The following is a 144179-nucleotide window of genomic DNA, read 5'->3' as shown; positions in this document are numbered from 1 at the left end:
TTTGAAACCTTCCGCAAAGCTTTGGGCTTGCTCCCTTTGTGGACTGATCTACTTCGGGCATGGCACTTCCCTATACATGAGTGCCAGCTCTCGTTCACACCATCACTCCCAGGGGAGATTGTTGCCATATATATAGGCAGTGATGTGTGTGAACACACTTAGGACCGCCGGGGCACTTTTTTCCTCCTTAGGAGGTTTTTTCTCCCCGGCTTGTATATACGCTCATCATTCTAGGGCGTACTTATCTTTGTACATTGACACAATCTAATACACTGTGTGTTGTGTGCATTCTTGCTTATTCTTCTCCAAGCTTTGTGTGCTTTCCTCCTGCAACCCTAATTCCAACATCGATATGTACGCAAGTAAAAGCAATAGTATATTAAAGATTTTGGTATCAATTTTTTAAGAAAAAAACATTAATAGTAATTTACATAAACTTCATGATTTCTCATCCTCCACAAGATCCATTGCTCCAAAGAGATCAATTTTTAATGCTATCTTTGTGCTTCGTACATCTTTGGTAGAGCTAGCATATGATTAACCAGGTAATTCATTAGCAGTGGATCTGATGGAAGTTGTTGATGAGGCATCATCATCATCATCGTGGTGTTCAGCATCATGATTTTTAACATCATTGTGAATTTATTCATTATAATCATAAGTATGACCTACTTCTTCCCTTGGAAATGATGTAGTAATAGTTTCGTGCTCCAAGTCTCTATCTTCAAAAAATTGTTTGTTATATTATTAGTAACTTCAATTACGTACCACCATTTTGAATTTGAAGGGTCCGGTTAAAAAATTACATGTTATTCTTTTGATACGTGTTATTCTCTCACTCAATTTCTGCTATAAAAGATAAAGTAAGCTTTAGAGAAAATAATACGTTCTCACATTACTGTGGTAGCACAAATATATCCCGAATATCTATCCACAACTTAGTGGAGTCAAGTGCAACAAATCCACTATTCTCACTATTTGGTTAGACCATTGGTGACCACTTTAAACCATTACACATCAAGAATGAACATGCTAAACTAATGAAATCCAACTCCAATTACTTTTGTCTTTGTTGAAAGTACTTTAAAAATGTCATTTTTTATTCTTTTAAAGTAGACTTGAAGTTAGAACTAAAAATATTGTATTTGTTTGCATAACGTTTTTGGAGTCTTTTGTTTGCTTTGAAATATTTTGGTATTTAATTAAGTTTTTAAATTGTAACTCTTTTTTGTTTTGCAAAATTTGAAATATTTGATGAAAATAGGGGTTTGCAAAGATTATTTATGATGCAAATATGTTTGAGGTGGCTCATTTTTATAAGTTTTAGATCACTTGAGGAATTTTGGCCTTTAACATTATACAAAGGTCTATAACTTGCAGATTTTTAGCATTTTTGGTAGTTTTCATAATTTTTTTAAAACTATGTTGAAAGAATTAGTGACCAAGACGTGAAATTTGCAAGAGAATGGGATTAGCATGAATGTAAATGATACTAACCAAGAGTACGTGCCAAAAATGCCTAGCTTACAAGATTTGAGCAAAAAGACAATGTCAAATCCCAAAAACTAAAGTTCAAGACATGACACCCCATTAAACAAAAGACTCAAACTAGCTAAGCGACAAAGGGATGCTCCTCTTTGACATGTTTCATCTATTTTGATGCTTCTCTTCTTCCTGAGATGTAATATGAGGTGGAGAGTGGTGGTGGCCATCTCCATAATCTGCCTCTACTCTATCAACGTCTTTGCATGGCTCTAGATCAAGAAATTGCATGATCTCCTCTTGGACAAAGGGAGGTGGGGACTCTCTAGAAGAATCACAACAACTCAAGGGTTTGCACCCATGTTCTTTATCCCAAACCTCTTGAAACTCATGTTCTTCATCCCAACCTCTTGAAACTCATATCAGGAATCTCTTTGAGGGAAACAACCCTTTTCTCTTGATGAAATTTACTTGCACATGTTCAAGCTACATGGCAACAACATTACGACCTCTCTTCAATGCACTAACCCTAGCTGTACCTATACCAACAACAAATCTAAGATCCATAGAAAGGAGGTCAAGAAAGTCCATCATGAGAATTTGAGGCTTTTGATACAAGTTCATAAGCTAATTGGTGGTGCCACTAACCTCTTTAAGTTTTCTAAACACCCCTGGCCTTCCAAAAAATATTTGTGTGATGAGTATTTATAGAAAAATTAAAACTCCCTCTACCACCACTAAGTCTAGAAGGAGAGTGAAAACTAATTGTAGAAAACTCACCAGCAGAGAAAATCCTATAAAGTTTGTAACCTTGAATGTTGGCCTTAGTCTTACAACAAAAAAGAAATACAAAGGTGGGTAACTAAGATACAAACAAATTCAAAGTCAAGGAAGTAAAATGGAGAGCTATCTAAAAGAGAAAGTTGCTTACTAGATGCAGAGTTGGTGAACCATTTGGTTATCAACAATGAAAGCTTTCTCTGTAGTGGAGATTTGGTCATGAGCATGAAAGAAGACCATTTCCTAAGACTCACAAGAAGTAACCTTTGTAGAACCTGCAATTACTTTTTTGTAAGTAGAAACACCATATTTAACATCATCATTCATAGAGAGCATGGTGCTTTGAAACCATATGGTGCATCAGCAATGGCTAGAACTGTGCACATATAAAGAATCATGATTGAAAAGCTCAATTGAAAAGACTGGGGTAAAGTATAAACATACCATCCTCATACAAGTCAATAAAGCTCACTTGAATGTTTCATCTACCTCGTCAGATCACACATAAGATTGTTTTCTACATTACTCATTTTCTTACACTGTTGGAGTGTTTGTAACTTTGTTACTTCTTTGGTATTTTTTAATAAGTCCTTCTTTTTCTTAAGTAGGCATGTACTAGATTTTGCTTTTTCTTTTTCTTTGTTAAAGTCACTAAGTTAACTTTACTTTAGGTCCCTGGATTGCACAGTCTAAATATTATTTTCTTTTACACTTTGTTCTTGTTTTTTTTTGTAGAGAATAAAAGCCACAACACTTGGCACGAGCTCCTCAAAATGAAAAGAAAGGGTGAGAAGAGTCAAAAAATTTGGATAACGTTCCAAACTTATCCACCTACCTTTCAAAGAACATGGATGATCCTCCTGTTAGTTGGTGTGTTCATTAGGGTAGAGTTGAGAACATGGAGAGCCTTGTCATAGTTTGTCCTTATGTTCTAGCCATAACTGATGCACCATATGGTTTTAAAGCACCATGCTCTATGAATGATGATGTTAAATATGGTGTTTCTACTTACAAAAATCAATTGCAGGTTCTACAAAGGTTACTTCTTGTGAGTCTTAGGAAATGGTCTTCTTTCATGCTCATGACCAAATCTCTACTACAAAGAAAGCTTTCATTGATAACCAAATGGTTCACCAACTCTGCATCTAGTAAGCAACTTTCTCTTTTAGATAACTCTCCATTTTACTTCCTTAACTTTGACTTTGTTTGTATCTTAGTTACCCACCACCTTTGTATTTCTTTTTTGTTGTAAGACTAAGGCCAACATTCAAGGTTACAAACTTTATAGAATTTTCTCTGCTGCTGAGTTTTCTACAATTAGTTTTCACTCTCCTTCTCTAAACTCAATGGTGGTAGAGGGAGTTTTAATTTTGCTATAAATCTTAATCGCGCAAATAGTTTTTGGAAGGCCAGGGGTGTTTAGAAAACTTAAAGAGGTTAGTGGCACCACTAATTAGCTTATGAACCTGTATCAAAAGCCTCAAATTCTCATGATGGAATTTCTTGACCTCCTTTCCATGGATGGAATCACTAGAATAGGCCGTTTGTGAAAATTGACCTCCGATCCTCCAACTTTCTTCTCCTCCAGAGCATTTGAAACTTGATGCAAAACATCAAGTTTTGTTGTAGAGTTGATGTTTTGCATCAACTTTGATGCAAAACATCGAGTTGTGTGGAAAAGTTGATGTTTTGCATCAACTCAATGCAAAACATCAACTTTTAGCCTAAAAGTGGATGTTTTGCATCGACTTTGATGTAAAACATCAACTTTTAGGGGGCTATTTTTCTTAACTTTTAAATGTTTTTACATTTTTTATGAGAATTTTTTTATTTATCACCAATAAATCTATAAAAGCTCATTCTAAATAGTAGACAGTAGCCAATAAAATCTTTAAAAATTTTTAAAAATCTTATAAATCATAGAATTAAAGAAAACATATGCCTAGGATAAGGTGATATTATAGGTAGCCTAGGATAAGGTGTTATAGGTAGAACATAGGTTTAGGGCTAAGGACCTAAAAAACACATATGGTTTAACTACAAAATTGAGAGGAGATCATTTAAAAAAATTATTGTCTATGTAACCATGTAACCTTTGTATCATAAATAATATTGCTACATAGTGATGCCAAAAAATCATGATAGTAGAAGAGCTAGATGAGATAATCCATGATGACCTGTAATCCATTGGTTTTAATCTAGATGTGCAAGGCTCCATTAATTTAGAAAATCACGAGTCAATTGATTCACCAATCTTGATTTTTGTTCTACAATTCACTTTTAAAGTTGAAGAACTATAAGCAAATACACGTGGTGGGACCATCTATGTTGAGGAGGGGGGTGCATGTGAGCCTGGACTCTGCCATGCCTATGTGCAGTAGTATGCTCTCTATCAGGCGTTTTTCTGTAAAGGTGTTTTGAGTCCGTGTACATATGGGATGCATGGTGTGCAATAAAACTTTGCCCTGAATGCCCTAGCAAGTGTACAGACTGAATGGCTTTGGAGTGAGTTAGTGCATGCAATTTTCTTTGGAGCAGCTGCTGGAGACTTGAAGTTTTTATTGTATGAGCTTTTTATTTGTCAAGAAGGTGTTTTGGATATGTGTAAATAAGAGGTGGAAGAGCATGAGGATGTCAATGATGGGGTTTTGATGAACCTCTGGTGGAAATGGATGTACATATGCTGGTTTATGTGGAGAGAGCCCAATTTAGACTGTAAATGTTGAAATCTACAAGGGACGCCAGCAAAATATAAATTGCTCTTGTGCTTGAGTTTGGAGGGTCTTTCAGGTTTGGAATGGCCGTATGTCTCCACATTGCAGAGGGTTTGGGCATAATAGCCATGGTGATGAGACGTGGTATTTGTGTGGATTCTGGTGTTTAAAAAGATCTTGATGAAGGCCTTGATAGGCATTGAAGTATGGCTGGGGTGATGGTCATATTTGGTAAGCTGATGTAGCTGACGAAAGCTTGTGGGCAGCTCTGGTTCTGGAATGTCCGGCGCAGCATGTTCACCCGGAAAGCAAGGTAATAAAGAAGATGAATGTGGCCATTCTTGAGGCTTTGAAGCTTTAAGAAATAAATAAAAAATATATAATACACATGGCCAATAAAAAAATGACCACATGGAAGTCTTTTTGGGCCGCCAGCTCGACGTCTAGAAGACGCGAAGACATCAAAGGTGGCCGCTTAGGGATGTAAAGAGAGGTCAAGGAGCCTGAGAAGAAAGCGAAGAGCTGGTTTGTGGCAGGCGCAAAAAGAAAGGCAGCCGCCTCATTGAAAGAAGAGGGCTCTGGGTGGTTCTGCAGAGGGTCACAAAGCTAGAGAAGCTGCAAGCTTCTGGGTGCGCAGAGACGACTGGGGAGGAAGCAAGGGGCCCTGGCGAATCGTGGAGAGCTCACGACTGGGAGAAGAGGCTGAGGTTCTAGGGAGTCGGGAAACTTGTGCGAAGGCTGCCGCTTGGCGGGTGTTGTTGCTGAAGAGAGGCTGTGGGGGTGATTCTGGGATTCTACAGCGAGAGAAGAGTGGCCGCCAAAAAAGAGAGAGTCGGGGTGATCTACAGGCGCAGAGAAGGTCGAGGAGCCGCTTTGTATGAGAAGGACGCCTGGTGAATGATCGTGCTGAAGAGCCTAGCTGGGAGACTTTAGAGACCATGGTGAGGAGAGAAAGAGAGGGTTGGCCGCCTTGAAGTACAAGAGGAAGCTGGTGATACTGCACAAGCTGAGGTGCAGGCCTTCTAAGAGAGTAGCTTACGGAGCTGAAGGCCGCCTGGCGAAGAGTTGCAGAGGGCTTCGATGCTGGCGTGAGCAACGAAGGGGAAGAGTCGGGAACTGCAGACAAAAGAGAAGGTGGCCTATACAGATTTGCAAGTCTCTCCTTGTGGAGAGCTGGCTAAGGATTCGATGGGACCAGAAACAAAATAAAGGTGGTCGCCTCTCTGGCGAGAAGGCTCTCAAATAAGTGAAGGTTATGGTTTGGAGAAAGTGCCTGGCGGGTGATCGTGCAACCACAGAGATAAGAGGTTGCAGCCTTGTATAAGAGGGTTGCCCTGGTGATATGCAGCAGAGAGAGATGTGTGAACGGCTGGTCACAGGGTTGGCGATATAAAAGGCTAACGAGAAGGGGTGAGGTGCATTGTGGGGAAAAGGTTGCTGCCTTGTGGTCGCCTGAACAGTGGGAGCCAGACGGGCTGGTGGTGCAGATGAGACTGGCAGCTGTAGAAGCTGGACGACACCGAGACTGGGAGCAGAGAAAGAGATGGGGTAGCTGCCTTGTTTCGAGGCCTGTGGTCTGAAACCAAGAGAAAGCTTTGGGCAGTGTGTGTGAGTTGTTTGCTGTGAGTGTGTGATAAAAGGAGAGTGCGAGGAAGAGTGGGTTGAAGCTTGTCAATTGATAAAATTTATGTGACCCCTTGTAAATGGACAATAGGGTTTGTGTTGATGATATATGAGTGGCTTAGCCTTGCTAACAGATAATAGGCCTTGATAATGAGAAATATGAGCCATTGAAGCTGTTTTTTCTCTGGTCTCCGTGTGGTAGAGTGAGAGATTTCTGTTTCCAGCATTGTGCTAGTGGTGCCCCTGGTGTTTATTGTGTCTTCCAAGGCTGCTGGGTAGGTAGCTATAGAGGCATTTCTTCTTTTTCCAGCCTCCCGACAGTTTTCTAGTGCCCCCTCTGAGGATAGCTCTACTATTTTCTTCAGTTTACAAGGGTGTAGGCCCTACGAGTTGAGAGTTTCAGGGAAGGTTTTTCTTGGGATTTGAGGTGAAGGTTGGGGGTTAAAATGATGTCTTATCCAGAGTTTTATGGTGGTCCTAATGAGGATGTGGCAGATTTCTTGGAAAGGATGGAGGTTGCATGCATAAGCAACCACATCAATGAGTCGGTACAGGTGTTGCGGCTACTGAGCATTTGCTTGAAAGGGGATGCAAGGACCTGGTACAGAGCTTATGAGGAGTCATTGAGGGTTGTTGTTCCACATCTTGATATGACTGAGAATGGATTAAAGACAGCACTTAGCAAGAGGTTCAAGAAGGTAGAAGACCCCAACAAGGTTTGGCATGAGGTGCAAGCTCTGACACAAGGTGAGTTAGAATCAATTGATGATTATGTCAAGAAATTCTCTTTGCTGTGGGAGACTTTATGCAGGGCTTTAGGGGAAGACCAGGTACCTCCTTACATGATGAAGAAAAACAAGTTTGTAGCCGGGCTTAAGAGGAGTATTCGCTAGAAGGTGGAATTGAAGAAGCCCAGGACTTATGAGGATGCGGTGGAAATTGCCAAATCAAAGGATTGGAAGTTGCAACGGATGAATCAGCTGGGGATGATTCCAGTTGTAGCACAGCCAGAGATTCGTAGAGTGGAGGCTACACCCATGAATGTAGTGATTGAGAGGATGAAGCCCACTGAAGCCCAGGCTATGCAGATGGTGCCACAAGCTAGTCAAGGAGTACCTATGGTTCCTGCAGGTGGTTCTGATGAGGGATTGCGACAGGATATGAAACAGATGGTTGATCTAATGAAGAATTTGAGCTTAAATTTAATGGGAAGTACAGGTGGTGGACGTGGTAGAGGCAGAGGCATTCATGAAGGGGGAGATGGACAAGCAGGGTATGGACGTGGTCGTGGTAGGGGCCGTCGTTTCATCCCTACATGCTGGAATTGTGGTGAGCTTGGTCATCTGAGTACAGATTGTGATAAGCCTCAGCGAATGGGTGGTGATATGTACCCACTACCTTCACAGTTACCTAACAGGTCAAATGATTATGGTATTGATATCAGGGATCAAGCAGGCCCCAGTGGAATCACAGCTGAGGAGAAGGGGAAGGCAAAGGTCGTGAATGTTGTTACTCTGGAGAATGTTCAGGTGAGAGAAGAAGGGGATGTGATGCCCGTTGGCAAGCGCACAACGGATGAAAGAGAAGGAAAGGGAGTAGCTGGACCCAGCCGTAAGAAGGGGAAGCAGCAGGAAGGAGAAGATGTGAAAGCTAAAAGGAAACGGAAGCCTCGTAGAAGGTTCCAGGTGTCAGACTTCCCACTGGGGGATGGGCAAACCAGCTATGACTTGAAATCTGATTTGGTGAACAGGAAGGCCAACATTACCTTTGGGCAGTTGGTGGAGATGGTGCCAAAATTGAGAAGGCAATGGAAGGGACTTGTGAATCCAATGGAAAAGGAGTCAGAGAAGAGGTCAGTCAAAGTATTATCTTTAGAAGAGCTTCCAGATATTTGCCCTATTGTGGAGGTGTGGAGTAAAGGTAGGAACCTTGGTTAGGCCTATATAGATGGAGGAGCTCAAATCTGTGTGATTACCCAATCGTGTGTGGAGCAGTCAGGCTTGAGGGTGTCTGGGGTTTCTGGTTTTCGAATCAGGATGGCTAATCATCAAAAGGTAAAATGTCTTGGTATGATAAAGGAATTGGAAATTGAAGCTTTTAATGTCAAAGCTACTGTAGATTTTCATGTGATGCCTGCGGGTCTTGGTGCTTTTCCAATTATTCTTGGACGACCCTGGTTGTGCGAGTGGTGGGTGCAGTACAAGACTGGAGGTATGGGACCGTTTCTTTGCATAATAAGCGGGGTAATAAAAAATCTTTTGAGATGCATAGTAGGAGATCTTTGAATGATGTGTGGGAGAGGCCACAGGATTCGAGTGAAGAGGAAACTACCACCACTACTTCTGAATCAGAGATGGATTCATCGACCACTGCTTCTAGTGGAGAAGAGGCAGATGTGGCTTTCCTAATATCAGAGCAACAAGGTAATGAAGATAAAGAAGTGCATGAAGTGGGTGCTGAGGGAGAAGATACCTTGGGGTCATATGAAGTGATCGAGGAATTACTGCAGCCAAAAATAGAAGTGAAGAAGAAGCAGGAGCTGATTAAAGGAATGCTGAGTCCGGATCTCTCGAGTGGAGAAAAGGTTAGATATGTTAATATGCTGTCTCATTTTCCAGAATTGTTCATCACCTCTTATAAGGAGATTCGAGGATTTAAAGGGCCAGATTTGAGGATTGAATTGAAAGAAGGTGTAAAAACAGTTAGGCAGAAGCTTCGCAGGATGGGATGAGAACAAATGCAGGCCCTGAGAGAGGAAGTTGATAAGCTGTTGAGTGCAGGTTTCATTACACCAGTGGACACAGCTGAGTGGGTAAGTCCTACAGTGGTGAGTCCAAAGAAGGATGGCAGGTGGCGTATATGTGTGGATTTCAAGCCTTTGAATGCTGCTACAAAGAAGGATTCTTACCCCCTACCTTTTTTGGATAAGATCTTGGATACTGTAGCTGGATATGAAAGCTATAGTGTTTGTGATGGGTTTTCAGGTTATTTCCAGTTAAAGATTGCAGAAGAAGATCAGCGCAAGACGACTTTCATTACACCGTGGGGGTGTTTCTGCTACAAAGTTCTTCCTTTTGGATTGATGAATGGGCCAGCCTACAATCAGAAAAGGGCAAATTGGGTATTATCTCCTTTTTTGAACAAGTTTGTGAAGGATTTTATTGATGATTTTTGTATATACAGCTCCAGGCAAGAGCATTGTGATAGGCTGGCTACAGTTTTTCAGCGTTATGATGAGTGTGGTGGTCAATTAAATCCAAAAAAGTGTTTTTTGGCTCAACTGAGAGTGAAGCTCTTGGGCCATGTTGTTTCAGAGAATGGTATTGATCCAAATCCTGATAAAGTCAAGTCTCTTCTTCTTCTTCCTACACCAAAGAATACAAGGCAACTGGCTACTTTTGTGCAAAAGGTGAAGTATATGGCTCGATTCATCTCTCTATCTTCACAGTTGTTATATCCTTTGCAGCAAGCAGCAAAGCATGATCCTTTGCATTGGACGGAGGAGTGTGAGGTAGTTTTCCAAAAAGTGAAAGAGGTGTTGGGAGCTATTCCTACAATGCAGGCGCCTAACTGGGAACATGTATTTTATGTCAACCCTTCAGTAGGTGAAGATGCAATTGGAGCTATGTTGTTACAAAAGGGGAAAGAATCACATTATATGCAACCAGTCTACTATGCTAGCAGAGTAAAACTTGCTAGAGAAAGGTTGTTATCAGAGGTGGAACTTGTTATGGTTAGTGTGATGTATGCATGTAGGCGGTTCCGCCATTACTTGTTGCCTCGCCCCTTTGTGTTTTTGACGAGCTACACTTTTTTGCCTCAGTTGATAAATGGCACAAATTTATCTAAGGCTATGATGAAGTGGGTGATTGAGTTGCAGGAGTTTACTTTCTCATTCTTGGTGGAAGAGAGTACCAGGGCTACCTTAGCTGATCTACTGACATATAAGGAGAGTCCTCTTCTTATAAAGGAGGAGACCATCAAGAAGCCAGTTGAGGATGCGGCTGAGTTGGTGAATGCACACTTATTATATTTTGATGGTTCTTACAGGAAAAGCCATGATGCAGCCTCAGGAGGTTTGGTGCTTTATGATCCACAGGGTTGCCTTGTTTTTAAAAAGGGTGTTAAAGTGGATGCACATAGCAACAATGAAGCGGAGTATCTGACTTTGGAAGTTGGATTGCAAATATGTTTGAAGCATGGTGTACACAGGATTCGCATTTGAGGAGATGCATTGCTTGTGGTAAAACAGGTATTGGGAGTCTGGAAGTCAAAGAATATGTTACTCAAAGAGATGTGTTTCAAGATTAAAGGCTTGTTAAAGGAATTTGAAGCTTGGAGTCTTAAGCATGTGGATCGAGGCCATAATGAGGAGGCTCATGAAGCAGCCCAGGGAATGATTTGGTGAAGTTTTTGTTCTTAAAGCTCATGCATCATTTTATTGTGGCAGGGAGAATTTACAGGATGTTGAGGAGTTTTTGTTAACAGGAATGATTCCTAATGGTATTGAAAAATCAAAAAAATATGGTTTCATCAGGAAAGCTGCAAGGTATGTGATGGTTGGTAATGCTTTGTATTTGAAGGGAATTGACTTGATAATGCGATCGGGTACCTTGGAAGGAAGAAATCTACAAAATTCTTAAGGAAAACCATGAAGGAGCATGCAGTGGGGACATTTTGCCTCAAAGATTACATTGCATAAGGTATTGCAGGAAGGTTATGTATGGCCAAGTGTACATAAGGATGTTAATCACTGGTGCAGGTCATGCAAACAATGCCAAGCTCACAGTAGACGGATATTAAAGCCTGAAATGAGGAAGACAATTCTTGCTTGTGATGTTTTTGAAAAATGGGGAATGGATGCTGTGGGACCATTGCCTATTACCAGCCGAGGGAAGTGCTACATCTTGACTGCAGTTGATTACCTTTCTAGATGGGCGGAAGCAAAAGCAGTGAAACAAATTACTACTAAGGAGGTGGCAAAGTTTGTATATCAGGATATCTGTTGTACGTTTGGTGTGCCATTGGAATTGCTTTCTGATCAGAGCAGAGCTTATGGATTATTTGTGTACAAAGATGAAGATCAGTCGCAGTTTTACCACACCTTACTATCCACAATGTAATGGCTTGAATGAGTGTTTCAATGGTGAATTGATCAAGATTTTATCTAAGGTGACAGAGCAACAAGGCAAGAATTGGGATCTGGAATTGCCTGCTGCCTTGTGGGCATACAGGACAACAATTAAGACTGGTACGGGTTTCACTCCATTTCATCTTGTTTATGGGAAAGAAGCCTTATTGCCTATTGAGGTGGAGATACCAGCTATTAAAATGATGGAAAAGCTTTTGGAAGAACCAAAGATGCCCTTAAAGAGCGGCTGTTATATTTACAAGAAGCACAGCTAAACAGGGATAATGCTTTGAAGCATTATGAAGATATGCAGGCAAGGACGTTGGAGAAGTTCAACAAGAAAATTAAAAGCAAAGGAATTATGAAGGATGACTTGGTATTACGTTATAATAGCAAGCTGGATAATTCCTTTTATAAGAAGTTTCAAATTAAGTGGGAGGGACCTTTCTTGGTGATGCAAGGATTTGCAAATGGTATCTATCAATTGGCAAATTTAGATGGGACTTTACATGCTTCCAAGGTAAATGGATACAGGCTGAAGAAGTATTATGCACGTTTGATGATGATTGTGCAGGATGCAGTGTCTGAAGATGTGATTTCAGATGAAGGGCAGTTTTTGGATATGGATTTAGGTCTTGAAATGCTTTTTACTGCTGATCATGAATGATTCAGCAGGCTGGGGGTTGGGCAAAGTATGTCATGTGTTTTTCTGTAAAGGTGTTTTGAGTCCGTGTACATATGGGATGCATGGTGTGCAATAAAACTTTGCCCTGAATGCCCTGGCAAGTGTACAGACTGAATGGCTTTGGAGTGAGTTAGTGCATGCAATTTTCTTTGGAGCAGCTGCTGGAGACTTGAAGTTTTTATTGTATGAGCTTTTTATTTGTCAAGAAGGTGTTTTGGATATGTGTAAATAAGAGGTGGAAGAGCATGAGGATGTCAATGATGGGGTTTTGATGAACCTCTGGTGGAAATGGATGTACATATGCTGGTTTATGTTGAGAGAGCCCAATTTAGACTGTAAATGTTAAAATCTACAAGGGATGCCAGCAAAATATAAATTGCTCTTGTGCTTGAGTTTGGAGGGTCTTTCAGGTTTGGAATGGCCGTATGTCTCCACATTGCAGAGGGTTTGGGCATAATAGCCATGGTGATGAGACGTGGTATTTGTGTGGATTCTGGTGTTTAAAAAGATCTTGATGAAGGCCTTGATAGGCATTGAAGTATGGCTGGGGTGATGGTCATATTTGGTAAGCTGATGTAGCTGACGAAAGCTTGTGGGCAGCTCTGGTTCTGGAATGTCCGGCGCAGCATGTTCACCCGAAAAGCAAGGTAATAAAGAAGATGAATGTGGCCATTCTTGAGGCTTTGAAGCTTTAAGAAATAAATAAAAAATATATAATACACGTGGCCAATAAAAAAATGACCACATGGAAGTCTTTTTGGGCCGCCAGCTCGACGTCTAGAAGACGCGAAGACATCAAAGGTGGCCGCTTAGGGACGTAAAGAGAGGTCGAGGAGCCTGAGAAGAAAGCGAAGAGCTGGTTTGTGGCAGGCGCAAAAAGAAAGGCAACCGCCTTGTTGAAAGAAGGGGGCTCTGGGTGGTTCTGCAGAGGGTCACAAAGCTAGAGAAGCTGCAAGCTTCTGGGTGCGCAGAGATGACTGGGGAGGAAGCAAGGGGCCCTGGCGAATCGTGGAGAGCTCACGACTGGGAGAAGAGGCTGAGGTTCTAGGGAGTCGGGCAACTTGTGCGAAGGCTGCCGCTTGGCGGGTGTTGTTGCTGAAGAGAGGCTGTGGGGATGATTCTGGGATTCTGCAGCGAGAGAAGAGTGGCCGCCAAAAAAGAGAGAGTCGGGGTGATCTGCAAGCGCAGAGAAGGTCGAGGAGCCGCTTTGTATGAGAAGGACGCCTGGCGAATGATCGTGCTGAAGAGCCTCGCTGGGAGACTTTAGAGACCACGGTGAGGAGAGAAAGAGAGGGTTGGCTGCCTTGAAGTACAAGAGGAAGCTGGTGATACTGCACAAGCTGAGGCACAGGCCTTCTGAGAGAGTAGCTTACGGAGCTGAAGGCCGCCTGGCGAAGAGTTGCAGAGGGCTTCGATGCTGGTGTGAGCAACGAAGGGGAAGAGTCGGGAACTGCAGTCAAAAGAGAAGGTGGCCTATACAGATTTGCAGGTCTCTCAGGCACCTTGTAGAGAGTTGGCTAAGGATTCGATGGGACCAGAAACAAAATAAAGGTGGTCGCCTCTCTGGCGAGAAGGCTCTCAAATAAGTGAAGGTTATGGTTTGGAGAAAGTGCTTGGCGGGTGATCGTGCAACCACAGAGATAAGAGGTTGCAGCCTTGTATAAGAGGGTTGCCCTGGTGATATGCAGCAGAGAGAGATGTGTGAAGGGCTGGTCACAGGGTTGGCGATATAAAAGGCTAACGAGAAGGGGTGAGGTGCATTGTGGGGAAAAGGTTGCTGCCTTGTGGTCGCCTGAACAGTGGGAGCCAGACGGGCTGGTGGTGCAGATGAGACTGGCAGCTATAGAGAAGCTGGACGACACCGAGACTGGGAGCAGAGAAAGAGATGGGGTAGCTGCCTTGTTTCGAGGCCTCTGGTGTGAAACCAAGAGAAAGCTTTGGGCAGTGTGTGTGAGTTGTTTGCTGTGAGTGTGTGATAAAAGGAGAGTGCGAGGAAGAGTGGGTTGAAGCTTGTCAATTGATAAAATTTATGTGACCCCTTGTAAATGGACAATAGGGTTTGTGTTGATGATATATGAGTGGCTTAGCCTTGCTAACAGATAATAGGCCTTGATAATGAGATATATGAGCCATTGAAGCTATTTTTTCTCTGGTCTCCGTGTGGTAGAGTGAGAGATTTCTATTTCCAGGTGTTTATTGTGTCTTCCAAGGCTGCTGTGGGTAGGTAGCTATAGAGGCATTTCTTCTTTTTCCAGCCTCCCGACACTTTCCAGTATAGGGGACCTTGAATCTACTATCATCATGAAAGCTCCAAGCTCTTCTCTACCACCATTCTAGAAGCCCTAAGCTCCTCTCTTTTCTCTTTGTACACAAAGACAATGTCGCGAGCGAAGATTGCATCTCTCAGCATCCTTCACATGTCCTCCAAATAATTATAACCAGAGTTCTTCTACACTACCCTTAGACATACCATCTCTCAACATCCTTCATATGTACTTTAAATAATTATAACTAGAGCTCATTCCTACACTACTCTTAGATATACTATCACCTACATTCATGATAATGGCTATCTGGATCAAACATCAACATATGCATACTATGAATTTTTACCACCACCACATATGTACATGCACATATGTACATGATATAGGCTACAATGTCTTCCTGCCACCCTTATCCATATTGTATAACAAGAATTTTCTTCATGAAAAAAATGCCAATGTGGGTCGAAATTTACACCCATAGGCTATATGATGTCTTCCTCTAAAATTATCCTAATGCCAAAAAAATATTTTAATTTTCTACTCTTTTAACATGCTTAGGTTTACTCAGAGCCTCCGTAGTTACCATCTTCTACATATATATATATATATATGAATAGAAGTCTACCTTTGCACACCTATAAGTTGACCTCTTTAAACTCTTGGCATTCATGCCCACTATCTGCTTATAAATAATAGAGCAAATAATTATGTCATGCAAACTATCAAGGTAAGTATATACTAAAGGCTTTGCTATTTGGGTCTAGAAATACACTCAAGGATGTTTTCTCAAATTTTTCATAAATTATGGAGCTTATATTGTTGTGTATTCTAATAGTTTTTGAGTGCTTGTCAAATAATCTGCATATTTATGCATAGTGGTAGAATTTGTCCCAAGAAATTCCATTAAAAAAAAAGTGTCTTACATTCATGAAATTTATAAAATAAATTTTATTTAAAAAAGATTGATATTTCTTTAAGTTATGTAGACTCCTATGTCATTTTGTAAGTCAAGTTTATTTTTATGTCACAAACAACAGCAGTTTATAAATCTACGAAGGTCACACGTGTTCTCAATCTTGAAAAAAATAGAAAAATTCATGTAATTTTTAAATTTATACATGGAATTCTAGATGTGTTTTCAAAAAACTATGTTTTTAAGCCATTTTTTAGATTTCACACATTTTGGGAGAGAATCGTTTTAGGTAACCCTCGTCAGTTACCTATTTTGCTCGCAATAGTGTTAACTCCTAGCTTTTACACCCGAAAGAACACTGATGATTATGTTCTTCTTTCGAATGTCTTACAAATAATGCCAATTTATTATCTTCATTTCCTTTGGAATGGGCTTAAGAGCATCTTCATTGCTACTACCTCTCCCTCTTTGAGTTGTGGATGGAAGCTTTACTTTCTGACCTTTGATTTTTCCTTCTTCCCATAACTTAAAAATTTTCTCTTGAAGGTCCCAAATTGCACCATCACAAAAAGAAAGTTGGAAGAAGTTGTCGTGCTCTTTAGTATTAGATTTACTTAATCTCTCACCCCTTCTAGTTTTCTTGGTAATAAGTTCAACTTTGCTCACAAAGCTTGATCTTAAAAGCCTCTTCATCTTTCTTTCCTTCTTTGACATGGTTGACCCATTTGTTTATGAAAGAAATGATTTTTTTGAAGAAACGACACGGACAACCTCATCTCTGAATCAATGTTATGGTCCAAATTTAAAAGCTTTGCTTCATCATTAGTCAAATAAATGTAGACCTAGCATAAAGTAGTTTTATAACTTTCAACATGAGGATACTCTGCACACAACTCTCTTTTTTCAAGAAAAGAATGAGTTCTAACCAAAACTAAGTACATGTATTGATTAACCTTTGACTTTTGGGAGATCCTCTTATCAACACAAGTTTCCTTGTAAGCACTCAATTTGTAGAAGGACCTTGGAGGATGCTCAATGTTCTCCTGGAAGAAACAATGTCCTCTCACCTTCCATGTTTTGTCACACTTAGCCTTTTCTCTCAAAAGTTTCCACGTTTGCAATATAGATCACCTCCAAGTGGGGCTCTTGGACCTGACAATCTTGACAATCTCAGTCTCATAAATCTCAATAGTTTGTGTTCCCTTACTACTTCTTGGACGCTTTCTTCCATCACCACTTGTGATAGCTTCACAAGGATTGGCTTCTTTTTCCTGATTTTGGCTTTGCGAATCACTTTCCTATGAAGAACTTTTTGTTTCTCGGTATCCTTGTCATCCTCTAAAGGTTTGTCAAGGTTAACCATGTTGTCCATCAATTCGTGAAAAGCATCACTAAAGCTCTACAAACATAAACAAGAAGACATTAAGGTTATATAGCAAAAGAAAACCAACAAGACAACTAAGAAAGAGATTGCAAGAGTAGCCATGAAAACAACCTAAACAGATACTTATATTCTAGAATACAAACAAGTGTTAATGTGTCCTCTTAAGTGTATTCTAGAATACAAAAAAAGTGAGAACAAAGAGTAAAAAAGCACAAAGCTGAGGTGCATGAAATTCAAAGAGTATTCTAGAATACACTTTGAGATGATTATTTACAAAAGTCAAATGTCTTACAAGAAACACACACAAAGAAAAAACTCAACACTTGTATTCCACAATACTCTTAACTAATAGAAGTTGCAAAGAGACTTACACAACTATGTTCTAAAATGCTTCTCTAAGATAAATAAAAGAGAGAACTTACTTCAAACAACAAAAAGTGCAAAGAGACTTACACAACTATATTCTAAAATGCTTCTCTAAGATAAATAAAAGAGAGAACTTACTTCAAACAACAAAAAGTGTAAAGAAATGGAAGACTGCATGAACAAATGAAAAAGGAGATAGCATAGATGAAAAGGGTAGTACCAGCCCATGTGTTTGCATGGCATCTTGGGTGGCAAACCTTGTTTGTTGTGGGTTAATGAAAGCACTTTTAAATTCTTTTGAACTAAGGAAAAATGTAAATTTTTCCTTATTGTCTTGTCCTTCCACAAGAATAAAAATTTGATTTGTGGTTCTCTCTATAGTTTCTTTAATTTGTCCACATAAACGAAATTATGTGGTTTCATCATATGAACCCTTCATCTTTGCCACATGAATAGTATCTCATGCCAAGTAGACAAGATTGCCCCTAGCCTCCACAGAACCACAAAACACCAAGGTAATTATGCCACCCTCCACAACTTCAAAAATAATTTTCAATTGTGATGATGTCCCAAAAAAGATATAGGTACCTCTCAAGTGGTAAAAGATATAGGTACCTCTCAAGTGGTAAAAGAAATCAAAACAAGAAACTACCCAGTCCGCACTCACCTCTACAGGCCTTAACTTTGTGTAGATCGCTTGGAAGCCTAAGTCATAAGAGAAAGGCTTACTTGCCTTAGTAGCACTCGATGATGTCCCAAAAAAGATATAGGTACCTCTCAAGTGGTAAAAGAAATCAAAACAAGAAACTACCCAGTCCACACTCACCTCTACAGGCCTTAACTTTGTGTAGATCGCTTGGAAGCCTAAGTCAGAAGAGAAAGGCATACTTGCCTTAGTAGCACTCGACATACAACCTATAGTTCATTTTGCTAGAACACCCCAAGAACATTTTGAAGTAGAAATGGATGTTCAACTAGGTGTGCCAAGCGTTAACTAGTCGGATAGCCGGTCCGACTAGTAGCCTTCCATTGCGACAACCCATACCACTTGTATGAAATGTCATTAGGATATCAATAATGTGCACCACTTGTAACTATTATACTCATAGCCAAGAATAAGGCTATTAGTCACCAAGATACAACTTTTTAATCTTACTATGCACCACTTGTAACTGTTATACTCATTTTACTAGGAATAGAGTCATCGGTGGCCAAGATACTGTTTCTAATCTTGTAACTATCTAACCCAGTAGTCTAAGAGTGGATCATACCTAAGCACAAGAGCATGATTCTAGCGTGAATATGGTAGTATTGTGTAAGCATATGAGCAGCAATCTTTGAGAAAAGGTACATAGGTGCTTGAGTAATCCAATATTATGCTTATCCATGTGTCTTGCATTATCTTTGGTGTATGCTCCTAGATTGTCTTTCCATGTTGAGTAGCCAACAACAATGTTGGTGATTCTGTTGGTTGTCCTCATCCACCAACTCTAACTCTCTTGGGAGGAAGACCACAGTAACATCCCATGTTGAAATGATAGTAATAGTAAATCCTTATCATCATGATTAGCAAAATTTCAAATAGCTATGTGAGCAAAGCTTAGTAGCACACCTACAAATAGTCCTCACTCTAAATAAGTTGGAAGACTTTGATAGAACTGGCATGAAGAGGCATATCCATTGAATAACCAAAAGGGGAAGAGGAAGTTGCTAAACTTGCCCAATTCTTAGCCAAAAACATAATTCTTCAAGCTCTAGCGATGATAAGAACATAATCTTTCAAGCTCTACGATAATAAGAACAAACACAATGGCAACACATTACACTCGTGTTACTAAGAAGTCTTCATTACATGTTTCCATTACATGTTTCCAAAAGGAAGAGGAATACATTTCAAACCACCTTTGGAGATGTTCCAACAATTGAATGGATTTGACAATATGTAAAAAATCATTTCCAAACTTATGCATATCTAAAGGAAGAGGAAGATAGTTAAAGGAAGCCTTTCTGAGAAGGCTTCAAAAGGTCAAAACATCCTTACAAATGCATGTAAAATTTAGAAGTCTAAAAGTAGAAAAGCCTACCACTTGAAGACTATGTTTTGTACTCTCAGTAGTCAGATGTATGAAGATGATAGATCTTTGGAAGATGTGATGGTGGACTAGTTTATCTACGGTTTGAACAAAAAGTTGAAGCCTCTTGTTGCATAAGTAGATGTGGAGCAATCAGGTCTTGATGGGTTAATGGAACTAGCCAAAAGAGTATAAAGAAATATGGCCATGGAAAATAAATCTAAGAAGAAAAAGAAGAAGAATGATCCGTTTGGACATTGATTCTAACCAATGACCTAGAGGAGGATGACACTGACAAAGATTTAGAAGTTTTGAGGAGAAGGAGAATCACAAGAGTAGGAAGAGTGGTTGGAAGGCATGCAAAACGGTTGAAATAGAAGACCTAGTAGCCCTCATGAGACCAAGATAACCATAAGAGATGCAAAAGCACCTAGCAACTCTAACTATTATATGAGAATGTCTATTCCATGTGCAAAAATGAAGGCCACTTGAAGGAGGAGCACATAATGAGTTCAACATGTGCCATTTGCCATACTTTTACCCATCTAACCAAAAATTATAGGTATAATGGAAAACATAGGTAATGGACAATAGTAGTTAGGAGTTATAGCATAACCAACAACGTGAAGGACAAGAGCCAAAGCAAGTGGAAATGCTACTATTGTAATGAAATTAGTGGCACAAGCCACATAAAATCAAAATGCCATGTGTGTGGTTGAGACACGAACAAGAGTTGTAGGTACAACTGGAGGGGTAAGAAATGCCCAACCACATATTATCAACATGATGCACATCCCAAAGTTGTCACTTTTTTATGTCAACCCAATTTTCACAACACCAAGCCCAAAAAAAAGGACATTCCATGTTGATTTTTTCTCTATAGAAACGTAAAAATCTCTTTGTAACTATGCATTCTAAATGTATCTAGCTAGTTTCTAGCATGTTTTTGCTCTAAAAATTAAAAACAAATAAGTATGCCTTGTCTCTAATGAGAGATTTTTTGAGCTAAAATTATCTACAGTCTTTGATTATTTTGATTTAGCCGGACTTCCAATTGCACTGAAGCCCCTTTCTCTAAGCTCTGAGCATTTGAAACTGGACCCTATTCGGCTGAATATATGTGAAATGGGTTTTTGACCTTGATGCAGATATATATCAATATTATAAGTTTTATATTGATATGGATAAAAATAATGCTCCAAAAGATAATGTTTTGAGTGTGTTAGATGCTATTAGGACACTTCATGTCAATAGCATTTCGCATGTTGCATTACATAGTGTAATCAATATACATAGAGTGGATAAGTTGCCCTCATCATATGATGGATATGTTGCTTATGAGCTACCACCATGTGGGACTTCTTCTGCAATGTATGGTATAAAATAGAGACAAGATGGTCACTCATGGGTTGAGTATGTAACATGTAGTTCTAGTTGTTTTAATGGTGCTATTCCATTTAGTAGATGATCTGGCCATTTACGGCATGTGAATGTAGATTGTACTTACTACACTAGGATTCACTTGCATAATGAGACACAATGGAAAGGCCGATTGAAAAGAAGTTTGTATAGAGGGAATGGTTAGTTCAGAGTTTAGTAATATTTCTTGTAACCATTGTGATCAAATGCTTGAATGTGTGAAAACATGCCTAGCTGTTATCTATTACTGTCTACCAAGAGATCATCAAAATACAAGTAGATGTGCTATACATATGGGTAATCATGCGCATCCTTAAAAAGAAGGCATTAAGTACATGCATTGCAAAAAATTTGGAAGAGAAGGTGAACAGTAGGGTCGCCCTTAATCCTTTCACTACTACAGCAAATCAATTGCAAACAATAGTGGCCCAAGATGTTATATTTGACATGCTAATGAAGGATGATACACATGGTTACTCAGATGATACACATGGTTACTCAAATGATATTGGAAATGATGAGTTTGTACAAATGTTGGAGTATGTTACTCCTTTGTCCAATAAGAAATGCATTGAGAGATGTTTGAAATATGCCAAGAGGGATAAAAATATTTCATCTTACTGGTCTTGAGGTAGTACTTGAACTTAAGAACAAGTGTCAATACCATTTTGTTCAAAGTGTGCTCTGTTCGGGGGGCCAGTAAGGGGACAGACATCAACCCCATGTTTTTAAGATGTCTACAAAGAGTCATGGTAGTGGATTAGACTTGGTCAACAAGATGAGACCAGTTGGTAGTTTGCAACATATTTGGGTCCATTTCGACCATGTTCTTAGGGTGTCTGGATGGCCCACAATGTCTACCCATGTATATGATCCATTCATCCGTGAACTGGTCACCCTAGCTACGTGTGAATTTAGAGTTGAGGATCAGCATGCACAAATAGAATTTTGAAAGATGTTGAATACAGTGGTTTACCAAAATGGCTTTATAAACCTGAGTTCTGTGGATTCATTGGCAGATGAAGCAAATGCTAATTGGATTGTTGTTCGCACCGTTTATTTTGGAGGGGCAAAGAAAATATTACGTGAGAAAGAGAGTTGTGTTTTCCATTGGGAACAAAATATGGTGAGGCACTCATGTAAGTATATTCGCCTATCTTTCATTGAGGAACACAAGTCTCTGTGTAGAAAATGGAGAAATGCTCCTTCAGAGACAACCGTAGAGGCTTGTAAAAATGAGATAACAAAGTTTTGGTTTTTCGGCCATGCTACATAGGGAGAGACTCGTGCATTGGAGACATGGATAGCTTAGTGGGATATTAGAGCTTTTCACTCGGGCTCTTAGTTTGATACTCAGGAGGACTCGAGAGTTTTTTTTTCCAAGGACAAACGTTGCTTTGGCAAAGCATGTGAGTATGAGAGCATCGGTAGACTATAAAAGTCAGATTAGCTTGTTCGAGGCCATAGGTGCAGACATGGCATTGGCTATTTTGCGAAGTGTGAAGTATAATGCTTGCTTGAAAGGTGTGCACTCTGGCATGACCAAAAATGTGAGACATGGCTGACAGATTTATGGGTATGGGTGAAAAAACATCTTCTGGCAAAAGACGCATTGATTTGGCTCACACAACTATGTAGGAGATGGTATTGACTCTCCTGAGATGCAGCGTGGCAAGAGAGGTCAGCAAAGTGTATGCCAAAAGCATCCACTATGTGTGGATCCAAGCCAGATCTTGGATGAAGATGGTCATTGGCCAGAGTGTGTGACTATGACAATAGACTGTCCACAGGGTAGCACGTGGAATGCAGAGAGCATGGAGACAAGTACAAGTGTGAAGACTAAAATTCCCAAAACAATGTGGTCAATTCGCAAAACTACTTCTGGTAGCAAAGTCGCTTATTTTGGGCGATTTCCACCAGGAGAGAATTATTGATGTAGGGTTGGACAAAAAGAATGGAGTTTCAGCTCCATGTTTTTGGGGCCATAGAAAGTATCTCAGTGAAGTTGTTGGAGGGTATGTCTGGTTCTATAATTTGTCTCCAACACACTCTTGGGATGTTGAGGAGCATGTGATAGGCGCACCTAAACTGGCACCCGGGGTCTGGCATGTGGAAGAAGATACCAATTTGGATTGTCATGAGGTGGAAAGGATTGAAAGAAATGGATTCATTTTGTAAAACAAGATTGTTGTTTTGCTAAGCACATGGAATAATACGGTTGCAAATGGTACGGTGGCTAGTGTTTTTCGTTCACGGTTTCGTGTGACGGGAAAATTGTGAGATGGAGTGTTTGGGACATCATAGCATAGCGGAGGCTACACTCCAACCCACACACTTTGTCAATCCGTGAATGCAACCCGGTTAGCGCATAGAGGCTATCCCGAATGGGAGAAGATTAGTTAACCACACACTAATGACTTCTAGTCCTACTCAATCCTTCTTCAACACTCAAGCAATCAATCTAACATAATCAAAGCATCAATCTAACATAATCAACGCATCAAGATTAGGCTACACTTAAGCACAAAAATGCAACTTATGCAAAGAACCTAACATGCAAAGAGCTATCACACAAGCCTCAACTACACATCATTTCATGCACAAGCTTCATCACATGCACTCTACAAATCAGATTTTAGCATCAAAACATCATTAAGAAATCTAGATTAGCAAGTGTGTAGACCATAACCTCATATCATTGAAAATGTAGAGAATAGAGAGTACAAGATTGAAGCATGAATGGAGATGGAGAGCCTTGGGAGAGCACATGAGAAGGAGCTATGGAGCAAGCTCTCTCCATGAGCCTCTCAACCAAATGACCAAAGAGTGCTCTCTAGCTCTCAAATGGGCCACCTTTTATACAAAAACTCTAGAACTCCCAAAAGTTCCCATGTGGGATTATTGTCAAGCCCTCTCCCACATTCATCTACAACTTGGAACTCTTTTCAAGAGCCCTAAGTGTCTTTTTTGTTGCATCCTTGTATTGATCATGCAACACTCCCCCCTTCCTATTTTGCGCACGTCCTCGAGCGCGGTAGTAGCAATAGCTGCAACAAAAAAACAATGGATACAAGTAAAGTCTTTTATTGAAAAAAAAAAGAAAAGAAAAGAAAAGAAAAGAAAAACCAGCAATGATCTTATTAAAGTTTTAATGAGTACTAAAATAGGTGAGTAAAGACTGGTCAAAGTGAGACTTAAGTAGTAGATAGTGCTATGCAAAGGCAAGTGTGCTTGTACACCGCCGGTTATGACCGCAGTCTCAATGTCCTACAAGTATGTAAGTTATTCCTAAGTGGCAAACCTACTCCTAAATATGAGCAAAGGTGATTGGAATTCTCCTCTTTTTTTTTTCTTTTTTTTTTTTGATGTGTGTGTAGAAGGTGATAAAGATTAAGGTTCCATCCCAAAGAGACCCAAGCAATGGCCAAGAGACCTCCGCCAAGAGAATCTAAAGACCGCTAAGTATCTCAAGGGCGACAGACCCTTTTTCTTTCTTTTATGACATAAGGAGTACCCCTTGAAGATGAGGGCATCGGTCTCGAGGACCCATAGTGTACCCCAGAGTCCTACCAACATCCATCAAGGCGATAGATTCCTCAAAGGTCTTTTTCTGAAGCTTTTAGACATCAGTGTTCACCCCATAGAAACCAAGGTATCGGCCCCAAGGTGCTAAGACAACCCCAGGTCCTACCAAGCATTCCACATGGCTGTAGACACGTCATGTCTCAATTCACTTTGTATATATTTTTTTAGGGTATAATTTTTTATAAATTTTTATTACTCCTAGCACCTAGCTCATATCGAAGAGGTAGCTACCACTAGGGATAACTAATATACCTTGAAAGCATAAGAACTTGGCATATTCCATTGGTATATATCCTACACTGTCTTTAGATAGAAATATATTTTACCAAGTCTTCTAAGAGTCTAGAATTCACTCACCATATTTTAACAACTAATCAAAAACTTAAACCAGCCAACATTGTGTGAACATGCAAACCATATATTCGTAAGATAAGAGCACATAAAGAAATAAAGATTAAGATTTGAATACACCTGTTGTAGTGCCCTGTTGATGTTGTTCGTTTGCATTGATGCATTGCTGATTTTGTGCAGATTACTCCTTGATTTTTGTAGGCATAGCGTGTCTCCCCCCTTCCTAATGTGTGTGCCCGATAGGTGGACTGTTGGGGCATGGTTGATGCTCTTGTTTAGCTGAGATCTCTGCAAAATTTTTATTAACAAACAAGAAAAGAAAAGAAAAGAATAAAATTTGCCATTGGTGCCAATCACCGAATATAGCCGAGGGGAAAAAAACCAGTGGGAGAAAAGTGCCCTGGCTTGTCGATCTTATTGTGGAGTCGCTGAGCTTACCCATACGCTGGTAGTGGAGATCATCTCAAAAAGAACATAATCCTCTAAAGGCATAAGGAACCACACTATTCAAACATTGATCTACCAAAGAGCTTCATTTGTAGTGTTAATGCCTTATCTTTGGTTTTAGACAAATGAGACTCCTTTGAAGTTGGATTTATCTCAGGTACACCACAGTTGATGATGGAATTGTGTAATATGGAGAATTTGAGATAACCGGTGATTCATTACATGTTTTAGGAAGATCAACACAAGTAGATTTGTAGGTGCTATCACAGCCACCTATCCTATCCTGAAGAGTTTGTGTTGATTTCTTTTGCACCCACTGATATGGAAACCTAAGGGTGGCTTTTGGAATCTTTCTGATACACTCTTTTACCCCTAGCAAACCATGGCATTTTGGAAGCCAAATTACTGTTGCACCCTCATAATAGCCTTGTGCTTTGAGAACATGTTTTGGGACCCAACGAGTAACAATCTGAGGTTTAGGCTTGGAAAAGATGTGCTTCTTAAGAGGCTTAGCAACTGGACTAGATGGTACAAGTTTGTACGCATCTTTGGGTAGCCACATTGATAATTCCTTCTTGCCTGGCCTTCTTTGAGCAGCAACTAGAGTAGTTGGAACATGCCAACCATGGCCCTCACTTGAATACTCATCAATTATCCACATCATTTGTGTTGGAGCTTCAAGAGCAGATTTTGAAAGTGCTTTGTGTAAGGTAGAAACACCACCCTTTTTACATGATAAAGCTCGTGGAGTAGCAGAGACTTCCTCTACATGCAGAGCTGTTGTTGATGCATCCCTATAGTACAAATCATCTAGAAGATCACGTGGTTGTACCATTCGTATAGGAATAATGTCATATCCATCTGAGTCACAAAATTGAATTGGCTTCGGTAAAGCACATGTCGATAATGTTGCAAGGACATGACTCCATTCTAGTGGATCAATTAAATGCTCAGGGAAGGGTTGTGGAGTGTATGCCTCATCTGATACACTTCGATTTACCCTTAAGTCTCTCAGTGTTGAAATCCCTACATGAGGCTCCACACATCCACAGATCTTCTCGCCCGTCTGACAATGTAACTCTTGAGCCCTCAGATGAAGCAGAATCAAACTCATCTATTGGAGACCTTGTTACATCACGATATGAGTGATTTCTGAGGTTGACCCTTGTGAAGACAGAATCATGTCGGAGGTACAAATAATTGTATCCCCAATCTTGAATCATTTGAAATTGTTGCATGAATGGTCTACCCAATATCACTTCATAGTTTGGATGTTTTCCAAAATCCACTACTGCAAAGGTGTGCTCATATTCAATCCCACATGTGGTGACCAATATGTTCTCAAGCAGCCCAAGGGGATTTTCTAAGCTTCCATCTGCTAGCTGCAAGCGCATCCTGGTACTCCTAATAGCTGGTTTGCTCCACTTTTCCCAAATGGACCTTGTCACAATGCCCACTCCTGCACCACTATCAAGTATTACAGTTGAAACTACTTTTTGCACTTCTAATGGGAGGGTAGCATTTCCCTGATCGTCCTCACAAAATTTTCCTACTTTGTTGATAGGAACTGGCATAACATGCTTTGTCTCAGGGTGTATAGTACACTCATGGTGACCCTTTTGTAGCAATACCTGCTCTGACAAACATGTGGCAATATCATTCCACAAGTCAGGTCGAATTTTTATCAAGTCAAGCAAAGGTAAGGTACAAGCCACTGGTGCTGACAAAATAGCTTGCACCATACTCATATCCTTCTCCTTTGTCAACCTTTTATGCATGGAGGGTATCCTCAAGGTTTGAGAACAGTTCTCATATTCTCCCAGATATGATGGTAAGGTTTTCATTGTATGCTTACTTCTAGGAGAAACAATTGTTTGAACTTCCTCCTGGATGCTTGGGCGTCCAAAGTTGTTTTCCGTGCCCCTGGTAAAATCCACCTCAGAGAATGGAGGCGAACTAATAGAAGACATGTTCTCATTAACTTTCTCATGAACTGCAGCCCACATCTCATTTGCCATGTCCTCATTAGCATCAATAACTTCATCATTGCATGGGAAGACAAGGTTAGGTGGTGGCAGATTACCTCCTTTCAATTGGGTGTCAATTGGTGCAGACCTTTCGCTATGAGCTTGTGAAATGAGCTCACTTTTCATTTCCTGACTTGATGACACTTCTGGTATGGTTTCTAATGTTGGCTTAAGAGAGGTTGGGCCCCGAGGAATAGGTGGTGGTGGTCCCTCAAGTATTGACTGAGCTTCCCTAATGAGTTGCTGATGTACAGCTAGATTGATCTTCTCCTCACGAGGGTTTGGGTATTCTTGAAGCTTCTTGGGTAGCTCAGATAAAGCTGCAATGCGACTTCTATGAGCATCAATGATGGCCTCTAGAGTCTCATTCACATTATCCACAAAAACAGAACCCCCAGAACTATCCTCAGTCGTACTAGCCTCATTTTGTTTAGCACTAGGCCCAGGTTGAGGTTGATGTTCCTCATGCACTTCTTGGGATGTAAAAGTTTTATCCCTCATGTTTTGTTTAGAGGCTTCTTGAGAACTAGTGGATGCACTTTTAGTTCGCTTGTTTCGGTTCTTCTTCCTCCTAGTGGTCTTTTTTCTATTGGACTGTAGGGTCTTGTCCACTAGATTTGTCTTTGCATCCCTAGTTCGAGGTGTCTCATCAGTCTGTATTTCGGCATTTCGTGTCTGTGATCTAGTCATGACTCTAAGTGGCACGACATCCTCATTCTCAGATGAAGGTGGTGATGGAACTGCCCCTACAAGGTTGAGTGAGACCTTTGGTTGAGAGGTGCCTTCCTCATGTGGTTTCAGCAGACAATCTTTTGGGAAGTGTTCTACACAACACCCTAGACAATATCTTTCAATTGGTGGAAACTGTTGTACTGTTGTATTGGATCGAGATGCTTGCCTTGAGCGATGTGGACAATCACGAGCCCAATGGGGTTCTCCGCACTCATAACAGGGGCCCATTGGTTTGGCCTCTACTTTCCTTGGCTGCCATTGACCTGAGGGGCCTGGAGTCCTAGGTTGGTAGCCGCCTAGCAACATTAAAGAGTTTTGTTCCCCTGGTTGAGCCTCCAGTGCTTGGCTTGGGTATGCGGGACTTTCAAAGAGATTTTCTTTGGATGAATATGATGCGTATTCCTCTTCCACATAGCCTGGGTTTACCAAGTCTCTACACATATTTGAATTGTCGTAGTCAACAACCCTCACAGGAGCAGTCCCAGGAGCAGGAGGTTGAGCACCAAGAACAGGTCGTGCTTGCTCTTGTGCCATCGGTGGCTTACGTTCAAAATTAGTATACTGTTGATACATTTGTGGAGCCACTCCACCCCTTGGCTGCTCACGTTCCTGTCTCATTCTCGCAATGCGAGTACATTCCTGTGTGGTATGGGTAAAGTTCCAAGCACAGGCTTGGCACCACTTTTTTGTGGGTTGGTTTGTGACTAGAGGAGAAAAGGTGTTACAATCCTCTGTTTTATGGTTACCGCCACATGCTCCACAAAGATGAGGACCTGTAGGAAGTACACTCCTCATTCTCTGCTGCTGTTGTTGTGGCTGCATGGGTGGACGATAGGTCTGTCCCAATCTCCTTAGTACTAGGTTAGCTATCTGGTCTGGATTTACTAGCGCGCTAGACCCTGAACTTTGGTCATCATTCCACTGATCTCTAGGTTTCACCTCTGGGCCAGAACCATCTTGGAATTTGAAGTTATCGGTGAAATCCATAGCATCATGGCAACACTCATTGAAATTTGTATGCTTCTTCGCATAGAGATGTGTATGCAGTGTCGAATTTTTGAGTCCTTTTAGGAAGAGAGAAATTAATCGACTTTGGGCGGGCTTCTCATCTTCTGGGCAACGATTAATGTACTGCTTCATTCTATTTACACAGTCTCTAACACTCTCATTCTCGCCTTGCTTGAAAGAGTAGATGTGTGCTACCGTGTCATGTTGAATTCCCATCAAGGAAAAAGCAGCAATGAATCTCTCTTCCAAAACTCGTAAAGAAGATTTGTCTGAAGCCTCTAATGCCTGAAACCAAGCCAGGGCTTTTCCCTCAAGAGTGAGTCCAAATCCTTCAATTTGAGTATGCTTATCAGCCACTTGCTCAGCTCGAACTGCTTGCCTAAATGCTGCTACATGGTCGTATGGATCTCCCGACCCTTCATACTTCTTTACCAGTTTCTGAAGAGTTGATGGCCTTACTTGTCGTGAATACTCATCATAGGGCCTACGGCCTCTCACTCTCAGTGGGAATTGTTCCTCTCTTTGGAAAGAAGGTCCACATGTTTCCAAAATTGGTGTGGGTCCCCTATTACCAGCCTCACCAAACCCCTCCAAAGATCTTGTCACCCGCATTTCAGGAGGTGCATTAATGGGAGGCCGAGTTGGCTCCCCTACCCTCCGATTGTTATAATGAGAAAGATGTCGTTGTGGTGTGACCGGTGGTCGCACATTTGGTGTAGGACGATATCTTGGTGCTAGAGTTGGGCTACTAGCAGTGGTCCACTTAGATGTTGAAGGTCCCTCTCTAGTGAACTCTCGTAGGGGGGGAGCAACAGTTTCTCCAAGAAAGGCTATCTCTCCTGGTTTGGCTGTATTTGTTGAGAACACTTCCATGAATAATGGTTGTCCTTTCCACGTAAGTTCCCGAATCTCTTTCCAATCTAAGGTTCGGTATTCATTGGCCCATTTATCAATTATTCTGTTCATGTGTCCTGCAAGCTTCTCAACTACCACCACCAGTGCTAGAGGAAGATCTAGCTGTGGCAATCTAGTTGTGGCATAATATCCCTCTAACGAGTCCTTATAGACCTCTTGAAGTGGGTCATCCTGTAAGACCTTTGTCACTGGAATTTGTCGTACAAACTCCCATTGGCTTTCAGCCCCCTGATCCATTTTGCTCTTGCCTTTCCTATCCCTTTCCAAATTTAGATCTACAAGAAGTAAATCATCTATGGATGGCTTTGAGGACTAGGCATTGGATGGTCCAGGCATGTCCGGCTCAATGAGCCAGTCATCTCTAGACTCCCTTGCTCTGGAAAGTTTTGATAAGTCTAAGAACTCGGTTTTAGAGAGCTCCCCTAATTTGTCTACCTTTTCTGGATGGTAGGTGACTTTGTAGCGAACACCATCTCCACCCATGTACATGTTACCCTGGTCATTGACTAGAGGTGCTCTATCAAGTTCTGAGAAAATGTCTGCGATCTTAACAAGATATCGTTGTTGTGGATCCCTAAAGATCTCAGCTCCTTGAGCATTCGTGTAGACATATTGGAGTCTCACATTGAGTGTTAACCCCATGGTGTCGGCTTCAAATGGATTAAAAGATCTTGCGGGTGTCCTATTTGGGGCTACGGGATGACTATTTGTCGGCCCTAGATTGTCCATGGACAATGAACTAGTTGTTCTAGAGGAAAGGGTATCGGATTGGGATTCAGAAAGGGTTTCAGCAATATCTGCCAAATTGCCTACCGATTGGGTCCCACTTTCCTGCGTAGGTACTCTAGAAGGTGCCCTAGGCCTTATGGCAGAATCTACAAGACGTCCCGACCGCAAGTGCATAAGGTCAAATTTTTTTTGGTTTTTTATGTGTTTTTGTTTTGTTTTGTTTTGTTTTGTTTTTGTTTTTGTTTTTGTTTTTTGGTAGCAAAACTACTTCTGGTAGCAAAGTCGCTTATTTTGGGCGATTTCCACCAGGAGAGAATTATTGATGTAGGGTTGGACAAAAAGAATGGAGTTTCAGCTCCATGTTTTTGGGGCCATAGAAAGTATCTCGGTGAAGTTGTTGGAGGGTATGTCTGGTTCTATAATTTGTCTCCAACACACTCTTGGGATGTTGAGGAGCATGTGATAGGCGCACCTAAACTGGCACCCGGGGTCTGGCATGTGGAAGAAGATACCAATTTGGATTGTCATGAGGTGGAAAGGATTAAAAGAAATGGATTCATTTTGTAAAACAAGATTGTTGTTTTGCTAAGCACATGGAATAATACGGTTGCAAATGGTACGGTGGCTAGTGTTTTTCGTTCACGGTTTCGTGTGACGGGAAAATTGTGAGATGGAGTGTTTGGGACATCATAGCATAGCGGAGGCTACACTCCAACCCACACACTTTGTCAATCCGTGAATGCAACCCGGTTAGCGCATAGAGGCTATCCCGAATGGGAGAAGATTAGTTAACCACACACTAATGACTTCTAGTCCTACTCAATCCTTCTTCAACACTCAAGCAATCAATCTAACATAATCAAAGCATCAATCTAACATAATCAACGCATCAAGATTAGGCTACACTTAAGCACAAAAATGCAACTTATGCAAAGAACCTAACATGCAAAGAGCTATCACACAAGCCTCAACTACACATCATTTCATGCACAAGCTTCATCACATGCACTCTACAAATCAGATTTTAGCATCAAAACATCATTAAGAAATCTAGATTAGCAAGTGTGTAGACCATAACCTCATATCATTGAAAATGTAGAGAATAGAGAGTACAAGATTGAAGCATGAATGGAGATGGAGAGCCTTGGGAGAGCACATGAGAAGGAGCTATGGAGCAAGCTCTCTCCATGAGCCTCTCAACCAAATGACCAAAGAGTGCTCTCTAGCTCTCAAATGGGCCACCTTTTATACAAAAACTCTAGAACTCCCAAAAGTTCCCATGTGGGATTATTGTCAAGCCCTCTCCCACATTCATCTACAACTTGGAACTCTTTTCAAGAGCCCTAAGTGTCTTTTTTGTTGCATCCTTGTATTGATCTTCATTTGTCATGCAACATGGAGGACAAGGTTAACAAAAGAATTTAATGAGAATGTTGATAAGGGTCAAAACTTGGACAGACAGGTAATCCATGAGGCCGTTATTGTATTCAATGAGTCTCATATCTTCTATGTAAGCATTGATGGATCAAGAGCATCGGGAGTGAACTACTCCGTGACAATTGATCAACAACTTTCCAAGATGCACGTGTGAGAATTTTCATAAAAGAGAGAGTTAGCGCTCTACATACATTCCATGCAAGCACATGTACTTTATTTACTTGTAGGTCCTTGGTTTGGATGCGACTGCTTATGAGTTTATTCACGAAGCAGCTCTAACAAAACTTGAGTTGTTTCAAATACTTGGAGGCATGTGATCAAATGTTGCACCTTGAAAGAGCGCAGTTGAATGTGGTTTTTTCATCGAATTTTTATGCCTTTTTAGGGTCTGCAGGACATGGGATTGTTAGAATGTTTTGTGTAGTTACAATGTTTTCTCTGCCTATATTTTGGATTGGTTTTGTGTATTGGTGGTGGTTCATGCAATTTTGGAAACTTCCAACTGATTGGTTGGTTATGTAAGAATGGTCTCTTATATAAGCACTCTAATATAGATGGGTTTTTCGACTAGTTTATGGTGAGGTGTGAGTGGAAAATTATGTAAGTGCTTCTATCTTATGCTCATTGGATTGGCAAAAAATGTAGCATTGTTTTCTAATTACATTTGTGCTTTAAAATTTTGTCTACAAATTATTATTATTTTTGGGTTTATTGCCAAGTTTGGCTCTAATTTTCATTCGCTTGGAGAAGATTGCTCTCAGAGAATGGGATTGCCGGAGAGAGGTGGTCCTCCTTGCTCTATGAACCTTCTTGATGACACCCTTTACTTTAGAGGAGCTCACTGACGCTCTATAGGAACTCCCCTAGGGAAAATGACCTAGGGAGGATGGGCTTTCGGTCTCTTGATTTGTTTGTCATTGGGATCTCATGAAAGGTGGCTTCAAAGCCACTTTCAATAAGATTATGGCCACCATGGGTTTGATGCTAAAGAGGCTGATAGAGGGTTTGATCCAGTTTATTCCTCGGGGGGGGAACAAATTGGATATTTAATAGTGGAGAGACCCATCACCCTCATACGAACTGCCTACAGAACCCTAGCCATCAAAACCATCAACAGGTGCCTTCATCCCTTCCTCCCTAATGGGGATAAACACACTCCGAGCGCCCAAAACCAAGTAAGAAACATCTCTGAGTAAGTGCAAAAAATCCAATAATGGATTTTCCAATGATAATATTAAAACATGCATTTTTGTGTTAAATTCAAGAAGCCAACAGAGCAGAACTTTCTCAACAAACAAACAAAATAGCTCTTTATCATTGTAAGTTTGAAGCATATTTGTAGATAGGAGACAAAGAAAATACCATTGTATAATTTTATGAGATCTCATAAAAATAAAAGGTTAGTATGTAAGGTGTTATTAAGCTATAGAGCTACAATCAAAACAATAACATAAACATAATTTTGAGGTATGGAATGCTAGAGATGCATGAAATAGACATTACTTCTTGGTTTTTAACTTGTTAGGGTAGATGGCTTTGCATCTTAGTCATCTCAAGATAGGAGGTTCCTCGAGATCTTTTTGGAATATAGCAACACTGACCGTTTACGAGACAATGGTGTACTCAGCACACCTATAGCTGCCGGGAAGTGTGACTCCCTTTGAGCGGCAGCACAAGGTGCAGCACAACATCTGCGAGATAGGGCTGCAAGACTATGCCGACACACGTGTGGGTGGTTGGTACATCCGTGGGCTGAGTGGGGGGGAGAAAAGGCATCTCAGCATCGTCATTCAAACCCTTAAACAACCCCCCTGCTCTTCCTTGATGAACCCACCAGCGGCCTCGACACTGCAATAGCTTTCCATGTGGTCAAAAGGCTTCGTACACTCGCCAAATCTAGCCGAACCTTGCTCGTCTCTATCCACCAGCCAAGCACCTAGGCCTTTGAACTCTTCCATCATTTTTGCCTTCTTTCATCTAGTCAAACAGTTTACTTTAGTGAATGCAAAGATGTTAACCACATATTGGTTAACACATTCCTATGACAACTATGTCGGCACACTTATGTAATGGGCGCCCATGCTATATTCTAAGTCTCATCATTTGATGAGGAAAATGCCCTAAAGACACTCCCAAGTATTGAGCTTCAAAGGAAAGACAAGAGGATCATGGTCAGTTGGCCAAACCATGGAGTAAAGCCTTGTAACTATGTTTTGGGCGCCCCGTGTCACTTACTCTCGGCGGCCTGGTGGGAAAAGGCTTGGAACTATAAAAACCAATTTCTCTTGTTTGTAACTCATTCTCCCATTTGTGCTATAGAAGTGGAGTGTTCTCTCTCTCCCTCTCTCTAGCAACTCTAATCTAGCATGTGTGGTGTGCTTATTAGGGTTTGGGTTTGGGAGTTATTAGTGTTAATCACGTGTTCCCTCTTGGTTCCTCTCTCTCTCTTTCCTTCTTGAGTGATTGTGATTAGGCTGACCAACATGATCCTCTTCCGCAGAGATCCCACATGATCTTCATGAGAGAGCTTGCATCACCTGTTGGTTTAGAGCAACCACCTCGGTGTGACAATGAGTGCAGGAGGACGAAGGTGGCAAGCAGCTACAGTGGAGCTCTTGAGCTATGCTCGAGCTCAGCGGATAGGCAACTTCCCATAACACGTTAGGATAGGGTTTCCTTTAACAAAAGAAGTTTTTTGAAGATGCCGGATTCCCATGCCCAGTATTCCAAAACCCATCAAATCATTTCCTATGGATCATAAACTCAGAGTTTGAAGAGATGAATAACGACAATGACATAGAGATGGGGAATAGAATAATGCCCACATTACAAAAAGCTCAACATCTCATAAAAGCCTATGGTTCTCGAATATCGGAAGCGCTATCAATCCGAGAAATCAACAAGCTTCTCAGAAGAAAGGTGACCTGATAGAGAAAGGTGATGCTGGTGGGGTGAGTTGGTTTAAGCAAGCCCTCTATTTAACATCAAGATCCTTCACAAACATGAAAAGGCACGTTACCTATTATTGGTTCCGACTATTTTTTTATGTGATGATGTCTACTAAAGTTGTCCATTCTTATGGTGCCATCTAGGAAAAGGCGGGTATGTTTATCTTTGTAACTGCATTCTTGATTTTCATGGGAGTGGTAAGCTTCCCATCATTCATAGAGGACATGAAGATCTTCACACAGGAGAGGCTGAATGGGCAGTACGGAGTAATGGTGTTTGTTGTTGCCAACACATTGTATGCCTTCCCCTTTGTGGTCTTGTTGGCTTTTCTACCGAGAACCATTTTGTACACAATGGGTGGCTTAAATCCGACTTTGACCACTTCATCTGCTTCATTTCTACTCTATTGCTGCCCTCCCACTTGAGGAGGGCCTGCTCATGGCAATTGCAAGCATTGCGTTGGATTTCCTCACTAGCATGATTGCAGGATGTGACATCATACAATGCATATTTTCTTTTTAAAAAATGCTTGAAAGGTGAAGATAGGCATATTTTCTTTTTTAAAAATGCTTGGAAGAAGGAGGCCGCACTGGTTCTTTAAAGAAAACATTCACAAGTTCTTTAAAATAAATGCCCAGAAGGAGTCTTCTGGGAATTTTTTTTAAAGAACTTGAATACCAATGAAATTTGAATACCAATGAAATTTGCCTTCACTTTACGGAATAGCTTAACCTCCTAAATACAAAACTTGCCTTCACTTTATGGAATAGCTTAACCTCCTTGATCTCAAAGGCGGGGAGCTAGGCATATTTTCTTTTTTAAAAATTCTTGGAAGGAGGCCGATGTGCAGCCTCCTTCTTGGCATTTTTTTAAAGCACCTCCTTTAAAGCATTTTTTTTAAAGAACTTATGCCATAGAGTGGCTACAAGAATGGGCAGAGGATGCCTATGGCACACGAGGGTAGCAAGCAAAGCAGAGTCAAGCAACAAAGGCCGCGCAGGCAGTAGAGGATACAGGGAGTGTCAAATAGCAAGTCGCGTCATTGTTCCTCCCATGGACAGGTGCTATTTGGTTTTTAAATGCACTTGTCGTCCTTCTATATAGAAGATGACATTCTTATGTTGGTGGTTCAAGCCATAGACACTCAAATACTAACCCTTATAGGCTTAATAACCAAGTCATCATATTTGATGGATGATAGTGTAGCCATGTTTTATTGACAAAGGTTTTCCATTCTCTGTTTTGCTTTATTTATCGTGGCTATGGCCTCTTCTTGGGAAACAAGTCTTTAATTCTTAGTCAAGCTATCATTGACAATGATTCTAAAACTAGGAACTATGTACTCAATGGGCATCACTATGTCACAACCCCACAGGTTAACCAAAATAGTGTAGCTCATTTTCTACCTTGTAAGATGTTCGATAAGCCCATAGAGTAGTAGTAAGCTTATGCTCCCAATCGATTATACTTTCCTAAATAGTTTTTTTAGAATGCCAATAACTCAAGTGAGCTTGGAGACCTCAAGGGACATGAGCTCGAAGCATTGGTAAGTGCCCTACGACAGTTGTGTTCTATTGCTCTTTCCAAAGGTGAATACATTGAGTTCCTTCTTGGAGGTGTGGTAGCCCATAACATTTTTGACGCCACTGCCAGGGAAACACCTTTGTTTCTTCTATCCTCTTTGAGTTTCAGCTCCCATTACATAAGTTTCATCGTTGCCTTTGCATTCTGGTAGTGCATTGTATATAGAGTGAATGGATAAGATTTGAGTGGAAGTGAAAAGTTGTGAGACCAAACTCTTGGCTAATCCTCTTCTACTCTCCTACAGACAAAAAAACTAACTAAAAACTGCCTCAAAAGTCTGGCTCAATGTGAAGTTGCGGGCTGATTTTGGTGAGGAGTTGGATGATCCATCTATGTACAGAAAGATGGTTGGTAGTCTCATTTACATGACTATCACACGCCCGGATTTGAGTTATGCTGTGGGGCTAGTAAGCTGATTTATACAGAGCCCTAGAAAACCTCATTTGGATGCAGTGAGACGCATTATGCGATATGTAAAGACCACTGCACATTATGGTCTTCTTTATGAGAATGGTAAAGGCTTGGATATACATGGCTACACAGATGCTAATTGGGCAGGTAGCTCATATGACAGGAGGTCTACTAGTGGTTATGCCTTTACACTTGGAAGTGCCGTGGTGAGTTGGAGTAGCAAGAAGCAACCTACAGTTGCTTTATCCAGTACAGAGGCTGAATACAGGGGTGCAGCCATTACCTCTTGGCTAATTTGGGTGAGCCTATTGATGGCAAAGTTGTCATTCATTGCAAAAGCACGACCGCTTGACCTCCTCCACAGTGTCCTCCACTGACACAGCCATCTACAAACACTTGATCTTGAACTTGTCGGCTCTCCTTTGCTGACACCCTATCAATTCTAGTCTACCCTAGCTGCCTGTAAAAGCTAGCTCGGATGACTTACACAGAATCCGACCCCAATATGCGTCCTCCTTACTCTCATATCGTCCTCCTGGTGGTCCAACTAGCCTCAATCTCTATCTGTAGACCTTCTGCTAACATTAATCCAAATGGTCTAGACTGTTTACTGATTCTACTTTTGGAGACAGAACCAACCGACTCAGAAGCCTTACTTGGATCAAGAACTTTCTCTTTTATGTCCGCTAAATCCTCCTAACCACCCTAATTTCATGAAGGTATGACTCCAAAGACTCTCTACTGCTTGCCCACACTGACTTGCTATTATCTGATCTAACCACCGTTGATTTGCTGACGGGGCTGACTCAACTGGAGCAAAATTTCTTAGCTCTGATAACACCTCTAAACCCTCTAAACACTTAAACCACACAAAGATACAACTCTATAGACATCCAACTGATCACAATGAACTCACAGCTAATCTAGAATGACCAATTTTTCCACTAACTCATTTGACTTCAATCAGACTTCTGACCGTTAAACTCAACTTAAGACAACTTTGTTTGAATCCAAAAAGATCAAAACAACCCTTTTACCTCATTAGCTGACTCCCTAGATGCACAGCTGCCTATAGTTGACACTCTTCTAACCCTATCTGACTGTATTCTCTCCATAGAAGATGGTTGCTTCAATTATGGGATAGCTTTGACTTCCAGTACATGTTGCATAATAAACAGTCTCTCATTATCCTCATTATTTTTGCTTGAGGATGCATAGTTGTTTTGCTGCACTTTTCCATTTCGCATGTCACTTTGCTTCTTATAGCAATCTGCCTGCACATGTCCAGGCTAACCACAGTAAAAGCACCCTTGTGTATCATTATGCTGCCTTTGCCAATTACCATGACCTCTTTGACTCCCCCTGCCTCTAAACTGGCCTCTTCCACCTGTGTGTTGTTTTTGTGAATCCTGGGACTGTTGCGGCTACTGCTGACCATAATTATGATTACCTGTTCGGCCACCACCTTGGCCACGTCCACAACCTCTACCTCATCCTCTACTTGCACTTGTGTAGAAGGCCTGCTGCTCTGAACTATTTTTGTTTTGTGAAGACTGTTGATCTTCACCCAAGTTCTTCTCTTCAATGATCAGCACCACTGACACCAAATATGTGAAGTTGCGAATGTTCTCCCGAGTCTGAATAGACATCTTGAACGCCTTGTATTTATAATGCAGTCGTTGAACATGGTAGCACACTTCCACCTTATCATCATCATCAACAGAAATACCAATTGATGTAAGGGATTCCACAATGCCCTTCATCTTCAAGACATAATCATTCACAAACATATTCTTCTTCTCCACTGTATGAAGCTCATTCTTCAACTAAATCTTCCGTGCCTTGGTGTTAGTTTCATACAGCTTCACTAAGGTGTCCCATACCTCCTTAGGTGGCTTGGCATCTTGTATATGCCTAATCATGATGTCCTGTATACTAATAGAAAGCCAATACATGACTTTCTTGCTCCTTGATTCCAATCCTTAAGCTCTTTTACATTTGCAGCAGCTGGATTAATCTCCGGTACCTCCAATGCCTCCTCATGTTCACCTTCAATGTAGTCCAAGTAACCTTTTCCCATCAAGAAATTTGTCAATCTAAACCTCCAAGCATGGAAGTTGTTCTTGTCAAGCTTCTCTGCAACACTCTAGTTTATTCTCCATCATTCGACATCTTTTCTGCAACACAAATTTACCAAAAACAGCACTCTTGTTTAACCTGCACAAACTGTTGTATTCTCTGCAGTGGTACTATACTGCACCCAAACTATCACAACCGGTGACCTCAATTTGCATACATACACCCAATGGCAACTTTGAGACCTCTAAAGGCACCAATCAGGTTAGACTCTATCCTTTGACCTTCGGTTGACACTAATCAACACCTCTACACCTTCAATCCAACTTGGTTGTTACCTCCAATTGTCCTCCCCAATCAGATCAAACCACCAAGACTTCTGATCTTTAGTCTCAATGCTTCAACTAACAAGTAGCTGACCTAAATCTCTCTCAACTGTCACAAACAGATCAGATATTGATTGTCTCGTGAATCATACACTAACTGATGACCCTAGGCAAAAACTATCTCTACATCAACACACTTCAAAAAAATGCTTCAAAACTCCATAACACTTGTCAAAACTCTTTTGCTGACCTGAATTCACCTCAACTGATACATAAATGATAGAAAACTGCCTCCAAAATCCTCCTTTTTTTTCCAGTCCAAAATGAGTCCTCTAGGGTCCTCTACAATCCTCCCACACCAGCTAACCTTATAGCCAGTACCCCAAGGGCTTACCAAACTCTTGGCTGATCCTCCTCTGATCTCATGCTATGACAGAAAAATTGACTTAAAATTGCCTTAGAAGTCTAGCTCAGAAATGATCAAATTTTGATCGTAGTTTAGAACATATATCTGCTTGCAGCAGATTCCAGACCAAAAACGTCCGTCTGACCTATTATCAATTTTGCTTTTGGAGACAAAACCAACCAACTCAGAAGCCCTACCTGGATCAGGAACTTTCTCTTTTATGTCCGGCTGAATCCTCCTAGCCCTTAGGCTACCCTAATTTCATGAAGACTTCTATCAAACTTCTGACCATCAGACTCAACTTAAGAAAACTTCCTTTGAATCCAAAAAGATCAAAACAACCTTTTTACCTCATCAGCTAACCCCCTAGACACACAACTACCTAGTTGACACTTTTTTGACCCTATCTAACTGTATTCTCTCATCAACAGAAGATGGCTGCTTCAGTTATGGGATAGCTCTGACTTCTAGGATGTCAGACATACCTTCATAGTTGCTCTATCTCAACAAAGACAATCAATACAACTCAAACCAAGCTCCAAATCACAAATTCTCATCAATCACGACACATATACAAGCTTTGAACACTAGGCTTTCTTCATGAAAACAAAGACAGACTGTCTCAACACCCCTAAGACAATGGGTCCAAACATATCAGAAGAACACACTAAAAAACTTGGGGTTTTCGTAGGATCTAGCTATTACTCTCCGAATCATCAGCTTCACTCACGGATACAAACTGTAGTGAATTTACAACTACAAACCACAGGACCTTCCCAAAAAGTCACAAATCTGCACACAACTGACTGACAACAGCTACAATTGAATATGAATTGAACTAAACCATGTTTCTAAACAGAGTCGCCTCATAGAAATCATTGAGGACACATCTCCTAACTGATTCTCTAGACCTTAGCGCCTTCTCTGCTCTGATTTACCCAATTTCACTTCAACTGTACTGCACTCCACTTCTACAACTTTCAAAAACCAGAAGTCCCTCTGTTTGCAACTAGTTTGGTACTTCACACTTCACTCACTCGTGCTCCCCTTGCTTCTCCTCTTTGTCTACTTGTCTATATCCGTAAATTATCTCAATTCCCCCTTTTTGGCCCATCGTCGCCCCACCATTTTTTGGAACAATTGTGCCAGCTCCCTTGTTCTCTCATGCTCCTTCTTTTTTTGTTTTTTTACACCTGTTCTTATCCACTCGTGTCGCCATGTTGTTTTTGCCACTTAGGATCCATGTCATCCTCCTTATATACATTAGATGTTCCCACATTTCATGTTTATTTTGAGCTCTAGGCTCCTCTCACAACGTTGTGAAGCCATGTGTGAAATAGCAGAGCCCACTCAACTAGACAATCTTCCCAGGTGAAAACTAGGTTTAATTCGCGAACTATTTTCTCGATTGATGTTATCTCTTGCCACTCTCACCTCGTCTGCTGTTAATGTAACAAATAAGTCTAGGAGACCCCACATACCACCATGGCAATCAATCTTTTAATTTTTTCCGATGCCAATATGGTGTACCTGGCAAAGACATTGGTAAGTTGTAGTGCACGATGTTACTCAGAGAGTCCTGATCACTTGCTGTCATATTCAATCTCTTGTATGTATTGATGTCACACTATATAACAACATGCTGTTTGAACTGTTTGCAATCAATATTACTTGCTTCAGTTGGTACAACATTAGCAGATATAGCTTGTATAATGTGAAGATTGAGAACAATGTTCCAATCCTCATTCTAATATAGTCACTGAAATGGACATCTCCTTGGTAGTTCCCATGTCCGAAGGAGAAAAGAAAAGGAAAACAATAGTTTCAATAGTGATATCAACAAATTCAAATTGATTGTAAGGTAAGCCATTATATTTGAATGTTGCAGTGTGCTCTGCTAGTGTTGAAGCATCACACAATTGTATCGAAGCAAACTCGTGCTTGTCAGATGTATAGAACGTTCTTTGTTTTGAAGGCTCCGCTAAATTTTACAGTAGTGATAGTTCACTATGTGTTTCTCTTCTCTCATTAGCTAAAATGGATCATCTTGTATGTGGTTCTTGATGATATTGGTTACAGTGTCTGGCAAAAGAACACACAAGCCCAAAATTATGTGAGGACGTTATGCGAGTGTCTTGTACTTCTTTATAATTAGATTGTTCTCTATATTGTATGCAAGTATACCAACAACTGGTCTAGAGGATAGGTCTTTTGATATGCAAGCCCCGTCAAAATCAATGGACCAACATATTAGGGGGTTGTCTAACATAGATCTTCTCTCCAGAATGCCTCTTGTGATGGCATTCACTGTGGAAGTGATGCTCATTAATGATAGCCTCCAATTTTGACATCAAATAGGCTAAGAAGATGCAGCTTTTCTCAAATAAGAATGATGTTATCCCATGTTTATTTTGTATCCAAGCCTCGACATACACTTGTTGCCGTATGATTTGTACGCATGTCCAATTTTGTAAATGCTTGGCAATTTAACGGGTCCGCACTTGTAAAGCCAAAGCATGGAAACTTTCTCTAGCTATTTTGTAAGGTTAAAAGCCATGGTCTATGTATGCACAAAAAAATGAAAGCTAAGCCTAAGGTTTCAAAAAGCTTATGTAACAAACTTTTCAAATTCAATAAAGAAAGAAAGAGAAAGGAGTCGTGTGATTTGGGAGGTTTGGGAAGTTGGAAGTTGGTTACAACCTCTCTCTACCTTTATCTACCAATCTCACGGTTCTTTTCAATCTCTCTCAATTGGCACAAACTCTTGCTTTCTTGTTTCTTGTTTCTTCCATCTCTCTTGTGCTTCAACGCCATATTCATGAGGAAGAGAGTGAAGAAGAAGATGGTGAGGATGATCTCCATGCTTATCTTTTGTGTGCCATAACCTAAGTCTAGTTTCTTTTTGTGTGTGCATGGCTGTAGCTTCTTAGAGAGAGAGAGAGAGATAGTGTGGGTGCCATTCTTGAGTGTATTTGAGTGTTTCTTGCAGTTTTTATGGCAATGGGCTAAGCCCATCCAGTGCATATATTTTGCATGCTTGAGTCCGGGATTTGCTATCTTTTTGTGTGCTTGGAAGGCTATTTCATTTGGTGCGTTCGTCGGGAGGGGCTAGCCATGGAACTTGCAAGAAGCAGCTTAAAATGTGGAGGGATTCATTTGGTGCTACTTCTGAGCTTTCTGATAGCTCTGATGAAGAGGATTGTGTTGTCATGGAGCCGCATCCAATGAGAATGTCTTCATCCTCAAACAAGCGATTTTCTAAGGCAAAGAAGAGGCGTAGACATGCTGCAGATGGCCTGTTTGACTCCACTAAAGAAAGGAAGGGCCCAAGTGATTCCTCAGACTCTGAAATAATTGTAGATTTTGATGGGAAGGTTCGGCGAGACTGGGAGGAAGCCGCCCTTCGAAGGCGCATGGGAAATGTGTTCAACAATTCAAGGTACAGAGCAGAAAGTGGAGGGAGCACTGGCCTAGAAAGAATGTGCAAAGACCGAGGAGGGAGGCAGCCTTGAAGGAAAGAAAGGAGCAAGATGGACATGAAAGCTGCAAAGAGCAGGCTGGTCTCAATAGAGCAATCGAGGAGTAGATGGGACAATAGAGCAGTGGTGTGATGGTGGCGGCGGCAAAAGGCCACTACGGTGGGAGGAAGCAACATCAGTGGTTCTGTGAATAGAGCGAATTATGCAGAGCTAGCCAAGCAAGAAGCCGACGCCTTTTGCATCACCATCAGTTTCTTGTGCAAGCGAGACGATTCCTGCAGGTGTGTGCTGGCAGCATTTAATTTTTTTTGGAGGCCGAGTTGCAGAGCCACGGAAGATAAGGTTTTAATAACCTTAATTTAATAAAGCTTTACAAGGTGTAAAATGGTCTTCTACAAGCGGATGTTCACACGCACATTCTTTCGAAGCTGAAATTCAAGCTTTAAAAAAAAAAAAAGAATCAGGTCCTTGAACCTAATAGAGTCTCGAAGAGGCAGTTCACACACACAACTATAATTTGTTCTAAATAGTGGGCAGCGTGTTTTAAATCCTTACGCCGGAGATTTTTGGCGTAGCAAGGGTATGTTTCCAAGGGTGGCAGATTTTCATGCAGATTTTGAGTGAGAGAGAGCTATGAAATTATGATCTTTTGATGGGGATTATTTTGGTGTTTGAAGTTGAGAGTTGTTATTATTTCCATAGGGTGTTTGTGGGTTTTTTGTGGGGGATGTGTTGATGATTTTTCACCTCATTCTATGTTTGGTGGAGTATGGAGTAAGTGTAGGAGAGTAAGTGAGGAGTTTGAAGAGATGTGATGAAGTTTGAGGAGTTTTTTGAAGGAGTGATTATGTGAAAAGGGAGAAATTTCATTGATATTTTGTTCGCGGGAGCTCACAAGCTAAGCGTGGGAGGAATGATAGCCTCCAATTTTGACATCAAATAGGCTAAGAAGATGCAGCTTTTCTCAAATAAGAATGATGTTATCCCATGTTTATTTTGTATCCAAGCCTCGACATACACTTGTTGCCGTATGATTTGTACGCATGTCCAATTTTATAAATGCTTGGCAATTTAGCGGGTCCGCACTTGTAAAGCCAAAGCATGGAAACTTTCTCTAGCTATTTTGTAAGGTTAAAAGCCATGGTCTATGTATGCACAAAAAAATGAAAGCTAAGCCTAAGGTTTCAAAAAGCTTATGTAACAAACTTTTCAAATTCAATAAAGAAAGAAAGAGAAAGGAGTCGTGTGATTTGGGAGGTTTGGGAAGTTGGAAGTTGGTTACAACCTCTCTCTACCTTTATCTACCAATCTCACGGTTCTTTTCAATCTCTCTCAATTGGCACAAACTCTTGCTTTCTTGTTTCTTGTTTCTTCCATCTCTCTTGTGCTTCAACGCCATATCCATGAGGAAGAGAGTGAAGAAGAAGATGGTGAGGATGATCTCCATGCTTATCTTTTGTGTGCCATAACCTAAGTCTAGTTTCTTTTTGTGTGTGCATGGCTGTAGCTTCTTAGAGAGAGAGAGAGATAGTGTGTGTGTGCCATTCTTGAGTGTATTTGAGTGTTTCTTGCAGTTTTTATGGCAATGGGCTGAGCCCCCAGTGCATATATTTTGCATGCTTGAGTTGGGATTTGCTATCTTTTTGTGTGCTTGGAAGGCTATTTCAATTAACACATCTATGATGCTAAGAAGTTGGGTATGTAGCTGGTTACTTGTTATTATCATAGCCAACGAATGTAATCTGGAGCTATACTTGCTTGCTTAGTCATATTCATTTTGCAGTTTAGTAAGCACACCAGTGTGCTTTGACATCGTATTTGTCTCTCGCATCCAGTAACAATGCACTTGCTAGGTTCACATTAGTCGTATAGCATTCACTTTTAGTACAATGACGCCTTGTCAGAAATGAACACATGCCGCATCCAAGACAGTGCAATGTTGCTGGTAACAACATCACACTTAAAACACCATTGCTCATATAGCATCTCCACGTTATACCATGTGGAAGCGTTTGGCATTAGCAGTTGTTTTCTTTTCCTTAAAGTCTTAATTTCTATAGCATGTCTTCTTCCTAGGCATGGCTTTCCCAAGTTTCAGTTTGCCATGTTACATATAGCAAATATTTGATAGTTTTGATTAACATATGTCGAAGGCAAAGTTCAAAATTAACAAACATACAACCATGCATTTTTACTTATAAATATTTTGAAGTGATCGAACAAACATGAATCTGTAAACATACTTGGAAAGGATGCTAGAGGCATGTTTGCTATCGATGAACTGCATGCCTATGCTTATGATCGATGGAGATCTTGAAGTACCTCACAAAAACGATAATTACAAATTGGTTAACATATCTAAATCTGAGTTACACATCATTGTTCAAGTCATATGAATTTTGTACTTGTTTGTGCGAGTGAAAAAAAAACAATACATAAAGTATGGTAAGGAGTTAGCACAGTCCTCCCCAAAATTTTATAAACATAAGGGAACATGCCCTTTCCCCATTTCCCAAATAACACTCTTAGTATCGAAAGTGGACCAAAGATACACCTTCAATGTTGAAAGTAGCCATTAGTTTATTTAAATATAAAAGAGAGAAAAATAAGAATACCTTGGTCAGTTTGCGATACTGAAGGCGATGAAGCAACAAGTCTTGTGTGATATTGTTTCATGATCACTGATTAATGTAGACCTATGACTGCTATCAGTGCACATAAGTTATCTTTGACCTCGTTACTTAAGCCGAAATCCATAAAAAAACATTCAAATCAAGAACAAAATTAACATGCAAACAAAGCTTCTCCTACAAGTGGCTATCAAGGCAGCTTGATCAAATAGCTAAGCCTAAAGTGGGCATAATTGAGGAGCTTCTTTCTCGGGATGTTGTCTCTTGGAGAGCACTAATTTCAAGATATGTACACAATCGCCAAGTTGTTTGAACGCATTCAGCATGAGGGCATCCCTCCATATGTGATCACCTATGCCTGTGTTTTAAAAGCTTGTTGCACTATAGCAACATACAAGTGGAAACATATTCATGATGAAATTACGCGAGAGAGGACTTGTTGCGAGATAATATTATGCTGGGTAGTGTTCTTGTGGACATGTCACTACCATGTGTGGTGATCTAGAAAAAACACAGTGTGTGCTTGAGGAGATCCTTTCTCGAGATGACATCTCTTGGAATGCACTGATTGTCGTAGGTAGGGCCAAGGTGAGCAAGCACTCAAATGTTACAAATGCATGCAGTGTGAAGGCATCCCTCCAAATGTGGGTACCTGTGATTTTATCTTGCATTGCAAGAGCCGCTGACACACGTGCAAACAAAATCATGTTGAAATTGCATTACAGTGCTTGTTGCAAAATGATATTATGCTGGACAATGCTAAGATTGCGAGATAGGGCTTGTTGCATAATGATATTCCATGGGCAGTACTCTTGTGGACATGTATGCCAAGTGGAGAGCTTTAGCAAAAGCATAGCGTGTGCTTGAAGAGATTCCTTCTTAGGACATCGTCTTTTGGAGCGCTTGATCGCACAATATGCACCACATGGCCAAGGTGACTAAGCATTGAACTGTTTTGAGTGAGTGCATCCCTCCACATGTGGTGACATTTTGTTGTGTGCTTAATGTGTGCAGTCATTTAGGTCTTATAGAGGAGGGCCATATGTTTTTGTGAATGTGAGCAGTCTTAAGCGAGATTTAGAGGCTTACACTTGCACTAAAAAAGAATAGTTTTTTTCTAAAGGTTATGCTAGTTTTCTCACGTGTATTCCACGTAGCAGTTCTTTTATAGACTTGTGGCCCATGTTTGACTCTGTGCAAGCAATTATCGTCTATGATAGTCATGCGTGTCAAATTTGGCAGTTTGCCTCTAAAGCAGAGCATCTTCTTTCTCTCCAAGTGTGCTTTGTGCTTGAAGGGCAAGTATAAACGTAGGTCCATCTGAGTCTATACCTTCCTTTTGCATTTGATGGTACACCTGCAAAGCCTTAAACTCTTCACCTTGTTCAGCATATGTTGAAAGCATTGCTATCCTAACATAGCATTATGTGCATACAATCCATATTCATAGAAGAATACTTGATGTAGTGACAAGTGAATGTCGTCGATTGAGAATTCCTATGTTACTCTTGTTACCAATTATATTTATGATCGCAAGCCTCATCGTGCTCTCTCCCTCTACGAGAAGATTCAAAAATAGGTATCTGAAATACCCTCTGCACATATTTTCCCTACACTATTTGAAAACTTATGCAAACAAACCAAAATTGTGTGTCTTGTTCCAGTAAAATCACATAAAGCAAGAAACCTATTTGATGGAACAGAAATTTGATACCTTTTGTACAATAAGCAGGCTACCTCTTTCAATCAGACCATTATGCTCATTTCACCCAAAACAAAAGCTGCATGATGCTGATGAGAACTTAACTTTCTTAAAATCCAAGCCCAGGTGTAAGCACCTTCACCCAACAAGCGAGGTCCATCATCAAAAGCTCATCACTTGATGCAAGACTCATGGACATTGATGCACTTGTGTATCTAAGATGATCCAAGACTCATCACAAACCCGACAATAATGCAGATTTGGGTTCAAGACTGGCGAGTATTGTTGCCCGTCTAAGTATAAGATGGTCCAAGAGTTGGCAAAGCCTTGAACTCTTCACCTTGTTCATCAGCATATGTTGGCATATGTTGAAAGCATAGCTGTCCATGACACAACATTATGTGCAGACAACCCACATTCATAGAATGCCGTCGATTGAGCATTCCTAGGTTACTCTTGTTACAATTATATTGATGATCGCAAGCCTTGTTGTGCTCTATCACTTTACTAGAAGATTTGAAAACAAGTATTCAAAATATCCTCTACACATATTTTCCCTACACTATTGAACGCTTGTGCAAACCTAAAAAAATTAGAAACAGGCCTTAAAATACATGTGGACATGCTTAGAATAGGGCTGATAAAAAAATGACTTGTTCATTGCAAGCAGCTTGGTTGACATGTATACCAAGTACAACACACTCACAAAAGCTCGCCAAGAAATTTGGTTTTGTTGCAGGATATAGTGAAAATGGGCTTGGGGAAGAAGCATTGCAATGTCTTACATTAATGCAAGGAGAGGGTGTCTCACCAAATGCAGTCACCTTTGTTTGCAGCCTGAAAGCTTGTGCCAGCTTCGGAGCCATAGACAAGGCACAAGATATACAAGCCGAGGTTGAAAGAAAGTTGTTCGAAAGAAATGTTTTTGTTGGTAGTGCCTTGGTGGACGTGTACACGAAATGGGGCCTCCTTGAAAAAGCACAAGAAGTGTTCGATAAACTTCCTCTCCATAATAATGGTCTCATTTGCTTTGGTCGTTGGTTATGCTTAGCATGGATATTGTGAGGAAGCTTTTAACTATTTTGAAAGATGCAATTAGAAGGTACTTCTCCAAATGTGTCTACACTTGTTTGCATCCTGAAAGCTTGTACAAGCCTAGGTGCCATAGACAAGGGAGAAGAACTACATGGGGAAATTAAAAGAAAGGGATTATTGAAGAGCGAAGTCTTGTGCACTACCGTGGTTCATCTATATGCTTATTGCAGCATGCTTGCCAAAGCACAACAAGTATTTGACATGCTGCCAGTGCAAGATGTCACAACAAGACAAAGCACCTACAGATGCGCACACAAACGTGTTTACTCAACTAGAAAAAAAACTTACGGGCGCATCTATTTGCACGTCTATTAGCGCGTCTATAGACCCGCGTCTAAAGGCACGTTTAAAAGGTAGCAAACAGACGCGCCTATAGATGCGTACACAGACGCGCATATAGACGCGCAAATAGACAGTCGGGGAGAAATTTAAAAAAAGACAGACGCATGTATAGGCGCGTTTATACATGCAAACAGACAAACGCATGCATAGACGCGTTTATAGACGCTCAAATAGATGCTTCTTGAACAGACAAACGAGTATATAGACGCGTTACAGAATATTTTTTAAATTTTGTGTGCTTTAACAGAATGCTGTGTATGTTGTGTATGCAATAGAGTAACAGGAATCCCATTTCCACATTGTGTAATTCAATTCTTACAGCCAATCGCATTTTAATTAGCACTCTTGCAAGCATGTCTATAGCCGACATTAATTACAATTCCAAATAAAACATTACAACTCCGAAACGTTTAGTTACAAGGCATTAATTGATAGCTCAAAAAGTGCTTGTATGTACATATAGCACGAAGCTAAGCCACGTCATGTGGCTTCAAGTACCAAAAATAAGAGGAGTGTATATACAAGAGGCACGAAGCCAAGCCAGTGGCTAAGTACAAAAAAAAGTAGCTAGCACTACTCCTCGCTCCCTTCTGTGCTCCCTTCTCCACCTCCTTCTTCCTCGTCTTCTTCCTCATCTTCTTGTGCAGGGTCCTGTAAACAAGGGACAACATATATCAATGTATGAAAAATCAAATCTTTATTTATAATATTGACATTATTTAATTACTTTCAAATACCTCGGGGGACTCTCCAGTAGCCCGGATATACTGCTCCTCAATAATCAACCCGTCATTATAGAAGTGCCTCCATGTATCTCCTCTGCGATGGTGGCGGTGGTAGGCTGTCTCGACAGGAGTAAGGTACCTGCCCACGATATCAAGTTGCAAAATGACACAATTTGCGGAGGGGTTAGTACAAAGAAACAACCTCCTAATAAACTACATAAACAATATAATTTGAGATCGATACTTACAAACTGGGCCTCCCATGATTCAACACCCCCTCCTCCAAAATGCACGCTTCCATATTGCTCCAATTGGATCCTTTGTGCCTCCACGTGCTTTAGACTGGGTTCCTCCTTCGCTGACTTCATTGCTTTCTTCCACTCACGCTTATAAGCAGTGAGTGGACTCCGCAGGCTGGGAGGGTGCCCCAAAAGGTTATATAAGTCCCGAAAGATGGATTCTCGAGGATCAGGTGAGCCTGAAGCGCTTCCTGGCCACATGATGAACTGGAAAAAAGAAAAAAAGAAGATTACTGATGAACTGAGAAGAGAAAAAGAAGAGAAAAAGAGAGAAGGAAAGAGAGTAGAAAAGGCATGCACAACGGGGATAAAAGAGAGGAGGAAGGAGAGGAAAAGAGAGAAGAAAAAGAGGGGATAAAAGAGAGAAAAAGAGAGGAGAATAGAGGAAAAAAGAGGGGGATAAAAGAGAGAAAAAGAGAGGAGAATAGAGGAAAAGAGAGGAGAAAAAAAGAGAGAAAAAGAGAGGAGAATAGAGGAAAAGAGAGGAGAAAAAAAGAGAGAAAAAGAGAGGAGATAAGAGAGAAAAAGAGAGACGAAAAGAGAAGGAAAGAGAGGATAAAAGAGAGAAGGAAAAAGAGAGGAAAATATAGAGTGCAATCTATTTTTTCAATCATGCTTTCCCTTTCCATCATTAATGCAATCCCCTTCTTCAATCATGCAATCCCTTTCCATCATTCATGCAATCCCTTTCTTCAATCATGTAATCCCTTTCTTCATTATGCAATCACTTATTTCCATGAAAGGAGAGGAAAAGAAGAGAGAAAGAGAGAAAAAGTGGGGATAAAAGAGAGGAGAAAGGAGAGGAAAAGAGAGGAGAAAGGAGAGTAAAAGAGAGTAGAAAAAGTGGGGATAAAAGAGAGGAGAAAGGAGAGGAAAAGAGAGGAGAAAAAAAGAGAAAAAGAGAGGAGGGAAAAAAAGAGAGAGAAAAAACACAGCGTCTATATTCGCGTTTAACAGCGCGTCTACAGACGCGGCTACTTGTTTCCAACACAGAGTAGACGCGTCTATAGACGCGCTTTTAGACGCGCTCTCAGCTGCGTCTATAGACGGGCTCTGACAGACATACTACTGCGTCTACAGACCCGGCTACTTGTTTCCAATACAGAGTAGACGCGTCTTTAGACGCGCTTTTAGATGCGCTCTCAGCTGCGTCTATAGATGGGCTCTGACAGACATACTACTCTAAAAAGATGAAAAGGACATGCGCCCGACGCGCCCGACACAAAAACACAGTTGTTGTACCAAAAACATTCGTTTCAAAGAGAGCAAAGGACGAATCAAACGAGAGTAACTTTCAAAGAAGATCAACCCTAAAGAGACTTACCTTGGATAGAGGTATGGAAGCTTCTTGTCCTTCTTCAAAGCTGCTTCTCTTTCTTCTCTTCCTTGTTCACCCTTTGCTTCTCTTTCTTCTCTTCCTTGTTCACCCTTTGCTTCTCTTTCTTCTCTTTCTTCTCTTCCTTGTTCACCCTCTTCTCTTGTGTGCTTGGAGATGATTGTGTAAGCTAAATGTGGGTGCTTGAAGATAAGTGTGGATGCTAGGCTATGGATCTGTTAATAGCAAAGCAAGCCCGTTAAAAGTATGTGAAGAAAAGCAAGCGCGCTAAAAGTAGGTTTGAAAATGAAAATCGCATCTACAGGAGCGTCTAATGTCGCGTCTACTATTGCGTCTAAAACCGCGTGTAATTGCGCGTTTACAGCAGTTTAGACGCACCTATAGACGCATACCACACAGAACAGACGCGGTTTTAAACGTGCAAATAGACGCGCCACAGAGTTTTAAGATTAAATATTTGATACAAGAGCAATTTTTTTGGGTTGTTTATTTGTAAGATGTCTTCATCTTCAACAAGTAGCTCCAGTGGGGATGAATCCCTCCGTATCCACCATCGCAAAATGTGGTTGGAGCAAAAAATCAAATGTATGTGTGATCGATGTCGAGGAAACATGTATCGTGCACGCAGGATTACACTCAATCACATCTCAAAGTATGGAGAATGGGATGCGACCATAAACATGGTAAGTGTTAAAGAGTTAAGGTTGATTGAGATACCTATGGGTGTTCATATGTTTGAGTTATGATCCCGTTTTAATTTGATACAGGATGCAGTGCCACACCCGCATATGTTTCCCTATGCTCGTCGCGTGAGGAGGCAAAGCGTCGACGATATGAGGTGGGATCTTCAGGAGGGATCGTTACGGATGCATGGAGTGATGGTGATAGTAGCCCTCCGCCATTACCTCATGAAGCCGTGGAGGAGGAGGTGTTTGATGATATGGTGCGGGATTTATATGTCCATCAATCCGAAGGGAGGGATGATAGCATGGAGCAAGACGATCTTTTTACTGTAGCATCGACTCCACTGTTTGAGGGCTGCACATTCTCTGTTCTACGTGCCTCCCTTGAGTTACTAAACTTGCAAAAAACCATCTATGGATGGAGCAATGCAAGTTTGAATGCATTACTGAAGTAAGCTTTAAAGTCTATTTTGCAAACATAGTGAATTATGCTAGTGGGTCAATTACTCGAATGCTTTTCCTCATTTATGGTCTTCACGTGCAGGATATTGTGTAAAATGCTTCCAAGGGAGAATAAATTACCGACCTCAAGAGATATGGCAAGGCAACACGTGACCTCTCTTGGAGGATTAGATTACAAGCGCATCCATGCATGCGTCAACGATTGCGTTTTGTTTCGTGGACTACATAAGGATGCAAGAGAGTGTCCTACTTGTGGAGAGGCAAGATATAGAGCAGATCTCAAAACTTTGGACGTGCCTCGTAAGGTTCTGCGACATTTTTCCATAATTCCTCGCATCTAACATATGTTCAAGTGCAAATCCATTGTTGCAGAGCTCATGTCATGGCATTCCTCCCATCGATCAACCGATGGCAAGTGGAGAACTCCCGCAGACACTCTTGCGTGGAAGCATATTGAAGACACATGGCCAAGCTTCAAGGAAGAACCTAGGAGCTTGAGACTTGGATTGGGTATGGACGGTGTGAACCCATTTGGTCTCAAAAGCACCTCTTACAGTGTATGGCCAGTGATATTGGTGAATTATAATCTTCCACTCTCTATGGCGATTAAGAAAGGACATGTTATGTTATCCCTTCTAATTCCAGGGAAACATAAAGTCAAAAATCCTGATGTTTATTTGGAGCCTTTGATTGACGAGCTAGAGATACTTTGGAGAGGTATCGAGGTGCATGATGTGAGCAGGCCTCCCTCATCACGAGACTTCAACTGCAAAGCAATCTTGATGTGGACGATGCATGACTTCCCAGGCTATGGCGAGTGTTCACGTAAGCATTGCACTTCTAATTATGAGTAGGCAAAGGATGTGGCACCCTAAACCCACCTTCAACTCTTAATTGCATCTATTGTTCAGGTCTCACTACATCGGGTTACCATGCATGTCCTGTTTGTGGTCCTTCACTTGTTGCCTCACGGGCAGACGCATTGAATAAGGTCATCTATGAGAATCACCATCGATTTCTCCCACCTGATCATCCTAGATATGTTGTCCCTTGGAATGAAGTCCTCCCACAATCACTCACAGTGGGAGATTGGATGAGAATTTGGGACGGTTCCACGACTCCTCCACCACTTGGCATGAGCCGGTAAGGGTTTGTAACTATTGTGTGCTATATTGGTTGGAAATAAAGATTGCCCGTCGCTAACACCAGCTTTTGTTTAGATACTCCATCTTTTATCGTTTACCATATTGGTCCCACCTCAAGATCAATCACCTGCTTGATCCCATGCATATCTTCAAGAATGTGGCATCTACCATTTGGGAACATTTGAATGGGACACGAGATTCCGTAGGCATAAGGGAGGATCTACGTACCACAGGGAGGATGCGTGAAGCTTGGCCACAAGAGAGACCAAATGGGCGTGTTTTTTTACCTCGTGCACCGTGGAGGTTATCAAAGCGTGAGATGGTCGCGGAGAAGTGTGCATAATATCTTTTTCCTTTCAAATTTGTGAGTGAATTAGAAGCAACTAATCAACCATTCCTCGTGTGTTTAGTTCATACTACCTACTAGCATTTCTTGTAGTGCATCGAAGGACGTGAAAGATTGTATTTACAAGATGGGCGAGCTTGTGAGGTACTTTACATGATACAAAATGTGATGCGTATCAATGCTCCATGCAAGGTGTTCATATTGCTAATATGGTGTACTTTTTCATTTCTAGGTATGTGAGCTCAAAGGAAATAGATCCCACCACGCTTGAGAATGCTCGAGTTATGTCAGTGGAGGTGGTTTGTTTAGTGGAGGAGACATTTCCACGTTCTATTCTCACAAGCCAACTACATCTCATAGTGCATTTGGTGGATGAGATTGCTATATGCGGTACTATACATGCACGATGGTTGTTCTTCCTCGAGCGCTTCATGAAGACCTTGAAGGGTTTCGTGAGACAAAATGCAAGACCCGAAGGTAGCATGGTCGAGGGTTGGTTGATACAAGAGTCACTTGTATATATTTCTGAGTTTCTTGTTGATGTGGATAGCTCTCTCCACGACTATGGAGAGATGATGAAGACCTAAGGATGACCTCTATTGTGCCTCAAGGGAAAGGACACAACAAACTAATAGACACGGAGTTGCTTAATAATATCAACCTCTATTGCGTGCTTAATAGTGATGTGATGAAAAGATGGGTGACAAGATACGAGGATGCGAAGGAAAGAAGACAACAAGAAAGGGTCCTCTTTCGTACACACCACGGATCTCGTGTGCCATACCCTCAGTATCTAAGAGCACTTCCAAAGGATATTCATGTGGATTGGCTACTTGACGAAATGGAGAAAGCAGAGAAAGACGAGGGGATGCATATCACAATGGAAGAATGGGAGTATGCTAGGGGATGCATGAGCAAGGTCGGTATATAGAATGTTATGCATAAGTTAGGAGCTTTCAATAATCTAGATTGCTTATTTAATTGATTTTGTCTTGGTGTAGTGCACTATGTTCAATGCTATATGGTGTCAGGGCAAGCATTTTTGAACACAACGGATTGATGATAAGAGAAATACACAAGATTGCGGCGTCATTGCTAGCTTTGAGGGAGCCAATGGAGCCATGGATGATTATTGTGGCATAATCCAAGATATTATTAAGCTTGACTTTCGACGCTTCTTTGTGTATGTTTTGGATGTAAAGTGGTTTAAGGACGTGGTGGAAAGAGGCCCTAATGTAACAATCAAACGCCATGCAAGTGGCTTTGTAACTATTGACTCCACAAAGTTTTGGCAAAGTAAGAAGGACACACTAGTACTACCACAACAATGTGAACAGGTACTGTACAGACATATAAAAGTACTCACTTTTAAATATTTGATACCTTCGATGCAAGGAAAATAACATGATTGTATTTGTGTTTGAATTAGGTTGTCTATCAACCGATGGTGGATAATAACAGATGGTGGCATGTCATACCTATTATGCCACGTTCCAAAGTGATGTATAGCACATTTACGAATATGGAGGATGATCATGGCCATGGAGGTGATGATGACCGTGATACGAGAGAGGAGGATGATCATGAGATAGGAGATACAGATATTGAGGCCATTACCCGCCGTGAGGACGAGCCTACCATTGGTGATGCTGATTTCGATGAGCACATGAGTAGCACAAGTAGTAGTGGGTTGAATGTATTTGTAGATCTAAACACTTGTTTGGATTTTGAAGTAGATAGTTTGGCAAGGGTTGATCTCATTGAGGATGAGATTGAACCGTAGCCCATCATTGATATTGGCTAAACTATTTTACATATTGTCTCATTCTCCTCACCTCACTTATTTTTTGTATATGTGGGTTTGCAAAAAAGCATTGATGTTTTTGTTAAAATTATGTGCTTTGGTAATCATGGGTAATTTTTGGAAAGCAGTGATGTACATTTACCAACCTACACCAAAATCTCACTTTTTGTGCTCTCTGTTTTGCGTCTAAATACGCGTCTAATTCTCAGTGTAGACGCACTAATACACGCCCTAATACACGCGTAAATAGACGCGCTAATACACGTGTAAATAGACGCGCTGTTAGATGCAGTGTTAGATTCTCAGTGTAGATGCCCTAATAGACGCGTCAATACACGCGCTATTAGACGCGCCCGTAATTTCTCTAGTCAAGCAACGCCTATAGACGCGCCCGCTATTTTGCGCGTCTATAGTTGCTTTGTGTTAGTGTGTTATCTCTTGAACCCTCCTGCCTTGCCGGTTATGCCCAACATGGGCATGGTGAAGAAGCTCTTAAGTGCTTTGAATGAATGCAACTAGAGGGTGCTTCTCCAAACTCTTGCAGTACTCTAAAGGTGGCAGACAAGTGCCCAAAGTTACACATGGAGATCGAAGCCACTCTACTCCTGATTCACCTGATGGAGCCTTCTAGTTCTTAGTGAAGTAGTTGCTTCCTTGCAAAGTGAAATACTTGTGGTGGGGAGGCTCCTTGTCTTACCAATCAAAGTAGGGCTACTCGGATCTCCAACCAAAGTTTGAGCCGGTTCCTAACTCACCTACTGGTAAATTGCCATCTACGTTTGGATAATCAGAAGCAAGATCGTCGTTGCCAGTAGAAGCCATGCATATACGAAAAATTTCTTAAGGGCTTGCGAGCATGTAGCTAGGCAGAGAAGGCATGATCACTATAGGAAAACGTCTAAGACAGTCCATACTTGCAGAGAGGAAGTGTTCAGTAAAGCTTAGAAGAATCATACATAGATAGAAGGAAGGAAAATTACCACAGACAATAACAACAAAATTTGTTTTAGTTTATGAACAATTACCTATTCTCCTTCTCCTGTGGCTCTCTCCCTTTCTCTTGCTCGCTTGATTTCTCATGTGCGCTCCTGGATGCTGCTTTCTACCGTGCTCTCTCCTTCTTGCTCATTGATTTCTCCTGTGCGTTCCTGATATCTCTTGCTCGTTATTTATATTGTTTAGTCTGGCTTTTTACTATGTGCTTTTCACCTTGGTTGGCTGCTGTGCGTTTTGTTACGTTTTGGTTGCTATGAGTTTTGCCTTGCCTACTACGTGCTCTAGATTTTGCCTACATGGGTGCTTTTTTTTTTTTTTTTTGTTTCTGTTGCATTTTGCCTGCGCGTGCTCTGGATGCGGGTGCTTTTTTCCCTTAGGATTGCCACGTGGGTGGCCTTGAGTGGGGCCACATGGGTAGCTGGCTGCTCTGGATGCGAGTGCTTTTTTCCCTCAGGATTGCCACGTGGGTGGCCTTGAGTGGGGCCATGTGAGTAGCTGGCTGCTCTGGATGCGGGTGCTTTTTTCCCTTAGGATTGCCACGTGAGTAGCTGGCGGCTTTTTTCCCATAGGATTGCCCTGTGGGTAGCCCTAAGTAGGGTCACATGGGTAGTTGGCTGTTCTGGCCTTTTTCCCTTAGGATTGCCACGTGGGTAGCCTTGAGTGGGGGGTAGTTGGCTGCTTTGGATGCGGGTGCTTTTTTCCGCCACGTGGGTAGCCCGGGGCTATGTGGCTGCTCTGGTGCAAGTGCTTTTTTCCCTTAGGATTGCCACGTGGGTAGCCCTGAGTGGGGCCATGTGGGTAGCCATGAGGCCTTGCTTTTGGGCAAGGTTCTTAGGATTGCCACATGGATAGCCCTAAGTGGGGCTATGTGTGAGGCCTTGCAGCCCTGACTAGGGATTGCCACGTGGGTAGCAGGCTGTTCTGGATACGGGTGCTTTTTTCCCTTAGGATTGCCACGTGGGTAGCCACCATGAGGCCTTGCTTTTGTGCAAGGTTCTTAGGATTCCCAAGGTAAAGAATACCTACCCAACACGACAGGCAAAACGAAAGATATTCTTCTCGAAGGACAAGAATTCGAACGAAGTCTGCTCGCTTCCATGGCTGCCCAACTTGCCTTTGCACCCAGTTGCCCTCATCAATCTCTATCTTCCACGCAGCTACTTCACAGTTGCCTTGCACTCAAGGTCTGCTCCTCTGTGCGGTCCTCACGACAGGCGTTAAGGGCGTTTGCGAGCAAGCCATCGTCCACACGGAACGCTGGTGCATCAAGCACTCTCTCTGATGACTGCATTGTTGGGCCTTACTGCCCCCGATTTTCCTTCCGCTCCAGCGTTGGATATTGTCGCCGTGGCTGCGACAGTCATGACTTGGTTCGATCATCATCACCACCATCATTTTCTCTCCATCGCAGCCAAATCTACTTGCCACGACACCCCGCCATTCTCCCTGTGTCTCGCTGCACATCCAGTGGTGCCCCCCTTTTGATGGATGAAAGAGGTACATCGTAAAGCTTGCAACGTAAATTTTCGTAGACAGAATTTGCAGATCATGATATAAACAAGAGACTCTTCAATACGGTTTGCCTAAAAGAAGAAGAAGAAAAAGAGAGAGAGAAAGAAAATTATATTAACTGCTGGAGGAGACCAAAATGACCTATGAGATCAAATACACAAATAAATAGGTCTTATGCCAAAATTGTCATCCTAAAAAAGCATGATCAAATTAAACTGGAAAAAAGTAGTACTACTGTGTGTGTGTGTGTTATTAACGGCTACAAAAGACCCAAAGGGTCTATGAGACCAAAAATCTGTTACATGTGATCCATGAGTAAATTGGATGTCAAGGCAACAAGAAAAAAAACTAGATGCGGAAAGGATAGAGGGTAAAGGAGAGAGAGCTGTGAAGGAGGACAAAGTGGACATATGATGGGAGAGAAAAAAGAATTCTAATTATACATTTTCCTTTTTTCCTTTTTTCAGATATCTCCTTCTTTTTTTTAATATTTGTTCAAGTTATTCTTTAAGCAGTTATTACAAGATCTCTTAGTCTTGGCTTTTACATTAGCCTAAGTTTTATAAATTTGCAGTTAAATTTGAGATGTTTAGAGGTTATATACACATGTATATACTTGTGTGTATGTATATATGTACGTACATACGTATGCACGTATATATGTGTCACGTGCATCCCGCACTTGGATGCCACGTAGACATATCTGTAAAGAAGGTGCAGGACCTGGGATGGTAAATTGGTCCCATGTGAGCCTAGTCCGGGACGAGTCAGCCACAAGGATCCATCCTAGTCATTCGAGGTCAGGTGTGCATTGTCCTGCACATGAGTCAAAGGTCACGTGTGCACTGTCCTGCACATGAAACAGTGCCAGTCCGCACTGTGAGTCTCCCTCTGGAATGATGTCAGTGATTCTGTGTATCTGGTATGATACCGGATGCCATATCATTGAGTAGACAATTAGGGTTTGCATTTAGGAGAAGGGGCCAACCCATAGGGCTACCCCAAGTCCTTGTGTGGGCATGGGGACAGGGTAAATCACCCCCATGAGGGCCAGGAAGGCTCTGGTTGTACCCACTAGCCATGGGAGGGCCATAGGAGTGCTTTAGGACAGTCCTAGGGCTCTTGCAAGGATAACCAACTAGTTATCCAACCCTAGAGGACTGTAGGGCAAGTGTGGGGGCAGCTGAGCCTCCTATACAGGAGGCGCAGGGTGCCCAGCCCTCTTTTGTCCATGCGCCTAGTGTCCAGCTCTAGTGTGAAAGCATGCACAGCATTAAAAGGTATTATTGTTGTATTTTATTCAGTCGTGGAGCATTTGAGATAGCCGACTGCTGTCCAAGAGGGTTATAAATACCTACCCCACAGTTCTTTTCATTCATCTCATAATTCACCAAGAACTAAGGCATTCAAGGGCCAGGACAGCCAAGGAGTTGCTAACGCAAAGGGGTGAAGGACTGTAGGTCAAGGGCTGAGTTATCTCACCCAAGAAAGGTCAAGTTTTTTGTATTTTCTTTCAGATTTGCATTATTCTAATAAAGCAAATACACCATTCGTGGTGGGGGCCCTACATAGGGTCACGACCGCAACCAAGCTCTTTGCTTGAGTTGCAGATGCGTGCATTGGAGATCCGACAACGTGAAGATGAAGCCATGCGACGCGTGGAACACGAGCGTTACCTTGCTGCTTTGGACACCAGATTGACACCAATGGCGCCCTTGAATCATTTTCCTGAGAAAATGAACTTCAGTAAGTATAATGGTAAACTCCACCCCACAACTCTCTATTCATGGTTGCATCAGTTTGAAGCTTACTTTGCCGCAGTTAGAAAGACAGATACTGACAAAGTGATCTTAGCTAGTTGGTACTTGGAAGGTGAGGCCATTCCTTGGTGGACTCAGTGGGCTCATGCCCACACCAGATTAGGTATGGCAGCTTATGTGTGGGAGGAGTTTGTCCGCGACCTTAAGCAGCAGTTTTTACCGCCCCACTACCTTGAGTGACTCGAATACGAGTTCAGGGGAGCGCGTCAGAACGCGCAACCAGTTCTTTAGTTTGCCAATCGAATTTTGACTTTATGTTTGCAATTAGGCTTATCTGATTCGGATAAGAAAGGGCAGTTTTTGTATGGCCTTGACACGCAAATCCAGTGGGAGGTGCGTATGTTTAGGCCAGCCACCTTTGAAGATGCACTCTCGCTTGCGCAGAGTGCAGAAATGAAGCATAATGGTGGCAAGCCCAAGACTTCCCAGCCTGCTGCTCCCAAGACTACCACCTTAGGGGGGAAAAGCCAGAACCAAACGGGGTCTTCCCCAGGACAGAGCACAGGAGCCTCTGGCTCCAAGAACTCGAACAATGCGTCTAAGCTTACTCCAGACCAGAAAGCGGAGGCAGGCAAGACAGGTGGCAAGTTGAGTGCTGAGGAGCTTTCTCAATACAAGAAGGAGGGTAGATGTTTCTTTTGTCATACAAAAGGACATACTTCTCGGGAGTGTCCTAAGAAGACTCCAAAGACCGCCGCTGTTGCCTCCACAGCTTCCGTGGTGAGCCCAGCTTCCACACAGACCCCAGTGGCTGCCCCTAGTTCTTCAAATCCCGGTGCTTCAGTTGGAGCAATTATTAGCCGGGAACTCGAAGACAAGCAGAAGAGCGTCCATGACCAGGAGTATGAGCGCAACGAATTGCTCTAGTCCTTTGGCTACCTAGGTGGCCAGAGAGTCGTTGTCTTGTTTGACAGCGGCAGCACAGAGGATGTGGTCACGAAACAAGCCGCTAGGCGTGCCCGTTTCGTCCTGACTTCGGTGGACAAACAGGTTGAGAGTTTTAGCACAGGCGTGACAACGAGCGTCAAGTATGAAGCTCTAGGTGCTAAATTAGTAATTCAGGGCATAGAATTTGTGCGTGATTTTATGGTTGCCCCTCTTGTAGGAGCAGACAAAATTTTGGGCATTCAGTGGTTTCACAAGTTTCTTCTTGATGTCAAGTGGGACAAGCACACGTTCCAGATCAATCAAAATGTGTCAAACGCCCCAGTGACCGTTAAGTGTGAACCAAGAATTCCAAACTTTCCGCTCATAAGCCACTTGCAGGCTAAGCGAGGAGTTAGGAAAGGCGCACATTGTGTGATGATATACATCCAGATAGCCCAAACGGTGGCTAGTGTTTGCGAGAAGTACTTGGCTCTCCATGAAAAGTTCCAGAAGATTTTTTTTCGGGACACATCTTCCTCCCCAGCTTCCCCCGTCCAGACTAGAGGACCACAAGATTGATCTCCTCCTAGGCGCGGAACCCCCGAGCAAGTTTCCGTATCGCCTTTCCAAGGCAATGGAATCGGAGTTGGACCGCCAACTCCAAGAATTGTTGCAATCTGGCTTCATCTGCCCCAGCGTGTCTCCATTTGCAGCACCGATCTTATTTGTCAAGAAGAAAGATGGGTCTTCTCGATTGACTATCAAGAGCAGATTTCCGATGCCTCGAATAGATTATATTCTTGAGAGGTTGAATGGAGCAAAGGTGTTCTCGAAACTTGATTTAAAGAGTGGGTACCACCAGGTGAGGATTGTGGAGGGGGACATCCCCGAGACAGCCTTCCGTACAGAACGGGCCTACTATGAATTTGTGGTCATGCCATTTGGCTTGACGAACGCCCCAGCTACATTTAACCGCATGATGATGTGTGTTTTCCAGGATTTGATTGGAAAGTGTGTTCATATTTCTGGACGACATACTGGTATTTCCAGCTACGGTTGAGCAGCATGACATTGATGCGGAGAAAGTCCTTAAGTTGCTAGAAAGCAACGAGCTCTACGTCAATGAAAAGAAGTCGAAATTTTATTTGTTCCAGGTGCAGTACTTGGGATACATAATTAGTGCCGAAGGCATTTGACTTGATCCGGCTAAAGTGGCCGAGATTGTCAATTGGGAAGTACCTCAGACAGCGTATGACATCAAATCCTTTGTGGGTATATGCTAGGCATACTCCACCCACATAGACAAGTTTTCTGACCTCTCGGCGGATCTCACCTGTCACGTGCATCCCGCACTTGGATGCCACGTAGACATATCTGTACAGAAGGTGCAAGACCTGGGATGGTGAACTTGTCCCATGTGAGCCCAGTCCGGGACGAGTCAGCCAAGGATCCATCTCAGTCGTCCGAGGTCAGGTGTGCATTGTCTTGCACATGAGTCCAAGGTCAGGTGTGCACTGTCCTGCACATAAAACAGTGCCAGTCCGCGCTGTGAGTCTCCCTCTGGAATGATGTCAGTGATTCAGTGTATCTGGTATGGTACCGGATGCCAGATCACTGTGTAGTTAGTTAGAGTTTGCTTTTAGAACAAGGGGCCAGCCCATAGGGCTGCCCCAAGTCTTAGTGTGGGCATGAGGATGGTGTGAAACCACCCCCATGAGGGCTAGGAAGGCCCTGGCTGAACCCACCAGCCATGGAGGGGCTCTAGGACAGCCCTAGGGGCAGACATTCAGGAGATGCAGCCTTTGTATGGCTGTAGGGCAGGTATGGGGCAGCCCATACAGGCTGCCCAGCCCTCAAGTTGTTTGCAAAAGTATTGTCTAGCCCATCTAGAATCAGGCGCATGATGCCCAACCATTTAGGAAAAAATGCGCAGCAATTTATGTGATTTTTTCAGCATTAAATGCTGAAATATTCAGTCGTGGGACATTTAATGTTGGCCACCTGGACTTTAGCTGGCCGACTGCTCTAGGTGGAGTAGTATAAATAGGAGAGTCCATAATCCCATTATTTCATCTCATTTCTCACCAAGAGCTCAAGCATAAAGGGGCCAGACAAGCCAAGAAGGTGCTAAGCAAAGGGGTGAAGGATTGCAGGTCAAGGGCATGGAATTCCTAGCCAAGAAAGGTCAAGGTTTTCTGTATTTTCTTTTGAGATTCACATCATTCTAATAAAGCAAATACACCATCCGTGGTGGGGGCGCTACAGAGGGTATTTGGGACCCAATACTTTGTCCTCTCCATCTCTCTCTCTCTCTCTCTCTATTTTCTGCACATCTTCATTCAGTTTGTGCGTTAATTTCGTCGCGAAAAGAGTGCTGTTTTCTGAGCATTGAAGTTACCGATCTTCTCCGAAGCTTCCGCATGTCACAGTGGTATCAGAGCTACTACAAGTGCAAAGATTCAGCAAAGAAACCATAATTTTTTCTTGCTCGTGTGGTTGGTTTTCAGATGCAGGTGGACTACCCCTTTCGAAGTGACTCCTGTCCCTCAAAGGACGGTTGGTTTTCAGCCTCTGGATGCCTCCGGATGTCTCCCACACAGAGAGTGGATGGTCAGATTGCGTTCCAAAAAGGAAGTGCATTTTCTTGCTATGGCGAGCTTCGACGACGAGAGAGACCAAGAACCATGGGACGAGAGTGCACCAAGCAGCCCAGCTAGGGCACCAGGCTTGAGTGTTACAGACATGTTCCAGTAGATGATGTGAGCAATCGCAGAACAGACAACCAAGTTGGATGAATAGAAGGCGCAGATCTTGGCTCTGGAAGAGCGTACCCGTTCTCCAGCGTCGCGTTTTCCATCTCCTCCTCCTCCTCCTTCCGTATCCCAGATTCTAGATCCCCGACACAGGGACCCTCTCACGGGGTCATAGCCGCAGCCGAGCTCTTTGCTTGAGTTGCAGATGTGTGCATTGGAGATCCGACAACGAGAAGACGAAGCCATGCGACGCGTGGAACACGAGCGTTACCTCAAAGCTTTGGACGCTAGATTGACACTGGCGGCGCCCTCGAATCATTTTTCCGAGAAAATGAACTTCAGTAAGTATAATGGTAAACTCAACCCCACCCCTTTATTCATGGTTGCATCAATTTGAAGCTTACTTTGCCGCAGTTAGAAAAACAGATAATGACAGAGTGATCTTAGCCAGTTGGTACTTGGAAGGTGAGGCCATTCCTTGGTGGACTCAGTGGGCTCATGCCCACACCAGATTAGGTATGGCAGCTTATGTGTGGGACGAGTTTGTCTGCGACCTGAAGCAGCGGTTTCTACCGCCTCACTACCTTCAGCGACTCGAAGACGAGTTCGGGGGAGCGCATCAGAACACGCAACCAGTCCTTTAGTTTGCCAATAGAATTTTGACTTTATGTCTACAATTAGGCTTATCTGATTCGGACAAGAAAGGACAATTTTTGTATGGCCTTGACACGCAAATCCAATGGAAGGTGCGTATGTTTAGGCCAGCCACCTTTGAAGACACACTCTCGCTTGCGCAGAGTGCAGAAATGAAACATAATGGTGGCAAGCCCAAGACTTCCCAGCCAGCTTCTCCCAAGGCTACCGCCTCGGGGGGGGCAAAGGCCAGACGGGGTCTTCCCCAGGACAGAGCCTTGGAGCCTCTGGCTCCAAGAACTCGAACAATGCGTCTAAGCTTACTCCAGACCAGAAAGTGGAGGCAGGCAAGACCGGTGGCAAGTTGAGTGTTGAGGAGCTTTCTCAGTACAAGAAGGAGGGTAGATGTTTCTTTTGTCATACAAAAGGACATACTTCTCGGGATTGTCCTAAGAAGCCTCCAAAGCCCGCCGCCGCTGCCTCCACAGCTTTCGTGGTGAGCTCAACTCCCACACATACCCCAGCGGCTACCCCTAGTTCTTCAAACCCCGGTGCTTCAGTTGGAGCAATTATTAGTCGGGAGCTCGAAGATAAGCAGAAGGGCGCCCATGACCAGGAGTATGAGCGCAACGAATTGCTCAAGTCCTTTGGCTACATAGGTGGCCAGAGAGTCGTTGTCTTGTTTGACAGCGGCAGCAGGGAGGATATGGTCACGAAACAGGCTGCTAGGCGTGCCTGTTTCAACCTGACTTCGGTGGACAAACAGGTTGAGGGTTTTAGCACAGGCTCATCGTCATGACCATGTGAGGAGTGGTGGGCATTGGATATCTTGTCAAAGTGTGCCCAAGCACATCATTTTATAGCTTGATGAATATTAATTGCACACCTGCATCTCCTTGAGATCTACAGATCCTCCATGTTACTAGCACTTTTCATGTGACTAGCCTAGGTGAACCATTACATCACCGATGAATGCTTTTCACATCTACTCACATTCACCAAATAACCTTTTGACTCAAGGCTATTTAGATCTCACACACATGAATCCAAACTCAAGGACTATTCTCCCCCTCGAACACTCAATGTCCATCACCACGTATTTTAACATTTGGCTAAGAAAAAGTCATCCTTGGCTTTTCTTTGGGCACCCTATTTGTGCTTGATGAAAAATGGACTTCTCATGATTTGTTACACTTACAACGATCACAATGAAAAGCTTGTGTGATTGCATGCTTGGATGGTTCACCGGTTTTGTTTGGTTGGTATTGGATTATTTTCATGTATTGTATTTGGAATGGGTGATTTTTATGAAATATTAACGACATGATGCTGAAGTGATTTTATTTTTATATTTTCAAAATAGTATACTGAGTGCAGGTTATGGTTTTGTTGACAGCTCGCATTGGGGAGGTGACCAGAACAACCAAAGAAACAGATGTGAAAGTGAGCATTAACCTTAATGGGATTGGATTATGTCAAAGTGATACTGGAATTCCTTTTCTTGATCACATGCTTGATGTAAGTGGTATTATGCATTTCTGCATTCCGTTGTCATACTCCTTCTTAGTCTAGTCTTTGTTCATCGCTGATTGAATGATGGGTATCACCTTTCTATTTGTGCTCAAGGTATCACGAAGATATGCCACACACTTGGTCGATCTAAATGCATTTCCGTTGTCATACTCCTTCTTAGGCTAGTCTTTGTTCATCGCTGATTGAATGATGGGTATCACCTTTCTATTTGTGCTCAAGGTATCACGAAGATATGCCACACACTTGGTCGATCTAAATGCATTTCTTTTGATTTTTATGGTTCATCGCTGATTGAATGATGGGTATCACCTTTCTATTTGTGCTCACGGTATCACGAAGATATGCCACACACTTGGTCGATCTAAATGCATTTCTTTTGATTTTTATGGTGCATTTTTGTTTTCCCTACTTTTATGCATTTGTGGTTGATGCATTTCTGGCCTTACTTGTGGGCTTAAAAGGTATTCTAGACCCAAACAAAAGATTTCACTATAACTTGAAAATTTGGCCCCTTCAGACTGTGAGACCAAAAATGTACACTGTTATACAATCTGTGAATGCCTAGAGCGTCCCTTAACTGCTATTGCAACAAAGAAATAAAAATTTTATGATCCCTAACCTTAATGACGCTAAAAAATCATTGTGAAGTGCTAGTGTGTTCGGGCCAGACTTGTTGTTGCTAGATGTTCCTCTGCCAAGGCTGCAAGCTCACTTTACAATAATAGTGTTTGGGTCAGATATATTGTTGCTGGATTCTCCTCTGTTAAGGCTACAAGCACACTACGTGTCAAAGAAATAGCTGGTGATAAATCTTATCTTTTGAGGGCCTAAATGATGTGTCCAGAGAACATATCCATGATCCTTATTTATTTACCATGCCCAGCTACATGGTCGGTGCCTCCTCTAGACTTTGTACTTGGCTTGGGAGATTCAAAGAGGGTGTTGAAAGCTTGGTGTATATGGTGGTCACTTTGCACATGATGCCACTTCCTAACTAGCAATCATTATTGGAAAAATTTGCATAAGGATGTGCACACAATTGGTAAGTGATCCTCTTCACTCAGTTGTGGTTTATTCTACATTTTAACAGCGGGAAGGGGACTTTGTAAGTGCTCTTCCTCGCTCTACTCCATGTCATGTAGTGTGGGCTGTCGATGTGAAATTTTATGACTTGCAACTTCCTAGTTTCTGGAGGAAGGTCTAATAGCCATTATGTATCCCGTCTTTTGAACCAAGACCGTGTGTCATGGACCCCATCCTGATGTTAGCAGTTGGCTTTTGATAGTCTTTTGTGGTTTAGAGCTTGCTCACCATGCAAGCCGCCTTGGCAATCTATCACTACGTGGTGTGAGCTTCACTTTTTCAGATGTTTCTTGAAGGGTTAACGGATAGGGAGTAGAAAGAAAGAAAGAAAGTTATATTAGACATCTTCAGAAGACCTAGTGGGTCTATGAGACCAAAAGTGATACAATAGTGTCCATGTAATCTCATCATGGTACAAAAGAAAACAAAAAACTAGATCTATGAGCTGGGAATGTCAAATCCGAGCCATATGATACATCATACAAAGTGGGACCATCATAATCATACAACCTATGGAGCTAACCCCCGGGTAGGGGGAGGGGGCCATCAAGGATATCAAGCATGGGGTTAGCCTATAGAAGGCTCTGTAGATCCGGTGGGCGTGGGAAGGTGGCTCTGTGCCTCTCCAAGATCTCCTCAAGCTGGGGCTGATGTCTGTGTTGCTAGTGAGGTCCAGGGAGTCTGGGACGTCGGGCTCGCTGTAATGCCGTGGCCCGGTCTAGAGTCACACTAGAGTGGGGTTTGGCGGAGGGTCGGGCACTCGAGAATGTGTGGCTTGATGAGGTTGTGGGTATGTCATCCATGGCTGGTGGAGCGTCCACTTGTGGTCGGAAGAATTGAGTGATGGTTGCCTGGGGCTGGGGTGGATGTTGCTAGCTGTTGGGAGGACTATAGGGCGAGCCTCAGGAGTCTCTAGGGGGCCATGGCACTGATCCTGTGAATGTATGTGACTGTTTGGAAGAGTGCCTCTACTGCCATGGGCATTGGGTCCTATAGCAAACTCTGTCAGGATAATATCATGAGGAACCGATGGTTTGCTGCGTATCATATGGGAGAGCATCATGACCTGAGGCCTCTCTATCTTTGGCCATTTGGCCCTGTAAGATCAGGTGCCCAGAAGGGTGCTCCATACATCAATGCCGGAGTGACCAAGGTGTCAAATAGTCACATCTTGGTCTTGGGCTCCTAGAAATGGGTCTGGAAGCACTCTCTCTCCATGAGAGCAAAAGAAGCATACCCTCGCATCAGTCTAGCCTCTGTAGCATGGCTCATTGAGAAGACTGGTCCTATAAAAGTGACTCCGAGGTACACATATGAGTGTGCAATCTCCACTGGGCTGCCCATGTAGGTGAAACTCAATCAAGATGTGAAAAGAGGGGATGTGTTGAAGACCATAACCTTGGTTTTCCCACGGTTTACTATGAGATCCCGCTGTGCACAAAAGTCCTGTAATGTGTCAAGATGCCTTTGGAGAGGCTCTAGAGAATCTGCGATAATAAGCACAATGTCATCAGCATAAAGTAGTATGGAAACAAGGAAGCCTGCTTGCGATACATGTCCTCCCCCTCCTCTATCAATGAAGGCTGAAATCTGGTTGATGTAGAGGCCAAAGAGAGTGGGAGACAATGGGCATCCTTACTTCACTCCAATGGTACTGGAGATCTCCTCTGATAATGCTCCTGGGCATCTCAGAGAGAGAGAGAGAGAGAGAGAGAGAGAGATGAAATGATATATTAACGTCTCTAAGAGGCCATAATGGCCTATGAGACCAAAACTGAGAGTACATCTGAAGTTGGTATCTCACAACTAAATGAGACTAAAAAGTACAATAAACTGATTGTCCTACAGTTATAAGAACAGAACTGTAAGACTTTGAGATGATACTGAGTAGAAAATACTAGAAAATACGAAAAAATGTATATCAAGTAGATCCATGTATGCTGATCAGTTGAAGCGTTGCCCTCTCCTTAGATCAAGTATCTCCGCCATGGGGCTGTCTAGAATGGAGAGGTCATAGAAGCGAGGTAGGCGCCTCCGATCTCGAGCAATAATGGCTCTGATCTGGCGATGGTGAGGATGGCGTGGTCGGGATTCTGGTGGGCGTGGCCGACGAGCACGACATAAGATAACTGCTCTATCAGTGGTGACTCCCTGGGAGCGTGGTCGGTGCCCTGATGGCCCAATGGAGGAGGTATTAGGAGGTGTGTGGGTTGGGTTGCTGGTGCTGGTGCCAAAGAAGTCTGACCAGGTCCTCTGTCTAGGTACATCATGGCTCGGCCTCCTGTCTGCCAAGAGGGTCTCTCTATGTCTCCTGAGCTCAAGTAGAAACTATTCCAGGCATCTCTGATCCTCAAACTCCATGACCGTGCGTAATGGCCCAAAACCCTCTCGGAAGAGGCCGAGATATCTCCCTCGGATCTCATAATAGACTGTACATCGGCAAATGTAGTGTTGCTCGGTCTCTACCTCCTGGTACCATAGCTGACAAATGCGGTCATCCAAGATCTGATGCACATATCGCCCTGTCTCAATCCGCAGCTGGTGTGATGAGGTCCGGATCTATATAATGGCACAACGTATCCCATGTGATAGGTGTACATCCATGTACACCGGGCGGGTGATAAAATCATCTGGCGAGAGGTGTAGAAAATGGCTCTTGTAATGAGCCATTTTCGTGCCTAAGGGCTCAAGGGGGCTAGTCCATGTCCTCTCTGTGTCCACTCTGATGATATCCATCCCGATCACGCGGTTTTGCTCTGAGCGGGTGAGATTCAAAAATGGACAATCCAGACTGTACTGAAAGGGTGGTAGTGCCTCTATCTGCAAACCATGTAGGTCAAACCATGATCTCATCTGAGCGTACCAGCAATGAGTATCTCCATCCTCTGCCAACTGTATGGATGAGGTCAATGCCAATCAGGAGTACCTCTGTTGAGGGAGCTCCCGTATCCGTTGTAAAAAGGTAACTGCCTGGGATAGGGCCTCGGTTACTAGTGGTGGGACACTCAACTCAGCCCGAACAATCTCATGTGGTACTGCTAATTTGCTCCGAATCATGCGGGCAATCATCATAATCAGTGGTCTCTCCATTTGCCTCCATCCCTCATTTGTCCCTCTCTGAGATCTGTGATGTATACTGGGCCCCCAAATTGGAGCTCCGTACAGGAGGGTCGGTGTGACAAGCGTATCAAATAGCCACAATTTGGTGCATGGCTCCTGAAACTGTATGTGTGCACACTGCCTCTCAAGTATCCCCAAGGCTGCATGCCCTCGAGCTAATCTAGCTGCTACTGCCTCCTTCAGGGAGAAATGCGGTCCTGTGAAAGTAACTCCCAAGTAGACATATGACCTGACGTACTCTACGGGCTCCCCTTGGAAAGTGAACTGAGGCTCTGATCTCGTCACCCATGCCTGTGTGGTGTTAAACACCATAACCTTGGTTTTCCCAAGGTTCACTGTCAGATCTCTATCCGCACAGAAAGCCTGTAATGCATCTAGGTGTCTCTGTAATCCCTCCGGAGAGTCTTGAGATTAGAACAATATCATCAGCATATAACAAGATGGGTATCAACAGCCCTGCCAGGCATGCCCCTGGGCCTCCCAATCTGTCTACATAATCAGAGACCGCATCAATGTACAGTCCAAAGAGGGTGGGCGATAGCGGGCATCCTTGCTTCACCCCTATCGTGTTGGTCACCCTATCAGATAGTCCGCCTGGAGCTCGGACTGTGCCTGTCACACAGACTCATACAAAGCATATATCCTTCACTGCATATCCTCGGGTACCTCAATGTCATGCACTCTGTGCATAAGCCTGGCATGTGGTACGGTATCGAAGGCTTTGCAGAAGTCCACAAAGCAGCAATATATCCTTCTCTTCTGTGCCCTGCCCTCTTCAATAAGTGCCCGAAGTGTCAGTATGTGATCCAAGGTAGTAAATCCTCTCCTGAAGCCAGCCTGTCCATGTGCTCGATGACCATGCCTCTCTGCCCATCGGCTCAGCTCCGACTCCAATATAGAGCCATATAGTTTGGCCAAGTAATGACCAATCATGATCGTCCTGTAGTTGCCTGGTACCATGGGGTCCCCACTCTTAAAGAGTGGTACAATGATATGCTCTGTCCAGCTTGTCGGGAAACGCTCACAAATGGCACGATTAACCACATGTACGATGAGCGGAGCCAAAGTGTCTCGTGCATATGAGAAGTGCTCTCCAACTAGCCCATCATGATCCTGTGCCTTTCCATTATGTAACTTGTCTATCGCATATAGCACCATCCGCATAGTAAAAAAGGTGCTGCTAGCCGGTCTAGCTCCCAGTGGAGGGGGGGTGGGGGACTGTCCTGGTGCATCATATAGCTCTCTAGCATAAGTATGCCATGCCTCAGGTGCAGTAATCGGAGTGAAACCGATCCCGTCAAGTGGGAAAGACTCCGTTGGACACCCACACGCTTAATAGCACAACTTTAAAACCACAAATTTGAAATGGACAACTTAAAACAACTTGAAATTTAAATGAAATGAAATGGAAAGATGGACACCAGCACTGGGGCCGGAACGGGCCGACCCCCCCCTCAATATATGATATATTTATTGGGAGTATTTAATAAATACAATGCTCCATGGGTTCCAAGAACCAGATAATGTCCATGTACATATGAAAACAGTACCAAACAAGTAGGCTCGAATTTCGATGTAGAAAAACTCGAAGCAGAACGACCACTAGGGTGGTCCAATCGCTACGGTCCTGTGCTTTCACTGGACTCCGCGGAGAGCGCCTCACTGGTGTTCCGAGACCACGCACAAACAGGCGCTCTCGTACTAACGCCCGGCTCTCCCGATCTCAGCACCTTTGGACCGAGGTTCGCCAATACAGCTTGGACAACCCGGCACCGAACGGGTGTTGGCTGAGCGGGATGAATCCTTTATCAGATTTAAACATAAAATACTTTACTCAAATCTGAAAATCACTTACTTGAAGATGGTTGATAGAAAACCAATATTTGTGGTATGATGAAGATGAAACCTCCCTTGTTGAGGAAAGAGTTGCCTCGTGAAGAATCACCAAGACAAGATCCACCACAATGGGCACAGCCGCCTCTTGCCTGATTGGAGTAGGAGTGCACAGTCACTTGCAGCCTGCTGGACAGTAAGAGCAACTACTTTGTTGAGATGGCACAGTTGCCTGCAGGAGATGAATAGCAGCGATCGCCTGGTTGCTTCAAGTGGGGGCAGCCGCCTGTAGATAATAGGCAGCCACCAATAGTGATTACAGAGGTGCAGCCTGAGGTGCAGCAGTGCTGTAGGAGAAGAGTCGTTGGTACAAGTAATCACAGCCGCCTACTGTAGCACCAACTTGTAAAAGGGAAAACGACTGGTTGCAGTAGTGTACACAGCCGTCAGTATGAGAAGGTAGCGCAGCAGTCTGGAGGTGACAGCCGCCTGCAGAAGGTGCAGTCACCTATATAGGAGATGAAGCAGCCGCCTGTGGAGATGTTGAGGCAGTTGCTTGGATGGAAAGTGAGCAGCCGCCTGTAGGAGTTACAGCCAACCGCCTGGGAGAGAGAGAGCAGCGTGGAGTAAACAGCCGCCTCAGAGTTGATGGAAAACAAGCCGCCTCAGGGGAACATGCGCAGAGATGGTGGTTCTCTACGTAAGAGGGAAGCGATGGATTCTACGCTTGAAGGGGGCCCTTTTTTTAATAAAATTTAAGTGAAGATACCACTAGAGATTTCCCACGCATGCATGAAAGGGAACTAGTGGGGGCATGAAAGGGAACTAGTGGGGGTTGGTGACCATGCCCACCCCCACACTCACTTAAAAGTGGGGCTCCCCACCTTGGCCCCAAAGTGGGTGCCCACAGGGGGTGCCCACTTTTAAATAAGTGTGAACACCTAACCTTATAAAATAAAGGGTTAGAATAAAAAATATTAAAACAACATGTGTAACATACTTACCACCTGTTCACATGCACTAAAACTCGTCAGAATACAGAGCAGACTTCACGACTCACTGGCAGACGTCCCCGCTCACAGTAAGTAACACGTCAAGCAGGCAAACACACAAATACATGTCATGCGAAAACAGTTTCAAACATGCAAAATATGTGTGCATGTGCAAAAAGTAACATGGACATATCTCCCGTTCATGGAACAAGTACAAAATATCTGTCGGCACAAAACTGGCACGACATAAAACATAAAAACCTGGTCTTCCTATGGAGTGACAGTCCCATAGGTAAGACACAGTTCCAGGCACGAGTTTCCCTATGGTGTGACAGTCCCATAGGCAAAACACGGCACGAATACTGGCTCTTCCATGGCGTGACAGTCCCATGGATCGAACACAGTCCAGGTCATACACGGGTGGCACTGATCTGGCTCCCGTCCATACGACACCATCCTGCTAACACACGGGTGGCACCAGTCTGGCTCCCGTCCATGTCAGCAAAATACTGGCCTCTTCACATGAGACACCGGCCTGGCCTCAAGTGAACGAGATGCAAAAACTAGGAATGGACCAAATGGTCGGCCAATTGATGACACGGAGTACCAGGCTCTCTCTCCTGAAACATCTTCAATGCTCTCTTGCTGTCCTTCCCCAGGAAGAGTTGGTAGATCTCCTTCTCTAGCTTAGCCAGATAGGCTCGTTTCTTCCTCCGCACAAGGCAGCGAAAGATCATCCTGGCCTGTGTATGCGTGTGAGACTTAATGGCAATCTCATGCTGTAGCTGTGCTCGTGTCTCACGACACTCATCATCATACCAACTGTTCTGTGGGGCAGTGCTGCGGGGGTGGGTGGAAGGGATCATAGTGCAGGGAAACGCATATGAGGCGGATGCATGTAGTACACCTTCCAATCCTCTCGTGATCTCGTCCAGAGGGCTATGCGGGTCTAAAGCGAACAAGCCATCAGATACTGCATCTCGGTAAACCCCAAGTGTCTGACGTGTAAAATGATACCTCGGGTACGTAGGTAGATGAGTGCCTGGCCCATCTCTCGGGGCTCTACCTACTAGTGTGAAACGTAGGTATGCATGATTGGCTGCTATGCCAATGGGCCTACTGGAAATCGTGAAACCCCACACATCAGGTATCAGTGAAGGAGATCCCATCAAGTAGTCCACTGTGCTCGCTCCCCCTTTAGAGTTCCAGTGTGCTCGCTCCCCCTTTTGAGAGAGTTATATTAACGTCTACGGAAGACCCCCAAGGGCTTGTGAGACCAAAAGTAATACAATGGTACCATGGATATACTGAGGCATGGAAAACTGAAAGAAAAAGTAAAATGAAAACATCTAACAATACATGTGATCAACTGATGATCTTGTGTAGAGTGAGATATGCTGTGATCAGCTAATGACGATATCCGCTCGGCCGGAACCGATCTGATGGTGGACGGAACGTCAAGCCTTTGTGATGGAAGCGTGTCATCTCGGCAGAGAACCTCATGAATCCGTCTCTGTGCGGTGGAGGGTCTTGATGCTCTGGCTCGGGGACGTCTGCCTCGCATAATGGATCAAGCTCTCTCGCTAAGAACTCCGCTGGGGCGTGGAGCTGGAGCGTGGGTACGGGTGGTGGGCTCTGATGTCGTGGTAGAGGAACTGTTGTGGGCAGTGGATTCCGATGTGGAAGTGTGTACCACAAAGAAATCTGTGATGGCTCTTTGTGAGGTGTCCTGTCAGAGCCGGGGCCGTCTCTCAGCATGTTGCCTCAACACTACATCCCTGTGTCGTCTGAGCTCCATCAAGTACATGCCTAAGCACCTCTGATCCTCAAACTGTATCACCTGTGTGAGTGGTCCAAATCCCTCTCAGAAGAGGCAGTGGTATCTCCCCTGTATCTGATAGTAAGCCGAGCAACTGAGAACATATAACGGGCCTCATCCTCTATTGCTCCCGTGGTGCATACTGTGCATGTCCTCTCCTCATGTGGGATATCCTCAGCTCTACGAGATACCCTGAGCTGGCTGATCATGATATTCATAGCATGTGACGTGTATCTGTATGTATCCCTGGATCTCAAAGTATCCATCCTCGAAGAGTCTCAAGAAGTGATCTCTATAGAACTCACTCTTCTTACCAATCTCTGAGCATGATCCGGTTGATCTCGTGTCGTGAGAGATCAAGGTAGGGGAATCCAGGCTATACTGAAACGGGGGGAGACGGTCCATTTGTATGCTATGTGCATGAAACCACTCGACTACCTTAGAGAACCATGCATGTGTTAGTAATGGTGGCGGCCGTGTCACTGAGGAGGAAAGTCCAGCTCATCTCAATTGCTCTCTCTCCCTCTTGCTATATTATTGCATAGAGGACTATGGTGCTAGTCGTGGGAGGTGATCTCTATCGAGCGTGTATACATGCTGAATATAAGTGACAGTTTGAAAAAGGGCATCTGTATCCAAGTGGGGCCACCCCAAACTCTGCATGTAGAATGTCATGTGGTACAAATGGCTTACTCCTGATCATGCGTTGTCGTGCCATGGCACGTCTATGGTGTGAAACCATGCATGTGAGGCCATTAAATGCAAATCCAGATGCATGGGATTAAGTGCCACAGTGTACATGGTGTGTATATGCCTTTACGCATTCCGAGGGCTAGCAGAAGTCCCTGTGCCTGTGTACATACGTGTGCATGGCGTGTGTGAAGGATTTGCTTTTGAGGGCGTTGCCAGATGCTCAGGGTGGATGCTTTTGATTTTGGGCCTGTTGCAGGCCTGTCCGGTGAGAGGTCTTCTGGAGGTGGTATCAACTGCTATAGTTCTGAATGTGTGCGCATCCCTTTAAATGAACGGACACTCGAAGCTGTGTTTAAAGTGTATGAAGGCCTTGAGCAATTAATGATTAAAGTGCCAGTGTAGCCTTGAGCAATTGGTGTGAAATGGAAAGGAAAGGTGGCCATCCATTAGGCTTAAAACAAAATAAGAAAATAATAATATTAACATGGCCATAAAGGAAAGGCCACATGGCTGTCTATTGGGTTGCAACGTAGCCGCCAGCGAAAACCTCCAGAAGACTGGCGAAGAAGAAAAGTCGGCGGGCAGCAGTGGTGAGAGAAAGGGGGTCGCCTCGTAGAAAGACAAGGGGGGCTAAGGTACTGTAGAGAGCCGCTCTGGGCGTGGGCAGCCACAGGCATGCAGAACAAGGTGGCTGGTGCAGCCGCAAGCACAAAGGAGGAGAGCAGCGTGCTGGGCTTGCTACGAACGCAGAGGTGGCTGCTGGCGTCGACTGGGAACGTTTACAGGCTGGTGTGAGCTACCTCCGGCAAGAAGAGAAGGGCGCAGCTGCAGGTTCTAAAGAATGGAAGCTGATAGGCTGGTGCTGGAGGTCGCTAGCGGGTGACAGGTGAAGCCGACGAGCTGGCACAGAGGCGATTCAAGGGGTAGAGTTGCAGGTTCAGGCGGCTGTAGAGGTGGTGTGGCGTGGTAAGAGAAGCCTAGAGGGCTGGTGATAGCAGAGGGAAAGGCTCCTTCAAAGGCTGGCGCAGAGTTTTTGGGAGGCCCCTGAGGTGATGGCCGTCTGCAACTGAGTCAGTGTTTGAGGCTGTGTGAAAGCAGAGAGGCTGGCCGTGTGAGAGCCAGTGGAAGCACTGGCGGGCGTGAAAGGAGACAGTGCAAGGGAGAGGGAGCTGCTGGCGAGTCGGCAGCCTGCAGAAGAAAAGGAGAGGCCGCTGTGTTGAAAAACAGGAGGCTACAATGTAAATTGGCTTGGTCTGCTCTCAGGCGTAGCCACGGATAGAGACAAGGTGAGCGTGAAGAGCAGCGAAGAGTTCCGACGTGTGGGCTTGTGAGGGGTAGCGAGGATAGAGCCTGGAGCGGAAGACGAAGGGGTGCCCTTTGACGTGTGGTGAACTGCAGCTGAGGCAGGTCGGGCTGACAGCGCAAGGAGATGATGGTCGAGCTGCTGCTGGTGTCAAAGGCAACGGGTAGGCCCAAGATGGAAATTGTTACTGCAAGGATCATAGGAACACAGTACCATGTGGAGTTGGGTTTTGGAACCATATGATGGTTGGCCATGAGTCTTGGATGTATATGCCATGAGTTGATTTTCTGGAGTGCAAAAACCTATGAGATGTTTTTCTGGGGTTTGATGTTTTGAGTTTTATGACAGGTTATAATGTTATCAACCTTGGATTTTGGTTTGAACCATGATGCTTATGATGGTTTTTGGTACAACTCATATGCCTTGCTGAGATTTGGTATGTAAATATTATGGTTCCAGCTTCTGCTGGTGGTGCCTCTTGAAGAGTTATATGTTTTGTTTCCTTGCTGGGATTAGAAGCTACTCTCACAGCCAGAAGTCTCGCACTTTCCCAGCGACACCGCCCACGTCACGACAGCTTTGGTGAACCCGACGTGAAACTGCTGGGGTGAGAGTTAGTGGTGAAATACACAGTGCAAGCTATGGCTGAGAATCTTGAGGGACAGAGGGTTCATTTAGACCCCGGGGTTATGCAAATGTTTCAGATGTTTACTATGTATATGAAACAGCAGCAACAAGCGGCTGAGAGGGAGCAAATTTCCACGACTAAAGCACTGAAGTCAATCGTGAAAAAGGTGGATCAATTTGATGGTAAAGGCATCACAAAGTACCTGCGCAATTACACAAAGGAAATGGAGCTAAACAGGGTGACTGAGGAGGATATGGTTCGAAGTTTTGAGCTGGTATGTGTTCCCGAAATAAGAAAGCGCATAAGAAGATTACAGGCAGCACATGGTGGCATAAATTGGGAGGAGTTCAAGCTTGCTTTGAAGGATGATTATTTCATGGAGGATTCCGAGGCAGGAGACTGTATGCGTCTTGAGACTAGCTGGGAGGAACCTGTGGATTCTCAATCTGTTCATTCCTACATTGCAAAATGCCAGAATAATGAGGCACAGGTAGAGGAAAAGCGTAAGAGGGAAAATGATGAAGGAGATGCCATGGATGATGGTTATGATGCTTCTATGAATGCTTTGCCATGTTTGTTTGACAGTGTTCAAGGTGTTGATGATATGCATGTTGCTAATGATGTTATGGAGGATAGTGCATATGTGACTGGAAGTCATACAAATGTTGTTTCAGAGGATGTTTGCTTTGCAGATGGTGGTTTTTGTTTGGAGTTTCTCTTTCAAGACAAGCAGGTTTTGTTAGAGGATCAGTTTAGTGAAGTTAATGTTTATGTGGATGAGTCTATTGCTCAAGACAGTGAGGATCTTGGGATGGCTCAGCTGTTTGATGATGATGAGTTTCTATTTGCAAACATCGGTAACCAACAATCTATGAATGAGGCTTCTTGCACTCTTGATGATGCTAGAGATGTGTTTTGTTTACATGACGAAGATGATGCTTTTGATGTTTATGCTATTGATGGACCGGGACATTTTGATGTAGCATCACACCTTGATTTTCTTGCACCAGTTTGCATAGATGCATGTGAAGCATGTAAAGGCTTTGACAGCATTTTGGTGGTGAAGATAGATGAGGAGGTAATATGCAAAAGAGCACAATGTGATGAATGGCTTGCTATGATGCCATTATGTGTATTTGAACCAAGGATATGTTATAAGTCAATGGAGCAGGCTCATGTGGAATGCAAATGGATATTTGATCGTGGTATATGGATTGTTAGCAACCATGACAAATGTATTTGGGGATTGAATGCAGAACAATGGTGGATAATCAGGAAGGCTTTGCTTTTTTTACTTGTTTGATATTTATGGATACCAAAGCTTGGTTTGAAACACTTTTAAGTGTTCCAAACATGGGGGTTGGCCAGATGACAGGTTCTTTTTGCTGATTAATGTATGAAGATGACATTCAGATATATGTGGATCTTGATGATGACTTGGCACATACCGGAGGATGTGCAGGTTTAGAGGGGGTGGATGTCGTGCCATGGCACGTCTATGGTGTGAAACCATGCATGTGAGGCCATTAAATGCAAATCCAGATGCATGGGATTAAGTGCCACAGTGTACATGGTGTGTATATGCCTTTACGCATTCCGAGGGCTAGCAGAAGTCCCTGTGCCTGTGTACATACGTGTGCATGGCGTGTGTGAAGGATTTGCTTTTGAGGGCATTGCCAGATGCTCAGGGTGGATGCTTTTGATTTTGGGCCTGTTGCAGGCCTGTCCGGTGAGAGGTCTTCTGGAGGTGGTATCAGCTGCTATAGTTCTGAATGTGTGCGCATCCCTTTAAATGAACGGACACTCGAAGCTGTGTTTAAAGTGTATGAAGGCCTTGAGCAATTAATGATTAAAGTGCCAGTGTAGCCTTGAGCAATCGGTGTGAAATGGAAAGGAAAGGTGGCCATCCATTAGGCTTAAAACAAAATAAGAAAATAATAATATTAACATGGCCATAAAGGAAAGGCCACATGGCTGTCTATTGGGTTGCAACGTAGCCGCCAGCGAAAACCTCCAGAAGGCTGGCGAAGAAGAAAAGTCGGCGGGCAGCAGTGGTGAGAGAAAGGGGGTCGCCTCGTAGAAAGACAAGGGGGCCTAAGGTACTGTAGAGAGCCGCTCTGGGCGTGGGCAGCCACAGGCGTGCAGAACAAGGTGGTTGGTGCAGCCGCAAGCACAAAGGAGGAGAGCAGCGTGCTGGGCTTGCTACGAACGCAGAGGTGGTTGCTGGCGTCGACTGGGAACGTTTATAGGCTGGTGTGAGCTACCTCTGGCAAGAAGAGAAGGGCGCAGCTGCAGGTTCTAAAGAATGAAAGCTGATAGGCTGGTGCTGGAGGTCGCTAGCGGGTGACAGGTGAAGCCGACGAGCTGGCACAGAGGCGATTCAAGGGGTAGAGTTGCAGGTTCAGGCGGCTGCAGAGGTGGTGTGGCGTGGTAAGAGAAGCCTAGAGGGCTGGTGATAGCAGAGGGAAAGGCTCCTTCAAAGGTTGGCGCAGAGTTTTTGGGAGGCCCGTGAGGTGATGGCCGTCTGCAACTGAGTCAGTGTTTGAGGCTGTGTGAAAGCAGAGAGGCTGGCCGTGTGAGAGCCAGTGGAAGCACTGGCGGGCGTGAAAGGAGATAGTGCAAGAGAGAGGGAGCTGCTGGCGAGTCGGCAGCCTGTAGAAGAAAAGGAGAGGCCGCTGTGTTGAAAAACAGGAGGCTCTCAGGCGTAGCCACGGATAGAGACAAGGTGAGCGTGAAGAGCAGCGAAGAGTTCCGACGTGTGGGCTTGTGAGGGTAGCGAGGACAGAGCCTGGAGCGGAAGACGAAGGGGTGCCCTTTGACGTGTGGTGAACTGCAGCTGAGGCAGGTCGGGCTGACAGCGCAAGGAGATGATGGTCGAGCTGCTGCTGGTGTCAAAGGCAACGGGCAGGCCCAAGATGGAAATTGTTACTGCAAGGATCATAGGAACACAGTACCATGTGGAGTTGGGTTTTGGAACCATATGATGGTTGGCCATGAGTCTTGGATGTATATGCCATGAGTTGATTTTCTGGAGTGCAAAAACCTATGAGATGTTTTTCTGGGGTTTGATGTTTTGAGTTTTATGACAGGTTATAATGTTATCAACCTTGGATTTTGGTTTGAACCATGATGCTTATGATGGTTTTTGGTACAACTCATATGCCTTGCTGAGATTTGGTATGTAAATATTATGGTTCCAGCTTCTGCTGGTGGTGCCTCTTGAAGAGTTATATGTTTTGTTTCCTTGCTGGGATTAGAAGCTACTCTCACAGCCAGAAGTCTCGCACTTTCCCAGCGACACCGCCCACGTCACGACAGCGTGACAACATCACTTGTAGCCTCTATATGCTCCTCCAGTGATCCTTCCCTAGGCCTGGCCCCCAAAAGGCTGCAAAAACATTGTCTCTCCATACGGGCTAGGGAGGCATGCCCCTCACAAGTCGGTCAGTGGTAGCTATGGTTATGCAGAACAAAGGGCCTGTAAAAGTGACTCCTAGATATACATACTTTTGTACAATCTCCACTGGGGCATCTCTGTATATGAAAGAAAATCATGAGGCAACTGCATAAGATGTGTTGAAGACCATAACCTTGGTTTTGCCCAAATTGAGCGTAAGGTCTCTCTCCCTGCAAAATCTGTCCAATGCATTTAAGTGTTTCTGTAAACTCTTGGCTGAATATGAGATCAAGACAATGTCGTCAGCATATAGCAATATGGGCACTACTGTCTAAGCCAATGGTGAACCTCTACCTCCGAAACTATCCACAAATATTATGATCTCATCAATGTATAGGCCAAAGAGTGTAGGTGAGAGTGGGCATCCTTGCTTAACCCCAATAGTGCTACGTATATCTCTCGAGGTCCCACCGGCTGCACGTACTTGGCTGAGTACTGCTTCATATAGTGCCATCACACCCCATATCATCTCATGTGAGAACTGGAGCTCCTGCAAGCGTCCTATGAGACGGGATCGGGGGACGGAGTCAAAGGCTTTGCAGAAATTCACAAAGCAACAATTAACATGCCTCTTTGAAGACCTCGCCTCCTCTATGAAAGCCTGTAAAGTAAAGATATGGTCCAGCGTGGAGAAGTTTCTCCTGAAGCTTGCCTGGCCTGACGCTCTGTTTCCCATCCTCTGCCATAGAGCTCATCATGTCCTCTAGTACTACCCCATAGATTTTGGCCATTGTGTGACCAATCATGATAGTCCTGAAGTTACCTGGGTCCGTGGGGTCTCTTGCTTTGTGGATGGGGACAATGGTGTTGCTAGTCCAGGAGGGTGGGAAGCCTTCATAGTGTGCTTTGTTAAAAAGACTAGCAAGAATGGGAGCCAATACTTGGTGCCCGTGGGCAAAATGCTCCGCGCATAGATCCTCATGATTTTTTGCTCTCCCATTATGCAGCTTTTTAAGAGCCCTAGTGACATTGAGGGAATCAAAGAGAAAATAATGTAGGCCGAGGGATGTATGACATTTGTGGTATAGGTTGGTTTGGCACATTATACAGCTGTCGTGCATAGGCTTCCCAAAGGCTAGGATGTGTGATAGGTGTAGATGCTCTTTTTTTCTTAAGAATGTGCCAAGCTTCTGAGTTGTCCTCGCTCAAGAAGAGCTGGTACAACTCTTGTTTTGTCTGGCGAGAAATGTCCGTTTCTTTTGGCGAGTGAGTGTACGGAAGATGCGTTGCATCTTATGTGCTGAAATCAGCCCATGTTCCCTCTTGTGTAGGAGGCAAAGCCTGGTAGTTTTGCACTCTAGGGTTGGGATTCCACTGGCAAACTTGCTGTGGAGCATGTGGTGTAGGGGAAGTTGGCGTGCGCGGAGTCATGGATGATGGAGCAAAGCTGGGATGTAATGGTGGAGATAGGGAGGGATAATTAGAGAGCTGAAATGTGGCGGGAGAGGTGGTCCTCGTAGATGTGGTCAAGATCATGATGGAAATGAATCTGTGTGGAGGTGGTGACAGGGGGTGTGGGTGTGGGCGGTAAGGTGGGGCATGAGATTGTGAAAGAAAGTAATGTGTGGTAGCTTGTATGGGGGGAGGAGGGATGGTGAAGTTTGAGAGAGAGAGAGAGAGAGAGAGAGAGAGAGAGAGAGAGAAGATTTGTAGGACTCACAAAGCTTGATTATACTCAAAAGGCTGGTTACATATGTAGACCTAGAGGCTAGCTACCTACATTTATCCACCTGTTTTAAGAGTGGGTTCACACATACATACACAAACACTAATGACTCATAGGGGTGGTTCACACACGTGAGCTACGAATCCCAACACCCCCCGCGCCCCCCCCCCGCGCCCCCACCCCCCCCTCTTTCTTGGAGCGACGATGGTGTTGCTTGAGTAACCTTTAATAGTCATTGTGATTTGGGCTCCAAACGTCACCAATGATACATTGGCACCAACACCCAAACTCTCATGTCGGGCTTGATATAGGAGCTTGACCACAAATGGCAGGCTACATCAGTTGAACAAGACAAACAAACCTTGATTGAAAGGGGAGAATGACAAGGGAGTGGAGCCTTTTATAAGATCAAGGCCCTTTTACAAAGATAGGAAAAAGGAAAATAAACACACACAGGATTGATTTAATCTTTTTGGGGGACAAACCGGATAGCCACACATGAAGAACCCTTGTCATTGAGAGAGTTCCTCCATAGTGAAAGAGTGCACAGAGCGGAAGCTAAGTGGCACTAGAATGTGCTGAACAGAGAGTGCAAGAGAGAGAGAGATATGGAGAGAACTATGCTGAATATATTGAAGCAAAACAGTCCCAAGCAAGAGACACTGATAGTCTCATAAGTGAGGGAGCTTAATATGTACAAGATTGAATGAGAAAAGAGAGGCCAGCACTTTATAGGGAATGCTGGCTGACTGGAGCTGCAAAACAGGCCGATTGGAGCTATTGGACATGGCCGACTGGTAAATGCCAGAAAGGTTGGGAAAAATCCCAGAAAAATAGTAGAAAAAGGGGTGGCCAGCCCACAAGCAAGGGCCATGCAAAAGGGACCAAATGGGCACCATAAAAGAGTAGAATCTCCCTCTCAACACCAGATGCTGAACAAACTCCGAGAATCCGAAGATGAGGAGCCAAGGAAGCGTGAGAAACCGGCTTGGTGAACAAATTTGCAGCATTCTCCGCAGAAGGACAATACTCCAAACGCAAATCTCTAGCAAGAACCCGTTCACGAACATAGTGATACTGAATCTCAATGTGTTTCGTACGAGCATGAAACACAGGGTTCTTGGCGATGGCGATGCAACTCTAATTGTCACACCAAAGAAGAGTAGATCCGGTAGGAGGACAGCCGAGCTCCTCCAATAATCTCCGCAACCATATCGCCTCACATGCAGCATAACAAACTGCACGGTACACTGCCTCGGTAGAGGAAAGTGCCACAGTAGGCTACTTTTTACTGCTCCAAGAAATGGCTCCAGACCCAAGTGAAAAAACACAACCAGTGGTCGAACGCCGTGTATCTGGATCTCCAGCCCAGTCTGAGTCAGACCATCCAACAAGAGTGCGTCCTTGGCCATAAAAGATGCCAAAATCCAGAGTGCCAGGCAAGTACCGAAGAACTATGAGAGCACACCGCCAATGCTGCTGATGGGGTTTGGATGAGAAAGAACTCAATAAACTGACTGCGAAGCATATGTCCAATCGAGAGTAGGTCAACCATACCAAACAACCGATGAGAACCCGATACTGTCCCTTATCAGTCCCTGGAGAAGCATCAAGTGAAGAAAGCTTCTCACCAATATCCATAGGAGAAGATCAAAGCCAAGAAAATGATGCAAGAGGCCAAGATCCGTCATCTCAAACTCTGTCTCCAAAGCATCCATAACAGAACGGATCCGCACATAATAAGAACCTGTAAAGATGAGGTCATCAACATAGACCACAATGATAACAATCAACCCCCTCTCAAGGAGGATATAAATGTTCGAATCTGCGTGAGAACGGCGCAGGCCGAGCTTCTGAAAGAACTCATCAATCCGCTAGTACCAAGCTCGTGGAGCCTGCTTTAGACCATATAAAGCCTTCTTCAGCCGGTACACATGATCTTGTTTGCCTGGAACAACAAATCCTGGCGGCTAATCAATATAAACCTCCTGTGTAAGCTCTCCATTCAGGAAAGCCGACTTGACGTCCATCTGGAAAACGGGCCATCTATGATGTCCTGCAAGTGCAAGAACGGTGCGAATGGTAGTCATCCGGGCCGTTGGAGCGAAGGTCTCATCGAAGTCGACACCAAGGCGTTGAGCATAACCCTTGGCAACCAACCTCGCCTTGTGCTTGTCCAAGCTGCCATCAGCTCGGAACTTTGATTTGAAAATCCAACGCACACCAATCACCTTACGCTGCAGAGGCCGAGGCACCAAAATCCAAGTGCTAATGATTGTAGACATAAGAGCATAATTAACAAACATGTTGCCCTCATGAATTTGTTTCCCTGTAACTCTGGAAGAACGCCGAAGAGAACCAGGCGGAGGAGCAGAAGGAAGCTCATGTAACTCGGAATCATGAACTGTCTGATAATACCAACGAGGTACAGATCTGCTCGAACTCACCGGAGGAGGAGCAAGGTCATCATCATCTGACTGAGTATCCTCAGCTGGAGGTGTAACAGAAACAACGGGAGCACGAGGAGGAGGAGAAGGAGGCGGAGTCGGAGGTGAAGGAAGTAGAAGCTCACCACCCCTCTCTGAAGATGTAGGAGTCTTGTCGAACACCACATCACGGCTCACAACAACTTTACCGGCCTGAGGATCATAAAGATGATATGCCTTGGACACAGTGCTGTATCCGAGAAAAGTCATGCGCTGAGACTTCGAGTCCAACTTGGAGCGGTGCTCCTTAGGCACATGAACATACGCCGTACACTCAAATATCCAGAAATGAACAATGGAGGGCTTCTCACCATGGAAAGCCTCATATGGAGTTTTATCGGGAAGAGCAGCAGTAGGAGACCTGTTCTGAATGTAGACAGCATTGGAAGCCGCCTCAGCCCAGAAACGTCGAGGTAATGAAGAATGCTCAAGCATAGCACGGGCCATCTCCATAATGGTCCTATTCTTCCTCTCGGCAACTCTGTTCTGTGATGGAGTATATGATGTAGTAAGCTGTCTCTGAATGCCATGTGTCTTGCAATATTGTTGAAACTCCTGGGATGTGAACTCACCCCCTCCATCGGTCCTGAGAGCCTTGACCGAGTGACCGGTCTCTTTTTCCACCTTAGCTTTCCAATCACAGAAGTGCTGAAAAGTCTCATCCTTGGTCTTCAGAAAGAAAACCCAAGTATATCTGGTAAAATCATCCACTATCACGAGCATGTACAACGCCTTACTCAAAGACGCGGTACTCATAGGACCACATAAGTCTGCATGAATGAGAGCAAGTGATGTCGAAGATTTGTGTGTCGCCTCCTTGGGAAAGGCGGCTCGGTGTTGCTTCCCCTGTAAACAAGAGGAACAAGCAGTAGACGGAGCCTTGATGGTCGGTAATCCCTGAACCAACCCATCCTTCGAAGCTCGTTGCAGAAGTTGATAGCTCAAATGGCCAAACCGAGCATGCCAAAGAGCAGAAGAAGCACCAGAAGAAAGCAGAGCGGTCAACTTGTAGAGACCACTATCTTGGACTCCTTGAGCCAAGATGCTACCAGTCGCCTTATCACGATGGTAATCTCATAACGAGAAAAGATCACCTCCGCACCTTGAACTGTAAGAGCACTCACTGACAAAAGGTTAAAAGCCAAATCTGGAATATACAGAATATAAGAGAAGTACCTCTTGTCCTCGTCAGAACAGAAGATGGGGATAGTGCCATGTCCATGCACTGGCACAGAAGAAGAATCACCCAGAGTGATCTCGCCTGATCTGGCAGTGAAGTCCTCGAACCAATCTCGATGGGGTGTCATATGAGCAGTAGCACTGCTATCAACAATCCAAGACCATGACTGTGAAGTCACAAGAGCAAGTATACGCCGAGTACCTGCTAAGAGAAGAATGCCATCATCCTTCTTGGGTTGAGATACCGTTGTTGAGGAAGAGTTCTTTGCTGCTTCATCACGCTTCTTCTTGTGACATTGGGGTGACTTGTGACCCTTCTTGCCACAATAATGACATTCAATGTCCTTATTCTTTGAAGATTTGTTGTCTTTATCCTTGTCGGAATCCTTGGAGTTCTTGTCAAAACCCCCTTTTCCTTTCTTTTGTTGAGTCTTCCCTTTATCTCGTGCTGCCAAAGCTCCATCAAGGCCACCGGAGGTGCCAATCCGCTCCTCAAAGCGAGACTCAATCTGCATAACGGAGGGGAGAACTTCCTCCCAAGTAACTGGAACAGGACGAGGAGAAGAAACCAGAGACTGAAAGTATGCATCAAACCTCTCTGGAAGTTTGGAGAGCAGCCGAATAGCCATGTCCTCTGTGGAGATGTCCTTGTCATAAATAGCAAGCTCGTCCCGGAGATCTTTCATCTTCGAGATGAAAGCAGATAAAGATGGAAAGGCAGAAACTGATAAGTTCATAAGTTGCTTTTCCAACACCAAAATCCGACCCGGAGACTTAATCTCGTAGAGATCTGCAAAAGCCTTCCAAACTTCATGTGCAGCATCCGTTGTACGCACATGAGAGAGAACAGCATCCTAACAGTTCAACATCAGAAAGGAGCTAAAGTTTTGGTCGCTCGGCTACCCCAAGATCCTGGAAACTACATGCTACAACAGTGGGTGCTTCGAGCACTCCCTACTCAAACGGCGATGAAGATGAGAGAGACTTTTCCACCCCAAGGCACCCTGTAAGACTTCCAAGACACAGAGCTACACAACTGGAGAATGCTCGCCTCATGGTGGAGCGCAGTACCTCTTGGTCCCCACTTATCCCCGGCATGTCTTCGGCTCCTCCAATCATTCCTCTAGCCCCGACGGTAGCTTCTACGTCCACTTCGATGGACGAGCTAGCTAAGCTCAAGAAGGAGCTTGAAGATTTCAAAAGGTCACAACAAGAGGACGCGGCCGTGGTAGCGCTTCGGAAGGAGATTGAGCAGCCCAAGGTCAAAGATCCCAAGCCGAGTCCATGGTGCCCAGTATGTAGCTCGCAAGGCCATCTTCCAAATGATTGTCCCTCTAAGAAATATTGCTCATTTTGCTCAAAGGCGCCTAGGCCATGACGACAAGGAGTGTTACTACCTCAAGGGACTTCGCCTTATGCAACAACAACTTAAGCAAGGTGCCTCCCCGCTTAATCCCTTTGCTGAAGACTAGTATTCATAGCATTCCTGGCACTATTCGTGTGGATAGAGTTCATATCAGGGATAGTGCATGAGAGTAGTGACGCGTCGATCATTCGACTGCCAAATATCAATCTGTGCCGGAGTCGCACCACCGGAAGCAAGGGTGGGAGGGGTGGCATTGGCTGGTGTAACAAGCCAATCCCAAAGATCCACGCCACGCAAGGCCGATTTCCCCTTCACCTTCCATAGGGTGTAGTTGGAACCATCCAACTTGGCAGACTCAGCAAACATATGAAGAGAAGTGGGTGCAGCCATCACAAAAGCTTGGGCTCAATCTCAAAAAATGCACAAACTCTGAAGAAGAAGTGTCCTCCACAGGTACCAAGAGTGCCACCAAAGCCTGCAACACCACAAGCCCCCTCTGCAAAAGGGAAAGGGCCACTGGAGAGGAAAACGCAGCACAGAAAGGCTGCTGTCCTGTAGAAAACAGGCCGCCTATTGTCCAATCTCCAAGTGGGAAAACGCTGATCAGTAAACGCCAGATGGCTCCTGTTGGAGAAGCCAAAACTGGAGGGGAAAAGACCAGAAGTTGCTGTCCAGAAAACGCAGCAGCAAGGGCTGTGGATCTGGGAGAAAAACGCAGAGGAGAAGGTGCTGAAAACAGGGCTGAATCTGGGGCAGCAAAGAGGTTGCTAAACCGGGAGCGATGATACCATGAAAGAGTGCAGAGAGCGGAAGCAAAGTGGCACTAGAATGTGCTGAACAGAGAGTGCAAGAGAGAGAGCGATATGGAGAGAACTATGCTGAATATACTGAAGCAAAATAGTCCCAAGCAAGAGACACTGATAGTCTCATAAGTGAGGAGCAAAATATGTACAAGACTGAATGAGAAAAGAGAGGCCAGCACCCACTATTTATAGTAAGGGAATGCTGGCTGACTGGAGCTGCAAAACAGGCCAACTGGAGCTACTGGACATGGCCGACTGGTACATGCCAGAAAGGCTGGGAAAAATCCCAGAAAAATAGTAGAAAAAGGGGTGGCCAGCCCACAAGAAAGGGCCATGCAAAAGGGACCAAATGGGCACCATAAAAGAGCAGAATCTGGGGATGAATATGCTAACACATAGCTGGTACAACTATCACTGAGTTGCCTTGTTCTCCCTCCTCATGATCATCATTGGCTTTTTCTTCTTCACCATTGGCTCCACTCGATGATGCTACACTTGCACCAACACCCGAACTCTTACGTCAGGCCTGATATAGGAGCTTTACCACACATGACAGCCTACATCAATTGAACAAGACAACCCCCCATTGATTGAAACAGGAGAGTGACAAGGGAGTGGGGCTTTTTATAAGATCAAGGCCCTTTTACAAAGATAATAAACACACATAGGATTGATATAATCGTTTTGGGGGGACAGCCCGGGCAAAGAACCCTTGACCCACACATGAAGAACCCTTGTCATTGAGAGAAAAGAAAGAAGAAGAAAGATTTATTAACGTCTACAAGAGGCCAAAGTGGCATATGAGACAAAAGTACCAATACATCCAAAACTCAAGGAAACTAAATGTCCCGAATAGAAAATGAAAAGCATAAACTGAAAAACAACTAGTAATAACATGTGGCCAAAGAGGAACTAGTGGCCTAATACAACTGCCGAAAAAAAGCGTATCTGATAAAAGTGTGGAATTGCAAAAACGGTAGGCTATGGGAAGCAGCTGAGATAGACTCATCCCATAATGGCTCGCATAGGTTGATTCAGCATATACAGGCTGAAGTGCTGAGGTTGTGCTGCACGACGTTGTGCCAATATTGCTTGTATCCTCTGATAATGTCTCGGTTGGGGCCGCGGCCCAGTGGGTCGTGGACGCCGTGCTCTACATAGCTCTCTAGCTCTGTCTAGGGTGACTCCTCGAGGTGGCTGCGTGGACCCAGTCGACTCATGCTCAACGGTGCACGGGGTCGACTCATGCTCAACGGTGCACGGGGTCGCTGCTGCTCTGAAGAAGTCGGTAAGGGTGTGCTGGCCTGTGTCTCGGACATGTCCCCCCTGTCTGGAGCGCAGGATGTGGTCTCGGTGTCTACGTAGCTCAAGGAGAAAAAGCCAAGGCAACGCTGGTCTGATTAGTCCATCACTCTGGACAATGGCCCAAATCCATCTCGGAAGAGGCAATGAAAGCACCCTTGGATCTCGTAGTACACTGGGAACCAACATATGTAGTGCTCGTTAGTCTCTAGCTCCAGCTGATAGAGCTGGCAAATCCGATCCTCAGGGGCAAGGGAGATGGCTCCATATCAACCGGTCTCTATCCTCTGTTGATGTGAAGACGTGCGGATCTGGTCAATAGCACATCTGACTCCATGAGAGAGGTGAATGTCCATGTACCTCGGGCGGACAACAAAACCATCAGGGGATAAGTGGAGAAGATGCTCTTGGTAGAAAGCCATCTTCGTCCCTAGTGGCTCGGCCGGTGTGATCCATGTGCATGCTATGTGTAGTTGAATGATATCCATCCTGATGATCTTGTTGAGCTCATTCCGGCTCAACTCCAGGAAGGGGGAGTCCAGGCTGTACTATAAAGGTGGAAGGCGGTCCATATGCATACCATGTAGCTGTAGCCGTGTGCTAGTTTGGGCATACCAGCACTCTGTCTCGCCTTGTGATGCGAGCTGTCTGGACAACTCTAGCGCGAGTCTAGAGTATTTGTGCCTGGAGAGGCTCCTAGCCTATGTATGAAAGTGACCGTCTGGAAGAGGGCCTCGGCTACGATCAGTGGGGCTCCCATCTTTGGCCGGACTATCTCATGTGGTACTGATGATTTACTCTTGATCATGCGGGAGATCATCATCACTAGTGGTCTCTCCATCTGCTCCCACCCATCATAAAACTCCCCTCCACTCGAGGCTGGCTGCTCTGCTGTAGATCCACTCCTACGCCTGTGAGAGAGACTTGACCCCCAGATGGGAGCGCTGGTGTAACCAACGTGTCAAATAACCAGAGCTTCGTTCGAGGCTCATGAAACTGGATGTGTGCACACTGGCTCTCTAGGGCTCTGAGTGCAGCATATCCTCTAGTCAATTTGTCCTCTGCCGCCCTCCTCGTGGTAAAGCGCGGTCCAGCAAAAGTGACCCCTTGGTAGACATATCTCTTGACTCTCTGTACTGTCTCCCCACCATAGGTGAACTCAGGCAACCGGTTGGCCCACTGCTGAGAGGTGTTAAACACGATTACCTTGGTCTTCCCAAGGTTCACTATAAGGTCCCTATCCTGGCAGAAGGTCCGTAATGCATCCAGGTATCTCTGCAGCCCCTCTGGTGTATCTGAGATAAGTACAATGTTGTCGGCATAGAGCAACAGAGGGATCAACACTCCTCCCAAGCCAGCTCTAGGTCCTCCTAGTCTGTCGATGGAGTCGGAGATCCCATCAATGTATAGCCCGAAGAGTGTGGGTGATAGCGGGCAACCCTGCTTCACCCCAATAGTGCTGGTGATCTCCTCTGACATCCCTCCCGGAGCCCGGACCCGGCCTCTGACTGACTCATACGATGCTAAGGCTCCCCATCTCATCTCAGCGGGCACCCCCATGTCCTGTAGCCTCTGCATCAGCCTCCCTCATGGTACTGTGTCAAAGGCCTTGTGGAAATCCACAAAGCAACAATATACTCTCCTCCCATGAGCTCTGCCCTCCTCGATGATGGCCCGAAGAGTGAAGATGTGATCCAGGGTGGAGTATCCCCTCCTGAACCCCGCTTGTCCATGTGCCCGATGCTGATGTGTCTCCACCCATTTGCTCAACTCATGCTCTTAATACCGATCCATAGAGCTTGGCTAGCACGTGGCCAACCATGATGGTCCTATAGTTACTCGGAACTGTAGGATCACCCGCTTTTAGGATCGGTACTATAGTATTCGGGCAGGGAAACCTTCGCAAAGGGCCCGATTGAACAGGTGGGCTAAGAGTGGCGTGAGCACATCCCTCGCATGCGAAAGGTGCTCTGCCACTAATCCATCATGATCCTGGGCTCGGCCATTTTGCAACCTGACAATGGCATCGCGGATCATGCTGACAGAGAAGAAGGTGGAGGAGGTGAGTCGGCTCTCTGGTGGTCGGGGGAGAGGTGGCTGTTTGGGTATCTGGTAGAGCGAGGTAGCATAAGCATGCCATGTCTCCGGTGATGTAATAGGTGTCTGGGCTTTGGGTGTCTGGAAAACTCGCCACGCCTCCTTGTTGTCCTATCCCAAGAAAAGATGGTACAACTCATGCTCCAACTTCGCCAGGTAGTCTCGCTTCTTCCTCCGCATGAGGCGGCGAAAGATCACGCGCTCCTGGCGATGTGTACAGATCCCCTATGCTTCCTCTCGGATGAGGCAGGCACGGGTTTCGCGGCATTCATCATCGTACCAGCCTTTTTGTGTGACATTCTTGCTCGGAGGTGTAACGAATGGCCGATTGTGAGGGAAGTACATGGCAGTTGACGTGTGGAGTGTCGAGGCGAACTGTGTCGTGAAGTCCTCCAGTGGTACATGTGGGTCCATGTCCTGCAGAGCACTGTACAAGTGGTTGGCGTAGCCGGATGCCATCTCTCTGGTGAAGTGGTATCGGGGGTGTCTCTGGGGGCTGCTTGGTGGTGGCATCGGATCAAAGCGGCATGCAATACTGAAGGAAAGGTATGCATGATCGGCAGCTACAGCGATGGGGCGAGGTGAGACTGTAAAAGACTGTATGTCCAGTATGACAGATAATGGTCCGAGCAAGTAGTTCACTGTACTCGCACCGGGTCTATCTGTCGTGGAGCGCGCTCTCGGCCGCCTGCTGTGTGCATGCTTATGTGAAAAGCATGTGAAGGTTCCTGAACCTGGCCATCAAGCGAGGCTATTGAGTATGGCCAATTTGTGTGCTCCTCCTAGCTCGAGCAGATGATCTCCATAATCTGAATCCACCATGTCCTGGGAAGTCCTGTCAAGTCCCAACTCCTCTGGTGCTAGATCTCTGTACATGGGCTCATCACTCTCAAAAAAGGGCACCTGATGCTGTTTCGTACGCGCGTTGAAGTCACTTGCCAACAGTACATCTCCAATGCTAGAATAGTGCATGACATCCTCATAAAGTGGGAGGTATGGTGAAACTCGCGGCGGGTGCCCGGGGGACTAGGGCCTTTGACACACTTGTTGATACCATCAATGCATATTAAAACACTTAAACATGGCCACAGCCTTAACACATATCCATCATCACTTTGCATAAAACATAAAAGCTGGACAAAACATCCACAAATGCTGAAAATGGAGCTTGCACACGTGACACCGCATAGAGGCCGGAATGGGCCGACCCCCCCCTTGGAGTATTTTATTACCCAAGGAGAATAATATCATGTACAAGCTTTGAGGGCCTTACTCTCCCCACGGGAGATGCCGGATTATCCATATACAAATGCCATAACACAGCCCAATACGAGGCAACCAAGCCGGAACATAGGCTATAGAAATGCCGAGCCAACAATATAATCCATATACCTCCGTGTGGGTACTGATTCTTCCCCAAAAACCACGGGTCTTCATGCAATAGAGGGTACAGCAAGTACAACTCTCCATTCAGCCGGTACAGCAGGTACATTGGCTGGTACAGCCGGTACAGTGGCTGGTACAGCAGATACAGTGGCTGGTACAGCCGGTACGGTGGCTAGTATAGCAGGTACAGCAAGTACAGTGGCTGGTACAGCCGGTATGGTGGCTGGTACAGCAGGTACAGCAAGTACAAATGCTGGTACAACACATACAATGGCTAGAAATCATAATAAATGATTGAATACCCTTGCCTTCAGTCTTTCTTCGCGATGGAAGCCTCCAAAACAGTCCCATACAGCCGGTTTTCTTCATGGGCAGCCTTCAAGTGAGAGAGAAAGAGAGTAGCCATCATTAGGGAAGCCTTCAACGGTGGTAGAGGCTAGTGTGCTGCAAGAGAGCCTCCATTAATGAAGAGAGGGGGCTCCAATTTATAGATTTGGGCCTCCCATGAGCTAAAATGGCAAGAGAAGGCTACAATGACAAGTGGAGAGCCACACAATAGCTGAAGTGACAAGTGTGAGGCCACTTGTCTCACTTTGATCCACTTTATAACAAGTGTCAGGCCACTTGTCTCACTTTGGTCCACTTTCTTGCCACATGTCCCAATCTAAGAGATGGGTCCTTCCATAATCTTTACCTCTAAAAATATCCCAACTGGTAGACATTCTGTCATAGGCACTTTGCCAACTCTTGGTATCTGCTCAATTCCAGATGTAATGACGCGAACAGAAATTCCATCGGAGTCGGGCCAAAAATAGCAACTCTCCTAAATTTTAGGAGTGTGGTCCTTTGTATTCTAGGATAATCCCCCATTCCCAAAGCTTGTACTTTCAAATATTTAAACATCCTGGAGTCCACCAGACCCCTTTCAGACTGGGAAATGTCCAGGCTGGTGACATCCTCCCCAACTTCTTAAAGTTCTGTTACGTGGAAACACATGCTTTGTTTGCTTCCCAAATTGGCATGCTTCACATATTTTCTGCATACCTTCCACTTTAAATTTTGGCAGCCCTGTCAGAATTCCTTTTGTCTGCATAGACTTCAATCTCTGCACATTTACATGTCCTATTCTTTTATGCCATATGTCTGTGTCTGCAACAACTCCTGAACCATTTGCAAACATCGCAGCACTCATTTCAGGCATGTCTACATCCAACGTAAACATTCTGCCCACTCTGTTGCCTTTTGCAACCAACCTGCACTTGTCTTTGAAATCTTCAACATAACACCCATCTGGGTTAAACCGAACCTGCAAACCCTGCTCAATCATCTGGCCAACTGAAACCAGATTCTTTGTTATGTTCGGTACATTGTCCGCAACTTTAAGCTTCAAGCCATATATTCAAGATATAATCATGTCCCATCGATTGGGCGAGACGAGACAGTCTCAAAAATCCAATATAACTGAAGAATCCATGTCCCAAAGAAATGGGCGAGACTAAATAAGTCTCCATAATACCAATATCAAAATTATGTCCCAAGATAAATGGGCGAGACAAATCAGTCCCATAAGTCCAGATATCATAGTCCATGTCCCAAGTAAATGGGCGAGACAAAACAGTCCCATAAGTCCAGATATCATAATCCATAAACCTGAGGATGGATCCAAATTCCTAGAAAAGAAGTCCAGGAATCCATAGACCTGTATACCATAATCCTTGTATACAATAACTCTTACCACATGCTCCATGCTAACCACACACCTTGGAGTAGAGGTGGACTTTATCCATAAAAGCATCATATCCATGAGATATCCAAAGATTTCTTCTCTATAAACTCGGACAGATTCGTCCATAGAAATTGCTTGTGAAGCCCAATATCTATATAAATCTCGTCCAGGAAAGAAATCTCCATAGATATAATCCATCCCAATAAAGGGAGCCATGAAAAGAATTCATCCCATTAAAGGGAGCCATAAACAATGTTTCCCTGAAACCATCTCAAGGCAAACAACAACACCTTTCTCCTTGCATAGCTATACAAGGGTTAGTGAACATCAAAAACACTTCATAGTAAATAGCAAAAGCACCAACTTTGCAAACTCAAAGTATACTTAGCTGTTCTTTGCCAGGTTGGTCATGAAGCCAAAAGAAATATCTCCTCACCATATCCTTAAGATATCCTGAGATATATCTCCATCATATAGCTTGCCTGTAAGCTTGATAATATAATCCACAATATCGATATGGAAAGAGTGCTAAACGTGTGCACATAAAGCCAACTTCATACTTCCAAGATAAATTTTGTGAAATCAAATCCTTAGATCAACAAGCTGTCTACTTGCTCATGCTCTTGCTTCATAAGCTATGAAGCGGCTGGCCATGCTTAACAGCAATGATGGTAAGTGTGGTCCCCACTTGAGATCTTTTCTCTTCCTTATTGATAGAAGGAAGCCTTTGCTTCCAAGAAAGCCTATGCTCTGATACCAATGAAACTTGCGGCAGGTGCCCGGGGGACTAGGGCCTTTGACACACTTGTTGATACCATCAATGCATATTAAAACACTTAAACATGGCCACAGCCTTAACACATATCCATCATCACTTTGCATAAAACATAAAAGCTGGACAAAACATCCACAAATGCTGAAAATGGAGCTTGCACACGTGACACCGCATAGAAGCCGGAATGGGCCGACCCCCCCCTTGGAGTATTTTATTACCCAAGGAGAATAATATCATGTACAAGCTTTGAGGGCCTTACTGTCCCCACGGGAGATGCCGGATTATCCATATACAAATGCCATAACACAGCCCAATACGAGGCAACCAAGCCGGAACATAGGCTGTAGAAATGCCGAGCCAACAATATAATCCATATACCTCCGTGTGGGTACTGATTCTTCCCCAAAAACCACGGGTCTTCATGCAATAGAGGGTACAGCAAGTACAACTCTCCATTCAGCCGGTACAGCCGGTACAGTGGCTGGTACAGCCGGTACGGTGGTTGGTATAGCAGGTACAGCAAGTACAGAAGTTGGTACAGCAAGTACAGTGGCTGGTACAGCCGGTATTGTGGCTGGTATAGCAGGTACAGCAAGTACAAATGCTGGTACAACACATACAATGGCTAGAAATCATAATAAATGATTGAATACCCTTGCCTTCAGTCTTTCTTCGTGATGGAAGCCTCCAAAACAGTCCCATACAGCCGGTATTCTTCATGGGCAGCCTTCAAGTGAGAGAGAAAGAGAGTAGCCATCATTAGGGAAGCCTTCAACGGTGGTAGAGGCTAGTGTGCTGCAAGAGAGCCTCCATTAATGAAGAGAGGGAGCTCCAATTTATAGATTTGGGCCTCCCATGAGCTAAAGTGGCAAGAGAAGGCTACAATGACAAGTGGAGAGCCACACAATAGCTGAAGTGACAAGTGTGAGGCCACTTGTCTCACTTTGATCCACTTTACAACAAGTGTCAGGCCACTTGTCTCACTTTGGTCCACTTTCTTGTCACATGTCCCAATCTAAGAGATGGGTCCTTCCATAATCTTTACCTCTAAAAATATCCCAACCGGTAGACATTCTATCATAGGCACTTTGCCAACTCTTGGTATCTGCTCAATTCCAGATGTAATGACGCGAACAGAATTTCCATCGGAGTCGGGCCAAAAATAGCAACTCTCCTAAATTTTAGGAGTGTGGTCCTTTGTATTCTAGGATAATCCCCCATTCCCAAAGCTTGTACTTTCCAAATATTTAAACATCCTGGAGTCCACCAGACCCCTTTCAGACTGGGAAATGTCCAGGCTGGTGACATCCTCCCCAACTTCTTAAAAGTTGTCCGCAACTTTAAGCTTCAAGCCATATATTCAAGATATAATCATGTCCCATCGATTGGGCGAGACGAGACAGTCTCAAAAATCCAATATAACTGAAGAATCCATGTCCCAAAGAAATGGGCGAGACTAAATAAGTCTCCATAATACCAATATCAAAATCATGTCCCAAGATAAATGGGCGAGACAAATCAGTCCCATAATACCAATATCAAAATCATGTCCCAAGATAAATGGGCGAGACAAATCAGTCCCATAAGTCCAGATATCATAATCCATGTCCCAAGTAAATGGGCGAGACAAAACAGTCCCATAAGTCCAGATATCATAATCCATAAACCTGAGGATGGATCCAAATTCCTAGAAAAGAAGTCCAGGAATCCATAGACCTGTATACCATAATCCTTGTATACCATAACTCTTACCACATACTCCGTGCTAACCACACACCTTGGAGTAGAGGTGGACTTTATCCATAAAAGCATCATATCCATGAGATATCCAAAGATTTCTTCTCTATAAACTCGGACAGATTCGTCCATAGAAATTGCTTGTGAAGCCCAATATCTATATAAATCTCGTCCAAGAAAGAAATCTCCATAGATATAATCCATCCCAATAAAGGGAGCCATGAAAAGAATTCATCCCATTAAAGGGAGCCATAAACAATGTTTCCCTGAAACCATCTCAAGGCAAACAACAACACCTTTCTCCTTGCATAGCTATACAAGGGTTAGTGAACATCAAAAACACTTCATAGTAAATAGCAAAAGCACCAACTTTGCAAACTCAAAGTATACTTAGCTGTTCTTTGCCAGGTTGGTCATGAAGCCAAAAGAAATATCTCCTCACCATATCCTTAAGATATCCTGAGATATATCTCCATCATATAGCTTGCCTGTAAGCTTGATAATATAATCCACAATATCCATATGGAAAGAGTGCTAAACGTGTGCACATAAAGCCAACTCCATACTTCCAAGATAAATTTTGTGAAATCAAATCCTTAGATCAACAAGCTGTCTACTGCTCATGCTCTTGCTTCATAAGCTATGAAGCGGCTGGCCATGCTTAACAGCAATGATGGTAAGTGTGGTCCCCACTTGAGATCTTTTCTCTTCCTTATTGATAGAAGGAAGCCTCCGCTTCCAAGAAAGCCTATGCTCTGATACCAATGAAACTTGCGGCGGGTGCCCGGGGGACTAGGGCCTTTGACACACTTGTTGATACCATCAATGCATATTAAAACACTTAAACATGGCCACAGCCTTAACACATATCCATCATCACTTTGCATAAAACATAAAAGCTGGACAAAACATCCACAAATGCTGAAAATGGAGCTTGCACACGTGACACCGCATAGAGGCCGGAATGGGCCGACCCCCCCCTTGGAGTATTTTATTACCCAAGGAGAATAATATCATGTACAAGCTTTGAGGGCCTTACTCTCCCCACGGGAGATGCCGGATTATCCATATGCAAATGCCATAACACAACCCAATACGAGGCAACCAAGCCGGAACATAGGCTGTAGAAATGCCGAGCCAACAATATAATCCATATACCTCCGTGTGGGTACTGATTCTTCCCCAAAAACCACGGGTCTTCATGCAATAGAGGGTACAGCAAGTACAACTCTCCATTCAGCCAGTACAGCAGGTACATTGGCTGGTACAGTAGGTACAGTGGCTGGTACAGCAGATACAGTGGCTGGTACAGCCGGTACGGTGGTTGGTATAGCAAGTACAGCAAGTACAGAAGCTGGTACAGCAAGTATAGTGGTTGGTACAGCCGATACGGTGGCTGGTACAGCAGGTACAGCAAGTACAAATGTTGGTACAACACATACAATGGCTAGAAATCATAATAAATGATTGAATACCCTTGCCTTCAGTCTTTCTTCGCGATGGAAGCCTCCAAAACAGTCCCATACAGCCGGTATTCTTCATGGGCAGCCTTCAAGTGAGAGAGAAAGAGAGTAGCCATCATTAGGGAAGCCTTCAACGGTGGTAGAGGCTAGTGTGCTGCAAGAGAGCCTCCATTAATGAAGAGAGGGAGCTCCAATTTATAGATTTGGGCCTCCCATGAGCTAAAATGGCAAGAGAAGGCTACAATGACAAGTGGAGAGCCACACAATAGCTGAAGTGACAAGTGTGAGGCCACTTGTCTCACTTTGATCCACTTTATAACAAGTGTCAGGCCACTTGTCTCACTTTGGTCCACTTTCTTGCCACATGTCCCAATCTAAGAGATGGGTCCTTCCATAATCTTTACCTCTAAAAATATCCCAACTGGTAGACATTCTGTCATAGGCACTTTGCCAACTCTTGGTATCTGCTCAATTCCAGATGTTATGACGCGAACAGAATTTCCATCGGAGTCGGGCCAAAAATAGCAACTCTCCTAAATTTTAGGAGTGTGGTCCTTTGTATTCTAGGATAATCTCCCATTCCCAAAGCTTGTACTTTCCAAATATTTAAACATCCTGGAGTCCACCAGACCCCTTTCAGACTGGGAAATGTCCAGGCTGGTGACATATGGTGACTTGCCCTCTGCATGGGTGGCGTAGGTGGAGCCTTCGGGCGCGAAGTAGCATATGGCAACATAAATATCACGTGGCCGATCAGTATGTATGCCGATCCACATGAAACGGGCCTCCTCATCTCTCCTCGTGACCTGCACGACATGCTGTAGCTCCTCCCTGTAGAGGACAGCAACCCCTCCAGATCCTCTAGTACCTCCACATGACCTTGGCTGAGTGCGGCAAGTGGACTCCCACCTGTAGCCTGTGACCTCGGGTAAGCGGGTGCCCGGGGCCTGGTGTGTCTCCGTATAAAGTACAATGTCTCTGCCTCTGAAAGTCTCCTCAAACATCCCCACATCTGTCCTCATTGCCCCATTGCAGTTCCACACTGCAAATCTCAGGTGTGTCTCATAGGCCGCGCCCCGTCATGGGCGCCTCTTTGTGATGATCACATGACCATCCCGGTAAACCGCCCACTTGCCCCCCTTGTGGGCCTCTAGAATCCACGGCATACATTCCCTCCGATGTGCTACTTGGGTTGGTGTGAGATTGTCCTCAAGGTAGATTTTGTCTGCCTTGAGGGCTCTCCTCTTGGAGAGAAACCCTCGCCGTGTCTCTAGGTCCGCGAACTTGAGGATAAGTGGCCGCTCCTTGGCAATGTCTTTCCCTACTCTCCATGCACCGACAATAATAGAGGTGTCGGCCACCTCCCATACGCCCACAAATGCCCTTGGCATCCTCCAATGGGCTATCCTTCTCCTTCCATCCAACCACCCGCATGTGAAGTGCGCGGATCTTCCTCTTCCTCTCCTCCTCCATGGCCGCATTGACGAACAACTCCTTGTTCGTCGGTGGCTTGCAGTTCTTCTCTACCTCAATCCACTCGGATGTGGCTTGCACCTCCTCTTGGGCCTTCTTGGCGACTGCCGCCCATGTTTGGATCTCCTTTGCTACATGTTTTTGATGTCTTCAAGCTCCTTATTGACGTGTGCGGGCATGGCCTCTTTGATTTTTCCTTCCTCCCCCTTGAGGAGCTTGATCTCCTTCTTGCAAGCGGCCACTTCGTCCCGCAACTCCGCAATGACCTTGTTGCGCTCATGCAAGCACTCTTCAATATCCACTTTCCACGAGGCAAAATGCGCTCACATCTCCTCATAAACATCCTCTTTCCACTCCGCCATTTTCCGGTGGAGGTTTTCGGCAAGCTCGGTCCACATCGTTGCCATGGCGTCTTGTGTGGTCTTTTGGGCCCCCTCAAGGTCGTTTTCGTGGGTCTTACAGATGTCCCGCAACGCCTCTATTGCTTTCTTTTGCTTGCTGTCCGGTGCCGCTTTGAGGTAGGAGTACTTCCCGCCATGCTCACCACGTGTACGGCCTTCCGGGTTTGTTCCGCGAGTCTTCCCCTCGGGTGTTGCTCCTGCCATGATAACCCCTGGACTGAAGGGCTCTCCTGCTGTTCAGACTATGTTGCTGCCTTGCGGGCCTGAGCAAAGGGCAGGTGGGATATGGGAGGCAGAGGGGCCCAGCGTAGAGAGGCAGGAAAGAGCAAAGAGCAGACGGAGCGAAGTGGGTAGCGCGAAAAGCAGTGTGAAGCGAAGTGGGGCAGGGCGAAGAGAGAGAAGATGGTGAAGAGCAGTGTGAAGCTAAGTAGGCAGCGCGAAGAGAGAGAAGATGGCCACCTGCGCGAGGCACAATCAGCAGTGTGGCTCAGGGTCACGCCATGGCGCAGAGAGAGAGAGAGAAAGAAAGAAAGAAAGAAAGCTGTATTAACGTCTACTAGAGGCCGAACTCGACCTATGAGACAAATCAATGTACAACTGTCAATGTCTTCTGGATGTCCAGAAAGAAAAGGACAAAATGAACATGAAATAAAGTATGAAAGTACTGAGCTAGTGGGGGGGTGTGATGGATGGAGCACTATTGCTAGAGGCTCAGTATGAGAGAGAGATTAAATTCAAAAGACCAGAAGGTCTATGAGACATAAGGGGAGAAAGAAAGAAAGATATATTAACGTCCACAAGAGGCCAAAGTGGCCTATGAGACTAAAGTACCAATACATCCAAAACTCAAGGAAACTAAATGTCCCGAGTAGAAAATGAAAAGCATAAACTGAAAAACAACTAGTTATAATTTGTGGCCAAAGAGGAACTAGTGGCGTGATACGACTGCCAAAAAAAGGCATATATGATAAAAGTGTGGAACTGGAAAAATGGTAGGCTATGGGAAGCATCTGAGATACACTCATCCCATAATGTCTCGCATAGGTCGATCCAGCATAGACAAGCTGAAGCGCCGAGGTCGTACCGCACGAGGTCGTGCCAATATCGCCTGTATCCTCCGAGAGAGAGAGAGAGAGAGAGAGAGAGAGAGAGAGAGAGAGAGATTGAGATTTGACAATTCATGACTTATAAAACCTTTACAGCAACTTGCATCACATGGGCTCTTTGATGTGAATGTGATGGCAAAAGGTGATTTACATATTGACGATCATCACACTAATGAAGACATCGCTCTAGCTCTTGGAACAGTATGATCTAAGCTCTTTCATGTGTCTTTCTCAGTTATACATGCGTTGAAACACACGTCACCTTATTGAATATTCTGGGAACTTGTTTTATTGATTAAGTTGCAGCCATAATTTAACTGAAATCATCAAAATTGCAGGCACTCTTGCAAGCACTCGGGGACAGAAAAGGCATTTCAAGATTTGGGGATTTTACTGCACCACTTGATGAAGCTCTAGTGCATGTTGTTCTGGTAATACTTACGTTACCTTTTATGCTCTTTTGGTCTAGTATTCACATGTTGTCATGATTAATGAATAGATATTGTTTATGCAAAAACTTGGAAATAGTATGGGGCTCGAATGATGTATATACTATGCACTTTGATGTTGAAATTCGGACTGGTTGTGTGGTCCTCTAGGATTTGTCTGGGCGCCCATTTCTTGCATACGATATGGATATCCCAACAGAACGAGTCGGCACATATGACACACAAGTAAGGCCATTCAGTCTGCTCTTGAGAATTCTGAAGTGGTACCTGAAAGAAAAGCTTGGCACATTGAAGGGCTTGATAGCTTATTTTATAGCATCGTTTCAGTGGAAAAATAGGATCTTTACAGACATATCCCCTGCCGCATGAGATGAGTGGGGGTTAGACAGGGTCTTCTCTTTTATTGGGTGAGTGTATGTCCCTTACAATATTGCTTCAGACTTACAGTTTTCTTGTTTTTAATAGCTGGTGGAGCATTTCTTCCAATCATTAGTGAACACGTCAGGCATGACCCTTCATATCCGAAAGGTACTGTGCATTCGTTGCCTTCGATTTCTTTTTTACTTTACTGTATGTGACATGCTGCACAGCCTTCTTTTTAAGGATCCATTATGTACAAAGAGTGCTCTTTGCAGCTATCTGGGAAAAATTCGCATCACATTATTGAGGCCTGTTTCAAAGCTTTTGCAAGAGCGCTACGTAAAGCTACAGAATACGATGAACGTAGGAAGGGAAGCATTCCAAGGTGGGTGGCTACCATGTTCTGATATTGTGGGCGTGTCATTTAGGGTCATCTTTGTGGATGTTGTGGGTGGTGTTAAATCTTTTTACTTTTGGCAGTTCGAAAGGGGTGCTATCTCGAGCATAAGGAAGCTACCTTGGAGAAACCATCACTACTGTAGTCGAGAGCTGTAAGTATACACCATTTCTGGCATAAGGGGTCTATGTTGGGTTGCTCATCTGAAGGAACCAGGCATGCATTTTTGACTTCTGGCCTTTGTGATGAGTTTCTAAGGTGCAGGAAGTAATGGTTTATAAGTCCACATAGAAAGCTGAAGTGTAAACTTTAGCTAAAATCTTCAGAATCTCAACTTGGATAATGTATACAAACATAGGATCCCGGCGGCGTGTAATGGCCATCTTTTTCATGAGAGGCATTGTTAATAGTTAAGCAGTCCTAGGTTCACCTAGAGGAACTGGATAATCTTGTATGCTAGCTTCTGTTGCAGCTGCTACACCTTTTAGTATCATTATAGAGTTGGAATTGCAATGTTTTTGAATTTTGCAGGGTTATATTGTATATTGAATATGCGTAAATTCAGTTGTGTCAATACTGAAGGTAACTTGGGCCTTGAATTCTAAGTCGTTTTTGTAGGCTTCATTGGTCCATTGTTTGAAGCCAAGTTTGCATCAAAATGGTGCCAGACTGACTTATACTTTAGTGAGAGAGGAGTGTTATTTGAGCAACATTAAATTGAATGTTTCATGTTTGAGCATTGTGGGTCAATGATCCACATATCAAACCAGTACTATAGGCAATGTCATATTAGGGATGCCATTCTCAAAGATGACTGTGATCGAGGATGGGCCTCTATGCACATAATAGACAGGGTTCTCGTCAGTGCGCCCCCCAGCCCCCCCCTCCCTTCTTCTTCCTTGGTCGTCGGCATAACCTTCAGCTTGAGGGCTTTTTTCTTTTATCGGCAAGTTTCGGCCTCTTTTGGTCTTCGCCCCCAGGAGGACTCCATGGCAGCTGCTCCGTCTCCCCCGACCGAGGATGCCGTTACCTGCCTTTCGTTTTCTGAAGTGGACGTGCAGCTTCTCGCTACAACTGTAGCATTCCTAGAGGCCTCCACTCTGGTATGCAAGATTGTCGGTAGCCGCCCCGTGCATGGCCAACTCAGAGATCTCCTTCAGGCTACCCTCCTAGGTGTGCCTGCAAAGATTGCATATATTCATACATTGGGGCATGGCTACTACCAGGTTGAGTTTGATTCACCAGCGGTGTCTGATCTTGTCATGCAGCTGAGCCCCATTGCATTGGGTACGGCCCAGGCCTTCTTTGCATGGTGGCAGCACGGCTTCGACTTGGCATCTGGAGTTTAAGGCTTTCCCGTGACAGTCTGCTTTCGAGGCCTCAGGAAGGAATACCTTCCTCTTCTCCCGGTGATTGGTGTTGCCATCGGGAGAGTGATGGAACCCCACCACCCCCCCCCCCCCCCCCCCCCCCCCCCCCCCCCCCCCGGGGCGGCCGCTCGGTCCTCGCACACGAGTAGCCGAGATTCCATCTATCCGCATCTGCGTTGCCTCGCTAGATTCAGTGCCTCACATGATGTCTATTCCGAGTCTTCGGGACAGCCCCATTATGTAGAGAGTGGAGTATCCCGGCCTCCCAGGCCTACGTTTCATTTGGAGGCAGATAGGTCACCTGGCCAGAGCTTGCCCTCCTACTTCCTGCTTAGATCCGCACCAGGGGACCGAGGGAGGAGCAGGTTCCCAGGCTACAGAGCACCAGGTACTGACCATGGATGACCCATTAGCCGGAGAGCGGCGGACGATTGGCCCCTGCCCGGGTCGCCGACCAAGCACCAGAGCTGAGCGTCGCCGCCGCTGTGCGCGCCAGGTTGGCAACATGCAGGAGGATCCGGTTCTGTCAGAGAACCGTTACGAGCACTTATCACAGCATCCACTCGCATACGGCGGGCCCTTTCCAAACATGGAGAGACCCCCCCCCCCCACCCTGGGCCCGATTTGGTGGCCGATTCCTCGTTGCGACTCCTCTTCTGGCCCTCAGTGCCCAGTGGGCCCGGTCGACCCCACCCTCTCCCCATCGAGCCTTCCCCAGCAGCCTTCCTCGCCGATGGATGCCTCTCAGCACTGTCCCTCTCCAGCCTCTCCGCCTTCTCACTCCCCCTTGCCGCCTCCTCCGCCTCCTCCTCCCCCCCCCCCCCCCCCCCTCCCCGCCTCTCTAGAGGATTTGCATTGGCCCCCTGCAATCCCTGATCCGGAGAGGAAACAGCCGGCGAGCTCCGTTCATCGCCTGATTCATCGCTTCTCTGAGCGGGTGGAGATGACCATTGCGGCCTCACCGGTGAGGGCTCTCCCACTTGAGTCTTCTGGCGGCCCCCCTAGTATCTTGGGGCAGCCTGTGGATTATAGTTTCTTTCGATGTCTTCTGACGGAAGTGACAGACAGGTTTGAGGAGACCGTAGCCCCTATTCAGATATGCGTGGTCTTCCACCACTCCAAACCCTGTATGCCAGAGAATGGAGCGATGATTTTCTCTTTCCCTTTGAGCGTAGCCCTGAGGATAGAGTGGGTGACTGCTACCATTGAGGGCCAGGCAGTTGAGCTATCACATCATCTTCAGGATCTCCGCATCACCGACGTTCTTACTCATCTATGGCCTTTGGCCAGGATGGAACTTGGTGGATCAGCCCACAGAGACCAGGAAGGGGAGATGGTGACCTCCATCCTGGAGGTGCTGCTCTTTGTGGTCATGCATACTTCTATCACAGTACCTCTCTCCCCTTCTTACAGGTATCTTCATTGTGATTGATGGAGCACAGAGTATGCATACTCTCGCGCTCAGACAGAGTGACAGTACATGGAGGGTAGGATCCATGCCCACTTGGCGCGACTTTGCATCAGGACAGATTGTGACTACCGGCTAAACCCCCGCCCAAGACTCTTCGAGTGGAGGGCAGTTCCGATAGTTCTGCCTCACTCAGAGATTGATATGAGATTGTCTCATGGAACATTCAGGGTTTAGTAGGGGGGCCTCAGTGCTTTCATAGACGAGGCGTCCTTAGAGGAGAGCTTCAACGAGGTATCGTGGGGGGGCCTATCAACATTCTTTTCCTACAGGAGCATCACCTTACTAAGGGGCGCACTCGCTGCTGTGGGAAGATTTTACTAGGCAAGAGTTGTACTTTTTGGTTCCCAATGTAGGAAGGAGTGTGTCTCTCTGTCAGTGAGCAGCTTCTGCCATCTGTGACTAGATTAGGAGTCAATAGTTCCAAGACGTGCTCAGTGGGTTACCATTCTGATTGGTGAGGATAGCGTTGGCTTCCTCAACATTCCTGCCCCGAATGCTGTTTTGCAGGTAGAGCTATCTTTTGGAGCACTGTCCAAGAGGCCCTACCCCAAGCTGATTTTTGGTGCATGGGCGGTCACTTCAATATGATAAGAGGCAGCAGAGGACAGACTTGGAGGTGGCACGGCCACAGTCTCTGGAGCGGAGTACTGTGTCTGGGAGGAGATGATACTGATTCTTAGGGGACAGGACCCTTGGTATCTCCCAGAGTTTGGGCATAGCCGTATGAGTCTTAGCTTCTCTCCATCAGATAGGCGGAGCACTGTCCCCAACCTCTCTCAGCTGGACAGGTTTTACGCCGATGAGTGGGCTTGTAGCCATGGAGGCATGGTTGGTATTCTGGCAAGCACTACTTTCTCAGATCATGCCCTAGTTATTTTGTCCTTAGAGGACCTATGGAGGCATGATAGACATGCGAGCTCCAGGATTCCAGACAGTCTCATTCAGGACCCCGACATCTGCAACCGGATCGAGCAGATATGTGCAGGACTGGACTTTTCCTCAGGCTCTGCTGCGTGCACTTTGGATGGTGGATTGGGGGAGATCAGTCTTTTTTTACAGGATGTAGGCCGGAGTAGATTGGATGGATTTTGGGAGCAGGAGAGGAGACTGAGGAGGGGCCTCTTTACAGTGTCTTCAGGAGAGTTCCCCAGACAACCCATGGATTGAGAGTCAGATTGCTACCGCCCACACACAGATTCGGTCCATTGAGGAGAGGAGGGTGGAGTAGAGATATCATGCCAGGACTTCATTCTGGACTCAGGCCGGTGACAGAGTTATTGAAGATTTCTTTGAGATAGTTGGCCCCCACAGGAGGAGAGACGATATTCGTAGGTTGCGCGGCTAGGATGGAGCTATTGTTTCTGACCCTCCACATGTGAGAGCCATCACCACGGATTTCTTCCGATCTCTTTTGACTGGTGCCCCTTTATCCCCCCAGGTGATGGATGCGCGCGAGAGAGTCTGGAGGCACACGAGAGAGGTGGTTCCTCCCTCCCTTCGGTCTTTCTTATTGACCCCTTTCACTTCAGAGGAGCTAGTGGAGGCGGTGACGGCATTACCCAGGGGCAAATACTCGAGGATGGATGGACTTCCTGTCTTTCTTTCTTCGCCATTGGGACCTCATGGAAGGTGGCCTTCGCGTTGCCTTCAATGAGATTATGCTCACAGGTGCCATGCCAGAGAGGCTCACAGAGGGCTTGATACATATGATTCCCAAGGAGGGTGGTGAGATCCGGTAGTGGAGACCCATCACCCTTCTAGGGACGGCCTATAAGATTTTGGCCAAGGCCATCAGCAAGTGACTTCACCCTTCTCTCCCAGACTTGATCCACGACACTCGGACTGGTTTTGTTTAGGATCAGAGCATTCTGGACATCTTTACCTTTTGGGAGGCAACAGCTTCGGCCAGGCTGCGCAGTAGGACCTCATTGTGCTACTCCTGGACTTTGAGAAAGCTTATGATAGGGCCTTGATGACATAGGAGGTCGCCAAATCTCCATTCTGCAATCTGTTCCAAATATCCTTGAAATCCTCATCGGTAGCATAGAGATCTTTCATCAAAGTAAAATCCATATAATAACCCATAGAAATTGTATGGCTCATGGGTCTCCGAGATAATGCGTCCGCCACGTTGTTGTCTTTTCCATGGGTATGCATAATTTGGAAATGAAATTGGGCCAAATAGCTAGCCCATCTAATATGCTTTTCTGACATCTTAGGTTGAGACATAAAGTACCTAAGACTTTCATGATATGTTTTGATAACAAACTCAACACCCATAAGATAATGCTTCCAAATCTTCAATGCATGAATGATAGCCATTAGTTCTTTCTCATATGTGGGTGCGGTCTTTTCGGCTCCTTGAAGTCTTCGACTTCATAGGCCACAACATGGCTCTCTTGGTTCAAGACTGCTCCAATGCAATCTCTTGAGGCATCACATTCAACCACAAAAGGCTTTGACAAATATGGAATAATCAACACTGGCCCTTTGCTAGCATAAAATTTTAATGCTTCAAAGGATTCTTTTTCAGCTTTTATCCATTGAAATCCCACGGCTTTCTTTGTCAAATCATGCAATGTACTAGCCACCACTGCAAACCACTTGATGAACTTCTTGTAATAAGAGCGTAAGCCAAGGAAGCTTCGAACTGCATGCACACTAGTCAACTCTAGCCATTCCATAATAGCCTCGACCTTGTCTGGATCCATCTTGACCCCTTCCTTGGACATTGTGGCCCAAGTAATGAATTTCTGACAAAAAGAATTCACTCTTCTTACCATTCACTTACAACTTGTGCTTCCGCAGTTCCTGAAACACAATATCCAAGTGCTTTCGATGCTCTCGCTCATTTTTAGAATGCACAGTAATATCATCAAAGAAAGTAGCAACAAACTTCCTATGTGGTCTAAAGATTCTTTCTATCATTCAGTTGAAGGTAGCCGGGGCATTGGTAAGATAGAAAGGCATCACCAAATACTCATAAAGTCCAAATGTTGTCGTAAATGCGGCCTTGTGAATGTCCTCTGAAACAATCTTGACTTGATGGTAACCACACTTTAAGTCAATTCTGCTAAAGATGGTGGCTCCATCTAATCTGTCTAGGATGTCATCAATCGTAAGAATAGGAAACATGTTCTTCACAGTCATCTTGTTAAGAGCCATGTAATCAATGCACATACGCCAAGAACCATCCTTTTTCTGAACCAATAAAATTGGAGACTAAAAGGGTAATGAACTAGGTCTAATCGATCCCTTCTCCTATAACTCATTTACCTGCGTCATGATCTGCATTTGTTGTGCCTGACTCACACGATAAGGAGGTCGGTTTACGAGGTGAACTTCTTGCCATGATATGAATCTGATGATCTTCCGGTCTCTCTAGAGGTAATTCTCCTGGTAGAGAATTTGCAAAACAATCTTCATACTTCTTTAGGAAATCTTTCCTTTCGTGATCAAGATTTGGGAGTGATTCCTCACTCTCGGATTTCTTAGAATCCGTGACATAAATCAAGTACGAGGAAATAGATTGCTTTATTGCTTTAGAAGCCTGTACATGACTAATGAGAGAAATAGAATTCCCCTCAACTCCTACATCAAAAGTTACATTCTTGCCTTTGTAAGGAAATCTAATCTTGTTTCCAACCCAAGCAATGGTTGGATCAATCTTCTTATACCAAGGCATACCCAGAATTATATCACAATGTCCAATTTTACCAACAACAAATTCTCATGATCCACATAATCCCCAATCTGTAAACGAAGCTCTCCCAAGATAGGGGTCACTTCCGCTGACATTCCCTCGAAAGCGGCACTTGAAGAAATAGGAGCTCCAAACCTCTTTGGAGGGAGGTTGAAGGCTTCCACCACTCGGGGATGAATACAGTGATGGGTAGCACCACTATCAAGATGAATAAGCACTGGTTGGCTAGCCACTCTGCCCCAAGCCTGCCTTCTATCTGGCAGTGTATCATCTTGATGTTGAAGTTTCTCTAGCAATGTGTTGGTTTGAGGTGGCTTGGCTTCTTGTTTTGGCTTGTTGGGTCGTTTTACAGCCATGTGTCCCTTCTTTCCGCATTGAAAACACTTACCTTCCTTGACATATTTCTCAAATTCTTTTTTGGGACAATTTCCTTTGAAAGAGTGGAGGTCTGTCCCTACTCATATCCTTCTTCTCTTGAGGTTCGGATCTCGATTGGGACCCGACTTTAAACTTCTTCTTTTGAGGTGGATCCCAGTTGTCATTCTTCGTCTTGCCCACCATCCAAGGCATGTGCAAAGCTTCAGCTTGCAAAGCTTTGTCTTGGGCTTCCTCCAAAGATTTCGGACCAGCCATATACACTGCTTGCAGATGCTTAGGTTAAAGTCCATTCACAAACTTACGCATTTCCATTAGTGGTGGAATAGGATTATAAGAAGTAAACTTTAATGAAACAGTTAAAAAGTTGTTAAGATAAGTTGCCACATTCTCACCGACTTTCTGCTTTACCTCATCGCACTCTTTTTGCACATCCGCTTCAAAGGTTGTGGGTAGAAACTTGTTGAACATAATCTTGAAGTCGGTCGATGTCTTTGGCTCAGTTCCTTCTTGTACCACTTTTTGCCACCAATTCAAGGCTGTGTCCTTTCCGGTGAAGTCCTCTCCTCCAAAAGTGGCATCAAATTGCTTAATAAAAGATAAAGCTTTTTGTGTATCCCGTTTACCATAAACATGGCACTCTTCTCTCTCGGCTTGAAGTCAACTTTGCCGGTTGTTGTAGGCTCTTTTACCTTCCTTTCTCTTGCTTGTTCTGAAGAGGTTGCATCTGAGAGAGAAGGCCTCGGAATAGCCTTTCTAGCTCCTCCACGAGAAATAGACCCGGTGGCTCTAGATCCTTCTGCAACGATGATTCCTTTGACACGAAGATAGGCTTTAGCAGCTTCAACTCCTTTGGCTTCGATGGCTCTATCCTTGATGAAGTCTTCAAACATTTGAGCCCTTCTTTTGTCCTGTTCCCTTTGGCTCTCCAAGCAAGGAATTCTTCATCCCTGAGCAAACGTCTGAATTGCTGAAAGTCATTGTACTCTTCTGACGACATGGCCGCAGTTGTTGGTCATGACCACTCCCGGCTAGTTCAGGTGTGAATCCAGCTTACTCACGCGCACTTTTTTCCTGTGGTTGGACACAGGTTTTTCCCCGTGTGAACACTTATGTGTGTTGGGCACTTTGCCCTAGGCTATTATTTGTACTCATTGTACTTTTGTACTTCATTATCATAGAGTACCTTTCCAGCAGCAAGCTCTCCCATGATTTTTGTTCAAGCTCACTGTGTGTGTGTGTGTGTGGTGGTGTACAGGCAAGCTCTCCCCAACCCCAACAGCGGTATCAAAGCAGTTTAGGGTTAGGGTTTTGGCTACCTGTTGTGTGCATTAAGTGCCTGCTGTGTGCATTAGGGTTTTGTGTTGAGCGCCGCCTAGCATTGAGATTCATGCTTAGCATCGCTCTGTTCGCCCCTTCGCTGCCCTGCAGATCAGCTTTGTTCGCCCCTGCGCCGCCCTGCCATCGCTCTGTACCAGCTGCAGAACAGCGCTGCCGCCCAACATCTAAACCAGATTAGCGCTGCCGCCCAACATTTGCAGTCCATCGCCTGTACCTGCTCTAGATAAGCGTCGCCTGTACCTGCTCCAGGTCTGCTGAACCTCGACTACAGTTGTCTCCTTGAAAGCTGTGCCAACAGTAACCAATAACAATATTTGCTATTATTTCTAATTTTTGTCAAATATTATAGAAATTGCTGAAAAAATTAGCAAATTAATAGCAATAATTTTGGGGCTTTTCATCATTGAGCCTGAAATTGCGACATTGGGCATACATTGGCATTGATTTCATCAGATCTAGTGCATAACTGCACTAGAAATTTGGGGATTTTGCAGAAATTAACACTATTTGCAGGTTTATTAGAGACATTTGCAAGCATTTTTGGTATTACAAGTACATTTCTTTGGCATTGCGGCATTTCCCCCAATTTTTTGGGTGTTACAGCATTGGAACATGCGATAAAGACAATTTTGGGGCATTCCCCCCAATTTATCGGGTGTCTCAGCATTGGATTGCAGATTTTTGCCTTGATTCAGTCACACTACCTGTTTGTACGCATTTGTGACAGCCATGTCAGGAATACTAGTGATTTGTTTGGTATGCGCTCCATTGATGATAAGTTGGATGGCACCAACTATCCTATGTGGGCATATATGATGAAACATGTACTAGTTGCAAAGAATTTGTGGGTCTATGTATGAGGGGCTGATGTCAGGCCTATTGTATCTGCATGAGCAGCAAGTACTTCAAGGACTATTGATGCAGGTGATGATGCATCTTTAGTTCTTGCTACATCTTTTGCACCTTTGCCACCCACTCCAAAACAACTAAGATGGGATGCCAAGGATGCTCAGGCACATGCTTTGATTGCCCTTTCATACAATAGGCAGGTTATACTGCACATTCGTTCATGCACTTCTGCTAAGGGTGCATGGGATGTACTTGCTTCTTTGTATCAGGTTCACAATGAGGCTCGTGTTGCCTATCTTCGCAGGAAGATTGAGTCTGAGCATATGGATGAGGGTGATTCAATGGACAAGTTCCTTACCCACATCAAGGATTTGCGAGAGCAGCTCATCAACATTGATGAGGTCATTCCAGATGGTTCACTTGTATCTACAGTGCTTCAGGGTTTGCTAGAATCCTATCAGGGTTTTTCTACTACTCTTTGTCTACTCATGAAGGGTAATCCAAACTTGTATACCTTTGATGAGTTGGTGACTCTCTTATTGCAGGAAGATCAGTCTCGTGCTAACAGGACTACTATGCTTTTTGGTGATTAGGCATTTGGTGCTTTTGATCGAAACAAAGGTAAATTTGGGGCTTCATCTAGTGGTAAGCCTAAGGGCAAACCACATGCTCATTCCATAATAGCCTCGACCTTGTCTGGATCCATCTTGACCCCTTCCTTGGACACTATGTGGCCCAAGTAGTGAATTTCTGACAAAAAGAATTCACTCTTCTTACCATTCACATACAACTTGTGCTTCCACAGTTCCTGAAACACAATATCCAAGTGCTTTCAATGCTCTTGCTCATTTTTGGAATGCACAGTAATATCATCAAAGAAAGTAGCAACAAACTTCCTATGTGGTCTAAAGATTCTTTCCATCATTCGGTTGAAGGTAGCCGGGGCATTGGTAAGACAGAAAGGCATTCTTGGAAAGATGCATAGGAATTCTTTTCGTAAAGATGGTGCTATGAGGGCTGTCCGTCCATTACAACTCATTCATAGGGATCTTTGTGGCCCCATGAGGGCTCTGTCTTTTGGAGGACACTTGTACTTCATCACGTTCATTGATGACTACACTCGATTTTGTTGGGTGTATGGTTTAAAAGTGAAGTCAGGTGTCTTTGCAACTTTTAGAGACTTCTGATCCATGGCTGAAAATGCTTGTGGACACAAGCTTGCCACATTGCGCACGGATCGAGGGGGGGAGGGGGAATATTTGTCAAATGAGTTCACAGCCATGCAGTTACATGGTATTTTCCATCAGTGTACTACCCTCTATACTCCTCAGCAGAATGGAGTTGCAGAGAGACATAATCGTACACTTATGGAGATGGCACGTTGCATGCTCAAGAGCAAGGATCTGCCCAATAAGTTTTGGCTTGAGGCAGTTATGTGTGCCAATTATGTGCTTAACCGTTGCCCCATTAAAGCCTTGAAATCTCTGACTGCCTATGAGGCATGAAATGGCAGGATTCCAGTGGTGACTCATATGAGAGTCTTTGGGTGTTTGGCATATGTGCATGTGCCCACACAACAAAAGACATAATCTTGATGCAAAGGCAATCAAATGCATTTTCATTGGTTATAGTACTGAGAGTAAGGGATACAGACTCTATGTGCCTAATACAAGCAAGATCATTGTGTCAAGAGATGTTATCTTTGATGAATATGCATCTCAACCGCTTGTCTCATGTACCAGACAGCCATCTATTGGGCCGGAAGATGTGTTTGATACTTTGTTGCCTTTATTCAATTCCAATGTGGATAATGTAGAGCCCGTTTCAGCTCATTTACAGCCACATGTGCCTGCTGAAAATCAGCAAAATCAGCAGCTGAACTTGTCCCAAATTGATCCTGAAATGCCTCAAATTGATCAGGATTGCTTGGGTGACGCATTGGTAGAGAAAGATGCAGGTACTAGGAAGTCAAAAACTGTTCCTAGATGGTTGGTTGAGACTTTACATGATAGCAAACAGTCTACATTTATGCTAGGTCGTACATGTGCTGCTTCTCACCATGCATCTTCACATTATGTGGATATAGCTCTTGTTGCCACCACTTGTAAGGAGGAACCGATTTCTCATGTTGATGCATTGGAGGATGACAATTGGGTGGCAGCCATGCATTCGGAGTTGGACTCCATTGACAAAAATGGTACTTGGGGATGAACTCATCCTTATTCTTTATGTGGATGACATGCTCGACACTGGCCCTGAAAAGGGTGATATTTCAGCTTTTAAAGCTGATTCGCAGCATGTATTTGATGTCATAGACATGGGGCATTTACATTACTATTTAGGCATACAGTTTATACCTTTTGAGGGGGGTATCATGTTATCTCAGTGCAGATATGTTGAGTAGCTTCTTGAGCGTTTTCACATCATAGATTGTAAACTTGTTTCTACTCCTATGGAACCAGGTCTAAAACTGTCACTTGAGCATATTGGTGAGCCTTTTGATGCTGCCACCTATCAACATGTTGTGGGATGCCTTATATATTTATGCTCTACTCGTTTGGACATACAGTATGCTGTTTCTTAGTTGAGCAGATTCAGACATTATCCGAGCACTATGCATTGACAAGCATGTAAGCGTGTCTTTCGCTATCTTAAAGGCACCGCAAACTTTGCCTTGTTCTATAGCTGTTCTTCTACATTATGCTTGCTTGCATTTACAGACAGTGATTGGGCAGGTTGCTATGACACGCGAGTGTTAGCCAGTGATAACTGTTTTCTTCTTGGTGACTCATGCATCTCATGGCTTAGTAAGAAGCAGCCTATAGTGGCCACTTCTAGCTGTGAAGCTGAATACAGGGCAGCCTTTACAGCTGCTGTGGAATGTGTTTGGCTATGACGTCTATTTGTTAGACAGTAGTCTCCTACCACCATTTACATTGACAGTCAGAGTGCTTTGGCAGTTGCACGAAACCTAATATTTCATGCCCGCACAAAGCATATTGAGGTTCAGTATCATTATGTTAGGGAAAGGCTCCATGCAGGAGAAATTGACTTGGCTTATGTGCCTACACATGCCAATATACAAGATGGGTTTACAAAGTCTCTTTCGAGGGAAAAGTTTGAAGCTTTCCGCAAAGCTTTGAGCTTACAGCCTCTACCAGGGTAGTCTGCTACACCCTGTCTCCGTTCACACCATTCACTTGAGGGGGGTTTGTTGGTCATGACTGCTAGTTCAGGTGTGAACCCAGCTTACTCACGGGCTTTTTTTCCCTCTGGTTGGACACAGGTTTTTTTCCCGTGTGAACACACTTATGTGTGTTGGGCACTTTGCCCTAGGCTATTATTTGTACTCATTGTACTGTGTGTGTGTGTGGGGGGGGGGGGGGGGGGTGTACAGGCAAGCTCTCCCCAATCCCAACAGCGGTCTCATGAGTAATGGATCGACGACCCTGGTTGCCATCATAGTTGTTCCCATCGTGAAGTCTTGGATCGGCCCATAATTGTTTCCTTTATTAGGCCCTTGGTTGCCCTCTACTCTCGACATGGCTCTGTCATCCCAATAAAGATTTTTTTTTTTTATAAAGAGAAATCCTGCTGTGATACCACTATAAGCCCAACGGAGCATGCTATGATAGAATCCACCACATATCCAAGAGATAGAAATATAGAGAGAGAGGATATCTGATAGAGAGGGAGAGTAGGGTTTAGAGAACTTTGCACAGGACACACACATTGAGCGGGGAACAAGCCCCACTCCCTTTTAGGAATTTATTCAGGAACAATCCACAGGCTTGCAAGCCAGGATCAATACATCAATGAATACAAAAGCAAGCAAATATGCCGATGAAGAGACCAATGTCGAAGTCAATGTCGAGGCACGAGATCCTGATGCCGAGCACACTACGGGGATGACCCACAAGATCTCTCACTGGGCTAGTACCAATCCAACGTACCCCAAGCTTGTAAAAGAGGTACACAAGTGATCAGAGTATATAACATGCATGTTCCTAAAAGGTGAATTTGGGCATGTTCCTAGATTCATCTAGGTATATAGTTTTGTCGCCCAGTTTGGAGTAGAAACAATCCACAAGAAGGCTGTACAGTAGATTTACGGATCAAGACAGGTCCAGGTCCATGGCAGCTGGCAGAGAACAATAGCAATCGTATAGTCGGCGTATGGTTCAGTCGAATAACAACGGTTGTACAGCGCAAACAACAGTACAGTTGCAGATGGTAGCACTGATAGCAGGCGGCTGCAGCAGCAGACAGGCATCGGTGGCAGTTCAGGTGTAGGCGGCATGGTGCAGTTAGCAGGTAGTCGTATAGTCCGTACCATAGTTTTTTTCATACGCGTATGTTTCAGGAAACATACGTTTGCAAACGTTGGAAAAAAAAAGCGTATGGTATTCATAACATACTTTGCCCAGCGTATGTAAAAAAATTGACGACTAGGTTTAGGTGGAGAAATATTTGCCGTCGCTTCCGAGTCCCAACTCGTCACTGCAGCCCGTCGCGCCCGAGTCCCAACTGGTCGCTTGGTGCCACACTGCCAAAACGTGCAGGGCTGACTCCTGAGGGCCCAATGCCCATGCTGCAGCGGCCAACCTGCTATTGTTTTTGTCAAACATGCTGATGTCGTGACAGTGTGATTGCAGCACCCACGCCGCCCAGCGTTCTTAGTGCTCACTGTTCAGTGCTCTGTGGTTAAACTCAGGAGTCAGGAGTCAACAGTGAGCAAAGTTGCAAACAACACTCTCAGAGCCAGAACTTGTGTGCTTTGTGCACTGCACTGCAGTGAGTCAGACTTCAGTGACAGCTCTGCATTGTGCAGTGACCACTGACACTTGTATTGCAAGACTCAAGTCATGGGGAGAAGAAAGAGATGCGAGTGGGACTATGTGACTGTGGTGAATAAACTCCCACGCGGTATGTGCACGATGAGGTGCAATTATTGTGCACATGAATGGGATGGCGGTCCTTCCCGCATTAGAGCACACATTTTGGGCTTGAAAGGTTATGGTGTTGACAGATGCAAATGTCCTCCTCCCGATGTACGAGAAGCTGTCCAGCGGTTGCATGTTGGAATGGATGCAAATCCACGAGGTGCAAATGTGGACACTGAGGTTGCTGACTTAAATGAGTCTGTTGAGGCTTCAACAGGTGCAAATGATGCAGGTGTGTCTAATGTGGGCTCTTCTTCCAAGAAGAGAAGAGTTAGTGGCACTGGCACTAGCACTGGCACTCTTACCCAAGCTTGGGCTTTGCAGGCAAGAAAGAATGCAGACATGGCTGTACGTAGATTCTTTTATGCAGAGGATATCCCGCATTTCAAAGTGAAATCTATCTATTTCCAGGACATGTGCAGAGCAGTGGGGGAGGTGGGGCCTAGCTATAAGCCCCCGAGTTATCATGCATTGCGGGGAAGGCAGTTGGTTGCAGAAGTACAGTGCATTGATAAGGATCTTTATGGTGTGCGAGAGAAATGGAAGAAGTATGGATGTACAATTGCATGCGATGGTTGGTCAGATAATAGGCGAAGACCTATTATCAATGTCATGGCTACTTCCATACATGGCACTGTGTTTTTGAAATCTGTTGACACTAGTGGCCAATATAAATCAGGAGAGTACATTTTTGGTATTTTGAAAGATGTTATTTTGGATGTGGGACCAGAAAATGTGGTTCAAGTATGCATGGATAATGCGGCTAATTGCATTGCTGCTGGCCAAAGAATTGAGCAAGAATGGCCTTCTATTTTCTTCACTAGATGCACATGCCATTGTTTAGACTTGCTCTTTGAAGACATTGGCAAAATAGGCTGGATTGCACCCATTTTGGAAAGGCATAAAGATTGTGAGCTTTATCACAAAGAGACCGACTATCCTGGCTCTGTTTAGAAAGTACAGTCAAAAGGAGTTGTTGAAGCCTGCTACCACTAGATTTGCATACATGTATATTGTGTTGGCTAATCTATTGGATGATAGAGTGTACAATGGTTTGCGGAGATTGGTTGTTGGTCCTGAATGGCAAAGACTTAAGGCTACTCGTACAAATGTGGGTCAAGAGATTGCTAACATAATTTTGGGTCCTATGTTTTGGGAGAATGCCAAGTTAATTGTCAAGATTTGTGGTCCTATCTTGAAGATATTGCGATTAGCTGATAGAGAAGGTGCAACAATGGGGCTGATTTACAAGCTTACTGATCGCATGGTGGAGAAGATCGAAGCCCTTGAAAATGTGGAGGAAGCAAGACTTAATGACATTAAGAGTCTGTGCATTGATCGATGGGATATGATGCATTCACCGTTGCATGCCACAGGTTTTGTTTTGCATCCTCTTTGGTGTGGCAAGAACCAAGAGAGTGATGAAGAAGTGAATAATGGATGGATGGAGGTAGTGCTACGGTATGCAAAGTATGATTTGGATATGCAAGGGGTGATCATTGATGAGCTTGATATTTATAAATCAGAGGGTGGCTCTTTTTCCCATGCCATTGCAAAGGATGAAAAGCGCATGCATTATCCTGTGAAATGGTGGGAAACCTTTGGTGCTAGCACCCCCAAATTGCAAGAGCTTGCTATTCGAGTTCTTTCCCAAGGGAGTTGTGCATCCCCATGTGAAAGAAATTGGAGTACTTTTTCTCTTATACACACAAAGAGAAGGAATAGGTTGAAGCCCTCACATACAGAAAAGCTAGTATACATTCATACTAACTTAAGACTTGTGTCAAAGATAAAGGAGAGGGGCTATGAGAAGATGGAGGTGACCTTGGCAATGATTAATAAAGAAAAGGATGATGAAAGGCTGATTACTTTTCAAGAGCAACAAGAGGAAGAGGAAGAGATACATGCTAATGATGCCATTGTTGATAGTGGGGATCATGCAGGCACTAGCTCTATTGATGATGATGAGCATGATGACCAGCTTTGTGATTCTTCTCAGGAAGAAGGGCAAGATGATGAAGATGAAGATGCTGAGCTAGAGACTTAACTTTTGACATACTAATAAGTTAATAACTATGGTCCTATGATGATTGATCTATTGCTAGGCTTTTTCATGTACTTATTGGCAGCGAGTCTTGGCCCTTCAACATTCGAGTTTACTTTTCTATAATCTAGATCAATATAACGAGTCCCGAGTCTCTTTTGTGTATTTTTTGTCTTGAGAGTAAGATTTCCACAACATACTTCAAATGTGGAATGGATGTTTTAAAATATCTTTGAATTATGTGCAAAAAAGTTAGTTAATGTTTTAGGTCACGTATGGTTCATACAGTATCGGTGAAACATACTTTTTTCATACTTTCATACCCATATGTGTATGCGTATGAAAAACGTATGAAAAAACTATGGTCCGTACAGTCCAGTCGACGGTAGATTAGGAAGCAGCAGTCGGCGCAAGTAGGTGTACGACAGTAGTTCCATACGGCACAGAGTCCAATAGGCGGCGGCAAACACGCGGTGCACTCCAGCAGGGGGCGATTGTACGGCGGTACGCATAGCTTAGTCGGGGGCAGCGTTTGAAACTCCAAGCTTGGATGATGAATACCACGCTTTGATGATGATCAAGAGAGGTTCATGCTTATTTTATACATGAGGGAGTCTTACTTTTTGCCAAAAATCTATCCATGCTTTTGCTTTACCTTTTTACTTTTTATAATAAAATACTTATTCGAATATGGCTAGCTTTTCCAAAGTTCTTTTGTGCTTTTCTTTTCCAACTTTAGGGCCTTGCTTTTTGCCCCTAGAGCTGCTTTTTTAAAAAGTAGCTTTTTGCTTTTTGGTCTTGCTCAATCCCCTCTTGCCAATGATGCTCCTAGCTCGTGGTCAACTTAGTTTGACTTTTTGCTTTTCTTTGCTTTTTACCAAAATCGGTGCTTTTCCATGTGCAAACCTTATGGTCCTTGAGCCCATGCCTTCTTCCACCAGTCCAGTGTCCGGGCAAGGGTTCCATCATGTGAATAGTGCTAGGAACGCCAAATAGTTACATACGGGCTGAAATCCTGGCCAAGAGGAAATCCTTGTCAGAATACGTAGCGGAGATGATGACCAGATCTGGGAACACAAGAGCAAAAACGCAGGCAGAAAAACAGCACAAGAGAGAGATAGATGTAGGCGTGTAACTCTGCTCTGATATACACAAGAAGATCCCGAATATGATACAAATAGTGGTATGGGGCTGGGGGCCTATATATATGCCCCCACATCAGCAGTCGGCCTGCTGTAGGGCAGCCGACTGGACACAGGAACCTCCACGACTGGATAATCACAGTCGGCCAGCATCTGAATGGGTCGGCCAGCACCAGAAGAGTCCCACGACTCATGCATTGCAGTCGGCCATGTCACAGATGCAGTCGGCCAAGCTCAGGGTCCACCTGCCACTACAGGGCTGTCTCCCAAGCCACAAAAAAATGGGAAAAAATAGGAAAAAAATGCGGGGAGTGAGGAAAAATGATAAAACACCTGATAAGGGCGGGCACACCCACAACAAAGGCCTTGGTGTATAAATCTAGATAGGAGATGACTTCTAACACCCCCTCTCAGCTCCTGGCTGTGTAACCAACCACTGGGAGCTGGGGTGCCGCCTGAGCAAATCCTGAGAGAGTGACTTCGTGAAGAGGTCCACCGTACTGTCCTCCGTCGAACAGAACTCTAGCAAGATGTCATCAGCAACGATCTGTTCACGAACAAAGTGCCTCTGGATGACCATGGGTTCCTCCAGTGGAAGCCCAAGTCTGCTATGCAACCTCTGCATCTTCACCACCTCCCAAACAGCATCACAAACAGCCCGGTACTCTGCCTCTGTTCGCGACAAGGCAAAAGATGACTGTCTCCAACTGCTCCGTAAAACTGCTCCTGGGCCTGAAGTAGATCCCCTCATGTCCGGATCTCCTCCCCAAACCGAGTCACTCCAACCGTGGAGTCGGACTCCATCCAACAATCCCCCTCCTGTGTACAAGAGTCCTTGATCCTTCGCATGCCGCAGAAACCACAGGAAACGCAATCCTACCTCCCAAAGAGACATCTGCAACCATGAGCTCAACTGCCTCATCAGGAAGCTCCCGTCCAATCTGGTGTCCATCAACCAGATCAATGAACCATACAGCTTCTGAGTCACAGAGACATCACACTGCTCACAAGGATCAACACCTGTTACGGTGCACAAACAAGTCCTGGAAACCTGATGAAACCTGTCAACCACCCCCTCTGAATCCGGAACCACAAAGCCTAGAGAAACCACCTCCTTCTGCAAGTAAGCACCTGCCACCTGCCTGGCTTTCCGAAAGGTCCCCGTGGAAAGAACATCCGCAACTACCGGAGGTTCTTTGTCCCGAACACTACGAGACATCAGAGCATAAGTGACCTGTTCAGCTTCCTCTGACTGACGAACATAAGAACTACCATCATCAGTACTGGAAAGTTCCTGCCAACTGCTGCCATCTACTGGTAAGCTATCCACCATCTGGTCCGGGAAAGCCTGTACCTGCAGCGTATCCACACTTGAGTAGCCATTACCAGACTGCCACTCATCACAATCCTGAGGACCTGGGAGAGAGAGTGCTGAAAGCCTGTAAACTCCATTCTCCACTCCGCCTTCCCAAACCACTTGGCCTGTTGCTTTGTCCCGGAGAGCAACAAAATGCTCATCAAACTCCACCCGTACACCAGTCTTGCAAACCTGATGCACTGACAACAGATGAAAACCAAGTGCCGGAACATACAACACCTGGGAGGAATGCTTCCCTCCTCTGCCATCGGGAACTATCTCCAGCCTGCCCTCACTGTGAACTGGGATAGTGGACATAACCCCAGTAAGAATATGACCAGAACACCTGCAGAGATCCTGTAAACCGGAACGGGAAGGAGTCATGTGCCTAGAAGCACCACTATCGAGAATCCACTCCCGAGTATCCGTTGCGGAGAGTCCTCCAATCTCCTCCTTGCCTGAAGAAAATGAAGCATCGGTGTCCATCACCTCCAGGTGCACAAAAGCCGGAGTCTTCATGATTGCTGATGAGGAGTCTTCACCCTTCTCGGTCTTCCGCTTGGGACACTGCCTCCAATAGTGGCCTTTCTCACCACAATCATTACAGGTCCTCTCTGCCTTCAGTTTCTCGCGGTCAGCGTCGGACTTCTTCTCAGAAGACTTCTCCGATGAAGCCTTGCCTTTGCCCGAGTTACGGCCTTTCGACTGTTGGCCAGTAAAGGCCTCCGAACCTCCACCCTGAGGAGGGTTCGTGAATCGTTCCTCCTGGTCCAGGACCATGGGCACAAGCTCCTCCCACGTGATGGTGCTGAGCCTGCCACTGGTAATCAAAGACGAGTAAAATGCTGAGTACGAAGAGGGCAAATGTGACAGCAACGTGATGGCCATGTCCTCTGATGATATCTCCTTCCCAGCCTGAAGAACTTCCTGCTGAAGAGCCTGCAGCTTGTTAATATGCTCCCGCATCGTCGACGACTTTGCAGGGCTCATAACCCGCATCTGTACTTCCAAGGAAATCCTCTTCATGGGCGATACCCTATTGTAAAGAGAAGCCAAATGCTGCCATATACCTTTGGCCAACGTCATATGCTTTACATGATTGATTACCTGTGGTGTGCAGTTGAGAAAAATAAACGAACGGACCCTGGCGTTGACACGATCCCACATCTGTGTCTGGGCCTCCCGGTCCTATCGAATCGACGGTAACTCCCCTTCCTCTACTTCCGGCCGTGGAACACCAACAACGACGAAATCGGCGAGGTCGTAGGACTCCAGAACAGATTCCATCATCACCTTCCATATGCCGTAGTTGCTCCCGTTCAACTGACGGTCCACCGGGAACGTGGGGAGTGTCGGAATCTTCACATGTCTCTCGGCCATCTCAAACAGATCTGCCATAGCGGGGATGTACTCTGAAAAGGGTGGCTGGGTGGGAACAAAGAAGAACTAAAACCTGCAAGTGGCTGTCCAGCAAATCAGCCCGCCTTCCTCTTGCTTCTCCTCTTCCCGAACAGTCCAAAACAGTCCACCAATCAGCCACAAAACAGTCCCCCTCTTGCTCACACAAATCCCAAGACCTATCTAGAGCCTAGGGCTCTGATACCATGTCAGAATACGCAGCGGAGATGATGACCAGATCTGGGAACACAAGAGCAAAAACGCAGGCAGAAAAACAGCACAAGAGAGAGATAGATGTAGGCGTGTAACTCTGCTCTGATATACACAAGAAGATCCCGAATATGATACAAATAGTGGTATGGGGTTGGGGGCCTATATATATGCCCCCACATCAGCAGTCGGCCTGCTGTAGGGCAGCCGACTGGACACAGGAACCTCCACGACTGGATAATCACAGTTGGCCAGCATCTGAATGGGTCGGCCAGCACCAGAAGAGTCCCACGACTCATGCACTGCAGTCGGCCATGTCACAGATGCAGTCGGCCAAGCTCAGGGTCCACCTGCCACTACAGGGCTGCCTCCCAAGCCACAGAAAAATGGGAAAAAATAGGGAAAAAATGTGGGGAGTGAGGAAAAATGATAAAACACCTGATAAGGGCGGGCACACCCACAACAAAGGCCTTGGTGTATAAATCTAGACAGGAGATGACTTCTAACAATCCTTCCATGGCTCGCCGCTTAGGAGAAGTCCTCTAACAATCAACTTGCCCAGCAGAGAACGGCTTTGAATGGTGGGGTCGATAATGCCTAGGCCCCCTCTATGGTGCGGATGTATGATCACTCTCTAGGCCACCTTGGTCCGAGGAGGCCATCATTGCCCACCCGCAAAAAATTGTGGATCAACCGCTGAACCTGACCAATGCAGGCCCGACAGGAATTAATATGCCACATGGTGGCAAGAAGAAATTGGTTCGTCACCACCACTCGGCCGGCTAAGGAAAGCCTCGTTGAACTCCAGTACAAAAGCTTCTTCTGAATGCTGAGAAGAAGATGGGCTAGTTGCTGCTCTAGGGAGATATCGATGCCCACATGGCATCCAAGATAATGGACTGCAGTGCCCCTCAGATCCAAAGCCTTAACTGGATGCCAAGTCGGGGTGGGTGGAGAGCCAACCCAAAAACCACACGACTTGTGCTAGTTGATCTGCGCTCCTGATGCAAGACAAAAGATCTCTATCGCCTCTGCAAATCTCTGAAGATTCCCCACATCTCCGGATAAGTATACGACTGTATCATCTGCAAACTCTGAGTCTAGCAGCTCCTTCTGAGTATGGATGGGGGGACGCAATCCCTGGAGCCCAGTCTCCTGAGCTAAGAGAAAACTGCTCATGGCCTTGGCGTCAAATAGAAAGAGGTATGGTGCTAGAGGGCACCCCTGTTGGACCGAACGAGAAAGGAGAAATCCAGTGGGTCATATGTCGGGTCGAAGCTGTGCTAGAAGGCCTGGGCCGTACGCAATGCGACGGGGCTCAGTTGCATGACTCTATTTGACGCCACTGGCGAGTCAAACTCAACCTAGTAGTAGCCACACCCCAAAGGATGAATATCACTAATCTTTCCAGGTGCGCCAAGGAGGCTAGCTTGTAAAAGATCTCTGAGCTATCTGTGCGCCGGGCGGCTACCAACAATCTTGCACACCAAAGTGGAGGCCTCTAGGGAGGTCCGCTTCTGAAAAGGATAGGCAAGGGACAGCGGCCTCGGTCAAGGATGATGGAACGGCTGCCATGGAGTCCTCCTGGGGGATAAAGACCAAAAGAGGCTGAAGCTTGCCAAAAGATAAAGATGCCCAAGAACTGAAAACCTGCTTGCAAATTATGAAAGAGAAGAGGCGAGAAGGGAAGAGGGAGCGGGAGGAGGAGGAGGAGGAGGAGAAGCCACAAGGGACCAAGGAGAGGCGGATGGGTGGCGGAGGGGGGTGGGGGGGGGGATGGAGATGGAGATGGCTGAGGGTTAGCGGCGGAGGGAGAAGGGGCAGGGGGTGCAAGCACGGGGCAAGGAAGGGGGGAAGTTCCCTGGAGAGGGAGAAGGCGGGCAGTGGGCTAGCGGAAGGGAGGAGGGGGGTGATGGCTAGCGGAAGTGGAAGAAACAAGGGGCAGGGCGACAGGGGGAAGGGGGAAACAAGGGCGAGCAGGGAGAGCAAGGGCGGAGGAAGGTTGGCGCCAAGGGGGGGGGGAAACAGGAGCGGAGGATGGTGAAGCAGGGGGGGGTTTTGCGCAGGCGGACAGGGGGGAGGGGGAGTGCGCGAAAGGAAAGGGGGGGGGGGGGGGGGGGGGGGGGGGGGAGGATGTCGAAGCAGGGGGGGTGGAGAGGCGAAGGCGAACACGGGGTGGGCAGCGATGGTGGGCAGGTACAGATCGGGGGGCACTCTCACCTCAATGCTTCTAGCTTCTCTTCATCTTGCTCACGTTTGTGGATGAGGGTTGGTTTTCTAGGGTTAGGGTTTCACCAGCAGGGGACCTTCCATTTGGTATGAGAGCTGGTTATGAGTCTTGGGGGACTTCCACTCTGGCGTGAACTCTTCATTGAACAGTATGTGTCTACAAAAGTGTTAGGCTTCAGGCTTCTGTTCATGTGCTGATGACCTATATATAGGGAATTGTTGCTAAAAGTCCAGCCGACATGCTTTCACCTTTAGACTGTTCTGCATTTGGAATGGTGAATAAGAGCTAAGAAATAAAATATTTGTATGTACAGAAAGGGGTTTGCATGTTCATATGTTTACACATGTGCAGTCATGTGCTTCTTCTTTCTCATTAACAGGGAAATCTTTGGTTAGGAGACGATTTAGAGTTTGTAGATCTGCAGGAAGCTTTCCATGCATTCCAGGGTGGTCTCTCTTGCCATTGCTGACGGGAACGTTTCTCACTCGAAGCAGAGGTGCTTACCGAGGAGCCCAGAGCTTTCAAAACAAGAGAGTTGATGACGAAAGCTTTGTCTAGTCTCGCTTCCAAAACCACGAGTCAGAAAACATTTCCTCTTTGTTGCTATCATCAATGGCCGCATTGCTATATTCTTATAAGTAGAAGTGATAAACCTGGTAGGAAAATGAGATGAACAAACTAATCACCATTCCCTAGCAATCTATGGCTCTAGGCAATTAAACTAGCAACTAGTAATTAGCACTAATCTCTTCACTAATCCCATCTTTACCCGCCTCTATAAATAAGCTCAAATCTCATAATAGGAGTTCTACTACAAATTGGAGATGTATATAAGGTGCCAAGCCACTAGAGATCACCTATAACACCACAATCATCAAGCTTGAAGCACTCTGAAAGCAAGCTCTCAAGTCTTTCTATAAGAGCAAGTCTCAATCTCATAACTTAACTGAACTTGAGTCTAAGCTTAATTAGTTCATTTTCTCATCATTATGAGTGTACTTAGGCATCATCCACCTTAGCTTAGTATTTTGCATCATCTTCACTTTAGCTCACAACTTTCATAGCCACAACTTGGGTCACTCAAATGTTTTTCAACATGGTATCAAAGCCTCCCCTCTCCTCATGAGCCTCTCAGGAAGCCAATTTTCTACAATTCCATTAATCACTTCAAATATCCTTTGTGATGGTGATTTCTAGCAGCTTACTCATTTTTTACTAATCACAATCATTAGTGCTAATGACACAGGAAATTGAGGGATCAAACATCTAATTGGGGAGTTTCTCTTGCTTTGTACATCATCATTTCTCATTTTCCCCTTTGATTTAGTAGCTCAAATCCACACTCCATTCTAGGGTATAATTCTATAGTAAATAATTTTTGGGATTGTTGAGTTTGAATGACTATTTGGGCTTAATTGCATTGGTCATTGCATCAAATCTTTTGTATAAGGGTAGACAAAAATAAACATTATGTGCATTGGTCATTACATCAAATCTTGTGTATAAGGACAGTAAACAAGTACTCTAAAGTTTCAAGTCAATATCATACTCTTGTGTACATTAATCCTATCCCACTACAAGACAATGGGGGGTCTAGCTACGTAACTTACACTTCAAGAAACAGGTGGATATAGATGCACTTCTATCTGTGAAGAAATCAAAGGATTTAGAGAAAAAATAATGTTTCGTGGTGTTGACAATGCGGCTACAGATTTATGATTGGCTTGTGTTATAACCGTGTTCCAAATCGCAAAATGAAAAAAAAAATGGAGCAGTGGAGAAGATCGATCTCCACAATTTTCTTAATATTTTTAATTAAATTTAAGTACATATCATTAGGAGCAAGAGCATATTAAGAAGATAAAGACCTCAATTAAGAGCATAGAAAGACATGACTAATAATATCCAAAATACTAAAAGTATATTTTTGATATATATATATATATATATATATATATATATGATACATACATTATCATCACCATCAACATCATAATTATCATTCTATACAAAAAGAAAAGGGAAAAAAAACTAGTAGTTAGCACTAATATCTTCACTAATCTCATCTTTACCCACCTCTATAAATAAGCTCAAATCTCATAATCAGAGGAGTTCTACAAATTAGAGATGTATATAAGATGCCAAGCCACTGGAAATCACCCACAACACCACAAGCATCAAGGTTGAAGCAATCTTAAAGTTCCCACGAATCTAATTTGCTACAATTACCTTAATCGCCTCAAATATTCTATGTGATGGTCATTTCTAATAGCTGCCTTAGTTAAGAAATTGTTACTAATCATTTTTTACTCAATTCTGGAATTTTTACTAATCATAATCATAAGTGCTAATGACAGTGATGTTATTGAGAAATCAAGGGCTAAATACCTAATTGGAGATAAAAGGAAGCCCGGTGTTGTACATGCACTTTGTTATTGGCTGAAGCGCTAAATTTTGGAATATGATTAAAACGTCCATCAAGGAGAGGGTCTCATGCAAGGGAAGGGAAGGGAAGGGAAGGGAAGGGAGGGAGGGAGTTTCTCTAACTTTGTCTGTCATTATTTCTCACTTTTCTCTTTGATTGAGTAGCTCAAATCCACGCTCCATTCTAGGGTATAATTCTACAGTAAATAATTTGTGGGGTTGTTGAGTTTGAGTGATTATTTGAGCTTAATTGCATTGGTCATTGCATCAAATATTGTGTACAAGGGCCTTGAGAATAAACAAGTAGTATTCGCGAAGAAATCAAACGATCTAGAGAGAAAAAACAATGTTTCTTGGATATAAACATTGGTGACAACATGACTACGGATTGGCGATTGGACTGTGCATAGTTGTATTTATAACCGTAATTTAATCGCGGTTTAATCGCATTCCTAAACTTATAACGAAAAAAAAACCCACCAAAAATTTGGGACAGAGTGAGATTAATCTCCATAATTTTGTCTCAATTTTTTAAATTAAATTTAACTACACATCATCAAGAGCAAAAACACATTAAGAAGATAAAGATCTCATAACAATTAAGAGCATAGAAAGACATGACTATTGATATCCAAAATACTAAAATTCATCTTTACCATCATCATCATGCCCATCATAATCATCATCCTATATAAATAGAAAAGGAAAAATGTTTTTACATAGAGAACTATAATTTTGTCAAAAAAGATAAAAGAGAAATGGGGGAGGGAGTATAGCCGCGTTTCCATCTGTAAAGAAATCAAAGGATATAGCTCTTTATGTTTGTTAATTTGTGCTCATGTACATATGGATTATGAAACATTGCGTAGGTACTCTTGTATTATATGGTCTAAAAACACATGATTGGTATAAGATGTAAGTACGCTTACTTTCTCTATATCAAATTCATACACCCTTTATGTATGTTAATTTGTGCTCGTGTACATATGGATTATGAAACATTAATTAGGCGCTGTTGTACTTTATAGTTTATTCTCCCCATTTGCAGTAGTGGTTAATGACATGAGAAGTCCGCGAGATCATCTACAAAATGGGAGCAGTGGGGTGAGGTAAGATTCAAGCATTGATTTCATTTTTGGCACATGAAAGTGTTATTGTGCTTTAAGACTTTTGTTGTGCTAATTGCATTGCTTTAATTATTTTAGGTACAATGGAGATTGATCCATCCACTATTGATACAACTTCGAGTAATGCCGGTGGAGGCAATGTGTATGATTGAAGAGAACTTTCCAAGGTCTATACTAGCCAACTGCATGTGGTGGTCCACTTAGTGGATTAGGTGTGATTGAAGAGAACTTTCCAAGGTCTATACTAGCCGAATATATGTGGTGGTCTATTTAGTGGATTAGGTGTCAATATATGGTGTTGTCTATGGTCGAATGCTCGATAAATGTTCTTTCTCGAGCATATCATGAAGATCTTAAAGGATTTTGTTAGGCAAAGGATAAGGCCAAAATGAAGCATGTCAGAGGGTTGGTTGGTGCAAGAATCTATAGTTTACATCTTAGAGTATCTTTCACAAGTGGATCCCACCATGCCTTAATTATGGAGCAATGAGGATGATGAGCGAATGGTGTCACATGTACCAACATGTGAAAGAAAACCAAGGAGGATGGATAGGACAATGTAACACAAGGTGAATATATTTTGTATTCTCAATAGTGAAGTCATGACAAAGTGGGTGAAAAGGTATGGGGAGGCAAAAAGAACAAGAATTGAGGAGAGAGGATTGAAAGAGACCACCACTGCAATGCTTGCCATATCTAGAAAACCTAGAGCTATAGCCAAAATATTGTGATATCGAATAGCTACATGAGACAATGGACCAAGTAGAAATGATAATAGATGAGAAATGGGAATATGTAAGAGCATGCAACCCTCATGTAAGTGTATCTCTTTCTTTCCTATAAATGATATGCTCTTACATTTAAACATTCTCTATGTATATTAATTAATGCTCTTTATGTTCCCCTCTAATCAGGTTGTGTCTTAACCAGACCTGAATGATGCCAAGTGGTGGTATGTCATACGAATTGCTCGTTGTCAATCAAGAATGATATTTGAAAATGAGGAGGTTGAGCAGCTCATCCATGAGCTGGTGAATGTAGATCAAGATGCAGATGAAGTAGGAGAACATGAGATACCTCCAATTACCAATTAAGTAGATATGGTTCCCCATCCAAGACAATGAAGTAAACACATCATAATGATGTGGAGGATGATGATTCTACTAGTGGAATAGACCTTTTTGTTAATGATGGATCCATAGATCTTGACATAGACTCATTGAAATTTATGGATTTGATTTAAGACGTAATTGATGTGAAGGGCTACCCTAACTAATCACCAATATATTTATTTCATTGTTGTATAACTTTTCATAAATTTTGGCTTGAAAAATTTAAGAAGAATGTGCATAGTAATAACCAATATGTATTGCTTACAACATTACTCTTTGCTCTCGAGTTTGGAAGATTATTTTAGGGTTTTGTAAATATGCCCTCAAAATTGGGAGATTATTTGAGGGTTTGCAACTAAAAACATGTCTATATATACGGCTAGGTCGTATGCCGCGTGTATAACCATGTTCATACCACGAGATGACAACCACTTCTCGCACGCCCTCCTCTCTCTAAGGTACATGGTTATTAACATTGCAAGAGCATGAAGGCGATGGCCGTGAAAGGTAGCCATGAAATAGTGAGAGAAAGTGTGAGAGAAGTGATATTGGTGGTACCAACTATGAGGTGGCTATTTCATGGCTATACACACATGGTGACTATTTATGCGGCTATACATACGGCTATGCCACGTGTATAGCCACGCGGATAACTGCAAGTTGATTGGGAAATTTTTGATCCTTTTACTCGGGATGAAGCATGTTGTAGCACCCTCTTGAGTTCCTTGCAAGCAAACACACACACAAGAGAGTGCAAGACACATGAGAGATAGATGGCCGAACTTTCTTCTATCTACTTCTCTTCTCTACAACCATATAACTAAAAGATAAGAGTATATACATAAAGGGAAAGTAGTCTCGAGACTACAATAATATACAATGGTCAGTCCATAGTGTAAACTCGACTATATGAGGAGCTAGCACTATAACTGTGCCATAACTCTAGTACTCTAAAGTGGCTGTCACATAGCTTGTAATCTCCATAACTCTAGTACTCCAAAGTGGTTACCATAAAACCTATCATCCCCACTAGTGGCATATTATGCCACTGGCATAAGTGCGGAAGCTACCACCCAAGCGGGTCATTAATGTTCGCCATAGCACTAGTTGAGCTCGATATCTCAATACTCCCTCTCGAGCTTAACTCCACACACTGCACTCCAAGTAAGCTCCTAAACCTGTGGAGTTTCTCTGTGTCCAATGCCTTAGTGAAGATGTCAGTTACACCTGATCTTCTCTGCTAACATGTACTAAATCTACATCACCTACTATAACCTTCTTCTTCCTCACAAAATGATAATGCACCTCAATGTGCTTTGTTCTAGCATGGTATATTGGGTTACTAGCCAACTGTATGCTACTCATGTTGTCACAATAACTGACAATTGTCCTGTCCACGGGCTCATCCATATCACTAAGCTACCTCACAAGGTGCCATAGTAGTACCCCTATACTCTCTCTGTGCACTTGACAAGGCAACTTTTGGCTGCTTCTTACTACTCCAACTCACAGAAACACTCTAAAATGAAAACATAAAACCGCTGGTAGATCTCATGTCTTTTGCAACACTACCAGCCTAATCAGCATCTGTGTATCCATGTAGCTGTATCTCTGGACCAGCTTCATAGAAAAGTCTATAATCAACTGTGGACTTTATGTACCTGAGAATCCGTCTAGTTGCATCCAAGTGTGGCTTCCTAGGGCCCTGCATAAACTGACTCACAAGTCCAACGTCATAGCTCAAGTTTGGCCTAGTAATGGTCATGTAGATCAAGCTACCTACTAAGCGCATGTATGTAGTGGGGTCCTCCAAAAGCTCACTTGTATTTGCAGAAAGCTTTATGTTCTACTCTAACGGCATTGAAATAGGCTTACAGCCTAGCATACCATACTTGGATAACATGTCCAAGCCATATTGCCTCTGCAATAACAAAATGCCATGAGGTGATCTCACCATCTTTATGTGCAAGAAACACTGTAGCTTACCCAAATTCTTCATATCAAACTTTTTCTTCAAAAGTCTCCTAACATCATGTATGTCAGCATCACTATCACCAATAATAATCAAGTCTTCCACATAGATGACTGATTGCATGATCCCTCTATATATCTTTTTCACATAAAGTGAAAATTTGCATTGGATATCTGAAATCCAGTGGTAACAAGATACTCACCGATCTTGTTAGACCATGCTCTAGGTGCTTGCTTCAAGCCATACAAGGCTTTACGTAACCTGCATGACAAAATCTAGATGTGCATCACTCTCATAACCTAGTGGTTGCATCATGTATACTTCTTCTTGAAAATCATCATGCAAGAAGGCATTCTTTACATCCATCTGATATAAAGACCAACCCTTTACTCTGCAGCCATAGTAATGACAGCTCTCACAGTTGCCATTCTTGCAACCGGGCTGAATGTCTCCTCATAGTCAATGCCATAAGTATGCGCATAGCCCTTGGAAGCCAATCTTACCTTATATATGCTCACTAAACCATCAGCATTATACTTGACCTTATACACCCACTTACATCCAATTGCCTTCCGTTCCTTAGGCAAAGACACGAACTCCCATGTTACATTTGCATCCAATGCTGCCATCTCCTCATTCATGGCATCTTTTCATTTCTTATTTTCAAGTGCGTGCTCAAAACAAGTGGGCTCCAACTCCTATATTGCTTTAACTATGTAAGTATAATGATGAGATGTATATCTATCATATCTCAACCTGTCCTCAACAGGGTACTTAATCCTCGTAGACCTGTGTACACCTGGATCATTACCAGCTGTCCTCAACACAATCCTGCCTCTCCTTACACCAGGAGTAACTACAAACAGAATGTCAAGCTCCTCACATCAAGGCTCTTCTCAGAGCCACCAGAGTTACCATCCACAAATGTGTGACTTACTGACAGATCAGGCACAAAAGGTTAATCTATCTTTTCCTTCTTTGTGTGATACATGTGTACCTACATCTGTTCTCAACCTACCTGACCATGTACTAACATTGGATCCATTACTAGAGGATTGTCCATTTCTACTAAGCACCTGTGATGATTGTTGCTCCACATGTGGTGCAGAATCATCACTTCTTACATCTACATCTTCTGTTGCAACTACTCATCTCGTCAAAGACAACATCTCTGCTTACTCACATCTCATGAGTGGTAGGGTTATAACATCTATAATCTTTCTACTCCATAGCATAACTAATAAAGATGCTTTTCTCTACCTTTGGATCCAACTTTGTGTTTACTTCATCAGAAACATGCACATATGCAATACACCCAAACACTTTCAAGAGAGACACATCCGGTCTTATGCCTGTAAACTTTTGTTCAAGCGTCATACCATGAACAACTGCTTCAACCCAAAAAATAATGTGCCATATTCTTTTCATTCATCAAGGCACGTGCCACTTTTGCAATGTGCCTATTTTTTTCTTTGTGTAATACCATTCTGCTGCAGAGTGTACCTGCATGTAAAGTCTCTGGATTTTCAAGAAGTCACTAAACTCATTGGAGAAATATTCTTCCCCATCATCTGATCTCAGGCATTTTATTTGCATGCCTTTTTTCATCTCGACCAAGGATTTAAATCTTTGAAAGTGAGAAAACACCTCACTTTTCTTCTTCATAAAGTAAACCCGGTCATCAATGAATGTAGCATAATACTTGCAACCTGTAATTGTTACATTCTTGATCGGTTCCCATACATCTGAATGTATAACATCTAATGGTTTTACATTAACATGCTTTTCATATGGAAAAGCATGTTTGGCATGCTTACCAAGTTGGCATGTCTCACATACTTTATGCATACCATCAACCTTAAACTTTGGTAAACCTGCCAAAAATATTTTAAGTCTGCAAAGACTTCAATCGCAATATATTCACATGACTAATGCGCTTGTGTCATATATCAATATCTGTAATGACACATGTTCCATGCGCAAACATGGATGCTTTTACCTCAAGCATGTTTACATCCAAAGTAAACATTCTTTCATTTCTGTTAGCCTTTTTGACCAAGCAACACTGATTTTTGAAGTCTTCCACAAAATATCCTTGAGGATTAAACCTCACTTGTAGATCCTGTGCTCAATCATATGTCTAACAAAAACCAGGTTCTATTTGGAACATGAAGTACATCTGCCAAGTACTTTATTTTGCCATCCTGCATAGATAATGGCACTTTACTAACATGCGCAATGGGATGCGCAGTATCATCACCTGTTTCTATATAACCTAATCTTTTCATTTTTTTAATGTTTCTAAATTACTCTCACTGTAATTAGTCATGTCGTTAGAGGTGCTAGAATCCACATACCATGTATGTTGAGATCCTACCACATCTCCTGTTGTGGAACTGAGCATGTGCTGCATCACAAACAAGTGCTCACTTCTATCATCATCACCACCCTATTTACTAGATGATGCATAGTTGCCTTGCTGTAACTTTTACTTTTAATGTAATTCTACTTTTTATAGCAGTCTTTCTTTATGTGCTCTAGTTTGCCACAATAATAGCACTCTATGCACTCTGATTTCTTCACCAGCCACCTCAGCCTCTTTGGATCTCTCTACCTCTAGACTGGTCTCTTCCACATGTGTGATTATTGCTTTGCTCTGCGAATAATTGGACCGTTGTTCTCTTGAATTTTGATTTTCTTATCGGCTATTACTGTGGCCTCGACCACGACCTCTATCTCTGCCTCTACCTAAATTAGAGTAGAAGGCCTATTCTGATGTGTTCTTGCTTTGTGAAGAAGAGTTCTCACCTAGAGACTTTTCTTCTATAATTAGCATAGAAACCAAGTCACGAAAGTTGGGAATATTTTCTTTGATTGCAATGGAGGTCTTGAATGGCTTGTACTGTTTGTCAAAGCCCATTCAAACAGGCACTTACTAAATCATCATCTTCCACTCCGATACATTGATAGACCCAAGGGATTCAACAATGCCCTTTACCTTTAAATCATATTCATTAATAGACATGATTTTCTTTTTCACAATATGCAACTCGTGTTTGAGCTGTAATTTCCTTGTCTTTGTGTTGGTTTGAAACATCTGCATCGGATTTTGCCACGTAACTACTAGAGTGTTGGCATCTTGTATATGTCCTATCATCGTGTTTATGACACTGATTGAAAGCCAATACATGACTTTTCTTGCACGTTGATTTTGGTCTCCTTGAATGCCTTTATATTTGATGGAGTGGCATTCTCTTCAAATAACTCTAGAGGCTCCTCATTGTCTCCTTTGACATAGTCCCAAAATCCTTTACCCATTAGGAAATTGTTCATTCTAAACTTCCCAGTATAGAAGTTATTCTTGTCCATCTTCTCACTCACAATCTGATTGAGTCTATTAGGCATTTTTTAGGCAACAATCAAAAACCCGCAAACATACAATTTCTATATGCAACCTGAAACACAACGGTATCTTTAATAACTGCGGTACTTTAGCACAATCTGTATGTTACCAAATCTAACTAGAGTACATGTACATACACTATCTACACTCCCAAAATGCATTGCTACACTGCGATAACCAGATTTTGAACAGAGACAGTTCTTTACCAGAACTTCCCGGAACACCTTCTTGCAATGATCGAATGGAATCGAGGAATAAGGCGTTGTGTTGAGCCTAGGGGAGCTTCTCACACGAAGACTCTTATTTGTGAGATATATGACACTAGGCCTAGGAACTCTTTTCCTCGGTACCCGGGCAAAACACATCCAAATTTTTATAAAGGAATCCCACCTCATATGGTTACTTTGACCCCCTTGGTAAACTAATTTAGGAGGCAATTTGGCAAAGTAATACAGTGAAAACTAAACAAAAGAGTACTCTCCTAACTTGAGGGAGCCTTTGAAAAATGCCCCTAGATGCCAGACTTCGACTAGGGCACTTGGGGCTCTTTTTTTAAATCCAAAACTCACCCACACCACCTTCATGTCATGACCGTACCACACATTAAGTTCCGTCACCATCCACCTTGAACTCCACCACGAAAACTTAAGTTAGTGTGAACCTACCCTTCTTAGATTTTGAATATAAACCCTAAAACCTTCATTTTCACTTTCATTGTTCCATTTCCCCTCTCTCTGGATCAATAAAGTAGATGTTAAGCGGATCTCTCTCTCTCTCTCTCTCTCTCTCTCTCTCTCTCTCTCTCTCTCTCTCTCTCTCTCTCTCTCTCTCTCTCTCTCTCTCTCTCTCTCTCTTCTTGACCGATGGCGCACACAAAGGTTACCATGAAGAAGATTCCCATGGAAAAGGGACGCGCACCACCCCCACCACCCCCTCCCCCTCCCCTAGAGGGCGAGCAAGAAGAGGGTTCTCAATGTTCTCCCCCAACAAGAGCCCATCAAACCCCGATTCAAAGTCTAGTAAAAAGGTTTTGGTGCACCTTTGGCTTTTCAATTTGGTGTAGATTTGTACTATCATGTTTCAAGCTGTTTTATCTAACGTAAAGTGTTGTGCAGCAAACATAAAAAATTGCGATGAATGTATGTAACAAACACGCATATATGTTTATGATGTTGTATAACGTAAAATGTTGCGATGAACATATTGAGAAATCATGCATGTATGGGCAAGGTGTCTTAACGTTAAGCATTGTGACAAACATATGGGAAAATGATAAATGTATGTCTATGGTGTCTAATGATATAAAAAACATTGCAAAACATCATTACAATAATGATTACTATGCAACACTAAAACATGAATAGATAGAAATGCATCGCCAAAAAGAGTCTAGATTTTGTTGATAAACCTGATACAACATTGTACTTCATTACAAAAGATGCTTTCCAAGTCACATCGTCCTTGGCCTTTTTGAAGCAGTGGATGAGTCCGAGCGACTTCATAGCCTCAAACATGATTCTAAAACAAAAAAATCAACCAGTGACTTCATAGCCTCAAACAAAAAAATAGTATAATCAAAACATGAAACTAAAACTAGTGAATACTCTTGATTGACTTAATCAAAATCAACCAAAACTTACCCTTTCAATGAACTCTCCAAAAGATGATTTTGCCCCAAAGAAAGGCCTACATAATAGAGTCGTAAACAAAGCCATCAAGCACGAAACTAAAAATGGCAATTACTATTGATTGCATTAGCTAAACCTGCTAAAAGTTCACCAGTAGACATAGAGGAGAGAAACGAGCTCATAAATTTTTAGGCTAAAATGAGCTCGGGACAAAAAGATATGTCAAAAGTTAAAAAACACACTTTCTCATCTCAAAATCCACATTTGCTCTTTTTTTTTAAATCATGAGCAGTAGATTTGGGGAGAGTTGTCACTACCAAACCATCCCATTGGCTCCCCACTTTTTATTAAAACTATTTCTTATAGGGCCCCTTAGAGAGTCTATTTTTCTCCTAATGATATTTCAACATGCTAGAGCCACCTCAGTGTGGAAAGCAAATGAAGGTGGTGAAGAGGGCCAATGAGGTATCCCATTATAAATAACAATACCGTGTGTAGCTCCAAGCTCCAAGAGGTATCTCCTAGATGTTGTCACCTCCCTGTCTTGTGATGATTTCATGAGGCCCATGCCACTATGTCCAATTTGTGCAATCTGATGGGGTATCCAAATTAATTAGAGGAACTTGGTGTCTCTTGTTCATGGCATTGAGAAAGTCTTCCAATAGGTGGACTTCACCCACGCAAGAGAACTCCATAACATCACTGTAGAGTGGTAGGAAAGATGACTGGCATGCTCAACATAAGGGGAGGGGCCCCGTCGGAATAGTATGTTGCAATATGGATAGCTCTCTCTCCAATCAGTCGTAGTTGCACACATAGGTATCGTGCCTCCTTATCCTTCTAGACAATGCTAAGAATCTGTGTGAGGTGTGATATGTAGAGGACCGTAATGCCTCCTGAGCTTCATACCCCTCCTAACGTGAGTCTCACTCGGAAGACTAACCTGCTATTTATGGTAGTTCCCTTGCAGCTCTGGTGTGTCTGTGTAGAAGATGTTGTCCCGATCCGTGAGGGTCTTGCTCATCCCTCCTAGTTTAGACCACATAGTGCCATTTGCAATTCCGTACGGTGAGCCCCAAGTGTGTGGTCTCATAGGCCCTACAGCCCTATTTGGGGTGATTCTGAGTGATGATGATGTGGCCATCTCTATAGACATGCCTCTTGTGCAATCACATGGCCTCTCAACGGTGTGCTACCTATGCAAGAGTCAAATCATCCCCCATGAATATTTATGTGCCCTTAAGGGTAGCTCCTCAATCTAGGAAGGCATGTTGACTAGTGGTGTTATTCTAGTGTGACATTAACATGAGCCAATTACAACAATGACAAGTTCAACCAAACTTAGACGACAACCTGAAAAGATATTAGGACAAGATGAACTGAAATTAAAAACGAAGTGCTGGATTGATAGGAAAATCAAAGTCATGCTTGATGGATATCCTATTATACGAAAAGACACTATGCCAGATATAAGCAAAACCAAAGTGCTAAAAAGGCACTTTCCCAAGTACAACCAAAATAATATGATGCACATGACATAGGAGTAAATGCATCCTTCACTTCTGTCTGAAGGCTTATTATTACAAGGGAAAAATCCTTGGGAGTAACAGGCTCTCAGATCCCCTCAAAGCCAAACGGGTAGCCAGCTGGCTAAAAAATAATCCCTTCGACTGCATTGTTCTGCAAGAGGTTAAAACCACAGGCCATGAGCTAGAGCACTCCTTACAGCTTGTTTCTAAGTCTCATTGCTGGATCTCTGACATCCACTACCATGGTTCGGGCGGATGTGTCATAGGTGTCCCTGTTCTATGGAAGGACATATTGGCCACTGCAAAATGAGGGCACAACTGGTGCTCGGTCTCCCTCCCTCCCCCGTTCAACTCTAGACTAGTGGGAGTGTATGCAGGCGGGTCTGTTATGGATCGAATCATGCTGTGGCAAGAAATTCAGAATCTTCAAGGACCCCTTATTCTCGTTGGGGACTTCAACATGGTAGAATCTCTTGCTGACAGATTCCTTGCCAAAGGAACAACAGTAAAGGGCGCTAAACTGGTGGCTTGGGATGCCCTCAAATCCAAACTTCAGCTTTGGGACATAGGAGTAGAGGGCGACTTCACCTGGCAAAATTATGCTAAAGGAGACACAGCTAGAAAAGCCTGTCTCGATAGGTGTTACATGGACTTTAACTTGATCAACACCTTCACCAGAGTGAAAGCCAAGCCAAGATTCACCTCTTGCCTTTCGGACCACTACCCCTTAGCTATTACTCTAGATGACAAAGACTCCAAGGTCAGAAACCAGTGGTTCCATATTGATACCATGCTCTTCCAGCTCCCTACAGTCAAGCAATCTATCGATGACATTTGGAAGGTAGCTTTCTCCAACTTCAAATCCCCCTCCAAGGCCTGGAGCCAAGCTGTCAAGGACACCCAATGGATGCTCATTCAAGTCAGGAAAGAGGTTACCCTCATCATCAGGAAAAAAAGAAGAGACAAAATCTATGATGAGCTTGCCACCCTAGAAGCCTCTGAACCCTCTGTTCAAAGTCAATCTACCATCATCGCTCTTCGTCAAAAATTAAAACAGGAAGAGGAGATCATGTTCAAGCACACCTCGGCCTTCTACAAACAGTGGTGGGCTGGAAAGGTAGACCGTCCCACCAAGGAGATGTTCAAAGCCCTACGCAAAAAGAATGATAGGGAAAGGACTCCCTTCTTCAACTCCCCTTCCCCGATCACGTCCAATGACCAAAATCTGGAATTTGTACGGATTCACTTCAGTAACCTCTTTAGCCCCCCAGAAACCCTGTCTCTGGAGATGGTAGATGCCAGAATTGAAGTCCTCTCTAACAGAATCCAAGTCATCCCTGAAGATGAAGCTGAACGAGCAGAGTCTCCTCTAACCCTCTCCGATCTCTATGAATCCATTGAATAGATGAAACCAAACAAGACTCCAGGTCTTGATGGGCTACCCTCTGAATTTTTCTTGTGTTTTAAGGAGCTCGTCTCTCCTTATTTGCTGGCAGTCTGGGAAGAATCTATTAGGCACCATTCCCTGCCTTGTGCTATCAACACAGGGGTTATTAAACTCCTTCAAGAGAGGGGCTAAGGATGATCTAGTGAACTGGAGGCCGCTCACTATGCTTAACACCGCTTACAAGATCTTCACCAAGGCTGTGCCCAATAGGATTTGCGTCCTTCTGATGAAATGGGTATCCTCTGAACAAAAAGGGTTCATCAAGGGCCGCAAACTTGTTGAAGCAGTGATTTCTCTATGGGAAGGTTTTGAATATGTCACTGAGTCAGGGCAGAATTTTGTCTTCGTCAAGATTGACTTTGACAAGGCCTACGATAGACTCGAGTGGTCCTTCATTATTCGATGCTGCCTGGACGCCATGGGTTTTGGCCAACAAATGATTCTTTTTATTAAAACCCTTTTTGGGAATGCAAGAGCAAGAGTTGCTCTTAATGGTAAACTGTCAAGCCCTTTCAATCTAATGAGGTCGGTTCGCCAAGGTTGCCCTTTAGCTCCTCTCTTGTTCGCTATTGCCACAGATAGCCTCAATTGCCTCATAAGAGACAGGATACAGAGGGGCCGTATCAAGGGCATAAGACTCCCTAGGTCTGAGAAACAACAGTGTCTCTCTCAATTCGCTGATGATACCAATGCCTTATTGGCCAGTGATGAACTTTCACTTAAGGAGTTTTGGTCAGTAATGGATTTGTTCTGTCTAGCCTCTGGGTCCAAAATTAACCACAGCAAAACAGGAGTCTACACTTCCTCTTCCCTTCCTGACTGGGTGACTGAATCAGGTTGCAAGATCATCCAGGAAGGATAGATCTTTAGGCTTCTTGGCATCCCCATGGGCTTTGGAGTTTCCCTCAAAAAAAGATGGGAATGGGTATGCAACAAGTTTAGAACCAAGCTAAACAGATGGATAGGCTTTCAACACTCACTAGCAGGGAGAGTTTTGGTCATCAACCACTTTCTCCATGCCTACGTAATCTTCTTTTTTGGATGTTGGCGACCTACCGATAGCCACCTTCATAGTATTTCCAAGGTCTGCAGGAATTTTCTATGGGCTGGTGACCCTTTTGTCCAAAAAGCTGCCAAAGTTTCATGGGAAATATGCACTCTCCCGAAAGACCAAGGAGGATTGGGCATCAAGGACCTGAAAACTATCGCTGACAAGATGGCTATTAAGCTTCTCCTATCTGCAGTCACAAATCCCCAAGAAGAATGGGCCTCCTTGTTGCTCAGAAACCATCACAAGTTCAAACTTCACGAGCTCTCAGGCTGGGCTAACCTCCCCTTGTCAACTATTCTATTTGTAAAAGACACTATTACCTCTCACGGCTCTGATCTTCTGCGCTCCTTGGTTCAAGCCTGGAACAAACACCGCGCTGCCCTAACAATTAACCCTCTTTCCAAACACAGCTTTAGTCTTCCCCCTGGAGACTCCATCTGGTGGCCGGCACTGAATATTCCAGGAATATCTCCTAACTACAGAAGAAGAGCCTTAACCCTTCACAAAAGGGGACTCAGGACCTGGCATTAGCTTTGGGACCCTCACGAGCAAGACTGGCTCAGCAACTTGGATCTCTCTCTGAAGTTCAAAGCTCACCCATGTGATCTCCCTATTATTAGATCTAGGATAAGAGAGTTGCCTCCGGACCTCATCTGGACTCTACAGAGATACACTGAGCTTGATATTCGCGCCTTCACCTAGAAATGTGGGTACAAACTCGAGCATCCCCGACTTGGGACCCTCCTGACCTTTCCTCCCCCCTACATGTCACGCTGAACAGAAGGTGGAAGGTTAATTACTCTGTAAAGCAATGGAACTTCAAGTTTCAGCCCATCTGGGCTCCTTCCTTGGAACCCAAGAAGTCGGTTCTGATGTGGCTTATCCTTCATAAAGCCACCTGGACGGGCAAAAGGATGATTCAAGCCCAGCTAGGTGATGGCAGATGTTGCAGATGCAACGGAGAGATTGAAGACATATTCCATTTGTTTCTAGCATGTCCTGCTAATAAAAATCTATTTGCACCTTTGATTAAAGTCTTAGGTTTCTCTCCCAGCTGGAAAGAGGTTCTTCTAGGTGATTTTGTAGGCTATCTTAGCCTTTTCTGGAATAAAGCCAGGGGGGAACTCCTCTGGATTATATGGAGACAGAGGAACTTCATGCTGTTCGAGGGGCCTTCCCAGACGCAAAGTCTGAGAATATTCTTTTATGATGTCAACTTGCAGGTAGTGAAGGTAGCAGTAGATAAGTTGGCTATCTACCGCACCAAGAAGGCTCTCCTCAGTGACGACTACCACTACTCATGATTTGTGGCCAACCGTCCCCCCAACGAAGACCCTAAGGATCGACAACGCATGAGGGATGAGTGGGAGAAGGATCTGGAAATCAATATCAGCCACCTGGAGTCACAGATTGAGGAAGGCAACCAATTTTTGGACAATCTCAAGTCGGAGATTGACAACCTCCCTGCTTCTAATGGCCACTGACTGGAAAGATCACCTAGAGTCACAGATTGAGGAAGGCAACCAGTTTTTGGACAATCTCAAGTCGAAGATTGACAACCTCCCTGCTTCTAATGGCCACTGACTGGAAAGATCACCTGGCTATAATAGTTATAGAAGACGAAGTAACTAGCTCTACAAGACCAAGAAGGTTGTCCTGAAGGACACCGAGTTCTATCACACTCATCTGCTTGTTGCAACAAAGCTCAATGAAGCGTTTAGAGATCACTACTTGACCAGAGATGAACGGGAAAAGAGCCTAGACATTGAGATCCACCACCTGGACCCGGATTATGGAAGGACGCTGCTTCTTGGAGAGTGTGTAGGGCCGAGTTGGCTGCCCTCCCTACAGCCCCCATGAACTCTCACATGCTATTCACCCTATTTTGTGGAAGCCCCTTGTATTCCCAGCTCCTAGCCACTTTCTCTTGTCTGCCCCTTGACTGGTTGTATCCTGGTCGTATAGATTCACCCCTGTCTGGTACTATGGTTTCTCCCTGGATGCTCTCCATGCTCCAGCTGATGTAATTTTTGTTCGATTCTAATTCAATTCACCGCACTTATGGAAAAAAAACAATAATATGTTCTGTATGTGCATCATCCATCAAGTCCGCCGCTCAGCAACCTCTTGCAAAGCAAGGAGCGATTCCTTGGTGAAATGATTAGGCCACTCTCTCTCACTCCATGCATGTAGAACCTTCTAAGGTCAGAGGCATAGAGACCTTGCACGATCTCCTTGACCAGTCAGCACTAGTATTTCTTGATTTCTCGTGGAGCAGTCGTCACTGGTCTCCATCTTCTTTTCTTTTTTGGGATGGGCATTCAGGTGGAGCTTGCTGTGTGCGAGGAGGTGGATGTTGTTCATTGGACTCACTACTGTAACAGAACTAGTAGAATGGTGCTGCTTTGGCCATTGCACTCACTAAGTAAAAGTTGTGCTACAAAGTATGAGAGAAGTATATAATATATGAAAACCCTAGGTTTTTAAAGACACCTTCACATATGAGCTTTTAAAACACACAACGTGGAGGTGGAGCTTGGAGGATTGGAAGTGAGCTTGGAGACCTCAAGGGACGGGAGCTCGAAGCAGTGGTAAGTACCCTACGACAGTTGTGTTCTATTGCTCTTTCCAAAGATGAATGCATTGAGTTCCTTCTCTTCTTAGAGGTGTGGTAGCCCATAACAATTGGTGAGCCTTCCCTTCTAGCTTCTCGATCTTGGAATCCTCTAAAGACATGTTCGCACATAAAGTTCTCAAGCCTGCCTTTGAGCTACCTATCTTATCTTGGTAGTCATCTGCTTCCATATTGTATGTGAGTTTTCAACCATTTAATATGGTTTTCTATGGCACACTAGAAGAATCATATCGTGCTTGCTTCACAAAATGCAATGTTGCACGTGCTTCCCAAAATTCAAGTGGTTCTTCTTATCTTTGTGCTTCTTCTTTTTTTGTTAATGAAAAGCTATTTTCTC

General features: G+C 44.1%; 1 protein-coding gene and 2 pseudogenes across 7 annotated transcripts; all 3 read left to right on the top strand.

Annotated features, from left to right (window-relative positions):
- Positions 1–33597: 33597 nt before the first annotated feature.
- On the top strand, positions 33598–35538 carry LOC147602905 (ABC transporter G family member 11 pseudogene; annotated as a pseudogene).
- A 22334-nt stretch (positions 35539–57872) lies between these two features.
- LOC147602903 (uncharacterized) lies at positions 57873–130361 on the top strand. Of its 7 annotated transcripts, none has more exons than XR_015265677.1 (11): positions 57873–58360; positions 65845–65966; positions 101972–102076; positions 102214–102306; positions 102475–102549; positions 102790–102852; positions 102960–103069; positions 103165–103235; positions 128990–129047; positions 129144–129881; positions 129980–130361. XR_015265677.1 is itself a non-coding variant. In XM_086797120.1 (9 exons), exons 1-8 carry the CDS (start codon positions 57961–57963, stop codon positions 103190–103192), a joined length of 996 nt encoding a protein of 331 aa, XP_086653246.1. In that variant the 5' UTR covers positions 57873–57960; the 3' UTR covers positions 103193–103235; positions 125894–127200. The 7 variants fall into 7 exon arrangements, 3 of the variants coding, with proteins under 3 accessions (XP_086653246.1, XP_086653245.1, XP_086653244.1); XR_015265675.1 differs by having other exon boundaries at positions 128987–129047; XR_015265676.1 differs by having other exon boundaries at positions 128967–129047.
- On the top strand, positions 117539–119382 carry LOC147602904 (uncharacterized; annotated as a pseudogene).
- Positions 130362–144179: the final 13818 nt, after the last annotated feature.

Source organism: Cibotium barometz, chromosome 65, assembly GCF_041138505.1.
Source record: "Cibotium barometz isolate CiBa-2024 chromosome 65, ASM4113850v1, whole genome shotgun sequence".
NCBI classification, from domain to species: Eukaryota; Viridiplantae; Streptophyta; class Polypodiopsida; order Cyatheales; family Cibotiaceae; genus Cibotium; species Cibotium barometz.
The sequence above is the reverse complement of the archived record's forward strand: the minus strand, read 5'-3'. Positions and strand labels throughout refer to the sequence as shown.

Excerpts from the sequence above, each read along its gene's own strand:
- LOC147602903 (XM_086797120.1), top strand. The coding sequence starts at position 57,961 with ATGGCTGCCCAACTTGCCTTTGCACCCAGTTGCCCTCATCAATCTCTA. Across the intron at positions 65,967-101,971 it reads TTCTTGATCACATGCTTGAT|CAACTTGCATCACATGGGCT; the intron begins GTAAGTGGTATT and ends AAACCTTTACAG. Across the intron at positions 102,550-102,789 it reads TCGGCACATATGACACACAA|CTGGTGGAGCATTTCTTCCA; the intron begins GTAAGGCCATTC and ends TGTTTTTAATAG.